At 41.1% G+C, this 144,179-nt stretch overlaps 1 protein-coding gene across 1 annotated transcript; it reads right to left on the bottom strand.

Moving 5' to 3' along the window:
* Nucleotides 1-23,773: 23,773 nt before the first annotated feature.
* On the bottom strand, nucleotides 23,774-131,794 carry rnf145a (ring finger protein 145a). The gene is made up of 10 exons (XM_078550516.1): nucleotides 131,267-131,794; nucleotides 84,954-85,062; nucleotides 73,731-73,822; nucleotides 45,164-45,399; nucleotides 42,677-42,852; nucleotides 41,960-42,100; nucleotides 41,056-41,238; nucleotides 34,827-34,974; nucleotides 28,206-28,562; nucleotides 23,774-25,348 (listed from the first exon to the last, which is right to left on the bottom strand). The coding sequence occupies exons 1-10, from the start codon at nucleotides 131,469-131,471 to the stop codon at nucleotides 24,824-24,826; spliced, it is 2,172 nt and encodes a 723-aa protein (XP_078406642.1). The 5' UTR covers nucleotides 131,472-131,794; the 3' UTR covers nucleotides 23,774-24,823.
* Nucleotides 131,795-144,179: the final 12,385 nt, after the last annotated feature.

The following is a 144,179-nucleotide window of genomic DNA, read 5'->3' as shown; positions in this document are numbered from 1 at the left end:
AAACACTACCATGGCATTTTACAAAGTGCGTTGGCGTCCGCTCAGTGGATGGATAAATGTGCGGTGGGATCTTTATGAAGCCCTTTGGTGGGTTGATTAAAGATTTACAGCTAGAAATCACTTCATTGTTTGGGCTTGTGTGAATGATAAATGTTTGAACTCCATCCGATTCGATTCTACAGGTCGAAGGAAGCGGGGAGAAAAAAAACCAAGTGGCAGAAGTTTGCCCCAACAACCCTCCCTCCATCCCCACGACAATTTTAAAGGCGGAACTGAAATGTCTGGACCAGCAGGTCTGCTTCAGGCAGATTGTGGGGGCAGAGGAATCCCCCTAGCGACACACCCCACTTGTTCCCAGCCTTTATTTCTCTTCTTACTTTCCTGAGTTAAATTCCGGGCGTCAGATATGCCGTGTCATTTGGGACTGAGTCCCGTCCCTCACAATATTTCGAGCATTTATTTCTCCAGCCGCGCTGCCTCCGCAGTGTCCGGGTGTCTGAGAGAGACACACAGAGAGAGACCTGGCGTTTGGGCTGTTCAGTGTCTCCTCCCAGTTCGGGTTTTCTTTGATTTGATTCAAATTAAAGTGTACGTGGGCGCGGGTCATGACCACGAGTCTTACTGTACCATTTTAAAAAGCACACGAAAACATGCGGCTTTTCCTGCGATGTAAAATGTTAACTTTTGGCAGACTGCCTTTATCGATCACACACTCCCATCTGAGGAGATGTGTTTCTAAACACAAAGCCGCTTTAAGAGCACGAAGCCGGGAATACTATTGCCCAGCTATCAGTCCACTTCAGATCGAAAGTTTATTTGCACTTGAAGTATAACGTTCTATATTTGTTTTCGACGAAGGCTGGAAATTATTGGAAACAGGAGGGTGTCAATTTTGGTGAGTGAGGGATGGATTAAAATATGTGGGATTAAGGGTGATTTAGAGGAAGCGGGGAGGGAGAAAGAAGCGGGAAAAGAACCGGGAATGAGGGGATTGAAAACACAGAGAGAGCGAGAGAGACGAAATAAACCAGCCAGGAGCTGAGCTGGGGAGTTAGGAATTGAGTGGCGGGGGCGGGGCGGGGGGGAGCAAGTTGTGTCAGATCAGAGACCATTCTGTGCACAAGCGCACCATCTAGTGGCGGAGCGTGTGACCACAACTTTGCTCGCTGACCCAAGCAGGAATATAATTCCAAAACTTCAAGCCTTCACCTTCGCGATCACGCAGTATGTTTGATAAGGATCAAATATCCAGTAAATAACGTCGCTGTGAAGACGGCTGATGATTTCTATATTGTGTAAAGGCACCTTTTTAAACTTTGAATGCCAAATATCGTGAAACCACAAACCAACAAACGTTCACAAAATCTATTAGGATGCATCGCAAATTAATTTGGCGTGTATTCTATGAGGTTTTTTTAAACGTTCAGCAGGAAAACAGAAATGAGAAAGCAGAAAAGAGGTTTATTGAGGCAGGGCGGTGTGAGGTAGTCTCGAAATCAAAAATATATATGACACGGAATGGACAACATGGATTTCAAAGGAGAAAGTCGTGCTTAACCAACCTCATCGAGTTACTTTTTGACGAATTAACGGAGAAAATAGACGAGAGTGATACAGAAGACGTAATGTATCTAGATTTCCGAAAGAATTTCAATAATCAAAATAGACTAATGAATAAGGTCGGAGCATGCGGACTCAGGGGTTAAGTAGCAGAATGAATATTTAGCTGGATCAGGGACAGAAAGCAGAGTAGCTATTCAGAGTGGCATAAGCTAGGAAGCGGGATCCTGCAAGGATCAGTGCTGAGGCCATTGTTGTTCACTATTTATATTAACAATTTGGAATTTTAAAAAAGCACAATTTCTAAATTTGCACAACACTCAGAAAGCCTGCAATAAATTACAAGACATAAAGAAACTTTCAGGATATAGGTGGCAGATAAATTTCAACATAGATGAATGTGGGCTATTAGGTTTTGGTGAGAAAAATAAGGATCTAAATGAGGTGGAGAAGCAAACGTAAGTACAAATCACTGCAAGTCAATAAGGCCATAAAAAAGCAAACCAAACGCTAGGGTTTATTTCTAGAGGGATATAATTGGAAAGTGGACAAGTTATGCTAAACTTCTATCAAACCTTGGTTAGATCATACTTGGAGTGCTGTGTCCAGTTCTAGTTACCATAACATAAAAGGAATATGGAGGGATTGGAAGGGTGCAAAAATATTTACAAGGACGATGCCAGAAGTGCAAAGCTATTCCTATCAGGGAAGGACAAACAGGCTAGGTCAACTTTCTCTTGAAAAGAGAAAGCCAAGAGATGACCTATCGAGGTCTTTAAAATGTGTAAGTTTTTGATAGATTAGACTTTGAGTGTGTTTGCACTTGTGGGGAAGAGCAAAACTAGACTCCAACAATGTAAGATAGTCACTAAGAAATTAAATTGGAAATTCAGAGGAAACTTCTTTAACCAGAGAATGGTGAGAATGTGGAACTCACCACCACAGGGAATGGCCGAGGTGAATAGTATAGATGCATTTAAGGGGAAGCTAAACATGCATATAAGGGAATAGAGGGTTATTCTGCTGGAGTTCAATAAGGAAAAATGGGAGGAAGTATAAACACCAGCTTGGAATAGTTGGGTCAAATGGCCTGTTTTTGCACTGTATCTTTCTATGTAATATGAAGGGGCTTGTGTGAAGTACAAACACAGGTTCTATAGCACAAAAACTGACCATTTAGCCTACTTGGTCTATGTCAGTTTAAAATTTACAAGCCCATTCTGAGTTCTCTTTTAAAAAGATATGCAGAGAAAATACCATTAAAGCCCATAAACTAACAGGGGGAATAATGTGAGCAAGGTATAGGGCCGGTACATTTGCTTTTGGAACAACAAAATAAAATGGTTTAAACTTCTAGAGAGCTACTGCATTAGAATTATCATTCAAAGTTACAGAAGTGCAAGTTATTTTGCATGTATATATGATATTCATACATATTGTATATATACATAAACACACACACGTATGTGTATATATATATTTATGTATATATATATTTATACTGGTATATATAAAGATATAAGAACCAAGCATGTACAGTAATACCTAAATAAAAACTGGAAATATAGAACAACCCATCTAGGAGGAGAAAAAAAAACACTTCAATGCAAGTCCCTGGTTGGGGCTGGTAAGTGGCAGATAAATTAACTGCTTTTGTAGAACTGAACAAAAAGGAATGGGGAGCAGAACAAGGAAGAGTCAAGGGGCAAGTATACTGGATCCTATCACCAGGAGCAGTTATTGGGTTTAATGAACTATGAGTAGGGTCTTATTTATAAAGGGCTGTGAAGAGATTGAAAAGCGGCGGATGATATAGTAGCGTCATCTCAAGTCAGGTAATGAAATGGAATTAACAAGTTTAAAGATTGAAAACAGGTCCAGGCAGAAGAGAGTGAAGTGGGAAATCAATTAGAGAAATGGCCAAGAAAACAGGGAGATAGTTGAGGCCTTAAGTTGCTATAGTCAATATTTGAGAACTGAGAAAAGGACACAGGTAAGCAACACCTCCTTAAGCTAATGATGTGTTTGTTTGGAGAGGTATAGGAGGTCAAAGGCAGGAAGGTTGGCTAGGGGTTGAGAGGAGGAATGTTAATTGGTGGAACAAAAGGAGGCTAGGGTCACAAAGTGGAGATCATGTCGATGTTCAGTAAAGCGGTCATCCAACCTGCCTTTGGTGCCCCTAAAGTAAGGAAACAGAAGGTGTATTTATATAACACCTTTAAAGAGGCCCCAAAGTGCTTCGCAGCACACTAGGAGTTCCTTCCAAACAGAAACATGACAACCTAGTGAGGAAGAATACCGGCACATATTTGCTTGGGCTCCCTTCGGATTGCCAGGGCTCCTGTGGCCCTAGATGTGGAAGCTGGATATATGGAGGACATCCAGGTACATTATCTCAGGCCCTGGAGAGTGGCCTGGGGATAGCCTAGTGCGCAGGTGCTCTATGGAAAAGATGCACAGCACAAAGGAACAAAGTCACACCCAATCGTGTGTTCACCTATACCTTGCTCACTAAATATTCGTTCAGTCCCACTTATATCTTAACCGCCCCCCGCCCCCTCCACCTTTCCCATTCACTAATTTTCTCACCCAATCGCCTAAATGTTTTCGGTTGAAGGTGGGGTTAATTACACCACATCGGTCACAAATACTCAGATAAACACTGGCTTGGCATGCTGTTGGAGAATGAAGTATAGAATGGGTTCAGGCAAATGGTATTTTGGGGAGGGGGTAAGGGGCAAAGTTTGCAGTATTAAGTGCTGACCTGGTACCACCTCTGCAGCTGTATTTCCGATCGACAAGCCGGGAACTGGATCTCGACCATTCCTGTATCAAGAGTGACATCAAGCGGCTGTGTCTGGATATTACAGGACGGGCACTGAATCAGGAAGGGAAGGATTGAAGTGGCTGGTGGGGCAAGTGAACAGAATGGAATTTGATACCTGCGCCTGGATTAGCATTTAACCAGCTACCTCCTGATCATTTCAAACCTGCCTCAGCCCCTCCCACATCCACTTGAATGCTTCATCCGCGAACGCACCTCCTCCTCAATTCACTAAATGTCACTAGCCTCCTGAAGTGAACTCTTCTGGGAAACGAGCTCTTACCCCAGGCTGTTTCAGCAAGTCCTACATTTCCTGTTCGCCTAAAAATAAAACAGCTCCCCCCCCCCCCCGCCCCGCCCGTAACGAGACACGGTTCGCTCCCACTGTCCCCTTCCTCTGCACTTGTGATAGTTTTGCCAAAAACGAGGATGCGAGTGGCAGTGAAACACAACAGTTCAAACTTCTTACTCAGAGACCTTGTAGGTGGAAAGCCTCCTCGTGGAGGCGAACAAAGTTAGTGCCAGCAAATACAAGAGTCGCGATTACAGGCACCGTGTCAGCATCAAACTAAGCCAAAAAACTCCCTCGACTCTACTCCACCCATGTCTCAACCCCAACCCTTGCTGAGCATCAGTTAGTCAGTATCATCCAGCCCAGTTCCTTCAGAAATGCCGCTTCTGTTAAATGGCTGTCAATAAATCAGATAAATGAAAGTGTTTCAAAACGCTCTCGTGTAAACCTGGGGGAGTGACGAAGCTTCCAGAAAGGGGCTTTCTTTAAGCCGTCAGCTCATTTAAACTAGGCCCATGTAACAGAGCTGAGCTAGTTTTCAGAATGTTAGGGCCCATCACATTTTATGCCAGGATTTAAGGCGTCCCCTGCCCCCGTCTCAAATCTAAATGCACAACAAAGGAACTTGCATGGTGGACAGATGGAGAGAGGGGGGAGGGGGGGGGACGACTTCAGGCGCTTGCTGAAATGTAAATATACGTCAGGCAGCAGCTAATGTGCGCACAGCAAGCTCCCACAACAGCAATGAGATAATGGCCAGATCATGTCTCAGTGATGTTGTTTGCAGGATGCTCACCGGGAAGAACTCCCCGGCAAAACTACTTTTCTTCCTTGCCACTTCTCCCGTCTCCTAAAGTGGCCGGAGTCTTGCTGGGGCCCTGGCAACTCTCCACTGGTCATTCAGCACCATCCTCGGTTCAGGAAAGAAAGGGCTTGCATTTCTATAGCGTCCTTTCAGGGGGTACTCAGCGCTGCATGACCACTGAATGGACTGACTGGCACTCACTGCCGTGATGTGGGAGAAGGTGTGCACAGTCAGGCACAACAACCAGCAATGACCAACAACCTGATAAGTTTAAAAAGAGACTGGTTGGGCGACCAACATTGACCAAGGCATGAAAAGAGCACCCCCCTCCCCCTCCTCTTCCAATGATGCTGTGATATCTTCTACACTTCAATAGTTAGAGGTGGCCTGGATTCTCAAGACAGCCCAAACTCAGCACCGCCACCCCATATCACATACAGATGGCATTCTTCGTCTTTCCTGCCAAGGGGTGTCGAGGCCAATTGGATCACATCTATTGAACATTGGTTGAACAGGCACACAGCACGATGGGTAGGGCTCAGTGCAAAACTGGGCAGTGTGTCCACGTTTGAGCCACTGGAAGTGCTCAAGCCCGTTTTTATTGTGAATAGCAGACTGGGAAATAAGGTCAACTTTTAAAGAATCAAAACAGAAAATGCTAGAATATACTCAGCAGGTCAGGCAGCATCTGAGTGGAAAACACAAGTTAACGTTTCAGGCCGAGGTGATCCTTCATCAGAACTTTTGCAGATCCGTTTTAGGTTTTGGATCGGTGTCGGATTTTTATTCACATGCCGTGTGGAGGTGGCCGGTCAGCTGGACATTAGGAAAGCAAACTTAATTTTTAAAGAGTGTGCCCCTCAATCCATTTGTCATTTGGAGGGGAGGAGTAAGAGTCAAACGTTTTTTTAGGACTATCAGGAACCAACTGGCTTCAGTTAAAGCAAGAAATTCACCAAAATCATGTATAGATTCTCCCAATTCCCCCTTCTGTACATGGTCTGTCTCAGACCACTAAATGCAGCCAGAACAGAAATGCTAATTTACTTCGTGTAAACCCAAGATTTGTCCCGATCAACCACTTCATTCAGTCTGTCAAAGTCCTGACTGTGTCTTGAATCATTTATGCCAAGACAGCTCGGTACCAAATGAGGGAAATCATTCTGCCTTGATCCTAAATCCAGCCAAAGAAATCACAGCAGATAGATGTCCCCGAGTCAACGTGGAGATTTATATTCCCGATAACGCGGTGTTAAAGGGGAACAGTTTAGCACGAAAGATGTCGAAGTTTCTTTATTAAACTTAATTTATTTCAGCATCAAATCGCTGCCCGATAACAACAAAAAAATCTTATCTTGCACACAGCATTTTCCACCGACGATATTTCAACCTTTGTGTAGTCTGGTGTTAATTTAGCAAAGACGCCACAACAGTGCCTCGGCGATAAAGAGTAATGACCCATGTTAAGCAACCCGCCACATTCTCTTGCTCTAACCAGGCGCCCTCAGGCCGAAAACAGAATTTCACCCATCTACTGTTTCCAGTCACCGGCTGTACATGGGTAGCCACCACTGTCACCCCCAACCTCGCCTCACCCCCACCGAGAACACTTTCGCTTCAACCCCTTTTCGTTCGAAAGATTCTTTGCGGCTTTTAAGCTGCTTCAGGAAAAGCTGGGTGTAAATTTCTGCACATATTTCCGATCAGACAGGATTTCAATTCAAGAGGCTGCAATTCGGACACTTCAAAGTTCACAGCGGCATTAACAGCCCCGAAAGCGTTCACTTTTATTTACACCTTTCAATTGTCAACTATCATCCTATATGAATACTCCCGATTGAAAAAGTGGCGGAGCTCGGCATTTTCACTGTACTACACATTAAAAGCTTCGCGTTAACCCTGCTTTTAGACCATTAAGATATAGCAAAGGGCTTCTCTTCCCTTGCCCTCCGTTCCCATGTATTGGTAAAGCTTATTCCAGCGGACAGACACTAATACAAATGTTTCTGAGCCACAATTTAATGGATAACAGTATCTCTCAGCACTGCCGGTTTAAATATTTCAACATATCGTATTTCGATTCGTCCGCCGCTTCGTGGGGACAAAATCGCCGGCGCAAATCAGAGCGATAATTTGGCGAACGGTTTCCAAACTGGTTGAGAGTTCGAGCCAATTTTGAATAGATTGTGTTTAACAAATTAAAAACAAGGACAAGCGCCTGATATTGTCTCGCTTCAGCTGGATCACACGCGGTACTTAGAACTTCGCCCCTTTGCCAAAAATAAACCGCTCCCAAACCTATAAAACATAGGTTTGCCTTATTTTAAATAGAGTGCAGGCGGTGTTTAAGCATTGCCGTTTTTTAAGCAATGCCCCCGGTTTATCGCCGGGTGCGTTATGTGTGCGCTAGGATTTCAAACTGGATCTGAGTGTGGTCAGATTTCACTTGAGGCTGTCAACAGATTTGTGTACCCCTGGGCTGACTGGCACTGCTCTGTCTCAGTATGAACCAAGCGTGTGAACTATCAGTTTCACTTGTTCCTCAAGAAGAGTCACATTGGACTCGAAACATTAACTTTGTTTCACTCTCCACAGATGCTGCCAGACCGGCTGATTTCCGCCCCCCCCCACCCCCCCCCAAACGCCTTGTTTCACTTGCTCCTTGATTTTCTTTCAGTTTGCATTCCCGCGAATTAGACAACCGGTTTCACTTTTTTTTAAAAAAAAGAGAAAAATGAAGTCCAAAAATGCACATTTTCAGTTTTGAACACATCTACATAGTAAACAAAGCTGTTTGGCCACGAAGAGTGGCCGGGAGCGGGGGCGGGGGGGTGAAATGACTATCTGCAATGATATTGCCAGCCTGTTTCACTATTTAGAGCCGCCCCCATACACCGCTCAACACCCAAGGCTGCAATGCATGTTTCCCCACTCCCGGCTCCTCATTGATAAAATAATACACAAACCAAATCTTTCCTGACCGCTGTCGCCAGTTTGCCCCTGAACACTGGCATGAACCTCTCCACAACTCCTCAGAGTAAACACAGTGTGACCAACACTCTGCATTTCCTCATGCGCTGTTGTAAAAGCAAACCTCTAAAACACGAAGCACCTACTTGATGAAGGGTATATGGGCTCACAGTGTATCTGCTCAGCTCCCTTGCTCCCCACCCCAACCCCCTCAGTCCGATTAAAATACCCTGCGGAACACTTTGAATTTTAAACTCGGCGAGGAAGACTCTAGGTTTCGGTGATTTGTTTTCTCTCTCTCTCTCTTCAAAATTGTGGGTAAACAAACACAATGGGAAAATGTTTCACTGGTTTGTTGATGAACTCGGGTTAACTTGCTGCTGCTCCTCCCCACTCCTTCCCCTCTGCTGTTGAGGGATCCGTCCGGTTTGGGGCCAAGTACAAGAGGCAGACCGGAGTCGCAGCCCTCAGACCGTGAACCGAGTTCTCTCGTCCATTTTAAAACCTCTCTCACTGGCGGTAAATTGGACCCATACAGTTTAACCCCGCGAGTGAACAAGGAGGGACGGTCCAGAATGAATCCTAGCACTATTTCTAACTAAGAACAGAGAAGGCGCGCAGGCTGCAATCATACTTGCGTAACGATTTTAGTATTAATTTCAGAAACCCAATCCTGAGCTACTTTTCCCTCCTCCCCACACTCTGCCGTTGGGCACAATCTGAAATTAGGAAAAAACTAAGATTTCACCGGCTTGGCGGTTTATCTTTGCGAATTGCAACTGGGTTCTTTGAAATAACCGAGGAAACTAAATGTCTTATTGGGCGGGTTACCAGTTTAACGCACAGTCTCCTTTATTAACCTGCAATTGGGGTGAAAAAGTGGTCACAACTACAATTTCAGCTCACAAAACAAAGTCGGAAGGCAGGCCTTTTTTATTAAAAAAACCCCCCAGATATTTTGCCCTGAGCCACACAAAGGTTCGCAGGGGCTAATCATTAAGGGGGCAATCATTAAATGTCTCCGTGAATCACAATTATTTTTTATTAACGCGGTTTTCTGTCCTGCACCATTCAGGGTTACCCTGTCACAGTTAACCAAGGCAACTTGGTGCGATGATCTGTACCTAATTCAGTCCCGAACACCGGCTCTCCGAATTTTCATGAGACATATGATGTCATGTACTCCTTCTGCATTAGCTTCCCGTGTGCGCTCAGTCACCTCCCTCTGTACAGAGTGCTGATCCTAAACCATGTCCCATTAAAGTCTCGGTTAATTCCGAAATTAGCAAAGGAAACTCAATGTTTAAAATTTACTTTCAATGGTAAATGAGACAAATAACATACCGTATTGAAAGAGTGCGCAAAGAACAGTGTGTGCTACAAGGTTTATACAAACAATGGTGTTTTGCTTGCCAAATCACAGGTATTGGACAGGAGACAACAAAGGGGAACAAACTGAAGCCCGGTATCAAGCACATGAGCCACGACGAGAGACGAGAGAAGCTAAGACTGAGTGGGGATCTTCAAGGCGATCCCAAGATAAATTCCTAGAAATTGTTTCCAATCGCATTGAGAATGACAGTAAAATGGCAATGGGACGTTGAAGCTCAGAGGGGGAAATATGAATGGATAAATCAGTAAATGCTTGGAATATATAGGCCCGGGAAGTTATTGAGGTTAATGATCGCGGTAATTTTAAAGAACAATCTGTTGAGAGATATAGGTAGTGAACGGTGTACTTCTGTTGCGGAAGTGCAGGGAAGGCCTGGTAGTCCAAAATGATTTTTTTCTTTGCTGTACTTTCCATTGTGGCACTAAGCGCTCCAAAAGCAAACCATGACCTAATCAGTCCCATTATATACAATACTAATACAGCAAAAGTGTTCCATTCCTTCCAATAGAATTTCCAATGTTCATAACCAGTTTGCTCTCATTGCTGATTAAAAACACATTACCGTGCAACATTCTAATTGAATGCGGACAACCACTCCCATCTATTTGTGAATCCAGAACAGATTAAATATCTCCACCTCAGTGCATGCTGTACCAGGAAACAGTATTTAGAAACCCAACATTTTTTTAAAAATTGTTACATAATGGAAACCAATACAACCTACAGCCAATTCCAACACTCGACAAAACTAGTATCTGGGTCACCCATAATCCATGAGGCAAGGATCACTTCTTGCCCCTCTATGACGCACATGAACAGTGAATATTGTATAACTGTCTCCTTTGGGGACGCCACCCTCTGCCTCAAGCTGTAAACTTCTATTCACTTTTACTCATCTAAGCGTAAATCCATGTCTCTCAGAGCTAATACAGAGTATCCAATTTATCCATTCCTTGGAAGATTTTTACACACTTATAATAATACCTCTTAAGACAACTATTTTTCCCAATGTAGCCATTCCTAGTATGCTAAAAGCTCAGGTCTCTAGCTAATTTTCAACGGAATATATCCCATTTGCTCTGTGCTCACCCACCACACCAGTAAATGCTAACTTATGCTGGGTTCATTCCTCATCCCCTGAACCACTGCCTTACTAATGTTAAAAATCTCTATTGCATTCTATTTCTATTTTAAATTTTATCTTAAATTGGTTGAAGTTAGCTAACTGCTCTTGACTAAGATCACATCTATCATTTGTTTGCCTACCAGAAAGACTAGTACTGTTTTCTTGTTGCTCCCATAACCATAAGAATGCATAAGATAGCAATTCCCATTACAATTTTCCCAGCTATAAGACATAAGTCATGATGCAGTTATGAATAAGCATGATAGCATAAAACTAAGTGGTCAACGTGAGGAATGGAGAGAAGATCTTGTAACGTACGCAATTAAACCTGTCACAGTCAGTTCGCAATGTATTTAAAGGAATCTAATTTTTATTTTCATTTATTCAAAGATGTTTACTTTTTCATCTATTGGTTAAATGTGTGTAACTAAATCATCCAAAGCAAAATGTCCCAAGGCTTTATCCCTATGAACAATTTAAATCAATGTAGTATTTTTGAAGAAGTATTGCTCTTCTCTCCGATAGTATTTTTCATTGGAGGTCTTGTGGCGCAGTGGGTAGCATCCCTACCTCTGGGCCAGAAGCTCTTGGCTCAGGTTCCTCTTCAGAACTTGATGGCCATGGAAACCAAATGTGGCCAAACAGATTGATTATCAGCTTGTAAATCCTTTGAATATGCCCGACGGCAGGCAATAAGAGCAGGAGAGTTTCCTGGTCAGCCATACTGCAGAAGGCAATGGCAAACCACTGCAGTACTTTGCCAAGCATAATCATGGACCAATCCAATGGAAGTCCATGGTCATCAGTGCCCTTTTAGGGCACAGTAACTGAAGGAGGAGTATTTTTCAGGGAATAAAACTCTGAAGAGCATCAAGCAGGAGGCAACCCAGGGACATGGTTGAAAGCCAAGGTTGAAGAGGTAAGTTTTGAAGAAGGTTCAAAGAGGGATAGCAGTGAAGAGGTTTTGACAGCGGGGGGTCTAATGACTGAAGGCTATGATAGTGTAACAGAGGGAAACCTCAACCTTATAGCACTATAGGAATTCCACACAGGCTTCAGTAAAGATTGGGAAAAATCCCTCATTCCTCACAAATAATCAGCAAATGCTAATGGATATTGGAAGAGGAGGTATGGACCAGCTTATAAATACCCTTTATAGTTGAATGACCTGCTGACATTCACAGTCCAGACTTACACATGAGTGACTGACTGCTGGTGAGGTGGCAGAGTTCAGTTAAGTGACTATGTGACTGTTTGAGTTGTGAGGGTGTGTTCACTATACTGTTGGGGAGGTAATTCCTACGGAAGAGCAACAAGTGTGAAACACCACTGGTGAAACATTACCCAAATACAGGCAGATTAAAGAGTGAACTGTGCCTCATTAGTGGCAAACTACTGACACAAACTAATGCTTTAGGGTCAGTATCATCAAAACAGATACAGGCCTAAGGCTGATAAACAAACTTCCCCTTCCAACAAATCTGTAATTCCATTTATTATATCAAAGGTGCTATATAAATGCAAGTTATCTGTGGTTTTGCATACGGCTCCTTCCTAACCTACTCGAAAAATGATTAAAATGCCTAGCATGAGACAAGCTATGTTCTAAAGAAAACAATTTATTAAGAATAATCATATGGTGTCCCCCTATTGCAGCAGACACCTTAAGTGATTCAGGGGTAAAGCACTGTCTAGTAAAAGAAACACTCATAGATCTCTCATAGTTCTGTTGAAGGGTCATTGGACTCGAAACGTCAACTCTTCACTTCTCCACCGATGCTGCCAGACTTGCTGAGTTTTTCCAGGTCATTCTGTTTTTGTTTTTGTTTTGGATTTCCAGCATCCGCAGTAGTTTTTTGTTTTTATCTCATAGATCTCTGTTCTGTGCCATCAGCTAAGCTCACCTGAGACAGTATCAAGGTCATTACAATTAATCTCAGCAGCCCCTACATATAGCCAGGTGGAAAAGAATCCCCACCCTTGATCACTTTCAAGACTATTGCTGGAAACTGCTCACGTGTGGGCACTGCATAACGATAGCATCTGTGAGGCCCATCATCTGTCCTGACAATCTTCCTATTTGCTTATACAGTTCACACATCAAGAATAGTCAATTAGGTTGCAAGTTAGCTGTGGAAATACAACCAGGTAACAGTCAATACCTTCGCAAAAGGAGGGAAAGAAAATCGACAGGACAACCGACAAGAAAATGATGGGATACAAAAGACGTCACAATATGCAGATAATAATAGATATGGGGGTTGATTACACGGGAATAATCTCAAATGGTTCCAATGATGCCTTAAAATGTGAACGCAAACCCAAACAGGCTTATAATGGTATTTGAACATTAGATTGCAGTTCATCTATCAGCTCCTTGTTTATAATTTTTACTGTGGATTTAGTGTGTCTGTTCTTTTCACTGACACTATTTTTGCTGTAACATGGCAGACTCCATGCTCGATCCATTTCATCTGTTTTAAGAGATAATGATGACACCTGCAGTAAATCAACAACCAGTGCAACAGAATAAACTGGACACTTCATTACTGATTATCAATCCATTTCTTGTCTGGAACTAAGTTATTACAAGAGTTTGTTTTTTTGAAAATCCAGAGTAACAAAGAAACTTGAACTTAAAGGCATAATCAATCAAAAATCACAGATCAATAACATGACAAAATGCATATATTATATAAATGAGAGCAATTAGCAGCACAATTTGGTAGGTTTTGTAACCATGTAGATATTTTAATTATTTTTGATCAAACTGCACCCCCTAAAGGAATTATGCAATAGAGCATCATAAAAAGACTTGCATTTATATAGCATCTTTCACCACTATTGGATGGTTCAAAGCACTTTATGGCCAATAAAGTACTTCTTGAAGCATAGTCGCTGTTATAATGTAGGAAGCATAGCAACCAAATTGCACACAGCAAGCTCCCACAAACAGCAATGCATAATGACTAAATTTTTTTTGTGATGTTGATTGAATGATAAATATTAGCCAGGACACCATGGATAACTCCCTGCTCTTCTTCAAAACAGTGCCATGGGATCTTTTACAACATTTACCTGACAGGGCAGAGAGGGTCTTGGTTTAATGTCTCATCTGAAAGACAGCACTTAGGCAGTGTAGCACTCCCTCAGTACTACAGTGGAGTGTCAGTCTAGACTGTTGCATTCAAGTCCTGGAGCAAGACCTAAACTCACAACCTTCTAACCCAGGGGTGAGTGTGCTATCAACTAAGCCACAGCTGACTCTGTGGTCATGATTTCTGGGGGGTAAATATGGAAAGTTAATAAGGTCCTGAGTCTTGACATTTATACCACAAGTTTTAAGGCAACTACAAATATTTTTGACATCTCCACATTTATCATGTCATTATAATTTTTTTTCTCTAATTTCCTCCTCTCTAGTCCAGAGGAGTAGTGTCCCACAGGGAACAGCAGCCTTCTAGGATCTCACCCCAGAGGTTATTTCTCATGTGAGTGTTGAAAATGACTATTGGCAAACAGGGCAATTGTTTAGGGAAGCTGAAAGAGACCTAGAAGTCTTATCTGACTCAACAAATCCAATCAATGCAGATGAGCAATCAACAAAGCGTTGAACTACATAGTCAAAACAGTAGAATACAAGTCTGAGGAAGCAGTGACTAAACAGTTTAACACTGTGGTGAAACCACATTTTAAGTACTGTGGTTAGCTTTGGTCACAAAGGCACAAGGAAAACACTCAAGAACTGGAAACAGCACAGACAAATACCACAAGGCTGATCCAGGTGTCTTAAGGACTATCTAATGAGCAAATACTAAATAAACATGGACTGCTCAGGGCATAGATCCAAACTAGTAAGAACTATTTTTTTTAAAATTGGCACTTAAGTCAAGAAATTCTTCTGCACACAGTGTTCAATTTTGGAACCAAACTCGAGAATGCTCGAGAAGTATTAAGATACTGGAGGCCAAAACCTTAAATGACTGAAGAAACAATAGATGCTGAAATAAAAGGGCACAATAATCTTTCTGGGTAAATTAACTACTATGGACTGAATGGTATTGCTTATCCAGAACTATTCTGTGATTATCATTGAACTCTACCCTAACTTCATCCAAATGTTCACTTTAAAGCAGAGGTCATTAAAAGGCAAATGGGAATAGGTACTTGGGGAATTCTTCATTTTCAAGTATTCAGGTGAATTTGAAGTTGAAGGGTGCCAAATTGTTTGTCCGCCTTCAATTTTCTCCTCTTCCCCTCCTTCTCTTGAAGATTGTGACTCATGCTAGGGCATGGTTCAAGAACAGAAATGGCTTCCCTTTACCTCTCCAATATGCCCCTTCTTGTGTTTAAGACGACAGCAAATGTTAAACTTAATAAACATCATGGTACAGACTGATCCTACCCTCATTTGACATCCACAAATACACTCTTCCGAACGTGTACACCATGAGATAGTAAATGGGAATAGGTACCTGCAGGTAAAGTGATTTCAAGACTAGGGATAAACAGACCAGCTGCAGTTTGTATACTACTACTCCAATCAACTTCCCAGACCAGGGATCAAATCATGACAACTGAGTATCACATTGACAGTACATTTAGATTCTGACCAGCTTGTAGTTAAGAGTACCACCATTGTTACCATTTTTAAAAAGTCAAAGAAGAAAGACAGTCAATAGCTTTAGTTTTCTTGTTGACTGTTTAGGAATACCTATTTTAAAAGATGAATGCTGATGACTGCATTAGCCTGGATGAGTTCTTAATCCCAACAAGAAATGATTAATCATTAGGCATAGTTGAAGCTGACCCATCCCAAATTAAGAACCATCTTTACCAATGCTAATTGTGTTTCACAGCTAGCATTGCTGTCCATGCCCACTATTGAACGAAGAAGCATTTCTCCCATCGCTTCATACTTCAGTCCTTATGGTTAATTCTTGAGTGAATTACATTAAGAGTGCTGCTTCATTGAAGAATCCCTCCTTCAGATGAAATGTTAAATTGAGGCCCATTTGCCCATTCAAGATGATGTTGAAAATCCTACATTATTCCAAAAAGGACATGGAGTTCTCCTAGTATCCTTGAGAACATTCCCCTCAGCCTACATTTTTCTCTCAGCTAACATTGCTAAAAAGATAAACTTGTCATTCATCACTGTTACTTTGGGATCTTGCTCTGTGAAAAACTGAATACCATAGCTTTCTAAACTTAAAAGTGACTGGCCTTCCAAATATTGTAAGTCCTCACTTAAATTGTAGTTGCATTCCTGAAAGGTGCAACTAAGTGAAACTACTTTAAGCGAATCAGATTTTCCCATTAAAACTAATGTAAAAGCTGTAGTTAGGTACTATAGGGCCTCTCAATAGGAAAAAACCCAATTAAAACATTATATATACCCTATAATTTGAAATACTTTTCATTGATAAATTCCTATATTAATAAACAAAATAACTTTTAAAATAAAAAAAATGAAAAATATAAAATAAATACGCTAACTTTCTACTTACCTCCCGCTCGCTGCCAATCCTGTTCGCTGAACCTCATGCTCCCTGACCCTCCCAGTCACTGTAGACCCTTCCAACCACCGAACCTCCTGCTCCTCACCTCTCCTGAACCCGCAATGTGAGCAAGGGCTCTGGAGTTGAATGACCACAGGCAGGAAGAACAGCTTTGGGTCAGCAGCGAGGGGGAGGATCAGGGAGCAACAGAGGAGCCAGAGGGTCGGCAGCAAGACGGAGGATCAAAAAATAACAGAGGCTGCTCCAAAATGGTGGCAATCAGGTCACACAACCCTATGTCAGACCCAGCTTGAAAAAAGTTTGTAACAAAACTTCTGCCACTAAACACGAATACAGGTCCTATTAACTGACCAACGTTAAAGTGGAATGACTTAAAATGGGGACTTACTATATGTGAAACTGCAAAGACTTGATAAGGTGCTATATAAATACAAGTCTTTCTTTTCCAAAGTAAACAGTAACAGATGTTAAACTCGTTATACTTTTTATATATAAAAAAGAGGTGGCACTATAATGCTTACTTAATTTTTAAATGGGGAGAGGAATTGCAAGGTGATAAGTGAGCTGGGTAGTAAAATAAAATGCTCCTACTTTTATTTGGCATGTGTTAACAGTAGTGTAATTCCATGTTGGCAAAATTAGATCTATCAGAGACTAATGCCAAAGAGCTAATTTTCATCTATGGTTTGAAAAAAATGACAGTGATTTGATCTTTCCTCACTGGCAATTTCCTCCCATGCTTCTCAACTAACTCATCCAAGTGGCCTTGTTTGATGTGCGAGTCTGGATAATTTTTTAAAACAGGCTTTTCAAATATGCAAACTCAATCTTGTTTCATCCAACATCCACACACACATTCCATTAGGGAACATTTGGAAATGAGAAGGGGACACAGTCCCTTCCTCTCTCTCTCACTCCCGCACTCCCTTTCTAACCAAGGTGATGCCATAAATTGTTGCATCCTTTCTCAACCCAGTCAGGAACAGCTAACTCAGGACAGATCTGGATAAAACACAGGTCTTCTGACCTATGGTGTTTTTATTTCATGTATTTATATATTCTTTATAGACAGCTGCAGTGCAACACAAGATGAATCTCATTTGTTGATTTGGGTGTTATAATTTATTAAAGATTATTTCCAATAATCTATCAGTTAAAAACACACCTGGTTCATTTCAACATGCCTTCAGGTTTCACATCCAAAAATCAGTGATGCTCTTAGCCCCCATCATCATGCAGCATTTCTAACTTCAAACAGCGTCAGAAGTTTTCCAGGTCAAATAAATGGATCATCATAACATTGAATAGAAATTCACTGTTTAGCAAGTACATTAGATTCCTGCAAATTGATATTATAGCAATATTACTTTGAGATCTTTGTGACAAAACACACCCCATGGTATGGTGCATAGCCATAAAGCTTCAATGTTTGGTCTGTGCCAAGTTAGCTTACGATAGGTAGAGCAAACCTTTGGGTACTATCATCAGTATCAGCACGGCTGAATTATGAAGGGAGTGAGAGAGAAACATCAGGTACGGTTTCCCCTTCAGCAATCACTGCTACAAAGTACACGCCTGGATGTTGGATGAGGATAGGGGTTTGTGTATGCCACCTTTCATGAGACAGTAGTCTGCCAATAGTTGTAAATAAAGAATAAAAAATTGGGTAAGGTCCAAGCTCCATGGGAAGATGGAGCTGCATCTAAGAAGGAGCCAGTATCCAGAGAAAGGGGAAAAACCTAGGAAAAATAATGAAACTTCAGAATTCTACAAATATAAACCACTTGAGCTTCACCTGGCCCTTTAAATTGGATTAGTGCCTTGTATTTCACTTAGTTACCCACCATCCCATATTTACACATCTTCCTACAAGATGCAGATTATTTCATAAAATATGGTACTTCAAGAGGATACTTCCAGGTTGAAAACAAGATTGTTTTCTTAAAATTATATTTTAATTATAAAATATTTAGATAAAATTATATAAAATTACCATTATACTATGGAGTTTACATTAACAACATTGTGCTTAACAGCTAACATTAAATTAAATGCATTTAGCTTGAATGATTAATTCATCCATTTTAATTGCTTAATTTTAAAGTCAATTGGACGCCAGATGATGAACGTTGGGGAACAAGTTTAAATTTAAATACATCACTGTAATTACTTGTAATGAAGACCATGTGTGATAAAGTTGACAATGGACACAAGTTGAACCAATTTCCAAATACAAAGTTATAATTCCTATAATTTTTATAGCCAATTTAAAAATTAATTCTCTGATCATTCATCATAGCTAATTTCCAGCTCATATGGTTAATTTACCTTCAATGAAAAGAAGCAATTCACAATGCTTGTCTTCCAAGTTCATTAATTAGCTATAATCACGTTTTACTTTCCACTAGTAAACACCTTTAAAAAGAGATGTGAAATGAGATTCAGCAAGTTAGGCGTGAAGACCGCAGCAAAAATAATTCAGGCCAATGTAAAATGAAATGGTAACCAATTCCACACCAATGACATGTACAATACCTTCTGTAGGCCACCCAGATAATTGATAAGCCATTTGACCACTGCCAGTGAGCAATTAGAGACATGCTGACAAGGCACATTGGTTCACTGTTTTGAGCTAGCTGTCCATATTTTATAATTTCTTTCTCTCCTTCACTCAATATTTCTCCTCTCTTTCCTTGGAACAGGAGATTCATATTGGGGTATAGATCCAAAGGCAAAGGAAATCCTTCTGTAGCTTACGTGTGTCAAGTGTGAGCTGATGCAACAATAGCAGAGTGATGTAAACACACAGGGCAGTACAGTTGAGCCCAGTGCTGTTCTCACCCATCGTCTACAGTGCACAGAGTTAATATGTTTTCTTTCTGCATGGCTATAATAAAATTTGTTGCATGCTCAAAGCCAAGGCTTTCCCAACTATGACCCATTCTCATTTTAAAATGTATTCCCATGATATGCACCATGTACATCAGATTCTTAAGGGATTCTTTGACAAGATAAATAGTGCCTGACTTCCTCTCATGCACAATGGCTTTCACGTATGTTCTGTGGAACCAACATATCTTATTTTCAATTTACTGTGGCTATGTTCCAAAAGGTGCATCAACAAATAAGACTTGCCAGAATGATGGGTTTAATTGAAATGTACAATATGTTAAACTGAACAAATTAATTCTAAAAATATTAATTTTATCAAACTGCTGTCATAACCAGGTATACATCAATTACAAGAAAGAATAATGAATCAGTTATATGTTTGAATAATGTCTAGAGGTCCATTTTGCAGTTGTGCAAATATAGCAAATAAAAAAGGAATAATATTAAATAACTAAAGAGTGAAAAAGTGGTGTTTTCTGGTATATGGGTATTGATCAACCAGATTACCTACCTGATATATACCAGGGCAGCATTTGAGTAATTGGGGGTAAGGACACGTTTGAATGGAACTTTCTAATCTGACAAGAGTGTGTAAAATTCCCCTTTGCCCAATCAATGGCATAGTGAGATAATCCAATGAGTAAATGGGATACAGACCAAGACATTCCCAAGTTTGATCCCCAGTCCACAGCAAGTCAGTGGTCTTAACCAGGATGATGATAGCAGTACTATAATTGACTTTTGAACCAGAGTTAAGTGAAGGTCGAACGTTCCCCATTCCTGACCAGTATCCAGGGGCCTCATTAGGTCTCCCATATTTGAATGGCTCATTGCAATTCATCAAATCATAGAAGAAAACTAGCAAAAAAAGTGATTTAGGACCAGAATTGTTTGATGAGAACTTTTAGGCAAAAGTGTGATTTCATACTCAAAAATTGGATTATGGAGCCTGTGCATGGGATAAGAGTGTTAGAAAGCTTTCCTGATGAGTTGGGTAAATGTGTTGTGGTTTAGTCCTAAGGCATACAAATCAGAAAAGTTCCTGGCCTGTTCTTGAGTGCATATTTCTATTTAATTAACGTATCATAGTGTAAGAGCACACCCTAGAGGAGCAAACAGACTACTACAATTGACCTCGCTGTCCATTAGCTAGAAATAAGCAGGGAAGAAAAGTCAGCAGGATTTCTAATCATGCATTTTCAAAGATGGTTGACGATTCCTGTCCCAAAATTGTCAGAACACCTTGCCGATATCATTTTAATTTCACATGAATGATCTTGAATGATAACACATATCAAGCTAAGCACTTATCGGAACAGCTCAGTGCTTGTCCACATGGCTGTTGACACAAAACAGATTTTGTCCAAGTGAAGGACTTCCACAACAGCTGCCAAAAATAAAACAGTAAATAAGTTGTGAAGAAGATTATGCTCTATTACATTTAAAACGTCTGAATTTCTCTAGCTGCTCTAGATGGGTCCTGTTAAAATGTAAAATAGGTTGATGAGGCCATCTAAACATTGCCAAATCTACATTTGGGATTTAACTACATTTAAATGATAGTCTGCATATAGACCACATCTCTGACTTTCAAATCGTCCCTCATTCACACCCTGGTTTTAATTAATTTTTCTGTCCATACTGATTATGATGGAAAAACATTTATTGGAAAATTCCTAACTCCAAACTGTAAAAGTTATTCTGCAGTTGACTACACAAGAAGTTTGTCAAGCATGCAGTGTCCCAGTATTCAATAGCAGCTTGAGGTATTTACTGATACATTTCAAGAATTTTCAGAAAACCTCTAATTCCCCCCTTGACAATATTCCAAACTTCTAAGATAAATTAAGTTCACACATGAGCATCCAGTGATACTATCATGCAGATATCTCTAGAATGAGTGGAATCTTATGAGTGTTGGGATCCTGGAATTGTGAAAGCAGCACTTAGCCATCATATTATGCTCACAGTCTTCAATATAGTTCTTCAGCTAAATGTCAACAAAGGCAAGTCATGGAGAATGACCAACAGTCCAAAACCAGGACTACAAGCAACTGAAACAAGATTTCTCCACTGGGAGAATTCCTCAAGAATTAGGAGCAGGAAGGCACCATACACATCATCAATCCAGCTCTGCCATTCGAAATAAGCACGGCGCATCTTGGGCTGCAACTCCACTTTACCACTCCCCATATCCCTCGATTTCCTGAGACACTGAAAGTCCGTCTATCTCAGCCTTAAATATATTTAACGATGGAACATTCACAATCCTCTGGGGTACAGAATGCCAAAGGTTCACAACCTTTTGAATGAAGAAATTTCTCCTCATCTCAATCCAAGATGATCGCCCCCTGTGCACCCCCATACCTGACATTGTATTCTGGATTCTCCAGCCAGTGTAAACAACCTCCCATCAAAGAATTACATACAATTACATAGAGGTAGGATCGTTAGTTCCAACAATTACAGGAGCATTAAAGACAAATCAATACTTTACCACATCAAAATCTTGCCATGGTAGTATCTCAAATTCTACAGCAAAACCTATATCAGATAGATGTATCTTGGGTTGGTTGAAATTAAAGGAGAAAGTAACTACTGTAGTGTTGAAGTGTGGTGACTCAGGTGAATTTTTGTGAATTTGATTCAACTTATAGACTAATTGATAGTTGAAGGAATCTTTGAAAACTCAACTGAAAGTCAAAAACATAAGGAACTCATCTTAACTATGGCTCATGGTGCAGCTAATTAGCTTCAAAATCTTGGGCACAGAAGGTAGCTGTTTGACAATTCAAACCTGTCCAAGTGCTAGTTCTAGATCATAGCCATCCAATCTCACTTCCTTGTATCTTCTTATAATTTTTGCCTGTTTATGCTGTAACTGACTCATGGAGAAAACCACTTGGATATATACCCATCAGAACTTCTGGAGCCTAATCCCACAGCATAACCCTCAAGAAAGGATAAGTAAGAGATATGTAAACAAACTCCTCTAAATTATAGAGGGCACAGTGTCTCCCAGATCTCTACCAACTTCAATGGATTTTCTTCTAGAATACAAAAAGCTGAAGTTCAGCACACAAAAAAGGTTCTCATTAGTGAAGTTAACAGAAGAAAAAGTATAGTGCACCTGATACAGGTATCCCATTAACTTCTACATTCAAAAGGAACTAAGAGGCACATACTTACCTGGGTCCAAATCTACTCTAGGGTAAGGATCAAAATTCTCCCCATCTCCGCTAGCTGTAACACTCAAATAAAATCTATTTGGACAACTGAAAAGTGGTTCCGAGTGAGAACAACTCTCCAGTACAAAATGGTTCCTAATTCTAAACTGGATCTGCAGACCCATGCAAAAAAACTAAGGCGACAGTTGGTACTGAAAATATAACATAATGGCATGCCCTTTAGCGGGTCTGATCAAGACAGTTTCAACCTGCATCTAATCAGTGCTAGCAACTAAGATGTGCCTGGTGTGGACACTGGCTGCAAAAGTGGTATTCCATTGTATAACATTGACGATCCTCTCATCTGACTGCCAAATTACAGCAAGCTTTCAGAAATTATCTACAAGGACAATCCTTCCTGAAGATGATTTCATGGTTTGACAGGAGTTTTCAACTTAGTTTAAATGAGTGTCATGACTCCCATCGCATGCACTTGACACAGTTGTTAAACATGTTTAAATACAGTCAATACACAGGATTGAATGAACTGAAATAAAACAAGCATATATACAATCAACATTGATTTTCCATGGTGAGATTTTACTGATGAAGGTGAAATATTTGAAGCCATATTCATTAGTGCACTCAGTACATGTTAGCAAAGCTCTACTGGTTTTGATACAAGCAAGTTTCTGTTAGCTGTGCTCAAATATTTTATTCTGTAAAATGGCCCAATCCAAGAAAAATTCTACAACGAACAGTTAAAGTATCAGATGAGATGCTTTTATGGTCAATGCAGTAAAGTAAGACAAATTCAAGGACAAAAACAGTGCTGTTTATTCCACTGAAATTCAAAGTTATTTTCTCACCAGAATCATTCTGGATTCAATTTCCGGTTTCTGCCAAGTTAGCTGGGCTCAACTGGGACATCAATTACAGTGCTACAAATTGGCCGTAGGATTTAAGGCTAGGAAGTTAGGTGGTGCGGGATGGGGGAGAAATGAAAATTAGTCAGTGTTCCCACTCCTGATGACTATCCAGTCATCCCTGATGAAAAGTGTACGTATGTGGATGTCCGATGATGTGAGATCAGGCTCAGATGTATTGCATTCCATGGATGAATACTCACCATAGCTCAGTGTCAAAGCTCAGACATATACAATGTTACCCCAGGAGGAGTCAGTGTTTTGAAGAGGAGAGAAAACAGTCATAATGCACTTGATGACCTTGACATATTTATTCAGACATACACATTCTCAAAATAAAGCCCCAGAGAAATTGTGTCAGTATGATTCTATCCATGATCTCATATTTATTATTCAATGCCAGCCTGGTTGTTTGGAAATTGTTCACAATTTTTGAAAGCTACAGAGTAAGACTCTCAATTCTCTGGTTCACTCGATGCAAAAAAGCGAGTTTCCCTTTTCTGTTCAAATGCACATAGTAAAGTAATATTAAATGAGAGCCTACCTACATAAGCCATGATGAATTAAGAAAATATGTCACCAATATCTCCCCTCCTCCCAAAAAGAAAATTGTGCAAAATCTATCAGAGCTACAAAATGGCTTTTTTCTTTTGCTTTGTTTCATCATACAAGTTAATGTAATCATTTCCACAAATCATAACTGTCAACTTAAAAATAACACTGTACCCCTCAGGTTTCAGAAGTCAAACGTGCCATATTCATCGTGCAACTCTGCTCTTATCTGTATCCTGTAGTTCATCCCACTTATGACCCTTCAAAAATTTGAAATGAATCACAAAGTGTTCATAAAAGCTCCAGTCTACTTCATCGAGCAGGCAAGTACAAGCCAAAGTTATTCACGCACCATTCATCAGGTACTCATTAAATACTTTGGAAATGCACCATAAACTATGACAGTGCAATCACAGTTGCCGAATATAGAGCTACAAAAATTTTTAATTTGTTTTTTTTTAAAAAGTCTGCTTGTAGCATGTGACTCTAACCATGCTTAAAGCTTCTAATTATATATAAATATAATACATCAGTCAATCTAATTATTTCATGCCTACAAAACATCTAGCAAAAACATCCTCCCTGTCTTGCCATGGCTGTGTCTAATACTGTAAAGATGATGTGGCAACAAATTCACTCGATCCCTTCTTACAAAATGTCTCCAGACCTGCTTGTGAGAACATTACATTCTGTTTCTCTGTAAATACATTTCAATTCACTTCCTGTTTAAGCTGTCAAGTTCAAATATGAAGCCATTGCCTCCATTATTTTAAGGCTTTAACAACGCTGCAGTATCACGGCAGGTTAAGGTGACAATCTGCTTCATTCAATTCCCTTCCATGGGCACTTAACACCTCCATGCATTGTTTATCGAAACTCTCCTGTGGAGCAGACAATTGTTGATATTCATCCTCGCAAAGTTCTGCTGGATGTGGAAACTCAATTTTGCCAACATTAGAGCCATTTTGTGCACATGGATGTTCACCTGTGCCTGGGTCTCCATGAGAACTGCAATCAGTGTTGAGAGCTTTCTGGCCCTCTTCATTTTGCCCTGCAGGGCCATCTTCAGAACCGAGAGCTAGATTTGAATCATTACCAGGAGGCCCATCCTTTTGTCCTGCCAATTCTTGCATTGGTCTTCTCTCATTTTGGGGCAATTGCTCTCCTGGTCCTTGCACTGGTGTTGCCCCAACCTGCTGTCCTTGAGATTTCAGCTGCTGGTGGCATAATGGACATGTTTCCTGCACATATAGCCACTTCTTGAGACAGGCCGAGTGAAAGAAATGGCTGCATGGTGTAATCACTGCTGAATGCATGTCCTAAAGCAAAGAAAATTCAAATTGGTAAGAAGCAACATATTAAAACAGTGCAAAAATATTTTGTTGCTGCTTTTTCCCTACTTTGTTGTAGGTGCTGACGCCTGCTTGTTCAACCTGCACCTGTAGCTCAACTGGCTACTCCTCATGCATGAACCTAGATTACAAATGTCCCTAAACTGCGAATGTCAACAGGCTATTGGTGCCTGGGTCAAAATAGGTGCACTAACCCTTTAACCATCCAGAGTTCATATCCATATACAATTGAGCAAGGTCATGGCTTTTTTTAAAATCCTTTCTTGCCCCAGGTGCTGAGCCCAGCACTGAACAATTAATGAGAAAGCACTTGGAATCAAACCCACAATCATAAGGTCCACACCATTTAGTACTGTATGAAGCTGTGCCATAATCTACTAGGTCACTGGGGAAGCTCGTAAATTTATATGCCACAATCTGGTCATGCCAACACGTGCAACATCACGTTATAGGTGATTAGCTGTAAAGCAGCAACTCAATTCAACAGTTCTGCCGACATAAAATCGAGTGAAGTGCAAACTATCTATTAGGGTCAAAAGATCAAGACCGAATTGCTCCCTTAAACGGATGCACATTACCCTTTGTATAGTCGATTATGAATTTTAAAAGCGCATTAAATTTTCATGACTTCACTCAAGATAAAAGGGAAATAAATAGGAATTTAGTACCTAAGTGCACGTGACAACACATTGTTACTAGTGCACCACAATTATTTTAGTGGTAATTTGTGCAGACGTGTAGTAAATTATATTTGTTTTCATCAGTCAATGAAACATTAAATTTGCCTTCAACTTAAGCTACAGCTATGTGTCTTAAAACAGAGTCGAAACAGTTTCTATCCAAAATCCAAATGAGCTATGTTCCCTAGATTAAGAATGATGACAATGCCATTACGTTAGGGAACAAAAGACCTGTATTGCCCACAAGCTAAAACTAAGTGCATTCACATCCACTAAACATGCATCACAAAGTGCACTGCATTAATACAAAGATTGCAAAGCTGATTTCTTGGATTGACAGGGCAAAGCAAAAGTAAAATACATTACTCCAACAGTAAAGGGAGGGGAAAGGTCAGATAAAGTCACCCTGACAGCTTGAGAATTGCCTGGTATCCAGCTACAAGCAAAAAAAAGATACTTTACAGAGGCCCAGCCAAAACAAAAATGCATAAAACTCAATGAAGATAGGTCTCCTGATATCTTAGTGGGTAAGCCATGCAGGCAAGAGGGTATTGGGTTCAATCCTGCTGCAGCCTGCAGAGTCACCCGGTCCAGAGTCAGGGAGGAGTGGAAACTTAAAAGCGTCTTCTCTTCATTTCTATCCAGTGACTCCTGCTGAAAAGCATGTGTATGTGTGCACACACATGGAAGTGAAAGTAAAGGTAGCAAAAATACAGGAGTAAAATCAGAAAGTGCTGGAAAAACACAGCAGGTCTGGCAGCATCTGTGGAGAGAGAAACGGTTAACATTTTGAGTCCAATATGACTCTTCCTTGGTGTCATATTCGACTCGAAATGTTAACTCTGCTTTCTCTCTCCACAGATGCTGCCAGACCAACTGAGTTTTTCCAGCACTTTGTTTTTATTTCAAATCAGATCTCCAGCATTTTACTTATTGAAAAAACAGGAGACAAAACACACAAGCAAGATGAGAACTGAATGTGATGTCCTCCACAGTTGAATAGACTGTCAACTGTTTGTACAGATGAAAATTGCTAGTTGAGTGAGGTATCGGAATGCTGGAAATAGCTGTGGAATGGCATACAAGAATCATCCGGATAGAGGAAGAGAGAGATAGGTGTGGTGGGGAATTACAACATGAATAAGAAACTGATGATCCAGCACTGTCCTAAATGAACCTCAAAGAGCCAAACTACAGGCAATACTTTCACAAATAGTAAAAACTGTCCTTCTGGTCACCTTCAATAAACAGCCACCTGTGCAATAAAGCCAGTGATTCTCAAAACCAATAGGTTTCTAATTTACATGTAATTCAATAGAACCTGCAACTCAATTAAGCAGCCATCTGCTAACCTGGAAACAGACGCTAGTTAAAAAAAAGTAACTGTGTTGTGAGGAGTATTGCAAATGGAACCTGCACCTGGATTAAGAATTCCTCTCAAACATACTTCTGCTTAGTGTTTAAAGCTATTTTGTTATGGTTACCTTTCAAATTTCAGAAAGAAGGCAGTTTGATGGAGTTCACAGGTTATCCGATTATAATTACGCAGCTAAGGGAGGAACTTAAATATTTTAAAATACTGCATACATAATACCTGTTAGCAAACTAACATATGTCTTTTTAGTTGGAAATTATTTTCAACAAATAAATTTTCTATCATCTATGGGTGAAAGACCAATTTTTGCTCATAATAAAACGGTAGCAGCTTTTTCTTACTAATTCTCTTTCACTTAGGGTGGTTACCTCAGTATTTGCACGAATATATGGAGACAATCTTTACCAGTGAAGTGTGCATGTTGTCCCAATACTTACATTTGTCCTTGAAATCCAATAGTTGACCCTTACTAACTTTCAACCTGATTGAAGGTCCCCAATTATTATATAAATCATGCAAGTCACTCAAACAGTTTATAAAACCATCAATTACTTTAAAAAAAAGTTTTGGTTGCCTTTAAACCTCTTTCATAGCATAAGTGACACTGGAAGGTGACAAAAGGAATTTTATAGCAGTTAGGAATTAGCAGAAGCTAATAGACATACAGAACGTGAACTGAACATAAGGACAACCAACTGCGATCGTCCTGAATGAGAGTTTGGGTACTAAAGCCAGGGTTTAAGTGTTGCACTGGTGCCATGCTACATACCTGGTAACAGATGGAACAAATGTCATTGTGCTCTTCAAGCTGCTCTTTAGTGGCAGTTGGCAGCGAGTTGATCTTATTTGCCGCATCCCTGCGGAGAAGAAAGCTCTTCCATCCCAACTGTGCTCGAAGCCAGACATTGAAGTAGGAATGGACAAAGATGATGGATGAACCCATCCAAGTCCACTCTCCTAATATTGTCTCTGCTACACCATATCCAACAACACACAAAGCCACCAGGAATTCGAGCAAGCGATATGTGCCATTCACATAGTAGATCACGTCGTCAAGATTTTCCATTGGTTCTTTACTGAATTCCTCCACCATAAAAAGGATATAAATGAAGAGTGTTCCAAGCACCTATCAGCAATGCAAAATTGTATGAGAGCATGGTTTTAACATTACATCAATTGTCTATATGTAATAAAACATGGCAACTCCAATTAGTGCATTTAAGTTATTAGTTGAACTTGAACAAAAAGAAGTACTTTTACAATACATGTTACTATTTGCCTGTTTGACTCACAATACTGTAAACATTCAGGTTTAAATAATTGCACTCAAAGTTGAATATGAAATGTGCTCAAGTAGAGAAAGCATTTCCATCCTCACAACAAATGCTGACAAGCTTCTATCAGATAAAAATCACAACATGGAACTTATCTTGAATTAAGAAATTCCACTTACAGGTCATAATGTCATTACCTTAAGGTATATTACTTTAGCAGTAAGAAATTTTTTAAACCCACTGAAACCCAAAACAAAAATCCCTCTAAAAACTCATCAGTTAAAATGTTTTGATAAAAAGGTGCTACTCTTTGTTTTAGAGGGTCACAATCTATACTATTAAGGTTAATTTAAAAGTTAATGAGAATGCCATTTGGTAGTTATTGGTCTCTCAAACTCAGTGGGGTGGGAATAGGGAATTCAGTTAACAAAGTGATTTGGCTTGTTCATCACTGGACACCAGTCACTACCTCTCCCAAGATGGCTGGTCATATCAGGAGTCTGCATAAGAGTTGTGAGAAGGGACACTTTCACTTCCTCCACCAGTGTTGTCCCACACAACATTTTTTGACTACTTCCCTCAGGATCACACCAAGCTGCCACACCCAACGCCTGGGCAAATATTTAATTCTGGAATTCAAACTTAAATCTCTTAGGCCGGGATTTTCCGGCCCGTCGCAGGTGGGATCCGCCAGTGGGCAGATGCGGAAAATCCCGCCCTTAGCTAAAATTTCAATATTCTAGCTCCACGGCTGGTACCTGAACATTCAAGGGTATTTGACATTTTGGAAGGATGGGAATAAAGGAAAAAGAGGTGGGGTAGCTCTGTTAATAAAAGATGAGATCAGTACAGTAGTGAGAAATAATCTTGGTTCAGAGGATCAAGATGTAGAATCACCTTGCATGAAGATAAGAAAGAGTAAAAGGAAGGAGTCACTAGTGGGGGTAGTTTATAAGTGTCCTGACAATAGCTACACTGTCGGACAGAGTATAAATCAAGAAATAACGGGAGCTTGTAGGAAAAATACTGGAATAATCATGGGAGATCTTAATCTTAATATAGATTGGATAAATCAAATCGCCAAAGATAGGCAGGAGGACGAGTTCACAGAGTAGATTTGGGACAGTTTCTTAGAACAATACATTTTGGAACCAACTGGAACAGGTTATTTCAGACCTGGTAATATGTAATGAGGCAAGATGAATTAAGGACTTCATAGTAAATGATTCCCTTGGTAAGACTGGTCATAACATGATAGAGTTTCTCAGTCTGTGGGTGAGAAATGTGTGTCTGAAAGGAAAGCCTTAAACTTAAATAAAGGCAAATATAAGGGTACAAAGACAGAGTTGGCTAATGTGGACTGGGAAAGTAGGGTAAAGGTAAGAAAGTAGAAAAGCAGTGGCAGACATTTAAGGAGATATTTCATAACTTTCAACAATGATATATGCCATTAAGAAAGACTGAAAAGGATGCAAAATCTGTGGCTAACTAAGGAAGTTAAGGATGGCATGAAATTGTAAAAAAGAGGCCTATTATGCTGCATGGATTAGTGAGAGACAAGATTGGAAACATTTCAGAAATTATCAAAGGATGACTAAAAAGAAATATTGAAGAGGCAGAAATTGGAGTATGAGAGAAAGCTAGCAAGAAATACAAAAAGATAGTAAAAGCTTCTACAGGGAGACAAAAAGGAAAAGTGTAGCTCAAGTGAGCGTTGGTCCCTTAGAGAATAAGACTGGGAAATTAAGAATGAAAAACAAGGAAATGGCAGAGACTTTGAACAAGTATTTCGTAACTGTTTTCACAGTAGAAGACACAAAGTATCCCAAAGATAGCAGCAAAGCAGAGGGCAAAATGGAAAAGGAATTTAAAGAAATCATGATCACTAGAGAAAAATAACTAGGAAAACTAGTGGATCTTGATGGCCTGCATCGTTGGGTCTTAAAGGAAGTGGCTGCAGAGATAGTGCTTGCATTGGTTGTAATGTTCCAAAATTTCCTATATTCTGGAAAGATCCCAGCAAACTGGGAAAAGCAAACGTAACACCACTATTCAAGAAAGGAAGGAGATAGAAAGTAGGAGACTGTAAGCCAGTTAGCCTAACATCTTTCATTGAAAAAATGCTAGAATCCATTATTGAGGAAGTGGTATCAGGACATTTAGAAATTCAATATAATCAGGTGGAGTCAACGTGATTTCGTGAAATAGAAATCATGTTTGACAAATTTGTAGAGTTCTTTGAGGTTTAACAAGCAGGGTAGCTAAAGGGGTGTCAGCAGATTTTACATATTTGGATTTCCAAAAGGCATTCAATAAGGTTACTGATTGGGGTGACTATATTAGCATGATTAGAGTATTGTCTAACTAACGGGAAACAGAGTCAGGGTAAATGGATCATTTACAGGTTGGCCAACTGTAACTAGTGGAGTGCCACAGGGATCAGTGCTGGGGTCTCACTTATTTATGATCTATATTAATTACTTGGATTAAAGGACCAACTGTTTTGTACTCAAATTTTCTGGTGATACAATGATAGGTAGGGAAAGCACGTTGTGAGGATACGAAGAGTTTGTAAAGGAATATAGATTAAGTGAGTGCACAAACATTTGGCAGATGAAGTATAATGTGGGGAAAATGTGAACTGCCCGCTTTGCCAGGAAGAATAGAAAATCAGATTATTATTTAAATGAAGAGATTGCAGAATGCTGCAGTAGAAGGAGATCTGGGTGTCCTTGTACATGAATCATAAAAAGTTAGCATGCAGGTAAAGGAGGGGAGGTGGCAGCATATGGGTATTGTCATTGGATGAGCAATCCAGAGATCCAGGGTAATTCTCTGGGGACCCAGGTGGAATTTGAATTCAATAAGTCTCATGATGATCATGAAACCAGGTTGACTGCCGTTAGAACCCTCTGAAATGGCCTAGCAAGCCACTCAGTTGTATCAAACTGCTAAAAACATGTCAATAAGGAACAAAACTGGACTGACCACCTGGCATTGACGTAGGCACCAGAAATGACAATGGCAAACTCAGCCTGTTGACCCTGCAAAGTCCTCCTTACTAACATCTGGGGGCCTGTGTCAAAGTTGGGAGCGCTGTCTCACAAACTAGTCAAGCAACAGCCTGACAGTCACACTCACTGAATCATACCTTACAGATAATGTCCCAGACATCACTATCACCATCCCTGGATATGTCCTGTCCCTCCAGCAGTTCAGTGGTATACAGTCAGGAGGGAGTTGCCCTGGGAACCCTCAAAATCAACTCCGGACCCCAAGAAGTCTCATGACACCAGGTCAAACATGGGCAAGGAAACCTGCTGATTACCACATACTGTCCCCCCTGCCCCCAACTCATGAACCAGTACTCCTCTGCGCTGATCATCACCTGGATGAAGCACTGAGGGTGGCAAGGGCTCAGGCTGTACTCTGGGTGGGGCACTTCAAGAGTGGCGTGGCAGCCCCATCACAGACCGGGCTCGCTGAGTCCTAAGGGGCATAGCTGCTAGACTGGGTCTGCAGCTGGTGGTGAGGAAACCAACAAGAGGGAAAAACATGCTTGAGGTCGCCCTCAACAACCTGCCTGGCATAGATGCATCTGTCCATGACAGTATCGGTAGGAGTGGCCATTGCATAGTCCTTGTGGAGACCAAGTCATGTCTTCACACTGAGGATAGCCTCCATCATGTTGTGTAGCACTACCACCGTGCTAAATGGGATAGATTTCGAGCAGATGTAGCAACTCAAGATTGAACAACCATGAGGCACTGTGGGCCATCAGCAGCAGAATTGTACTCAACTAGTCTGTAACCTCATGGCCCGGCATATTCCCCACTCTACCATTATCATCAAGGCAGGGGATCAAAAGTTAGAATGCCGGTACAGCATTAGGAAGGCAAATGATATGTTGTTGTTAATTGCAAAGGGAATGGAGTATAAAAGTAAGGAAGTTCTGCTACAGTTGTACAGGTTGGTGAGACCACACCTCATGTATACCGTGTACAATTTTGGTCTCCTTACTTAAGAAAGGATATGACTGCATTAGAGGCAATTCAGAAGAGGTTCACTTGGCTGATACCTGGGATTGGGATCGGGGGGGGGGTGGAGGGTGGTATCTTATAAGGAAAGGTTGGGCCCGTATCTATTGGTGTTTATGAGAATGAGAGGTTATCTTTTTGGTAAATAGGAGGTTTGACAGGATGGATGCTGATAGGATGCTTCCCTTTATGGTAGAAACTAGGACTATAACACAGTTTAAAAATAAGGGGTCTCCCATTTAAGGCAGAGATAAGAGGACAAATTTTTTCTCTCAAGATGTTTGTTAGTCTGTGGAATTCTCTTTCCCAGAAAACAGTGGAGGCAGGGTCACTGAATATCTTAAGGTTGAGTTATACAGATTCTAGATTGACAAGGGAATCAAAGGTTATAGGGAATTGACAAGTAGAGTTGAGGCCACAATCAGATCAGCCATGATCGTATCAAATGGTGGAGCAGGCTCGAGGGGCTGAATGGCCTACCCCTGCTCCTAATCCATATGTTCTTATGTGGTGAATAGTTGTTTCTCAGGCTGGAGGGAAGTATAGAGTGGTTTTCTCCAGGGTTCAGTAATAGGGCCACTGCAGTTTCCAATATACATTAATGACTTCGACTTGGGGTACAGGACATAAATTTGAAATTTGCTGATGATACCAAACTTGTAAATGTAATAAACACTGAGGAAGATAGCAATAGACATCAAGGGGACACAGACAGGCTGGTGGAGTGGGTGGACACATTGTAGATGAAATTCAATGCAGCCAAATGTGAGGTGATGCATTTGGATAGGAAGAATGGAGTGAGACAATGCATGCAAAATGGTACAATTCTGAATGGGCTGCTAGAGCCATGGGGTGTTTGTGCACAGATCTTTGAAGGTGGCAGGACAGGTTAATAAAGCAGCTAACAAAGAATATACAGTACTGGGCTTTGTAAATAGAGATATAGAGAGCACCAGTTCGGAAGTTATGCTAAACCTATAAAGAACAATATAATGGCAACAGTTGGAGAACTGTTTTTAATTCTGGGCACCATGCTTTAGGAAAGACACAAAGGCTTGGGAAGAGGGTAGATAAGAGCTTTTCTAGAATAGTTCCAGGGATGAGGAATTATAGTAAAGTGGAAAATCTGTGGAAGCTGGGGTTTTCTCCTTAGGTCACAGAAGGCAAAGAGGCGTTTAAAAGCATGAAGGATTGAAGGGTCGATAACCAAAGGGCATAAGAGACAAGGGTGATTGGCAAAGGAACTAGGGACCTGAGGAAAAACGGCAGTTAGGATTTGGAATACCTGATTTGTTGGCTGATACAGGTCCAAAAGCAGCCTTCAAAAGGAAACTTGAAAAATACTTGAAGGAGAAAAAAATATAGGGAAATGGGGAATGAATGGAGGTGTGGAATTAACTGAATTGCTCTGTGGTGCAGATTTGATGGAACAAATGACATCCTCTGTGCTATGCTATCCCATGATTCCATAATAACACCGTCTATATTTCAAAAGCGGTTCACTGGTTATGAAGTATTTTAGGACACCACTTAAAGGATGTGAGCTGCACACAAATCAGCTGCTGCGTTTCCTACATTACAGTTGTGATACATTTCACAAGTAGTTCATTGGATGGAAAGCACTTTGGGATGTCCTATCTTAGTGAAAGATGCCACAGAAATGCAAATTCTTTATGGGATACAGCATGATATAAACGCAAATTATTTCTATATCAAGAGAGATTGACCTTCGACATTTAATAAATTGTAGTAAAGGCATTCAGCAGTTCACTCAACTGATGACCAGCATGGTACTGGGCTGTATAGTTCAAACTTGTGTTGAGTTCAGACAGAAAAGCAGACAAATAAGAGAGGGAAAAGCAATGGCAGACACATGCCAATGTGCCATATTATAAAAGTTCAGCTCAAAATTTCAAACCAATGCTTATTCATTTCAAAACGTTGTTCAGAATTTTAACTTCTTTCACTGTTAAAGGCTACTTTATTACGAGGTAGAAGGTCATATTTTATAAGGTTGATGTTGTGCAGTAATGCCAAAGAAACCTCATGGGATTGTAGAAATAGAGGTTTATTCATTACCTGCAAGGATGTCAGAACACTGCTGGAGATAATGATGAGCAGCCAAAAGTCCATCTGGAAAAACTGAGAAATCATGTAGGCCATGTAGGCTGGAAACACCAACAAGAACAAACACAGACTGACTGCTCGAAAGTGCTTCCACAGACTCCTGTAAACAAGCACATAAGATGTAGTAAATGAGAGGCACATCAAATTCCACTGCACTGAGAAGCCAAAGATCTTTTACAAGTTTCGCCTTTAAAAAAAGTGGAAATACATTGCAGAAGACATCAATCAGGATTTTGCAGACAAAGTTGGGGTATCCAATTTGCCCTGAGCCCTGGTAATCCTGTATGCAAAACCCAGGTAACAGAGACTGACTCGCATCTATATTCTTTCTCTTTTTAAAAGCAAAATATTGCAGTTGCTAGAAATCTGGAATAGAAACAGAAAATGCTGGAAAAACTCAGTAGGTCTGGCAGCATCTGTGGAGAGAGAAACAGAGTTAACGTTTTGAGTCCATATGGCTCTGTTTTTATTCTTTACTTGTTAGTTTTTTTCCCTGTCAGGAGCTTTCAAAAGGATCTTACGTAAATTGCCTCACAGTTGATGAAATCAGAACACCAAGAGATGTTAATGGCTTTGATTTTGAGGTAGTAATGATGGTAAAACAGTCAGCATGCACCATCAATACATTTCAGAAATTGCTATCAGTTTCAGAGGTGTTCACGTGTGCAGTTAAATGTGAAAATGCTGTCAGTGACTCTACGCTTCTCCAGAGACTGCGCTATTGAGGTCCCTGCAGAATGCAATTAGAAGTCAATGAACTGATGAGAACTCTCAAACTGTTAGTGTTGTGGTAAAAACTCTTGAAAAAGTTACAACTTGTTAAATGCAATATAACTGCTTTTTTAACAGCGCATTAATTTCATAATTACGAAAGTGTTACTGGCCGGATCTGTAAAAGTAATGTTATATTTGATGAATGTCAAGTTTCTCCAATATAAGAAACTCCACGTTTTAATTTTTTTTTAAAGTTTATGATATTTTAGCTTCTGTCTTGGGGTCTTGTAGCGCATTGGGCAGCAACCCTATGTCTGCGCCAGGAGCTCCAGGTTCAAGTTCCACTTCAGGACTTGATGGCCACAGAAGATGCATTCATAACGTGGCCAAATATGCCTGATGGCAGGCGGTAAGAGGAGAGATTCCTGGTCAGCCATACTGCAGAAGTCAACAGCAAACCACTGCAGTACTTTGCCAAGCATAATCATGGGCCAATCCAATGGAAGTCCTTGTTCACCAACGCCCTCTTAGGGCGTGGTACCTGTAAGAGAAGGAACTTCCGCCTTAATCCTACCACTAACTCCTGCCAAAGCAATATGGCCACTGACAGCCCCTCTGCACATGTGCACTTGTCAGTGGATGCACAAAGTCCAGAGTCCAATGATGGCATTTGTAGAGACACAAATCCACACATAGCTTCTCTTCAGCAGTCTTCAAACTTTAATGAATCTTATTTTATCGCCCATGTATCCCCAAAATGATTAATTTTGATATTTCATCTTTTAATAAATTTCTAAAAACACACCAATGTGATGTGTCATTTTAATTGGGAGTTGGGGGTGAAAATGGGTGGATGGAGTGGATCCCATTCGCCACTTGCTCTTTCCAACCCTGTCTGAGGCATTTGGGTGAGCTGTGGATGGAGGGCATTGTTAAAAGTGTTAACTTGATGCTGCCAATGCTGTAATATTTGCAATTCCTGGGCCAGTGATGACTGTGCCTGTGCCCTGTTGCACACTGTCCCCTATAAAGATGGTGGCCAGACATACATATGATTATGTGATTATGTAGCACAAGCAGCAAACGCAGCCTATTCCTACGTGTATGTTCCAAATATCTATTGCTCTCCTTAAAATTTAAAATTAAAACTGAAGTAATTAAGCGATTTTTATTTCCTAGTTTGCTGTTGGTTAGAATTCTTCAGTGATTGGCTGCTTATCCTGTTTGATAACACCTCTGATGCCGAACACTTGGAGATCCCCTTTCTTGGTCCTAGATTCAAGTCAATGTTGAGGAAAGGGGAAATCCACGTCACATAGATTGTTAGTTTGTTGTGAGCAGCTCTCTTCAATGTCAATGGTGAGCACTGCTGCTCCACCGCTGACCACAAAATCAAGCCCAATATCTTGGTATATGGTAAGGTCTCCCTCCATCGCCTTCCACTGGGGAATTTTCACAGGAGGTGCACAATGAATCCTTGGAGGGCATGAAGATTAAGGTTTGTGGAAGATTGTTACAGTCCTTAATTATTCCATTCTGTTACATATGCTTAAGAACAGGAACATTAATTTAAACTTTTGTGTGCCCCCCACCCCCTCCAAGGTTCCATATGGAGCTACAAGGGTTATAAAGAAAAATAGTCAAAACACCCTTGACTCAGGTCATTATGATTTGATTTAATATCATGTTCACCTTTTAGTTAGTCACCTACTTCTCCCTAGAAGGTGAGAGCAATAGAGCAAGCCAAGGTTCATAACCACCATCAGCAAAAGTACTAGGGGAGAATTTACCGCCAAGATACCTAATTTCAAATGATTCCACTGCACCTTTGAAACATACTGCTTCTGTACTTCTATTCTTGATTATGGTGTAACCAATGGATTTTAAAGAATTGAATGTTTCTAAAAGAATGACTCATTATCAATATCCCTTTCAAAAAATATGAAACTATCCCAAAGAATTAGTAATGTTTCACCTTATCCATTTCTCTAAGTTTCCAAAGCATTTTCTTTCAACAGCAAAGGTTAATAAACAGGAAGAGAACCCAACTTCAATCAGTATGCTGAATTAACTTCTTTGAGTGATGAATTTCACAAATCATGTCATTTGTTCCATATATTATTTAAACTTTCACCACTGTGTTCAACAACTAATTATCAGTTTCCCCAATTATGCCTTTCAATTGATAACAGTAATTATTATTATTTTAATGGTTATTTGGTTTTCAACAATCATTGATGATAAAACTTCCTCCAAACTACAACTGGAACATCCTTTGCATTTGATCATAAATTTTGAAAACATAGGCATTCTATTGAACAGCGCCTTTTCAAGCCCAACAATTCACCCTCCCTCTGACATTGCAGAGCTCCTTGAGACTTCTCAAAATATAAAGGCAGTCACCATCAAAACACCAATTCTACCCTCCCCACTCCCCCTCCAAATATTGCACTAGTAAAAATCAGAAATAGTTCATCAAGGACTAACGCCAGAGGGCCAACAGCTCTGATCTTACGTTGAATGGCTTGTGTTCACGTTCTTGTGAATTGTTATTGGTTAAGTTGTAATTATATAATTTTTTTTAGTTAATCAGCATGGCCTTTATTAAATTCAATAACTGAAGTAAATTCTCATGCGCAAGTCACAATTCCATTCATTTTATGTCAGCCTGATAAAAGGGACATCTGAAGTTATCCAAATGGTTCAATGGGTAAGTGTATGGTAGTAAGTGTACTACGTGATGTGGTGCTGAACTACACTGATCAGGAAAGATTACCACTGGTGTTGATCTAAAAATTGAATGTCAAAAGGCAGCACTGTAATTTTAAGTGTGTGTGTTACATGTCAGATATTATGGCAAATACAAATAAAATATCATGGTAGCTAATAAAAAAAATATATACACATGCAGAAATGTGTCACAAATACAACTTGTTACATACTTCATACTTAAGCAATTCCCTTAGTTGGGACTTCAAAACACATTTCTTGTTGGTGCGAAATTTAAATATAATGAAGGTTCATAATGAGATTAGTTAAATAAAATATCTGCACCGAGAAATGTGATTCTGCACATTAAAAGTTTTATGCCAATAGATGTAAGGTTGGGTGCTTTGGAGGGGAATGTGGAGTTGGCAACTCCCTGTTCCTCCTGATGGTCTTGGTTATCTGGGATCGGCAGGAGGGTGGAAGGGATGGTATGAAAGTTTCAGGTGGAGAGCACTCAAGAAGAAGCATGGAGACATGCTAGCTTTCAGATACAGCCACCAACACAAAACATATTACTCAGAATAAAACTAAGTTCTGATTACAATAAGAAACCCAAATCAATTTAGTGTAACCCATCATGTTGTAAAGTAATGAAGTAGATGTCAAACAAACCGCAGGTTCTCATAGCCATGACAAACAAATTGTTAGTGTAATTATCAACACAAAAGTAAGCACCTTCTGTATTCTGGAACCACGGGCATTCCTTGGGACCAGTGAAGATAGGGCCACTAAGGAATACATATGATAAACTGATAGGTGATGACAGCAAAATGGCAGAAATAATAATTACATCACCTCAGTATTTAGTAGGGAGACTATTGTGGTGGGCACAGCATTAGAAGGGATCACAGAAGATATAAAGGCATTTAAAATAGAAAAGATGGGGATATCTAATCAAACTTAGTAAGGATAAAACCCAAGGCCCAGATTGCATACTTATATAATAAACAATAAATTACAGAACAGTGGAAACACAATAACACAGATACCAAAAAAATTAGGAAAGGGAATAATGTCAGAGGACTGACAGTCAGCAAATGTGATCCCTATATGTAAAAGGGTAGATAGAACAGTCCAGAGAACGATAGGTCAAATAGTTAAACATCAGTAGCAGGAAAATTAATGAATGACATCTAGAAACTAAAACACAATAGTCAGCATGGATTTCAGACATGCTTGACCAACCTTATTCAATTCTTTGCAAAAATTAACAGAAAGGATAAACAAGAGTACTGCAGTAGGTAGGTGTAATATATTTGGATTTCAAAAGGCCTTCTTCTCGGGTACTGTACAGTAAACCTATGACTAAGCTCAGGCATATGGAGTCGGGGACATGTAGCAGAAGGGATACCAAACCAGCTAAATTAAAAAACAAAAAAAATGGGTGGCTGAGTTGAGTTAAAGGGTCACTCAGACTGGCAATAGGAGGAAACTCGTGTTCCACAAAGATCAATGCTTGATTTACATCTGTTCATCATTTAGTTAAACAATATGGGCTCTGGACTTGGAAGTATAAAATTTCAAAGTATGCACATGATACCAAATCTTTTGAGAGGTGGTGGTGGGGGTGAGAGTGGGAGTGGGGGTGGTGGTGGGAGTGGTGGTGTGGCGCATGGTCTAAGAATATTGGACATAGGGGCAAAATTAACATCTTTTGTTTGGCATTATTAACCAACATGCAAATCATCTCAAATGTACCACTTTAAATCCACAGACAGCTGACATGAGTCAAAAGCTGATCACATCACGGGGCCCTTATCTTGATTAGGATATGCTAATGTTGGAGGTAAATCGGGAAAATAGAGAATCAGGAAAAAGCAGATGAGCTGGCAACATCCTAGATTGTGCGGAAGACATCCCATGTGACGTGTTAACTTCAGATTAGTCAGCACATTGGAGACACCAAAGCTAACACACAAACCAGCTGCAGGATAACAACTAGCATCTGAGATAGTTTCAACAAGACCTCACGTTCTTTTGAAGTGCTAAGCATGAAACTACAGTTTAAGTTGATCAGTGATCAAACAAACATGATGGTTCAGGAAGTGGGACAGATATGTTGCGAGGGTAATTGACTCTCCAGAGGACAAGAATGCAGTCTGCAGCTTTCTTGTTCCTTGAGTTTAAAAGCAGTGGCAAGTCTGCAATTCAAATTGTACGGTCAACCAGACCAGACCAGAACGAGTGGCCATAATAAGATAGCTAATAATAAAGACAACAACAAATTCAGAAGTAACTTCTTTATCCAACTTGAGTTAGAATATGGAACTTCCTACTGCAAGGAGTAGTCCAACTGACTAGCATAGACACACAGAAGGAGAAAACTGGATGAACAAATGAGGGAGAAAGGAATCGAGAGATGCTCTGTTGAGGTTAAAAGGAGGTGGAAGAAGGCTTGTGTGGAGCACAAACACAGGTATGGGGACTTGGTGGGGAGATTAGCCTGTTTCTAGCTGTAAATACTATCGCAGTATTAGGAAATAACTGAACCATCGGTGGAAAGGGAAGGTACAACAATAACAGAACAACTTGCAGTTAACATGTCAGAGCAGTGGAAACAGAATCCATAACAGCGGTTAAACACCTAGATAAACAACAAAGAGGAGGAGATAGCTCCTTCAGGCGTCAGGAACAGGTACACTAGACCAAATGTGCCTCTCTTAGGCTACAAAATATTAGGATCCTAAGATCATCTTACTTGTTTCTTGATGCTCCAAGTGCAAGAACAATAGGGTCAGCAATTTCTAACATTGACTGAAGGATGGAAGCTACCACGATAAAGAGAATGATGCTCAGCAGAAAAGCTCGATGCACAACCTGTAATTCAATCAGGCCGGTCTGTACTGCCAGAATCAGCAATGTGATACCTTCAGTCATACCTCTGTGGAAAAATGATTAAAAAATAAAATCTCAATTAATGTAATAGATCTCTGCTGTGCTTCCCAATCTATAAACAGTCGCTAAATTCTTAAGATGAGAAAGATGATTTTAACTAGAGCAAATCAAAATGTCATGACTTTACCACTTAAAATAATGTCACAAAACAAACTAATTGGGATTTTGAAAAAATTGCTATTAGGCTGAATTTTTAAGAAACATTTTGAAACATTATGCAGCAGTTACATTACTGTCAGCAATAACACATGCTCTATCTGAGCACACTAGATATCAAACTTTCACCAAGACTTCCAACTGGTACTTTTTTAAAAAAACATCAGTCAAGGAAATTTTACCACTAATGTGCTGAGAGAATGGGATCAATTTTGACGCCTAGATGTTTTGGAATAAACAATGAACCATGCTGTAAAGGCACTCTTGAGTTGTCAGACACTGGTTCAGGTGGTCTAAATGCAAAAGGGCCAATGAAGCTAAGCTATTTCTAAAATTATATATTTTAAAATCAGATTTCATAGCTTACAGCGATGCTGACAATCATGGATGGCTTGTAATCAGAGCAGTTATCACCATTTAGAAAAGATTTGTTACTCTGTTTAAACTTTACTTGAACTGTTCTGAAACATATAGGCTTACTTAAGTATATTATGTCTAACTTTAGGTGCATTGCATTGTTTTTCATGCCTACGTATGGAATTGCTTCTTACCTATGCATGAGATTGTCGTTCATGAAAGCTCCATAACCTTGAAGGTAGAACTTGCAAAGTGTCAGAACACCCAGGGTAATGAAGGAGATTGTGAACATGAGACCGAGCAAAGAATAAGGAGTGCTGCAACATTCAGCAATACTGCAATAGAAATGTTAGTTGAGTGATGTAACTAAGGAAAGAAGATATACCTTTATTAATCCTGTTGGTAACACAACAATCTGACTGCAAAGATGTTTTTCTAAGCACCAGTTTTATCGCCTCTCTTCCTCCCCACTTAAGTTTATTATTCCCAAATTGGCTGCACATAGGTGACGGCATCCGAATTCATAAGCCTGGTCCAACGTCAATCATATGGTAGCTTCCCATGTGCTCCAATGCTGGTTTACAGTCAACTCCCAAGTAGTATTTCTAACAGGAAGCAGGGGATAACATCTCCCAATTATTATCAATAGTTAACATCATTCTTACACTGCTAAATTGGTCAGTCTGAACTCAGCAGCCCGACTAAGTTTCTATTCTCAATACTCATCTCTCAGTGATGGATAAAATCCTAAAAGTAGAACACTGAAATGATCTCAGCAGACACCAGCCCAAGACTGAATAATACTGCCAAATGGTTGAAGCACTTAAATCAACCATTACCCTTAATGGAAATTCTGCTGACCAAGCTGAATTGTGAAATGCTACTAGCTTAAGTGCAATAGTAAATCATACCTTGTAAGAAAGAGGAAGAGCAGTCTCTCACGAGATGTAGGGTGATCACGTGTACTGAAGTAAGAGTATATCTGTAGAGCAAACAGGACCAGCCAGAAAACCATGAACAGCACAGGAACAACCAACTGATTCCAGAGAGACATTCCCAATGCCAACAGCCCATAAACTTCCACTACCTGTCCAAGGAAGGGATGAGAAAGGAGGTATAAATAGATTTTCCATGTAATCTAAATCCATTGACATGGTACTACTACACATAACAACTGAATGCAAACTGTTTTACGCCATGAGTCAGATATGCAAACATGCATACTTTAATGAATCAGCTTTCAAGATACATTGTTAGCACAGTTGGATTGAAGCACTCATGTTACCTCTTGATAAAAATAAGTTTTCAAAGGCAACACACAATGGTATTCTTCCCTCTTCTTGGCACAACAGTTAAATATGCAAATCCATTTGGCAACACAATCCATAATGAATGTAGGTCCAGCACATTAAGGGGCACATAATGTGTACTAACTCAATGGTCAAGTACAAGGATAAACAGAACAGGAAATGGAAGCATTTATACAATTGGACCATTATCTGAAGAGAAAAAAAATTGCAGGGCTATAGGGAGAAGGCAGGGAGGGGGACCAGGTGAATTGCTCTTGCAGAGAGCCAACACAGACATGAGAGACCGAATGACCTCCCTCCGTGATGTAACCATTCTATTTTTTTGATAGTCATGCAACAGGGGATGCTTCTCTGAGATTGTGATTAAAACATCTTGTTATGGCAGAGGAGAGGAAGCTGCGTTTATAGCTTCTAATATAATAGATGCTGACAGAGCAGCACGTGAAAAAGTGCTTCACCATCCAACAGACACCCACTTCCATGAAAAGCACAGAATTTATAAATTTAATGGAGAAAAAATGGCATGAAGCGGAGTCACCTGCCAAAAGATCTTAACAAATTCTTAAAGAATGTATTAAGAAAAAAATGCCGGGTCTGTATTTGGGTGAGTATGGAGTTAATTGTTCATTAATCACATGAGAAGCCACTATCCATACACTAGATTTCACTGAATGCCCGAATACTCAGTGACCAAGAATTTGCTGGCGCCAGACATTTCTCATATACTCCACTGAGATGGCTTTTCTCACCATTCAGCTCAAAAGAATTTTGTGCTGCCAACTTCTAGGAGTTCAACTGATAACAACTGAATGATGAGACCAACAGTCCTACGCCTTAACTAAGGATAGAAAAAGAATAGGAATGACAGAGAAGGAAATACGGTGAATTAAAGTCAGATCAGATGTAGGGGGAAAAAGAGAGAGGAAGAGCAAGATTGAATTAAGAGACGGAAAAGAATGAGACAGAAATGAAAAGTAATAAAAAACATTAATTTAAATTTTAAAAATCTTTAAATCTCTACAATAACACTCCCTCAGTTTCAACTGTTCCTTTTCTAGACCAGAGAAGTTGAGTGACATTGCATGAACATAAATGTTGCCATTAAAAAAGTTCCGCACCTGTTAAGTAATTTCTGTAGTGAGTTTAATTCACATTTATTCTACAAACAGGATAAGTCAATGAGGTCAACATCAGAGCCATGGAAATCATCCAGCAACCTGTGCCAATTCGGAGTTCAAGGCACATCTCTTCACCACTACAAATTGCTTGGCAGTTTACACAATAGTAACAGTATGCATATTTAACTCATTGTTATTTTCCCAACAAATTCTGGGCCAACTTTTTCTTAAACCTTTTATCAGCACTTACCACTTCCATACCAAGTACTGGAGCAGCCTTAAGGCCATGGCAAAATAAATTTTCAGAGCATTTTTAAAAAAAAAATCACTGTGAAAAGTGTTAACAATCATTGGTCAAATTGGTCTTTAAAGAAGTTTACTTCAGGAATTTTTGCATTAGATTGCAATACATTACATGAAAGAGCAACCCCCAAACAGAAATGCAAAAGAAAAATAAACAAGGTGGGGGTCAACATCACACTATGCAACAGTAACAAGTCAAATTTTAGACCGTAGCAATTAACGTGCTTGTAAGATGCTTCAGAAACTTCAAAACGTGTTGTAATTTAAGACGAGAACTTGTGCTGAGTTTTGGCAAGGGAAGCCATGCACAACCCAACTCAGACCAATACAGGGAGGTACAGTTGGGACCAGGACAACAATCATATAGCTTACAACAAGAATGGTTAAAAGCAATCCAAACTCAGTAAAGAAACAAATATTTTGGGCAGACAAATGGACACTGACTGGATGACATCAGAGGGAAAATGCTCCACACTAACACTGGAGAGGAATAGGTGTAACTGGAATACTTAGAGCAGGGCCCCTGTCAACAGTGAAGAAACAGAGACAGAGAGGAAGAATTTGGGATTGGAAGGGGTGGTGGGGGGGGAGGGGGGAGGGTGAAGTAGGAAAGAGAGGGAGAGTGCAACATGTTTAATACTCAATTTATCTGGTTGCTTTCTCTTACCTGCACCAGTTCCCTGTATGCTGATTTGGCCAGCTTGTATGGTACTAACAGGTTAGAGGCCAGGAAATAAAGCACTTCCAGTGCCGTGAAAATCATGGCAAACCTGTTGATAATTACAAGCATTTCCACAGGAACCATGCAGAACCGTGCCAGTAAAGGGAGCAGATGGGCAGAAAATAGCCAGATCTGTTTAGTCTTCATGACAAAGGAGCAAAGTGTGCACACCACCAACTGCCCTATAATAAACACAACACAACAGAGAATCAATGCAAATGGACAGATCCACTCAAAACAAGGTTACATCACACCACAGCTTAGGTTAGCTGGCAGAATAGAAAGCTGAAGTTAACATTACGTTGCCTCCTCTCCTGAAGGCCACAACTTATTCATGGACACCCCTCAATATCTTGCCCAAGGGGAATTCTCCATGTAAAAGTTTAGTGCTGTGGACAAGCTATCCTGTTCTTGCCTGATGTCCACAGGTAGGCAGTTATCAGCACGAGTAACTGCATATGATCACATGAGGACTAATCTTCCTTTCCCTCGTCCAGAAAAAAAGTCCGATTGTTGTATCCCAACTTAGAACAACTGATACAACCCAGACCATGGTTCCAACCCATTGCCTTCTGTATACCACAGTACCATAGAAGTGGTGCAGTTACCATTAAACCAAGGGTGAGTTTTTCTACTATATGTTGCAAAATATTTTGAATGTTGTTACAGCATATGTGAAGACATGGTTTAATACAGATACATAAAAATTACAACGTTTTGACACAAGTTCTCCCTTTATGTTTTTGTCAGCGCAGCCATACTGAAGATGATAAAAGACATATAACGCCATAATTATAACGCAGATTATGGTTTATGTATCCAATAATACATCAAGATTAGTTGGTCAAAAGGTCCAACACCAAAGTTCATATCATAGCTATTGCATTGCATGCTGTGAAGGGGTTTTGCAGAGGACAGTCTTCACCTGAAGTCCATGAATGTGTATTTTCAAGCAGAGGACAATGGATAGTAATCTGAAGTGGGGGTGATAGTAAAGTTTCCAATGGGTGCCGAAACCAATCATCATATTCCTACCGCTATCATAATCAAAGTCAACAAACTAAAGAGCCTGAAAACTGAACGAGACCATTCAATCATTGCTGCACAACATCTTTAACAAATTGGCCACCAGAAGAACCTAAAATAGCAATAACTATCCTGTCAAGGACAGAATGAATATTTCTGCTAAGCTATGAAAAACTCTTGGCAGAGAGAAAACTGGAAGAGACATGCAACAGATGGAAATTCACTACAACCATGAGTTTAATCTTAAATAAAACAGAAAATGCTGGGGAAAAACTCAATAGGTTAGGCAACATCTGTGTAGAGAGAAACAGAGTTAAAGTTTCAGGTTGGTGACCTTTTTGCTCCATTAATCTTACCTGTTTCCAGCTTTGTAATATTCCTTAATGATCTTAGCATTGCAGTAATACAGCAGAATGAAGAATAACAGTTCATATTTCTCATTTAATGCAATGAGGTAGGTAGGAACAAGTTGTTCAGACATAGATATTTTTCCATTTTTATTTGAGTGTTAGTAATTACGTAGGAGCAGACAAAACTTACAGATCAGAAGGTTTCATCCGAAATACAAACATTATTAGATTTATGAAATCCAACCAATAACTCAAATGCAGTTTTGTGACAACACTTTCAAAGCCATCCTCCTTAAATTTTAACAGTGATTCAAAGCATCTCCTGCCCAAAGTAATTCCCCTTCTTTGAAAAAGACAGCTGTAATTATGTCACCCAAGTAAAATAATTAAATTTCCTGGCATTGTGCAGACCTATCTTCATCCATGTGATCAAGATTCAAGTGTGAATTTTGCCAATGAAACTCAGCAAGCTTCCAACTGTGGAGGCATGAGGGCTGAGCCCTATCCTTTTCTCACCAGGCACCTACACCAAAGCAATTCCAACAGTTGGCTCTAAATAGTTATCAAGAGCCCTTCATGATTTCCCCCTCAGAGTTCAGGGACATGGAGGCATCTGTAACATCCACTCCCCACTACTATTTGATGCCTCAGATATTCACTAGATAAGCTTACTGTGCAACAGTGAAAGAGCCAAGATTTGGCAACTTAAGTAGAAACTCCAAAATACCACCAGACATAAGGAACTGCAGAATCCTGCTTTAATGTGCTCTACCAGAGAAAAATTGTTTAGAAATTTGAATCCTTGAAGTTCCTTATTATAGGCAGCCCATCTTCTGGTGATGAGTAAAAGCATTTTGTTCCAGGTCAATAAACAACATGGTTTCGAGGAATTTTGTTAGTGCTTTTCTTCAAATTAAATTCAGAGTTTCTGAGAAAGTCTCTGATCACACTCTTGGTCATGAAGAGGACATGACAAGAGTAAAAACAACCTGCAATAATGCATCATTTTTAAAACATGTTGGTTTTCACTGAAAATGACATATTCTCACACACACAGACACTATACATTTATTTTGCAGTACGGCAGAACTACCATTAGTTGGATTATTGCAAAACAAACCAAAACATATATATATGTTTAAAAGATTTGGAACAATCAAATGACCATACTGGTGAACAGTGGCCTTGACTGTTCATTTGAAACTGCTAACCTGTCAAATATTGCAAGCTTTTTCTAAGACAGGTCTTTGTTGGACAAAAGGTGGACAGCAATACATCTCAAGTTTATACAGGAAAATTTAGTTCCCAATTCTTCTGACAGGCACACCAAAATATTTCTATTAAATCACAGAAGGTAAAAACACAGCTACAGACTATTTGACCCCATCAACACTATGCTAGCATTTCCCCCTAGTTTGATCCTACTCTACTATTCACTTCCTATGTTATTGCTTTTTCAAGCAACTGCCAAACTCTCTTCAAAAGGCTTTATGGACTCTGCTTAAACAATAGTTTGTGGCAGAGAATTCCATGCGCCAACTACCCTCTGTGGAAATAATGTTTTCCAGCCACCTAAGCTTTTTTAAATCTTGGAGATCTGCTTTTTCATTGTTATCTCACAACTCAGAGGAAACAATCTCCACTTATCCAATCATAACCTTTCACAATCCTAAGGACCCGTCATGTCACCCTCAAACCTTCACAATTCAAGCAAACAAAGTCATAATTTCTCAGGCTTCTTTTGACAACCATAATCCTTCATGCCTAGCAATGTACATGTGAATCTATTATGCATCTTTTCCAGTGTTTTTAAACACTTCCCATTATGCTGCAATTAACAACTATACACAATACTTCAATAGTAACCCAGAACACTGGAACATCAGAAATAGGGGGAGCTGGCCATTCGGCCCTTGGAGCCTGCTCCACTATTCAGAATCCTGCACAGTTCAACTTTACCCCCTTCCTTGTGTACCCTTTGTCTATTGATATAAAACAAAGGATCCTAGTTGCTTTCTTATGGTCTTATCTAATAGTGTCACTGCCTTTAATAGTTTGCGTAGCAACATGGCGATTGACTCGTACTCTTCAAAAATCATGCCAGGAAGTGCATCTACATGTTTTAGTTGCAAACTAAATATTTGACCTAGCCAAGCTGTTCCAGTTCAGCTACAACACTGGTATCTACCCTGCTATGTGGAACCTAGCCACAAAGGAAGATAGTTGTAGTTGTTGGAGGTCAGTCATCTCAGCTCCAGGACATCACTGCAGGAGTTCCTCAGGGCAGTGTCCTCGGCCCAACCATCTTCAGCTGCTTCATTAATGCCCTTCCTTCCTTCAGAAGGTCAGGAGTGGGGATGTTCACTGATGATTGCACAATGTTCAGTACCATTTGCAACTCCTCAGATAATGAAGCAGTCCATGTCCAAATGCAGTAAGATCTGAACAATATCCAGGCTTGGGCTGACAAGTGGCAAGTAACATTCGCACCACACATGCGTCAGGCAATGACCATTTCCAACAAGAGAGAATCCAACCATCGTCCCTTATTGTTAAATGGCGTTACCATCTCTGAATCCCCCCACTATCAACATCCTGGGGAATTACCGTTGACCAGAAACTGAACTGGACTAACCATATAAATACTGTGGCTACAAGAGCAGGTCAAAGGCTAGGAATTATGTGACGAGTAACTCACCTCCTGACTCCCCAAAGCCTGTCCACCATCTACAAAGCACAAGTCAGGAATGTGAAGAATACTCTCCATTTGCCTGGATTAGTACAGTTCCCACAACACTCAAGAAGCTTGTCATCATCCAGGACAAAGCAGTCCGCTTGATTGGCACCACCTGCACAAACATTCACTCCCTCCACCACCAACGCACAGTAGCAGCAGTGTGTACCATCTGCAAGTTGCACGCAGGAATTCACCAAAGCTCCTTCGTCAGCACCTTCCAAACCCATGCCCACTACCATCTAGAAGGACAAGGGCAGCAGATAGATGGGAATACCACCACCTGGAAGTTCCTCTCCAAGTCACTCACCATCCTGACTTGGAAATATATCGCCGTTTCTTCACTGTCGCTGGGTCAAAATCCTGGAACTCCCTTCCTAACAGCACTGTGGGTGTACCTATACCACATTGACTGCAGCGGTTCAAGAAGGCAGCTCACCGCCAGCTTCTCAAGGGCAACTAGGGATGGGCAATAAATGCTGGCTCAGCCAGCAAAGCCCACATCCCGTGAATGAATTTTTAAAAATGCATTTGTTCACATTTTCCTACATGGAAGTGTATCTGCTTCCGACCTGACTCCTCTTCAAAGTTTAAAGTAATCTGTTCCAGTCTATTGTGCCCAACCTCATCTGCTGCTGTTATCTGTTCAACTTCAGGGTTGCACTTTACTGTGTGTAACGTTGGCTTCTTAGGCTCACGTTGCTGCTCTGTTGGGTTTTGGATAGAAATCCACTTGTCTTCAGGCCAAATTTTTCCTTTGGTGTTTCTTGGTTTCACCTCATTTTAGCTACCACTTTGTACAGAATATTTCCTGCTGGGCTATGTACATTCCAATACCGGTGGCTCAGTTTCTGCTCCTCTGGTGGAATTTTTTCCTGACACTCTGAAAATGCTGTTTGCCACTCAACAATCCTACTTTAGTCCAGCTGCTGCTGAAATCTTCAGCCAAGCCTTTGTCATCTTCAGGCTCAATGATTCCAATTCTTTTCTTTCTCATCCATGCTGGCCTTCATGGGTCCCCAGCAACCACCACTTATTCAAATATAAAATTTGCATCCCTGTCTTTAAAAATTTGGACCTTGTCCCTTAGCTCTCTAAACACACTCCACCCTCACCCCACCCCTTACAAATTAACCATTCCTCTGACTCTGGCCATTGGGCACCGCCCACTGTCTACACACGGCCATTTGCAGTTATACATTCAGCAGCCTAGGCCACACTCTGTGGAATTCTCTTCCTAAAACCTCTTCACTTCCCTCTGCTCCTTTAAGGATTTTGTTTCCCCTCCTAATATGTCCTTCTCTGGCTCAGCATCCATTTTTCTTCTGATTACACCTTTGCACCGTCTTGTGATGTTTTTCTATGTTAAAGGTGTTATATAAATGCAAGCTGTTGTTGATGGCTGTAATGTCTCACAAGTGAAAACCAGAAACAAAGGAATGGAATTTGTCCCGAGCAAAAGCAGATTTCCATCCAGAACCCAAAACAAGAGCAACATGAACCAAAGAAGCCAACATTACACCCAGTGAAGCCCAGCCCTGAAGTTGGGCAGGTAAGAGCTGCAGGTTGGGCACGACAGACTAGAACAGATTACTTCAAATTTGAAGAGATTGAGTCGCAATAGGAGGCAGATGCAGTTGAAGGTAGAAAAATGCAAGTAAAGGCATTTTATAAAAGCAGGTGTTAATATATGCTTTTATTTTCAATCTCTGGGATGGTGACATAGTGGTAATGTCACTGGACTAGTAATCCAGAGGTCCTGATGAATGCTCTGGGGAGTCAAGTTCACATTCCATGGCAGCTGGTGGAATTTAAATGCAATTAAATCAATCAATCCGGATTTAAAAACTAGTCTCAGTAATGATGACCATGAAACTACCAGATTGTCCTGAAAGCCTATCTAGTTCACTCATGGCCTTTTGGGAAGGAACTCTGCCACCCTCATCTGGTCTAGCCCACTGCAGACTCACAGCAATATGACTTACTCTTAGCTGCCCTCTAAAATGGCCTAGCAAGCCACTCAGTTGTACCAAAATATTACAGAAAAGTCGAAAAAGAATAAAACTGGAGGGACCTGCACCAACCTAGGCATCAGAAATGACAACAAAGGACACCCTGCAAAGTCCCACAGACGAGTTAAGCAACAGTCTGAATAGCCATACCCACCGAATCATACCTCACAGCCAATATCCCAGGCTCCTCCATCACTACACCTAGTTATATTCCACCTCACCAGCATCTCAGACCCACCAGAGGTGGTGGCACAGTGGTATACAGTCAGGAGGGAGTTGCCCTAGGAGCCCTCATCATTGACTATGAAATGCTGATTACCATTTACCACTTCCTCTCAGCTGATGAATTAGTACTCCTCCATGTTGAACACCACTTGAAAAGAGAACTGAGGGCAGCAAAGGCACAGAATGTACACTGGGTGGAGGGCTTTAATATCCACAGCCAAGAGTTGCCTGGTAACACTACTACTGGTTGAGCTGGCTGAGTCTTGAAGGACATATTTGCCAGACTGGGCCTGCAGCAGGTGCCGAGGGAACAAACAAGAGGCAAAAACCTACTCGACCTCACCCATCGGCCTATCGCAGATGCATCAGTCTATGACAGTACCGGCAGGAGTGACCACCGCACAGTCCTCATGGAAAAACAGTTCAGTCTTCACACCAAGGAGACAGTCTATCATCTTAAATAGCACTACCATGGTGTTAAATAGGATAGGTTTAGAACAGCTCAGAATTGGACATTCATGAGGCACTGTGGGTCATCAGCAGCAGCACAATTATATTCAACCACAATCTGTCACCTCATGGCTCCATAGCCTTAACTCTACTATTGCCATAAAGCTGGGGATTAACCCTGGTTCAATGAAGAATGCAGGAGAGCATGCCAGGAGCTGCACCAGGTGTGCCTAAAACTGAGATGCCAATCTGATAAAGCTACAATAAAGTACTGCATGCATGCTAAACAATGAAAACAGCATGCGAAAGACAGGGCTAAGTGATCCCACAACCAAATTATCAAGTCAAAGCTCTGCAGTCCTACCGCAGTCCTGGATGCTGGTAGGCAACAAAACAATTAGCGACTAATATTCATATCCTGAATGATGGGAGAGCCCAGCACGTCAGTAGAAAGGACAAGGTTAAAGAATTGCAACCATCTTCAGGCAGGAGTGCCAAATGGGTGTTCCAGCTCGGCCTCCTTCTGAGGTTCCCACAATCACAGAAGCCCGACATTAGCCGTTTTGGTTCACTTCATGTGACAAGAGAAACAGCTAAAGGTAATGAACACATCAAAGGCTAAGGGTCCTGGCAACACCCAGCAGTAATACTGAAGAAGTGCTCCAGAACTAGCTGCACCCCTAAACAAGTTGTTTCAGTCCAGGTACAACACTGGCATCTATCCAATCATGTTGAAAATTACTGAGGTTATGTCTTGCCCACAACAGGCATAACAAATCCAATCTGGCCAATTACTGTCCAATCAGTCTACTCTCAAATCATTGGCAAAGCAATAGAAGGTGCTATCGACATTGTTATCAAGCGGCACTTGGACAGAAATGACCTGCTCACTGATGCTCAGTTTGGGTTCTGCCAGGGCCATCCGTCTCCAGACCTCATTACAGCCATGGACCAAAGAGCTGAACTCAAGAGATGAAGTGAGAGTGATTACCCTTAGTATTAGGGTAGCATGTGTGGCATTGAGCAGCTCTAGCAAAACCGAAATCAATGGGAATCAGCAAGACAACTTTCCATCGGTTGGAGTCATAACAAGCACAAAGGAAGGTGGTTCTGACTGTTGGAGTCCAACCATCTCTAACCACAGGACATCGCTGCAGGAGTTCTCAGTGTAGTGTCCTACACCCAACAATCTTCAGCTGCTTCATCAATGACCATCCCTTCATCATAAGGTCAGAATAGGGAACATATGATGATGGTTACACAGTGTTCAGCACCATGTGCAACTCCTCAGCGACTGAAGCAGTCCACGTCCATAAGCAGCAAGACTTGGACAACATTTAGGCTTGGGCTGACAGCTGGCAACCAACATTCGTGCCACACAAGTGTTAGGCAATGACCATCTTCCCTTGACATTCAATGGCATTACCATCACTGAATTCTTCATCATCAACATCCTGGGGGGTGGGGGGGGGTTACCATTGACCAAATACTTAACTGGACCAACAATAAAAATACTATGCTTATAAGAGCAGGCCAGATGGGAATTCTCCAGCAAGTAACTCACCTCCTGACCCCAAAGCCTGTCAGGCATTGAGAAGGCACAAGTCAGGAATACTCCCCACTTGCTTGGCTGCAGCTCCAACAATATTCACGAAGCTTGACACCACCCAGGACAAAGCAGTATGCTTAATCGGCACCTCATCCACCACCTTAAATATTCGCTCCCTCTACCACAGGCACACAGTGGCAGCAGTGCGTACCATATACAAGATGCACGTGAGGGGAGATGGTGGTATAATGGTTATGTCACTTAACTAGTAAGTAATCCAGAGGCCCAGGCGAATGCTCTGGGAACATGGGTTCAAATCCCACTACAGTAGCTGGTGGGATTTAAATTCAATTACTAAGTCTGTAATATAAAGCTAATCTCAGCAATGGTGACCATGAAACTTTACAACATTCACTGTTGTAAAGACCCATCTGGTTCACTAATGTCCTTTAGGGAAGGAAATCTGCCATGCTTACCTGGTCTGTCCTACACATGGCTCCAGGCCCACAGCAATGTGGTTGACTCTTAACTATCCTCCGAAATGTTCAGTTCAAGGGCAATTAGGGATGGGCAAAAAATGCTGGCTTCGACAGCGACGCCCACATCTCAAGAAAGAATAGGGGATTAAAAAAAACTGCAATAACTTGCCCAAGCCTCCTTTGACAGCACCTTCTAAATCCATGACCTTCATCACCTAGAAGGACAAGAGCAGCAGATGCACGGACCACCAACCAGCAAGTTCCCCTCCAAACTACACAACATCCTGACTTGGAACTATATCATCATTCCTTCACTGTTGCTGGGCCAAACTCCTGGAGCTCCCTTCCTGACAGCACTGTGGATATACCGGATAGACTACAGCAGTTCAAGAAGGCAGCTCACTACCACATTCTCAAGGACAATTAGGGATGGGCAATAAGTGCTGGCCTTGTCAGTGACGCTCACATCCCCATAAAAGGACAAAAAAAACCTTACTGCTGTTCAGCCACATATTCTTACCAACATGACTAATCTTGCTTTATCTTAGTTCAATTCAAAGGAATTCTGTTGAACCATTTATCCATTCAATTCATTATTCACTAATGCTACGGTGATTTCTCTAACAAGTATCATTATCCCTCCTAACCTAGTTCTTGCTCTAGCTCTATAAAGTTCTGTACTCAAAAATATGCAAATGCCAACCTTAATCCAGTCACTGTTAAGTTTAATCTATTGTGACATGATATTCAATGTAGCCAATGACTCTAGTACCACAACTTATTTAGTTTCTTGTACGTACGTATTTCCTATATATTAATATGGATTCCCTTGGTTTGGCACCTTTTTACCTTCCACTACTTGATTTCTTCTTTCTAAATAAGTCATCTAGTTTAACCACTCTCAATCTTGACTTGACCAATATCTAAAATTCATTCCTTGCCAGCTGTCTGTTCTACTATCCAGCTTCACCTCTCCTCTGGGGTATTATTTTAAACCCTCTTCACACTAGTTCATCTGCCTGTGAGGATACAGGTTACATTTTTGTTCAGTTCATGTCTTTATCAGAACTGCTCTCAATGCCCAAAGACCCTGAACCTTTCCCTCCTACATCCTGTCATAGAATCAGAGTGATTATAGCACAGAAGGAGGCCGCTTGGCCCATCATGTCCATGCTAGTTCTCTGCTAGATCAATTCACTTAGTGCCACTACCCCATAGGTCGCAATTTTTTCCTCTTCAGGTCATATTCCAATTCCCTATCGAATTCTAAGACTGAACCTACCCCTCCGACACACTCAGGCAGTGCACTCCAGATCCCAAAGACTCAATGGGCAACAAAGGTTTTCCTCATGTCACCATTGCTCTTTTTATCAATTATCTTAAATCTGTGCCCTCTGGTTCTTGATCCTTCCACCAATGTGAACAGCTTCTCTCTATCTATTCTGTCCAGCTCCCTCACAATTTTGAGCACCTCTATCAAATCTCCCCATAACCTTTGCCACTCCAAGGAAACCAGCCCCAGCTTCTTCAATCTATCCATGTGACTGAAGTTCCTCATCCTTGGAACCATTCTCGTGAATCTTTTCTGCACTCTAATGCCTTCACATCCTTCCTAAAGTGTGATGCCCAGAACTGAACACAATACGCTACTTGCAGCCAAACCAGTGTTTTATATAGGTTTAATGTAACTTCCTCACTTTTGTATTCTACTTCCTATTTACAAAACCCAGGATGCCGTAGGCTTTATTAACCACACTCTCAACCTATCCTGCTACCTCCAATAATTTGTGCATAGTCACATTCTAAACAAAATTGTACCAAGAATTCTTGCAATTCCATCCTTGCTCTTGAAGATGTGACACTACTGTCATGACTCACTGGGGATAGTGCGCTGCAATATCAAGCCCCACTGCGCCCCAAGCCATGACAAATGTGAAAAAGTTTGATCAACGCACCAAATTGCTTAGTTTAGGTTAACAGAATACAAGCGCCAGGTTTGTAAACTTATTAAGTAAATAACTGTTTATTGAACAAATTCTCTTTAACCAATGGCAAAATAAAGAAATACGACCTGCTAATTTCTCACTCTAAAACCTAAACTCTACCCCTTCTTAAATGCATAAACACACACATACAAGACGCATAAGATACACAGAAACATGGATTTTTAAGGGTGGGATAAAATAGTTCAATAGCACCAATTCCAGAGCACAGGGTTCGATGGGTTGATTTTGATCGATGTCTTCCAAATTTCTTTCAGTTCTTTGTTGATGACATGAGGTGGTCTTCCAGCACTTTCAGTCTTTAGTTCACTGGTTGAGCACTTGCCTTTCAATGTCTCTACAAAGATTTTCCCCTTTGCCTATTGACAGGGGTTTTCAGAGAGACAGCAGGTTATAGAGGTATGAGGAGAAAAAGCCAGCTAGTTATTATTGTAGAATTACTGGAATCTTACACACGCAGGAGAGAGAGGTTTTAGGTCATTATCCTTTCACGCTAGGAGCTATTCTGCTGCACTGCTCTCAAACAAACACTGGTCACCTGGTCAGGAACCAATTAAAACATTGTTGCTAGGCAGTTCCCCATTTGGCCAGACTCCTCCTCGGCACCAACCTGTCTTTCATGGCATGCACTGTTCTAAGACAGCAATACTGTATATATCCCTCACACTGTTCCAATGGACACGTCCTTCAAAGTGCAGCCATTGTAATTTTAGTCCACAGTCCAACAGAAATAAAAAGATATGTTCTTTACACTATACAAAACAACTATTTGGTGATCAGTCTGCTCACTCTGAAAACCACTTTCTTTTTTGCATGTTGAAGCCAAATGCTTGAAGCATCCACATGGATGGTAAAAACCTCAGTCCTAGAAAGCAGGCTTCTGGAGCCCTAATAAATCACATTCTCAAATCAAACTTATAAATATATAAGTTTCAACTGGATATGAGAGCCCCTGGTTGAATAACTGAGTCACAGAAATGAGAAAGACCTTAGTTTTGATGCCCTGTTCTGCGCTGATCTGAGCAATAGAGGCATCAGCAGCTTGTGTAAGCAGGGGAAAATCAATAGGATTTATAATTCTAGTGACCCATTCTAGAAAGGCAGCATGTGTGGGATTGAGGTGGAAACAGGATTGGACTTGTGATGCCCAGCCAGTCAAATAGTCTATGTGCACCACTGTCTCAGCGCAAAGCTGAATCATGACCATTTACGTAAGGTACCAGAAGCAACCAGCATCTGTAGAACTGTAATCCAGCAAGGACTTGAAGGCTTTGAGAGGCGTGTAAGAAATAATGCTCCTATAGAAGTAGCTTTCTCCAGCTAAGGGAGATGCTTTCGCAGTCTTTCCTGAGCCGACAAAAAATAGCATTAGTGATGATGAATAACATTTTTCACAAGGGTCTGTCATCTGCCAGGGAATAGGCCTTTGAGTAAGCATAGCTGGGCCTCATAAAAAGGAGCCTCATGATCAGCGTATCTAAACCAACTGTGAGAGTGGAGGTAACAAGATGTTCATACAAAAGATAAGCAAAGAAATACTCTGGAGACTAGAATAGGAGGGACCTGCCTTGGATATCTATTCCCTGATATTTAGTCAATTGAATAGGTAAAAGCACTAGTCCCTAAAATAATGTATACAAATAGGTAGTCGAGAAGGGGAAATGCAGGCAAGCACAGGAGGGATCTTTGAGGTGGATCCATGCTAGCCTCAGCTTAACTCAATCAGCTTGAAAGATGAAAGAAGAGAAATAAATTATCACCACTGACTACAAAGATCAAACTGTACTGCCTCGTCATTCATCCACTTGATCCAAGGTCAGTAAATCTTAACTCTTATGGGTCGTATGGCTACTGTGTCTATTTTGATTAAGTTTTACATTTGACACTTTTGCTCCTCGATAAAATGTTTTAAAATGCTACTGATTCCTCAACTCTTTTGGGTAACTTTTTAAAAATTCACTCATGGGATGTGGGCATTGTTGGTTAGGGCAGCATTCATTGCCCTTGAGAAGGTGGTGGTGAGCTGCCTTCTTGAACTGCTGCAGTCCATATGGTGTAGGTACACCCACAGTGCTGTTAGGGAGGGAGTTCCAGGATTTTAACCCAGCAACAGTGAAGGGGTGGCAATATATTTCCAAGACAGAATCATGTGTGGCATGGAGGGTACTTCCAGGTGGTGGTGTTCCCATTCGTCTGCTGCCCTTGACCCTCGAGATTTTGGCAGTCGTGGATTTGGAAGGTGCTGTACAAGGAGCCTTGGTGATTTCCTGCAGTGCATCTTGTAGGTGGTACACACTGCTGCCACTGTGCATCGGAGGTGGAGGGAGTGAATGTTTGTGGATGGGGTGCCAATCAAGTGGGCTGCTTTGTCCTGGATGGTGTCAAGCTTCACGACTGTTGTGGGAGCTGCACTCATCCAGGCAAGTGGAGAGTATTCCATCACCAAGGCTCCTGACTTGTGCCTCGTAGATGTTGGACAGGCTTTGGGGAGTCAGGGGGTAAGCTATTCACCGCAGGATTCCCAGCCTCTGACCTGCTCTTATAGCCACAGCATTGATACAGTTAGCCCAGTTCAGTTTCTGGTCAGTGGTAACCCCAGGATGTTGATAGTGGGGAATTCAGCGATGGTAATGCCAGATTCTCTCTTGTTAGAGATGGTCATTGCCTGTTACTTAAGTGGCAAGTAACATTCATGCCACACATTAGCCCAAGCCTGGATATTTTCCAGGTCTTGCTGCATTTGGACATGGACCTGTGATCCACAATTAGGTCTTGCAACTCTGCAGCATAGATGCCAGCTAACTTTGACATGATCTGCACGCATTTTCAGTAGTTTTATTTGCTGGGAATATCAATGATAAAGCCACTGTTCAAATCTTCTATATATGGTGCCTGCCTCTAAATCAGCAAAGGAGAAAAGTGAAGTCATTGTAAATCAAGCTTCAAGGGCAGTATAAATTGAAAGGTGTGTCAACAGAAGGAGTTTTAAATTAAACACATGGTCCTGGGAGACCAATGTAGACTTATGACCTCCCATAGGCACTTCTCCCGTTTATATTTGTTGGAGCACCTTCAGTGGTTTCCAGTACTTATAAATGTTTGGGTCTCTGGAGGTCAGTAACTTGACATGCAAGTACCACCAACAGTGTGAGAACCAACTGTTTGCCAACAGCATGGGAACTACACATCTGTCATTGACATCACTCTTTTAATTTGTCACCTGAAATCATGTGCGTCTGTTCTGATACTGCTTAGTTTACAGGCCCCACAGTACAAACTGGGTGAATTCCAAATCCGCCCAAGAATATAAATGCAGTGAAATCAGAATATGGGTATTCACGTCATACTGAGTAACCAAACACAATATAAATGGGTCAGTAAAATGACAAGCTAGCAGCATTGGGACCACTATGACTAATGTTTTGGTACCTTAGGAATATGTAGCATTAGTGTCAAAGATGCAGAGCAACAGCAGAATAAAGGATAGTTATATGCAACCGAAAGTAATGCTTCTAAACAACTCGTGGCATGCATTGTGCAGTTTACTGAACAGATACAGGATGAATTAAAGTTCCACTTCCCCTGCCCAAATGCAAATTCTAAATTTTAAATGCAACACTTAAATTACTTGTATCACTGGCTTCCCTGACATTAACGTCTCAAAGCTACCTTAGGTCACCAAAGGAAGCTGGTGCCCTTCACTATATTCAGTTTATGCTTCAGATTTGCTCATTTCTTCCAGATAGAAGTTTAAGCCAAGCCTTAAAACACTTGCAGTTTACCCTTTTTTTTGTGTTGCTGTTTTAGGATACAGACTTACACAAACACACACACAAAAACTTATATGTGCCTGTACATTCTGCTTTTTCATCTGTTTGTCTGATGTCAGATATAGAGGCCAGATTGTTGCATGTATTGTATATGTGCACAGTAAAATGTTGTGTGTTGCTGTCAAGATAAATGTTGGCCATCAGCAAACAAAAGGAAACAACTTTTTCATGTTAAGTTTAATCGGTTAATAATTTGCATATTAACTTAACATACATTAAAAATCTCTAATTAATTACAGCCTGCAAAACTAATCAGTGAAGATTGCAAAAATACTGTTTCTTAATAGAAAAGGGATGAAACAGGACTTGAATTTCCTGGGGAATCAGAGTTCAGCCAATAAAAGTTTGGGAACCTATGCGTGAAAGCTAACACATCTCAGAGGCGAAAAGGTAGATCTCATTCGGCAAGAGAAAAAAATTACTTACACCTATTAATCGTCCAAACATTTGTGTAACAGCTTTCCCGGTTGCAAATGATAACACAGTTTGTGACCATGCAATCTGTAGTGACCACTTAACAACAGTGCTGGCCCCCTGAAAGAAATTTAACATTTTTGTTGTCTTTTTCCCTGGATTGTGTAATTGCCCCTTCGTTAATATTTCCTTCAGTTCGTTCCCTATTCCAACCCCCAATCCCCATCCCCACCCCTCTTGGCTACCCTGAGTCTTTTGGTCAAAAAGACAGAAATGGCTCAGAATATAGATTTCTCTGCAGCTGCCATTACAGCTGCACAGCCACTGACAAAGTATCCTCCTGCAAAGATTGATGTTGTGTGCCCTGCCAGGCATTAGTTGAAGCATATCACTTCATCAAGTAGTCCGTCAACTATGTACCAATACTGTTACTTGAAATTTTTGGTGAACTGCATATTCAAGGGAAGATGCCTTTGAAAACTAACATTTCTGACACTTCCAGGACATGTTGAGCTCAGTTCAAAAACTACATTTTTGTGACTGTGGGCTGAATTTACTGTTAAATCCTCCTCTGAAGGCAGAAAGTCTATTACTGTTTTGTCATGTTGTTTTATCAGTGACTTGCCAGTGGATGGGGCTAGATAGAAACAAAGAACTACAAAAGCACAGGGTATCTAAAAAGAAAATTTAAGCATAATGAAAAGCAATCAAAAGGTTCGAACTGTAAAGGATGAATCAACATCTTCAGCAAAGGAAGAGTAAAAGTAAGGAAGAGAAAGGAAAGGAACAAAGCAAAGGAGAAAACAATGAAGGAAATGGAATACAAAACAAATGAAAGGAAATTAAAATTCAACAGTTACAGGAAAGACAGCAAACCATTTAAACTTTAATCAAGCGTTTTTTGAGAGAGCTTGTGGAATCTCTCCGAATCTTCTACAAAAAGCTCGGAGTGTAAAAATTTTAACTAGCAAGATAATTAAGCACAACTACCTGAAACAAACAAACAGAAATTCTGCAAAGACACAACTGATCTCCCACTAGTGAGCTTAATATTTCATGTAGAGACCCTTTGCCTGTTTTGCTGCTGATGGTGTAGAATTCTTCAGTTCTCCTAATTTTATTTCCCTCTTGTTAACTTATTTTCCTCAGCTGTGATTGAAGTCTCCAAGTATTTAGCTAGGTCTGCAAGACCTTCCAGCTGAAGGGAAACTTGGCAAAGATGACTTAGCAAATTACCAAAGGCGTGAATTCATACAGCATTGTTATTTTATGCGTACCAAAAAATTGTCTTGTGGGTCATCAGGTAATGGCTATGAATAGGACTGGTGACATAAGCTACTTGAAAATAGATTCATTTTGCTTTGGATGCAGAAACCTCAATGTAGTCATTGGGTTGAGGTGACAGTATAAAAACAGTATGTGACCACAAAGTGTCGGCTAGGAACCAAGCATTTGTCAGTGACCCATTGATACAAGAAATACTCATTTTCAAATGCGAAGGGCTCCTCAGTGTTCTCAACAGTGGAAATAGAGCTGCAAGACAATTAATTCACATATTTTTGCTGTGTTCATGATGGTTGCTTGTCAGTTGCAGCAGTTGCCATCTATTGGCTTACTGGGGAAGAGTTGAAATTTTAAACCACTCAAACATTTTAAAAATCCTCACTGAATTGTCTTGTTAGTATATTTAGCCAACTTAACTGAAGATCTGAAATCACACAACCTCAGAAACAGTACTAAAAAGGCAATCAAGGAATTCATTCGCAAATTTACCTTGTGGTCTTCAAAAATCGATAGTTGATCTCTGAACTTTCTAGAGATGTTCAAAGACTTTGCCCAGAAGTACAATTTCTTGTCTCACTGCACTTGCGTGACTACAGGCAAAGTTTAATGCATCCTTGGAGACAAGCAGGAGGTTGGAGGGAGTGCAAAATGGGGCAGCAAGGTTCCGGCCTGTTGCTTTCTCAATTCTCCCCAATTAATTCAAGAGTGGGAAGGGTTCAGGAGAGCCTTCATACCCGGAGGCCAATTGAGACTCCTAAAGTAGCCACTTAAGGACCTCATACTGATGCTGTTGATATTCAACCAACAGCAGGCAAGGGTCACAGCATGTGGGCAAAATGCCAGGTAAACCCTAGTGGGCCTGAGTGCTGGTGGGTGGGGTCTCTTTTCTAAGGCATCCATGCGCAACAGAGGGGCCTGCCAACAGAATAAGAGGGAAACAGCCACCTGCTCTTGACAACAACACCCCTCCCCAGGGCTCCCTGACTGTACCCACCAATTTCGCCCCACTCACCTTGGTCCGAGGACTTCAATGACAATTTTCACCCAAAGTCTCTTGCAGCACCGGCAGTGGCCACCGCTCTCAGAAGTCTGATGGGAAATTGCCCCCAGTGGAGCCAGGAACCAGCCAGCAGACTGCCTAATTGGAACTTAACTCCAACGGAGCCCCCGGAAATAGCTGTGGCGGGGTTGCCACTGGCTCTCTAGCCAGCGGACATTCCACTGCCGTGACCAAATTAAATGCCACCCCACTTTTCAGCTTATGGAAACAGAGCTAATGAATGGGTCAGAAATTGGTTTATCACCCACTCCTGCAGCTAACTTCTCACCAAAAATGAATCAGAAAGCATCATTAAATTGATCAACACTAAAAATAACATTTTCCCATTGACTAATTTGAATTAATGGCTGAAAATTAAAGTTATTCAATTAACGTAACAAGCTTTGAGCCACTGATTCCCTTGGCATCCGCTAAACAGTGTGAGTTGGACTCCCCAGGGTTGGACTCAGCAAAGTACTAATAACTCGTTAACTGTGAAAAATAAAATGATGCTACCTTATTGCCCATCAATCATGAATATTAAAGCACTGCTTGTCAAAAAAGCAAGTTCACCTCTCCACTAATAAAAACCTTGTAACATTAATTACATCTCCACAAATTTTTCTGTTGGCAGCCAGCTTTGATCAGCCATCAAGAAGACTAGACAAGTAGCTAGGAGTTATTCACTTGAACATGGCTGCTGACAAATAAGGCTATGTCTTACAATCTCATTTTTCATTCTTATTAAGATACTAGGTTGATGGATGAAGGTGTTCTAGTAAACATACCATATTTGAGATTTTCAAAAAGCTTTTGATGAAGTATTGCACAATAGGTTACCCTATGTATTAAAATTCTGTGAAATTGGTGGTAACGTGTCAGAAGTGAATTAAGAATTGGCTGCACTCCCATAGGCAGAAATGTTTTCTCATGACTGTGGATCTGTTTAGAGACCGTTTATGAGTGGTGGTCCATAGGGATTGCTGTTAGGGTCATTGCCTTTCACAATCTTTAAGATATGGACAATGGCAGAATGGTTTGCATGTTAGCGAAGATAAAGATCTGCACAAGCGTTAAGATTGTGGACTGAAATAAAATATTCCAAAACGGCCATGATGCTCTTGGGCAATGGGTCCACATACGGCAAATAGTATTAGGCGTTGCCCAAGCTCAAGAATGCTACTCTACAGGATAGAGAATTAAAATCTGTGGAAAAGATAAAAGATCTGTTTTATAGTGCGAAATTCTCTAAGTTTCAAGGCTGGTGTACTGAATCAACAGCCAAAGCAAATAATGATGAATTGCTAGGACGATTCAAATCTCATACAAGGACAAAATTGCTTAAGAGTTTGGTTGGGCCTCACAAAGAATAGAGCATCCGGTTTTGATACCCTGTGTTGGATGACATTGAAGCTTTAGGGGAGGGTAAAAAGAATTATACCCAATTTAAAATACCTCAGTTACTCTGAACTTAAAAAGCTGGAACTATTAACTTTGGAGAAATGTAAATTCCAGAACCATCTGATTGAAGTGCTTAAAGTAATGAAGCAACGATACTGAATTCATCAATAGATTATTTCAATTAGATAGACTCAGACGTTTACATCACAGGAGGCCATTCGGCCCATCGTGTCCACTCTGGTCAACAAAGATTTGACTACACTAATCGCATTTCCCAGCGCTTGACCCACAGCCCTGGAGGTTATGGCAACACAAGTGAATATCTAAATGCTTTTTAAATGTTATGAGAGTTTATGACTCAACCACCTTTTCAGGCAGAGAGTTCCAGACTCCCACCACCATCTGGGTGAAGAAATTTCTCCTCAACTCCCCTCTTACCTTAAATCTATGTCCCCTGGTTATTGACCCCCCTACTAATGGAAAAAGTGCCTTCCGATCCACCCTATCTACTCCCCTCATAATCTTATACACCTCTATCAGGTCCCCTCTCAACCTTCACTGCTCCAAGGAAAACAACCCCAGCCTATCCAATCTTTCCTCATAGCTCAGACCCTCCAGCCCAAGTAGCATCCTGGTAAATCTCCTATGCACCCTCTCCAGTGCAATCACATCCTTCCTATATTGTAGAGACCAGAACTGCATGCAGTACTCCAGCTGTGGCACAACCAGCGTTTTATACAGTTCCAGCATAACCTCCCTGCTCTTGTTTCTATGCCTCGGCTAATCAAGGCAAGTATCCCATATGTCTTCTTAACCTCTTTATCTACCTGCCCTGATACCTTGAGGGATCTATCGTTATGCACACCAAGGGCCCTCTGCTCTTCAGTACTTTCCAGGGTCCTACCATTCATAGGGTAATCCCTTGCCTTGTTAGCCCTCCCCAAGTGCATTACCTCACACTTTTCCAGGTTGAATTCAATTGTCACTGCTCTGCCCACCTGACCAGTCCACTGATATCCTCCTGCAGCTTACGGTTATCCTCCTCAATATTTACCACCCTACCAATTTTCATGTCATCTGTGAACTTCTTGATCATACCCCTACATTTAAGTCCAAATCATTTATGTACACCACAATCAGCAAGGGCCCCAGCACTGAGCCTTGCGGAACCTCACTGGAAACAGAATTCCAGTCACAGAAACATCCCTCTCCCATCACCGTCTGCTTCCTGCCTCTCAGCTAATTTTGGACCAGTAATTTGGTCCATCCCTTCCTCCCTTTTTTAATAATGGGACAACCTTAGCAGTCCTCCAGTCCTCTGGCACCTCATCTATGGCCAGAGATGATTTGAAAGTTACTGCCAGGGCCCCTGATGTCTCTTCCCTTGCCTTCCTCAATAACCTGGGATTTCTCTCATTCGGGCCTGCGGGTTTATCCACTTTTAAGGCCGCTAAACCCACTAGTACCTCCTCTCTCTATGTTAATTTGCTCTAATATTTCATAGTCCTCCACCCTGATGTCGATACCGGCATTGTTCTTTTCCATTGTGAAGGCCGACGCAAAGTATTCATTGAGGGCTGTACCCACGTCTTCCAGGTCCACACACAGATTACCTCTATGGTCTCTAATTGGCCCTACTATTTCCCTAGTTATTCTCTTGCTCTTTACATATTTAAAAAGCCCCTTTGGGTTTCATATATTCTACACACCAATGCTTTCTCATGCACTCTCTTAGCCTTCTTAATTTCCTTTTTAAGTCCTGCATCTTTTATACTCCTCTAAGGACACTGCCGTATTGAGCCCTCGGTATCTCCCATAAGGTTATACTTTATTTCTTAATCCTAACCTTTATGTCCCTTGACATCCAGGGTTCTCCAGACTTGGTTCCCCCCACTTTGTCTTTACGGGAACATATTTGCCTTGTACTCTCACTATTTCCTCCTGGAATGCCTTCCACTGCGTTGACACAGTTTTATCTGCAAGTAACTGTTCCCAGTTCACTTGGGCCAAATCGTATCTCGTCTTAATAAAATTAGCCTTTCCCCAGTTTTGAACTTTTATTCCCGGCTCAACCTTTTCCTTTCCATAACTATGCTAAATCTAACTGAGTTAGGGTCACTGTCTCCAAAATGTTCCCCTACTGATACGCCTTCCACCTGTCTGGGCTTATTTCCGAATATCAGGTCCAGAACTGCCCCCTCCCTTATCGGGCTATATACTGGCTAAAAAAAGTTCTCCTGGAAGCAACTTAAGAATTTTGCTCCCTCCCTACCTTGCACACTAAAATTAGCCCAGTTAATATTTGGGTAATTAAAATCCCCTATTACTGTATTATTATTATTACATATTTGATCCTTTATCTCTCCCTGACTGTTTGGGGGCCTATCGTACACATCATCAGCATGTTTGCCCCTTTTGTGTTTTTTACTTCTACCCATATGGCCTCATTTGATGATCCTTCCAAGATATTATCCCTCCTCACTGCTATAATTGCTTCCTTGATCAATAATGAGAACCTCCCTCCTCTTCTATCTCCCTCTCTATCTCATCTGAATACCCTATAATCAGGAATGTTGAGCTGCCAATTCTGCCCTTTTAGCCAAGTCTCGGTCACAGCTATGATATGATACTTCCACGTGCCTATCTGTGCCCTCAACTCGACTGTCTTATTCCTGAGGCTCCTTGCATTAAAATAGATTCCATTTATCCTTGCTAAACACACTTCTTTCTTATCTAGCCTGTTTCCTCTGTTTTCCAGACTCACTCACTCGTGTTTTAACTTCTAATTCCATCTCAGCTTGTCTCCCCTCTGAGCTACTTTTCAGGATTTCATCCCCCTGCCAATTTAGTTTAAATCCACATTAGCAAACCTCCCTGTGAGGATGTTGGTCCTGTTCCTGTTCAGATGTAATCTATCCAATTAGTACAGGTCCCACCTCCCCCAGGAATGGTCCCAATGCCCCAGGAATCTAAAGCCCTCCCCTCCTGCACCATCTCCAGCCACGCATTCGTCCTGTTCTATCCTTCTGTTCCTATACTCACTACTGTGTGGCACCAGGAGTAATCAGGAGATTACTACCTTTGAAGTCCTGCTTTTCTTTGGCAGAAACAATTGCTTCTTACAACTGTAACTCTTTCGAGTTATCAACAGTCACAGATTGTAACTCTTTCGAGTACATTCACAGTTCTTGGTTTCCGGGAGTGGGACATGAACCCACAACCTTCTGATTCAAAGGCGAGGGTGCTATGACCTGAGCCACAGCTGACACCTCTTCTTGCAACTGTAGTCGACTTCCAGTTTGTCATTCATAGATTGCCTAATTAGCTCATTTGCATAACTTAGTTTTCATGCATTGCTTTTCCAAGCGGTACAAGATTATTTTAGCTGACTTGTTGCAGTATGCTAGACACAATCCAGTTGGTCAAGTGGACTGTTTCCACCTTGTATCTTCTTTGCACTGTGCTGAGAAATGGCCCAAGGGTTTCCAGTTAGCCAGAAAGTTCTCCTAGTTTCAGTCCACATCACAGTCAACCACATGAACACAGAAAGACTTTGGACAGCGGAGCTTAATTCAGCAGTTTTAAGTTCAGAGCAGCACAGCGTGGAGTGCCAAGAATACTACAATGGGAACATTGAGTTCATGTGGTGGGCAGTGAATGTTCTATTTTTCTGAAACTGTGTTCAAAGTAAACATATTGAATGGTAGAAAATTGGAAGAAACAGGGGAACTGAGCGGTACTGTTGGTTAAGTACATATTCAAATCTGAAACCCGGGGTTAAATACAACCCCAACTAATGGTAGCTCTCAAAGTTAAATAAATTAATTTGGTCATAAGTGCAAGATCACAGCACCACGTGACACAACTTAAGAAAACATTTGGCTTGACTCTTCATTACTCAATCAATGCATCCAATGAGCAGCTGAACCACGTAAATCAGAACTGTTTCGTTTTTGATCGCTGATCACCAGATAGGATGTAGAAGGCCTTTCAGCCATACCTAGTTCATACATCAAGAAAACTGTCGTCTCAGTTTCACAGCATATTTCAATGCATCCAGAATTTTTGCCTCCACTACTCGATCTCAAAGTCCTTCCTTTGTCAAGAACTTCCTGAGGTCAGAATGATCTGCTCTCTTGCCTGAATATCTCCAGTCCTTCATCAAAAATTAGTCCTCTAGTCCGAAGGACCATTATTGTGCCTCCTAATGTTACTTCAATGCTCTAATATCGCCATTACAATATTATGATGAGAACTTGTGCTTTAGTGGTTTGACTCAGCAATTAAATGTGCCTTAGTGATTATCACTACATAGTGGGTTGTTATGCACTGTCCACAAAACTCTTATCAGATTTTTTTTTCCAACTTCAGCTATTTCAACACCATGAGTGGGCTATTAATGATGGCCATTTTTTTCCATATATGCAACATTTTGTATTTGCCTACATTAAATATCATCTGCTCCCATTCTGCCTGCTTGCATTATTTAACTAATTCATTTTGTAGATCAGCTGAACTGCCCCACTCTCCCAAAAAGTTTGGAATATCCATGAACTTAAGCCGTTCGTCTTGAGCTTCTAAATCTGTAATTAGTCTAAAGTAGAAACACAGAAGTCCCTGTGCTGACCTCCTGGGTACTTCACTCAGTACTTCTCACCATCTTGGCATGACTTCTCTAAAATGTGCCCATTGCGTCGCGTTAGTGAGTTCCTCAATTCCAAGATTTTATCATAAACCCTACCACTTTAAGGATAGATAGCAACATTTTACACAAAGTTTGGTCAAATGTTCTACCACTGAATAGTTAAATTGATTGATATCAGTTGGTTTTAGAGCCGTAGGTAAAATAACAGCACCAGGTTAGGGAACAAAGAAAAACAAATCCAACGGGAATCCTGTTCCTGATCATGTCACTGACCTCGACTGTAAAACACTTATGTCTAGATGACTGGTGGAGATTGGAGCAAGCTCAAATAGCTTTCTGGCATCGACTGGCAGGGCTCAGAAAAACAATAGCCACCTGAGCAAGGTACTTGACCATGTCTGGGGTTGACAATCTTGGCATCTGCTACGAAGCAGACTCATTTGAAAATTGGACAAGATTCAGCTCAGTTCAGCTATGCTGGTCTTCATTAAAAAAAGCAGGAAACTTGGAATCATACAGCATGTAATGAGTCCTTTCAGTAGAAAGCCTCCAGGAAAGAGAAAAGGCATTAAGTTTGAGCATCAATGCATAACATTGCAACATTTTTCAAATTATCTCCAACTAATTTCAATGCATTTCAGCTTTTTTTTTAAACATACCATTTTTACTTGATTAGTTAGTTAGCAAACTAACATCAAAGGTAATCTAAGAATGTGCATAAAGTTGACACTGAGCCATTCGATGGATTCTTGGGTTGGTAGTCTTTTAACTGTGATTTTCTTACATTAAATACTAACCACACCTCACTCTTTCATCTTAACCTGTCCTACTTTCCAGTTATGCGTTGGCAATTTTCTCTCACTTCTACATCACATCTTAGAAGTAATGATCTGAATTTAATTTCTAGCTTATTCTCCTAAAGAGGGTTATTTATGAAGATGTTCACGGAAGAGAGAAAACTAGATCTGTTGCAATTTTTATCACACAATCATACATTCTGATGCAAGTGTAGCTTCATGTTCTGCGTTTTGATTCAAAGAAATAACGACCAACTCAAGCGAATGAGAAAAAACGTGGTCATTTCCATCCGTTTCCAAGTCAAGTTGAATCCTGGTCTCAACCAATGTCTACACGTGCATACTTCACATCCGTGGACATCGGACAGCAAATATTGTAAAATTCTTTCTTTCCTCAGCCCAAGGGGCCTAATGCTAACTGTAGTTCTGCTGGCACGCCAGCACAGGTCAAATTAACCAAAGACTGAGCATTGAACTTGGGATCTTAAAACCTATATACAAAGTGTTACAACAGCTGGTACCTAGAGTTATTGGAGGAGCTGTGTATTAAAAATAAAATAATTTAATCACAGACCTCATCAGTAGCACAAAAGTGTAATAATTCTCATATTATTGTGATTTATTGTAAAAGTAGGTTAATAATGGGGTTTGAATAGTTTGTGTGTGTGTGCGTGGGATTTAATCAAATTGGAGGCAGCTGGTCCGGAGGCTTTGACTCATCAAAAGAAGCTAGGTTTGAAATGCTAAATACGTAAACATGGCTGAAGTCTTAGAATGTGAGGTGACGAAATTTGCATTTTTAGATAAATCAGGGTAGTTAGAATTTCAAAGAGATGGTAGGATATTACACCTAGCCAGGGATGCTACACCAAGCAGTGTGTTTATTTTTCCCAAAGGTTACTGATAATATTGGCACCATGAAATGATTTATGTTATGAGAAAGGTAAAATTCCAAAGGCATATGGGAACAATGGGATTTACATTAAAAGGGAGAAACATGTATAAAAGGAGATTTTAGGAGTTATTATAGTAGTAATTTGTAGACCTACGTATGTGCCTGAAATCTTTTCTTTTGTTAATAAATGTTTTAGTTTTCTAAAAATCTCTGAAGTCTTGGTAGACATATTACCTCTGAATTCAGGGCACGCATCTCGAAATAAAATACAAATTGCAAAACCGTCGTGACTGCGTCATCAAGTTTCCTTCGTGAATTTGATCCGCCTGGCACAGATCATCTCCACGTCATAACACCAGGATAGAGACTTGCATTTGCAAAACACATATATACTTTTAACATACTTAAGTTGAAAGACAGTTGAATACTTACACTGAGCCATCTATTTGAATGTGTGTTGCAGTTCAGGGTGGAAATGATTCTAACAGATAGGGGATTATGTGTATAAATGATATGACAGAGATGTAGATGGAATAAGAAAAGGTCTGCACTCCAAGCATTTTTCGTTATGTATCCTTGTCCTTGAACAAGAAGTTTCTTTTTACTATGGATGAAGCTTAAGGGCACAGTGTGTGTCAGCGGGCTTCAGAAAAAAAAGGCGATTAATCATTAAAAAATGTCATGCCACAGGATATCACAATGCCACGACCAAACAAAAGGCTGCTCCTCCTCAGCTTTTCCAAGTCCTTATAACAGAAGTCACAGCCAACAAAACAACCGAAGCACTTCACACAACTAGAGCATCCCTGCACAATGGCAGACATCAGAACAACTTGACTTAACATGTAACATCTTTAAAGTTAAAAACATCCCAAGACAGTTAACAAAGGCTTAAGGAAAAATAAATCATTGAGGCAAAGGGAGTGACATTAGAAAAATGACCAAAACTGTGTTCAAGGTTTTAAGGGAGGAAAGAAAGTGAATGGAAATCTAGCATGTGGGGCCTTGGCAACTGAAGGCACATCTGCCAATGGTGGTGTAAAGGGCAGAGGGGTTACAGACAAACACAGGCTGCAGGCATAGAGGATTTACATACAACAACTTTTAAATGCAAGGCAATGGGAAATCACAAGTCAATGTAGTTTAGTGAACTCTGGCACAAGGGGAAAGCAATGCTCATTATGTTAAACAGATCCAAGCTCCTTTGCCTAAAATTTAAAAAGCAGTAGCATGGTAATTTGGCCAGGAGAGACTCAAGTAATCAAGTCTGGATATAACAAACAAATAGATGAGGGTTTCAGCAGCAGACAGGCTACGGTAAAGGCAATGTTCAGCACCATTTGCAACTCCTCAGATACTGAATCAGTCCGTGTCCAAATGTAGCAAGACCTGGACAATATCCAGGCTTGGGCTGACAAGAGGCAAGTAACATTCATGCCGCACAAGTGCCAGGCAATGACCATCTCCAACAAGAGAGAATCTAACCATCGCCCCATAACGTTCAATGACAGTACCATCACTGAATCCCCCACTATCAACATCATGGGGGTTACCATTGACCAGAAACTGAACTGGACTAGACATAGAAATACTTTGGCTATGAGAACAGGTCAGAAGCTAGGAATCCTGTGGCGAGTAACTCACCTCCTGACTCCCCAAAGGGTATCTACCATCTACAAGGCACAAGTCAAAAGTGTGATGGAATATTCTCCACTTGATTTGATGAATGCAGCTCCAACAACACTGAAGAAGCTTGACACTATCCAGGACAAAGCAGCCTATTTGATTGGCACCACATCCACAAAAATTCACTCTCTCCACCACCGACACACAGTGGCAGCAGTGTGTACCACCTACAAGATGCACTGTAGGAACTCATCATGGCTCCTTCGACAGCGCCTTCCAAACCTATGACCACTACCATCTAGAAGGACAAGGGCAGCAAATAGATGGGAACACCACCACCTGGAAGTTCCCCTCCAAGTCACTCACCATCCTGACTTGGAAATATATCAACGTTCCTTCACTGTCGCTGGGTCAAAATCCTGGAACTCCCTTCCCAACAACCCTGGACTGCAGCGGTTCAAGGCAGCTCACCACAACCTTCTCAAGGGCAACAAGGGATGGGCAATAAATGCTGGCCCAGCCAGCAAAGCCCACTTCCCGTGAATGGATTAAAAAAACTGCTACAGGCATGCAGTCGGCAGTCTTTGTGGCGGAGAAGATATGGGTGCTGAAGCCAAGGCTGCAAAAATTTAGTTCAGCCTGAAAAAATGGCCAAGGAGGTAGTGTTAGTGGCACGACAGCTGGAAACAACAGTTTTGGTTTTCCTGAATTTTAAAAGGAAATTACAGTTCAGAGACTCGATTTTAGACAAGAGGTATTGTTCAGATGTTCTGGCTACAAGTAAATAAAAAACAGTAGAAATTAAACAAAGGTAATCCCATGGAGCTGGACAATGGAGAAAAGGTGTTGCCGGAGAGAATGGTTTGGTCAAACAAGCCGAAGATTTGCAGTGAGGACAAGGATAATGTTCTTTGATCATTATCACAGACCACATTAATTGCAACTCTGTGGTTAGGGCCATTGCAGTGATGTTGTAGGACTGGAAACAAATCAGGTTCAAGCAGGCAAGCATAGGAAAGACAGGCATGGATCCAGGATCAGATTACGAGAGACGCTGTAATTTTTTTTTCTTCATTTCAATAAACAAAATGAACTAAAAAGTCATCCATAACAAGAGACTAGCCTCTAGGCTCCTATTTGATATCGCATTTAAGCAATTTTCACACACAACTAGGACCAACAGACTTGTGATTTTTTAAAATATATTATATACTGTTTTAAGTTTGATCATAACACTCAGCTCCTGTAGTAGTCTCTTCATGATTTATGAACTGATCTAAAGCAAGGCCAGAAACTGAGAGACTGCAACTGGTTTCTGTGCCTCCAGAATAGGGGAAAGGGAGAGAAAGGAAAAATGCGTCAAAAAAGCTGCCATTTGTGAGACGTATAGAGTGATCCCTGCTGGAATGCAAATGCGGTGGCTGATGGATCAACTTCAATAAACCTCCATGCTCAAAACCAACCAGCACTAATTGACCAAAAAAGAAAGCACAATTCCATACAATCCCTGGCATGAATTACCTTCTGAGGTGCAGCAAAGAAAATAGTGATTTATAAAAAGCTGAAATTTGGAAACTATTTCCATGCTGTTATAATAAGAGAACTTCCAACAAATTTTCCAGTTAACTCAGTTACTTACACTAACTTGAAGATGTAATTTTGTGTGTCAATGTATAGCACTAAATTTCACCAATCTCTCATGAACTTTACTAGCAACTATTAATTATTGGGTGAATTTCAAGTCCCCATCATACCGATCAAAGCTGTAGTGAAGCGGTTCAAAGATAAAGGTTCCTCATACACAGGTCCATCGTGGCCGAATTCTATCTCACTCCTCACAAAGTCCCTGAAAAGTAAAGGAAACAAACAGGATATTGATATTTCAATCAAACTGTCTCTTCATTTGGTACCTCCATAATTTGCCGTGCAAAATAGAGCAATTAAATTTTTAATATGTTATGCATTCCTGCCCCTTTTTACACATAGGAGGAAAATCGACACATTTCATTCCTTAGCATATAAATATTATATTTAGTACCAATAAGTTTTTCTATTTAAAGGGAGGCTGCGGGGTCACTCAACAGATGTCTTCTAGATCATAAAGGGACTTGATAAGGTAGAAAGATATTTTGCCTTGTAGGGTGGCCAAAACTAGGGGCCAGAAAAGTAAGGCAGGCACAAAAAAATCCAAAGAAATGGAATTCAGGAGAAATATATTGACCTGGTGGTTAGAATGCGAAACTTGTCAGTAGGCTATAGATTAGTGAAAGGTGTCACAGCTGAACATAATCTTTTTCTTTCTCAATTCTGAAAGTCTCCTGCATGTTGCAGTCTTTTGGTCAGTAACAGTCATTCTGGCTGATTTTCACCTTGCAAATCTAGTTAGTTTCAAGCCATGTACCCACTATACTTTGGGGTGTTTTTTATGATCACTCACAGGATGTGGGCTTCGCTGGCTGGGGCAGCATTTATTGCCCAGCCTTAGTTACTCTTGAGAAGCTGGTGGTGAGCTGCCTTCTTGAAGCGCTGCGGTCCATGTGGTGTAGGAAGGGAGTTCCAGGGCTTTGACCCAGTGACAGTGAAGGAACGGTGACATATTTCCAAGTCAGGATGGTGAGTGACATGGAGGGGAACTTCCAGGTGGTGGTGGTCCCATGTGTTTGCTGTCCTTGTCCTTCTAGGTGGTAGTGGTCATGGGTTTAAAAGGTGCTATCTAAGGAACCACTGCTGCTACTGCGCATCGGTTGTGGGGGGAGTGAATTTTTGTGAATGTGGTGCCAATCAAGCAGGCTGCTTTGTCCTGGACAGTGTCAAGCTTGAGTGTTATGGGAGCTGCACAACCCAGGCAAGCAGGGAGTATTCCATCACACTACTGACTTGTGCCTTGTAGATGATGGACAGGCTTTGGGGAGTCACGAGGTGAGTTATTCGTCACACGATTCCTAGCCTCTGACCTGCTCTTGTAGCCATAGTATTTATATGGCTACTCCAGTTCAGCTTCAGGTCAATGGTAATCCCTAGGATGTTGACAGTGAGGGATTCAGTGGTGGTAATGACATTGAACATCAAGGGAGAATCAATTGGATTCTCTCTTGTTGGAGATGGTCATTGCCTGACACTTGTGTGGCATGAATGTTACTTGCCACTTGTCAGCCCAAGCCTGTAGATTGTCCAGGGCATGGACTGCTTCAGTATCTGAGGAGTCACGAATGGTGCTGAACATTGTGCAATCATCAGCGAACATCCCCACTTCTGACCTTATGATGGAAGGAAGATCATTGATTAAGCAGCTGAAGATGGTCAGCTGAAGATGGTTGGGCAGATGACACTACCCTAAGGAACTCCTGCAGTGATGTCCTGGAGCTGAGATGACTGACCTCCAACAACCAAAACCATCTTCCTTTGTGCTAGGTATGACTCCAACCAGTTTTCCCCCTGATTCCCATTGACTCTCGTTTTGCTAGGGCTCCTTGATGCCACACTCGGTCAAATGCTGCCTTGATGTCAAGGGCAGTCACGCTCATTTGACCTCTGGAGTTCAGCTCTTTTGTCCATGCTTGAACCAGGGCTATAATGAGGTCAGAAGCTGAGTGGCCCTGGCGGAACCCAAACTGGGCGTCAGTGAGCAGGTTATTGCTAAGCAAGTGCCACTTGATAGCACTGTTGATGATCCCTTCCATTACTTTACTGATGACCAAGAGTAGATTGATGGGGCAGTAATTGGCCAGGTTAGATTTGTCCTGCTTTTTGTGTACAGGACATACCTGGGCAATTTTCCACATAGCCGGGTAGATGCCAGTGTTGTAGCTGTACTGGAACAGCTTGGCGAGGGGTGTGGCAAGTTCTGGAGCACAAGTCTTCAGCACTATTGTTGGAAAATTGTCAGGGCCCATAGCCTTTGAACTATCCAATGCCTTCAGCTGTTTCTTGATATCACGTGGAGTGAATCGAATTGGCTGAAGACTGGCATCTGTGATGCTGGGGACCTCTGGAGGAGGCAGAGACGGATCATCCACTCAGCACTTCTGGCTGAAGATTGTTGCGAATGCTTCAGCCTTATCTTTTGCACTGATGTGCTGGGCTCCTCCATCATCGAGGAGGGATATTTGTGGAGACTCCTCCTCCAGTGAGTTATTTAATTGTCCACCACCATTCACGACTGAATGTGGCAAGGCTGCAGAGCTTAGATCTGATCCATTGGTTGTGGGGTCACTTAGCCCTATCACTTGCTGCTTATGCTGTTTGGTACGCAAGTAGTCCTGTGTTATAGCTTTATCAGGTTGACACTTCATTTTTATGTATGCCTGGTGCTGCTCCTGGCATGCTCTCCTGCACTCTTCATTGAACCAGGGTTGATCCTGTGGCTTAATGGTTATGGTAGACTGGGGGATATGCCAGGACATGAGGTTACAGATTGTGTTCGAGTACAATACTGCTGCTGTTGATGGCCCACAGCGTCTCATGGATGCCCAGTCTTGAGTTGCCAGGTATGCTCAAAATCTACCCCATTTAGCATGGTGGTAGTGCCATACAATACGATGGAAGGTATCCTCAATGTGAAGGCAGGTCTTTGTCTCCAAAAGGACTGTGCAGTGGTCACTCCTACCGACACTGTCATGGACAGACGCACCTGGGCAGGCAGGTTGGTGAGAATAAAGTAAAGTATGTTTTTCCCTTTTGTTGGTTCCCTCACCACCTGCTGCAGACCCAGTGTAGCAACTATGTCATTTAGGACTTGGCCAGCCCGGTCAGTAGTGATGCTACTGAGCCACTCTTGATGATGGACATTGAAGTCCCCCACCCAGAGTATATTCTGCGCCTTTGCCATCCTCAGTGCTTCCTCCCAGTGGCATTCAACATGGAGGAGCACTGATTCTCCAGCTGAGGGAGCGTGGTACGTGGTAATCAGCAGGAGGTTTCCTTGCCCATGTTTGACCTGATGCCATGAGACTTCATGGGGTCTGGGGTTGATGTTGAGGACTCCCAGGGCAACTCCTTCCCAACTGTATACCATTGTGTCACTGCCTCTGCTGGGTCTGTCCTGATGGTGGGACAGGACATACCCAGGGATGGTGATGGCGGTGTCTGGGGCATTATCTGTAAGGTATGATTCGTGAGTATGACTATGTCAGGCTATTGTTTGACTAGTCTGTGGATTACTAGTCCAGCAACAATACCACTACGCCACTGCCTTCCCCTTTGCTTAAATAACAATACCAACCCCATTTTTAAAAAATTCATTTACTGCGATAAATGGTATTATGACTACGAGGAGGATACTGATAGACTTCAAGAAAACATAGACAGTTTGGTGGAATGGGCAGAAACGTGGCAGATGAAATTGAATGTTAGTAAGTCCCAAGTGATACGTTCTGGTATGAAGAACATGGAAAGGAAACATAACATAAAAGGATACAGTTCTAAAGTGGATGCAGGAGTGAGGCGTCTGGGGACATATTATCAACAAATTATTGAAGGACAGGACAGGCTAGCAAAGATTTTTTTTTATTTGTTCATGGGATGTGGGCCTCGCTGGCTCGGCCAGCATTTATTGCCCATCCCTAATTGCCCTTGTTTAGAGGACATTTAAGAGTCAACCACATTGCTGTGCGCCTGGAGTCACATGTTGGCCAGACGAAGTAAGGACAGCAAATTTCCTTCCCTAAAGAACATTAGTGAACCAGATGGGTTTTTACGACAATCATCAATTGTTTCGTGATCATCAGACTTTTAATTCCAGATTTCTATTGAATTTAAATTTCACCATCTGCCAAGATGGGATTCAAACCCAGGTCCCCAGAGTAATAACCCTGGGTCTTCTGGAATGCTAGCCCAGTGACAATACCACTATGCCATAACAGCACCTACAGGATCCTGGGCTTTATAAACAGGGGCAGAGAGTATAAAAGCAAGGAAGTTATGGTAAACCCTTATATAAATCTGGTTCGACCACAACTAGCTAAGTGTGCCCAATTGTGGGCAACATACTTTTGGAAGGATGTGAAGGCATTGGAGAAGATGCAGTGAAGCTTGATCAAAATGGTACCAGGGATGAATGACTGCAGTTATGAGTTATTTTCTTGAGGAAAGAGATGATTGACAGGAAATTTAACAGAACTGTTCAAAATCATGAGTGGTCTCAACAGGATATATAGGGAGAAACTGTTCCCATTGGCAGAAGGGTTGAGAATCAGAGGGCACAGATTTAAGGTAATTGGCCAAAGAAGCAATAGAGGCATGAGGAAAAATGTATTTACTCATTGAGCGGTTAGCGTCTGGAATGCTCGGATTGTGGTGCGGATTCAATTGTGGCCTTCAAACAGGAATTGCCCAATTTTCTAGAAGGGAAGAATTTGCAGGGATACAAGGAAAAGGCAGAGGAGTAGTCCTGAGTAGCTCTTACAGACAGCCGACATGGGCACAATGTGCCGAATGGCCTCCTTCTGTGCTGTAGCCATTCTACGATTCTATGTGAGCCTCGCTGGCAAAGCTAGCATTCACTACCCATGCCTAATTGCTTGAGAAAGAGGTGGTGAGCTACCCTCTTGAAACACTGCAGCCTGTGTGATTTAGGTTTCCCCACAGTGTTATTAGATAGGAAGTTCCGAGGTTATTACTGAACAGAGAGACATGCAGCTGAAGCTTTTCATCTGCACTCATCAGGACATATCCCAAGATTACCAAATCTCAAAGGAAACGAGAATTTATACTACATGAGAAGAGGGTGCTGATTGGTTGGCAAGTGGTTTGACAGCATGTCTCCTCTTTCAGCAATGCACAAGTTCTGCACTACCAAGTTCTAAGGTATTGGCCTGGCAGTAGTGAAGGGATGATGATATACTTCCAAGTCAGGATGGTGTGTTACTTGAAAGGGCGGGTGGGTGGGGGGAGAGACTTGGAGGTGCTAGTGTTGCCATGTGTCTGCGCCCTTGCCCTTCTAGGTGGTAAAGTTCAAGGTTTGGGAAGTGCTGTCAAAGAAGGCTTGGCAAGTTACTGCAGTGCATCTTACATATGATGAATAAGGCAGTCATAGTACATGTTTAAGATGCTGGATGGGGTGCCAATCAAGTTGGCTGAATGGTGTCAAGCTTCTTGAATGTGGTCAGAGCTGCACTCATCCAGGCAAGTGGATGATATTCTACCACACTCCCAATTTCAGCCTTTTGGATGGTACAAAGATTTTTTGCAGTCAGGCACTGAGTCACTCATGCAGAACACCCGGCTTCTGACCTGCTTACGTAGCTACAATATTTATGTGGATGGTTCAGTTAAGTTTCTGGGCAAATAAAGAAAATAAAAATATTTTTTCTTGGATTTAGTACAACAAGGTCACTTCAGTAAATCAGCCTTTATTCCCTGAAAGCAGGATTGCCCCTTTACCTGCTTAATGTTTTCGTAACTATAGCAAGCCACTGTCAAAAATAAACTCTTGCCCTTATGCTTGAGCTTATTGGATGTATCATTTGTCTCCATGTGACACATTTGACTTTCAAAGTGGTAGAATAAACACTTGTCGAATGAACATGATCAGACTGTGATTCAGGCCACAAATGAACAAATGTTAATTATGTAAAATTACATAATGCACAGCACAGGAACAGGCCAACATGCTGGTCTAAGTGCTCCACTTGAGCCTATGAACAATAAATAGATCAAAAGTAAAAGACCACAGAAGATTTTCAGCTGGACAATTCAACAGCAGCAACAACAAAGAGTAAAACAGTTACACACAGCAAAAATAGATTTGGAGAAGTTACAAGCTTTCATACAAGGATTCTTAAGCAGGCACTTTAAGGTGTCTGCCAAATCGGACTCTGAACTCTGGAGTGAAATGCATCAGATTAGAGCACCCCAGAATTGCTGACTGGTGAGCTGAAAATCAATCAACAAGACAACAGGTGCACCCAGAGATGGCAACCTTGATCATGGCTATTTTAATATAGCCACCTCAATAGACAGCTATCACCTGGCTTCCCAATTCCTGACTGGGTTTGCTCCAGTATCATGAGATGTTCCTTGACCCTGGCTAGCCTAAAAGACGGTGGACCATGGGCCTACAGACTTATCAGCAGGAAATTGGAATTATACTTTCCTGCTGCCATTTTGCCTGGCATAGGCGCAGCCACACATGCTTGGGACTGCCCTCCCCAGCTCAACATGGCCTTTCACCAGCCATGACCAGAAGGAGATCCATTTTCCAGTCTGAAGTTATTACTGGTAAATTGAGTTGGCACGCCAAGCCCAATATCGAAGCCGCTGTTTCATCATCTTGCCATCCTCTATTGGACCAAGTGCAGCCAAATAGCATGTGGTAGCACCAACATTTCCAAAGCAGTCAGTCCCAGAGAAACTAGGTTTGGAATCCCAGAGAAAAACACATCCAACCATGTCCAGACAATCAGGAAAAATGCACAATGGGGAATAATTAACCAAGGGGATTCCAGGACCACTCTTGCAGAGGACAGCACTCTTTCAGGCAAGTACTAGGTTAACCATTTTCCACTTCGAAAGTGTTCTCTGAAAATTATTTTTGGCTTCTGGTTAACATTTCCTCCCTTTCACTCATTTTTGCACTTCTTGGTAGATCATTTTCCCTCTTTTTGGTTACCCATTTCTGACCAGTCTTTGCAGGTATTTTTCCATTTACAGATACATGATTTTCTACCATTTATTAATACTCGCAGGTTTTGATTCATCACTTGCCTGCTTTTCAGTTACCCATTTCCCATTTCAGTTTTCATTTCTGAACATTTTGGTTCACCATTCCTCTGTGTTTTTCATCTTCCCTTCCAGGTTTTTTGACTTATGGTTATCATTTCTTTTTTACTCATCTTTGTAAAAGATACTGCCATGACTTGACAGAATTGTTGCTCAGCACCAGCAACAGATTTCACATTAATGAAGTAAAACAAAAAATAATAAATATATACTTGTTTTTTATATATTGTGTTACTGGGGGTTCAGGAGGAGGGCCTCAGAAGCAAAGAGGTTGAGAGCCCTGTTTTATGATGTAATATGGGTATATAATTAAATAAAGAGTTTATGTTAACCTTCCAAAGAGTTGCCTGTCTCTCTGAGGAACCATTAAATTTGGACATGTTAGACATGTGCAATCTAAATCCATTCCAGTACAAATGGTAAATAAAAACACAATTATTTCCAAAATTCAAATATATTTACATACCAAATTTGTATCTAAGAACCAAAGGTTGTTTGGACCAAATGGCTGGCACTTTACCTTTTTTTAAAAAATTCACTCATGGGATGTGTGTGTCGCTGGCTAGGCCAGCATTTATTGCCAGGGCATTTAAGAGTCAACCACATTGCTGTGGGTCTGGACTCACATGAAAGCCAGACCAGGTAAGGACAGCAGATTTCCTTCCCTAAAGGGCATTAGTGAACCAGATGGGTTTTTACAACAGTCAACAATGGTTTCATGGTCATCATTGGACTTTTAATTCCAGGTTTTTTTTACTGAATTCAAATTCCACCATCTGCCGTAGTGGGATTCGAACCTGGGTCCCCAGAGCATTGCCACTGCACCATCAACTCCCCTGAGAACTGAGAACAGATTAGCTTTTTTCAAACTCTTTAGGTGAACTGCGAGATGAAGAGCAACCAGAGCAAACAACATTTTTATAACATAATCTTTGAAATGAATATTTGCTTACCAGACTGAAAAGAGACGTCAAAATTCTTAAGATTAAACTGCATATATCACCAACCCATAACCTTTCCAGGGCTTCCCAGAATCTTAGCACAATTTACCACGTGCCGGAACTTGGCATCAGGAGGAAAATTCAATACCATTCCTCTTGTGCCCATCTCCAAAGTGAATAAATATGAGTTTCCAATATGGATGCTTTTAAAAAATTATTTATTTCTTCATGGGATTTGGGTGTTGCTGGCTAGGCCAGCATTTATAGCCCATCCTAATTCCCTTGACAAAGTGCTGGTGCGCCATCTTCTTGAACCACTGCAGTCCATGTAATGTAGGTACACTCACAGTGTTGTTAGGGAGGAAGTTTCAGGATTTTGACCCAGCAACAGTGAAGGAATAGAGATGTAATTCCAAGTCAGGATGGTGCATTGCTTTGATGGGAACTTGCAGGTGGTGATGTTACCATGCATCTGCTGCCCTGTCCTTCTAGGTGGCAGTGGTCGTGTTTGGAGGGTGCTGTCAAAAGAGCCTTACTGCGTTGCTGCAGTGCATCTTGTAAATGATACAGTTTTCTGCCACTGTGCATCAGTGGTGGAGGGAGTGAATGTTTAAACTGATGAATGGGGTGCCAATCAAGCAGCACCCATGAGGCCCATTTATTACCCATATCTAATCAATAAAAAAAGTTTTCCCCCACTTTGTGTTCCTTAATCATCCCTTGAATCAGACTGCTGCATTTCCTAAATTTTTATAACATCTTTCAATAGTTATTTGTAAAATCCCTGCAAAAATCTCATACAGAACATACACTACATTGACTTCTGCAGTCCAAAACATTTATACAGCTCAAATAGTTGACCCTTTTGAGTATGATAGTAAGGCAGCTTAGAAAAACAGGTGTTTTTTTGTTGCAGTTAAATTTGAAAACTAGATTCCTCCATAAAAAAGTTGATCTAGTTCACTGGTAAGTCACAGTAAGTTACAGGTTCTTTAGCTCAGTTTGATTCACCTACCTAGTTTTAAGAGCAAAAACAAAACTTCAATGCTCACCACCCACTCACTACTGTCCTGAGATGCCACTCCTTGATTTTTGGTTTTTCTTTATTTTGTAGCTCCAGCTCCGAACTCTGTCTCAGCTCTGCTCCTGGGTCTGGTTTCATCTCCCATCTCTGTTCCTGGGCCTGACTTTACCTCTCACTGTCCCTCTCAATCTCTGCAGCTCTGCTCCTGGCTGGGCTTAACTCCCACCAGCTCCGTTCCTGAGCCTAGCTTTTCTCCCCCACTGCTCCTCTTACTCACCAACAACTCCACTCCTGGGCGTAGCTTTTATCACCTGATGCTCCTCTCACTCTTCTACAGAATGAGATTCTTTGATTAACAAGGGGGTCAAAGGCTATCGCGGGTAGGTGGGAATGTGGAGTAGAGGCAGTAACCAGGTCAGCCATGGTTTTATTGAATAGCAGAAGAGGCACGAGGGACTGAATGGCCTACTCCTGCTTCTAATGCACATGTTCCTATGTTTGTATTAGGTTCACTCCTGGGTCCGGCTTTCTTTCTCTGCCACTACTCCTCTCACTCTCATTCTGAGCTACCTTAAATGTTTTGTGTCTCCACTATCGTCTACAATAGTCTGTCCATGATTAATCTACAAGTTTATGTCTCCTCCTAGTATCTGTTTTAAGCTTGCAATATTCCTCAATCCTAACTGTAACTTGGGACACATTTTGATGTTAAAACATTGCTGCAATTGTCATTGGATTAATGCTTCAAGAGCTGAAGATACACTAACAATAGGATCAATGCACCCTGCAGACGCAATCAAGTGTAATGACAAAGCAACTTGATACACAAATTACATTATTTGTCAATAGCTTCTAAAGATTCAGAAATGCTCAAACAGAATAATAATTCATCAATAAAGATCATAGCATGCCTTTGTATCAATATACGTAGAGAAGTGTTGCAAATGTACACGTCATAACATGCACATTCCAAAATAACAGTAGAGCAACATTGGTCAAATATTGCCACGAGGGCTGGAAAAAATGCTAAGACATTAGTACAGCAGTGATGCAACATGTGCATTAAACATTCCCTTGTTAAGTTACACAACTCCTTCCATTAAACTGGAAGCCGGAGACTTGGATGATTATTTCTGCAACCTGATGTGAGCCACTGTTGCTGAACTGGCAAACTGCCAGAGTTTCACATTACGCTTTGGATCTTCACGCAAACACAGCCTCAAGAATGTTCCAATTTTTACCCTGTTCACAATGATGTTTAATGAGAAAATTGCAGTAAACATATGTTATGCACCAACGTCCAATAAGAAATAGTTAAAAATTTAAGAGAAAGGAGCAGCTTCTATTAAATCTTTCTATTTCCCCGACAAACAAGCTTCGGCTGCATAGATTTAGAGTCCGTCTTTGGGCATCTATAGTACAGTGAGGCAACTCTGAAAACACATTCAGGTTATCTGCCAGTTTTCATTCAACTGTATCTACCATGAAAACAGAAACAGTGATGGGAGGAGGAGAGCAGGAACATGGAAACAGAAATACGACAAAAGGCAGAAACTCAAACAGAAACAATTAACAATAAAGCACAACAGGAATCCCATATACAGATAAAAAAAATCAGTGATGGTGCACACAAAAAATGGATCAAAAATGATACTCCTGATCTTACATCATTCTTTGAGTGTTTTGTGCATTTAATGTACCTGAAACTCAGGATTAAGCCACATTAGGAAGCTGCGGCCCCTTTGATAGATAAAGGTAACATTGTTAATTTTCAAGAGCTTAAGAGTTGGTATTTTAACTTTTTTTTCATCATTTTGTCCATACTCAAGATGACAGAATACTGGGGAGCAGCTTTTATTTTAAGAACCCAGTGACAACATTACATACTCAGATCAGGTGAAGTGTGGCTAGTTACAGAGCAAAGCTGCCTCCACATGACCCAATATGCCTCAGCTCCAATCACAGAAAAAAATAGCTCCCACTGTACCAATTCGCTGAATGACAGATTTTTCATTTACCACTCCCAATCCTGGTCTGAGAGAGACTGCCAATTTTTTGTCATTTCATACTCAGAAAGGGGCAATTTTGTGCTGTAGCTCAGATTATCCAACTCGTGTCATTTAAGAATAGCGGCAAGCAAAGACAATCATTATCCCATCTATCCAACCAGGATTTAAACTGGGTTCCAGAGACGACAGGTCATTGTCTAACATCTAATCCTTTCTATTTTAATTCTACACAAAACAAGCAATTTTTAAATCAATGTCAGAACTGAACACTCCAATGATTCTTACCTAGAAATTTGGTGCCCAGCATACAAAAGTAGCGCAGTCAAAACATACAGATATAGCTGGACCAAGTGTTGACGAGGCAAAGTGAGGAGAACGAGGCTTATTATATAACCTGAAAGACAATTAAAAAAAGAAACACATTCAATCACAGCAATACAACAGTAAGCTTTCTTCAAGAGACCTAAGCGTCTTACTTTTTTGGGAGCTGACACTTAGTGCTCTCAATCAACTTATGATATCATAACCCAGGGATGTATCAAGACTACCCTTGACACAAGAGGATTCCATGTCTTTCGTAGGTTTATTTCTTCAATCTCTCCAAAGACAGATTAGGTTAACACAAAACGAGGTGAGTCTTGATTCGAACAGTTAAGCAGCTTTATTGCAAGGTTTTACTCAAAGGTCAATGTACAAAATAACAGTGATTAAATGTACTAGTTCAATTAACATAACTTATTCCTCATAATGACACAAAATACATTACATTATGCTGGCTGCCCCATGTCTTACGTGAGAAAGCAAAGAGATCCCCTAACGTCCAGTACTTCTAACCCTTTCATCTCAACAAGATGCCATTGCAACCTATTTCATTCCCCTAAAGTCTTGGTTTAAAAAATAGACTCCAATGTCAACTTTTAGTTAAAACTGATCCCCCACTCCTTCACTATGAAGCCAGAGCAGAATCCACCAGTCTAAATTGACAACGGACCCTGAGGAGTTCAAATGAGTCAAGTGTTGCAACAACAATTAATGTGAATGTCAAGTTATGTTACATGGTCTCCAGTATTCTGGTTCTTCCGTCCCATCTGAAACCAAATAAAAATCAACAAGACCTATTGTTTTGTGAATTAATGTAATGCAGTACAACAGATTTGTAAGCAACGTTAGAGCTCATGAAATAAAAGGGGCAGTAGCAACACAGATGTGACATTGGCTGAGTGACAGGAAACACAGCAGTGGTGTTTGGTTGTTTTTCCAGACTGGAGGAAGGTTTATAGTGGAGTTTCCAAGGGGTCAGTGTTAGGACCCCCGCTCTTCCTGATGTAGCACAAGGTGAATTGCTCTTGCAGAGAGCGAGCATGGCATGATGGGCTCAATGAGCTCCTTCTGTGCTGCATTCATTCTATGATTATATGATAAGGCTTCCTCTATCACGGTGTAAACAGAAATCATGAAACACAAGTAGTTCAATAAATTGAATGAATTCCTGGATCATGTTGATACAAGGATCAAGTGAATATTTAGCCTTTTGCATTGTGTCCAAATGTTCTCAAACACCCAAAAATGGACTGCAGAACATCAAGAGTCAGCAACACTCAAGATTCAAGCAATAATTCCAGATTAAAGGAGACCAGAGTCTTTACCAAAGCACCCAATATTTTCTCTCAATTTCTATCACTCCAATGGTTAGGGTGTGTCATTGTTCCTGTCAGTCCGGGTGTTTACTAGGCCAGGTCTGAAATAAAATCTACTGGAATGAAGGCTTGGTGTAACACTATCTTTAATGTCTGTGACAATTATAGACAATTAGTTTTGATCTTGCCCTCACAGTGACAAGCTTCCCTACATTATCAATTAAACAAGCTGAACTGTTTGCTCAGTAACGCTGACAACTTTCCAAGCAAGGCAAGTGGGGGCAGGTAAACTCCCAGTGAAATTAAGTTCTAGAAAATAGCTATCTCACTTCTCCCCACACAAAGGGTACAATTCTTTTATACTGTCTTTTTTATAGTCACTTGGTGGTACAGAGCTTGGGTATTGCTGAAAAAATAAGATACATGCTGCTGAAGCTTTTCATCTTGTACTCATCAGGGCAGGCGCAGAATGCCAAATTTCAAAAGAAACAACAATTTATACTGCTTGAGAAAAGGGGTGCTAATTGGATGGCAAGTTGGCTCTGATTGGTCAAGATGTTGCCATAGCATATGCACCAGGGTGCTATTGTTCCCCATGGTTTTGTTTATTCAAAAAAAAAAGTGCAAAGCCCGGACATATTCCTTTTGCCTGCAGAGGACAGGTCCCTGCACGTGAATGTACATAGCTTCTAGCAAGTGTAAGTGAGCCACATTATGAGCCGGAATGATAATCTTAAATTTGCTGTTCGTGTAGCACACTCAGGATAGTTTAATAGGTGTGGTCCAATCATAGAATCACATTTAACATTAGACTTTGAAATTTGGCATTCTTGCATCTGTCCTGATGACTGCAAGACAAAGCTTCAAGAGCATGCTTTTTTCCCTCAACAATATTCTTTTCAGTATCGTGCTAACAAAAACTCAATTACATTCATAGTGCATGGCCTAAAATTGATAAAAATACAGAAAGATTATATTACGAAACACAGTACAGCTCTGTCTTCTTCATAATCTGATTTGAAACAGTCATCCCCATTCAATGGTTCTTCCTACAATGTCTCCCTCCCAAACCTCTGACTCCTACTAAATCATTGGTCCATTAAAGCCTATCTATCCCCCCAGCACCTTGCCCAAGTGCCCATTGTGTACAAGCCTCGACAGACCGTCGAGTATTCAATCACAAAGGGCATCATTGGAGAATCTGAATCTTTCCTTGCCCAATTGAACAGGAACACTTTTCAAAACAGCTAGCAATTTAGAGGAGGAATATTCATCATCCTGGCTGACTTTCCTTCCCGAGTCCGTGGCAAGTACTGCTCCTGGAATAAGCAACCAATTTAGTTTAAGTCAGGGATTGAACCTGCAGCCATCAGGTCTATATGGTTCGGTTCTGAAATTTGTAGGTAAATTTACTCACTAATGAAAGTTTATGGATTTAATAAAATTGTATTGGAACTAAAAGTGAAATTTATAACCTTGCTAAAGCCAACACAAATCTCTCTCAAGGCCTGGGGTGAACCTATCCAAGTGGACTTTGGCCAATGTGCATTCTACAGGTCATTAATTTTGGCAAGTCAAAATTAAGTTATAAACACACAAAATAGCTGACTTTTTGGAAATTCTCCACGACAAATGGAACAAAGTCTCCAAATGTGAAACAAAAAAAAATCTTGCTCGTGGGCCTCAAATTCATGACAAACATAGAAACTAGGAGCAGGAGTAGGCCATTCGGCCCTTCAAGCCTGCTCTGCCATTCATTATCATGGCTGATCATCCAACTCAATAGTCTGCTCCCGCTTTCTCCCCATATCCTTTTATCCCTTTCGCCTCAAGAGCTATATCTAACTCCTTCTTGAAAAAAGACAAGAAATGGTAACAATTAATGTAAAATTTTGAATGATCAGCTAAGTAGGATCTATTGTTTACAGCACCTGAGCACTAAGTGACGTCAGACCAGGCTTTGTAAATCCCAAAGCAATTACGATCCTCTTTTCTAGATATGTCTTTGTTGGGTCCTGATATTTCTGAGTCTTGCTTAGGTTTGATCAATGTGCTGGTCCAAAATGCAAGTCACTGACGCGTAACCCTACAGTTGAAACCATATGAGAGAACAGGCTAGAACTCTCATCCCCGCTAGCTACCCATGTTACACAAGCAGACAGGCTCCCACATGCACAGCATGAGTTGTCATAAGAGCAATTAATAACAATTTTGTTTTATCAGCAAGGTTTACATTCCTGTTGATTTTGATTAATGGAGATGTAAGTATTATTAATTTCTCAGAAGATTGAGATGATTTTATAACATGCTAGAATGTTTCAAATAAATGTGATCTCTTGTAGTATTAATGTTTATATCAAAATGTCAATACATTTGCATGAATTAATTTACTAATGATATTTAATTTAAAAAGTTAATGCACATAAATTTATTAAATCTTATATCCATAATTCTCATAAATTCCCAGTAATCCTAATGAGTTTTTTTCGGTGGCAAGTGAAAGCAGGTGGTGTTAGACAGGGAGCTGATCCACAGGGTCTTGTGCTCCACCGAGTGGTCTACAGTTGAACAAGCTTGAGAATTGCTGGTTTAGGGGGTATCAATCACGTGCAAGTTCAGCTAAGTAGTCACTTAGAAAAGGGTTCTTTTACTCTGACGCCATACAGCACAGGTTGACATAAGGGCACTTTCAATGCCAGTTGTAGCAACAAAAACTCTGAACTAGATATCCACAACATAGAGACATTGTTCCATTTGTAGTGTACCAACAGACCTAGAATGGGAAATCATGATAGCCTTTGGTGGCAAGTTTCAGGACTTCCATAAATTGAGTTATTTAGATGCCCAAGATACAGAGTTCACCTTTTTATATTTATGTGAATTAGTTTTTCTTAAAAAAGAATCAGTTTTCTTAAAAGATTCGTTCCATTTTGCTCTGGGAATATCTTATTTATCAGTACTGAGGACATTCCATTTCTAACTCCCCCTCAGTATATAGACATCAGTGATTGATTTACTCAGGCACCATGAATTTGACAAGGAGTCCTTTCAAATGGAATAATGCTGCTTTAATACGCACGACTATGCCACTGTGAATCTACAAATTACTGAGGTCACTAAACACTCAAATCAAGTTCTGAAAACTGGCCGACATAGAGAACGTAAGCCAAGAAATCTGAATTGAGTAATTCTTGTCTGTATTTAACTTCAAATAAACAAAAAATTAAATTCTGCACGGTATCTTTAACTCATCACAATCTAAGAAGCACTCTAAAAGGAGGGCTTCACTTTTTTCATTTAAGAAAAATATTTACTGTAATGCTCTACCAGATACCAATTTTTAAATTTTTTTTTTTAAACTCTTTCTTGTTCCTCCTCTTCCTAATGTTCAAAACCGAAGCAACTAATTACCTAACACAACATTTGGGTGTTACTGATCAAAGCAAGAGCAATATCATTATGCCAAAGGTAATGTTCAACAATCCTGTTGGATACTGTTATAAGGCAGTTGGTATATGCAAGTACTAAACCATAGTAAAATATAAGCTTGTGTCTATAATTCTATGCGTAGTAAAATTCTCAATCAAATTCTTAAGCAGCTTATGAAGTGGAAAGGATGGTGACAGTCATCCTAAACTGTTCCATGTAACAACAGGTTCTTCTACCACATTAACTAAGCCCTGGGAGGTAATGCTACCTTCACATGCTGTTGCCTAAAGCAATGTTTTGATGTTACTTTGACTAGACGTAGTTTACACACAGGAGTGGGGCAACCCTAATAACATTATATCACAACAAGTGTACAGGAATTCCCTCAGCACATTCAGGGATGGTCATCAAATAGAAGACAGATCAGAAGACCTATGAAAAACTGAGTCAGCGGTGCCACTGGTTTTCTGGAGATTGGGGTGATAAAGTCAGGGCTATCATGCTAGGAGAACAGCACGTCTGCAATCAGTGGTTTTCAATCAACATTCAACTGCCCAAAGAATAGTGCCATCTGCGTACCATGATCCAACTTTAAAAGCCTTTACTTTTAATTTAAATGTTACAATAAACACAGCAGTTTGCACAGTGACAATGTGAGTGTCTACTTATACTGGAAGTCCGCATTCAAATTATTATAATGGTTTGTACTTAAATGTCAAATTCTGAAAAAAACTTAATTTTGTTGCTTGGTAGTACAGAACTTAGGTATTGTTGAAGAAAAAAGAGACATGCTGTTGAAGCTTTTCATCTTGCACTCATCAGGACAGTTGCAAGAATAGCAAATTTCAAAGCAAGCGACAATTTTTTCCCCACAGTATATTTATTAGGCTGTTACCTTATCAAAGATGAACACTTGTTTCATAATTCTTCTGTCTTTATTTTTTTTAAATAATGCACACATTTACATAATTCTTAGGCTTGAAGGAATGGCCCATCAACTCAGGGCCAGTCTTCTCTGCTCCAAAATTTCAGTGTTCCTCTGTATCTTCCCACCCAGTGGGCAGAAGATTAATATGGGAATTGTGGAAGAGTGTGCGCTTTCCATCACCCCCAGGGAATGGTTTGTTCCTGATGCGGAGGTGCTCAAAAGGAACAAACTCTGGCCTCTCATGGCTATGCTGCTGCGCCTTCAAGTAGCAGTTCAACATACAGACAGTTACACCAGGAATAACAACAACAATGCTCAGGATCTTCCACATACACACCCCTTGGTGTTCCTCGCCACTGGCCACGGCCGACAGCTGCCATGCGGAGCTGAAACTCCAGCAGAAAATGCGATCCCAAACGGCCACTATCTTGTGTACTGCACAAGGTGCTAATTGGTTGGCAGGTCAACTGATTAGTCAAGACATTGCCGTGGAGAATCCACCAGAGAGCCACTGTCCTCCATACCTTTTGTTTAATTAAAAAAAGTACACATTGCCTGGACCTGTTCCTTTTGCCAGCAGAGGACAGGTCTCTGCGGATCAATATGTCGCTTCTTGAAGCATAGGAAGCCACATGTGCGAGCCCGACTGATAATCTTAGAACAGTTAGTGTAATTCTTAGCACACTCTGGATTGTTCAGTAAGTGCTGTCCAAACAAGGAATCACATCTAACTTTAGACAACAGTACATGGAGTACTGACCATACTCAACCAGTCTTTTCATGCAAAACTCAGATCCAGTTTGACAACCTGCTCTTAAGTTAGACATGATGTTATAAGTAGGTAGCAATGTCTCAGAGGGTTCTGGTCTGGGGCAACTTCTCTTCTTCATACACTGGAATGATCTGGATATAAGGCTAGTGCGAGTGATATCCAGGTTGTTTGCAAACAATACTAAAAGAGGAGGCAAAAGAAATAATTCTAAAGGCAAATGGAAGCTGCAACGGGATAATGGCAAAATGGTGGAATTAACTAAACAGTGGTTGAGGAAATTCAACCACAGTAAATATATAGTGCTGTATATTTTTATCATAAAGTAATTATATTTGAAATGATGTAGAAGAGCAGTGCAATTTGGTGGGGATGGTGGTGGGGAGAGATCAGGTTCACAACATTACAAAAGTAATGCAAGTAGATAAGGCCATAACTAATCAAATACAGGATTTTGTCCAAAGCGGCTAGAATCTAAAAGTCAAGATGTAAGTGAATGTATCTTACAAAATCTTCGCAGGAGGAAATACAAATATGAACAAAAATTTGTCGTGATTTAACAATTGTTTTGCACTATGAAGAAATGCAACAGAGCAGACAAAAACAAACTGGCCTCCGTGGTTGAGGGATGCAGAAAAAGGGATATGTATGTAAGATTTAGGAGATATGGCAGTATAAACTTGTTTTTTCAAACAGAGGCTTGTGAGACTGTGGGTGGTATGACTGCTATTGGTGCTGAGGTCAAGGCCATGTCAAAATTTCAGAATAGATCACTCAGGTGGTAAGAAGAGTGCAAAAAAGGGTTTGGAAACAGAACGGACACCTGGAATTCTGACTGCTGCTCATGTGGAAATCTTCAGAGAATGCACTGTAAATAGATACCGATATCAAGTCAAACCTCATTGTGAGCTTGTGATGAATCAGCAAAGCACTGCAATTCTTAGGATATTCTCCTTGGCTTTGGCATCAGGCAACCAGAACAGAAAAGGAGATCACAGGCATACAAACAGAGCTCTATGTTTGATGCTTCATGTTATGGCAGGCAGATGGTAAATGCCAAGCTGCTCAAATCCCAGAGGGAAACTTGAAGCAGCTGCCACAACTATTTGCAATTCGTATTTATTTCAAGATGCGGGCTTGGGGTTCAGTAAAAAGGGCACTGAGGCTCAGAGGTTTTTTTTTACAAAACTAAACATTTATGAATTTAAAAAAATGATTTTAAGCGCATACATAGGTTTACAAATTACTAATATTGTACCTCCTAGTTCCCCTAGCTAATCTAACTCCCAGTTACACCTTCGTGAAGACAACAGTAAAACACAGAATTTAAAAGACACAGGCAAAGTAACAATAGCCTGAACAGTCGAATTCAAAAAGAGGTTTCTTCACTTCAGTTCGTGTAGACAGCAACTTGAGGCTTAGAGGCTGGAGGCTTTTCACACTTGTTAGATCTTAGAATGCCTTCCCTTGTACACAGCCTTCTCGCCCTTGTACAAAATTTCCCCTTTGAATGCAAATACCATTGTTTCATTAAGTCTTTGGACTTTACCTCTCTAATAATAAAAATCTATCCCATCTTATACTACCTCCAATTTTACCAGTAATCTTTGGGAAAAGTAAGCACACTTGTTTCTTAACTTCTCCTAGCTAGGTGAAACATTTCACCCCCTCTTTTGAATTCAAGCTACTCTGGTTTATTTAAAAATGAAAATGTTCCCTTTATATCTCACATTCTAAAACTTCAACCATGTTTACACATGTAGCATTTCAAACCTAGCTTCTCTTCTTACATCAAGCTTTCAGACTAGTTGTCTTTAATTCAATTAAGTCCCACACACACAGACACATACATACATACATAGACACAGGCCCCACTATTACTCTACTTTACAATAAATTCCAAACAACATTATGAAAATTATTATATCTTCCTGACATCCCCCTCCTTATTGAAAAATGAACCATCATAATTTTAAAAGGCAGCTTAATTTTATTAACCCATCTTACACTACTTCCTATACTTATCTATATACTTATACATTTCCGGATGCATGTATTAACATAATATATTTATAAACCCTTTGTATCAACAGAAATCAGTCTAATTCAGTGTCAGGCTTCAAATGTCCAACTTTCCCTTTAAGCTTCAAACTCTTGACAATGCATCTGCAATCAGGTTTTCTCGTCCAGCCACATATATAATCTGTAGATTAAATGGTTGCAGTAATAAACTCCATCTGAAAAGCCTTGCATTTCTGTCTCGAACAATTGTTTCTGACCAATTGTTTGCAACCTAAATCTCAAGATGCTGCAATGCGAACACCAAACTCAAAGTTTCCTTTCCGATCGTTGAATATCTTCTCTGTTGTACATTCAACTTTCGTGAAAAATACCCTATCGGTTTCTCAATTCCATGCCATCTTCTTGAAACAATACGGCTCCAATGCCTATATCGCTTGCGTCAATGGCCAACTTAAATTGCTTGGTGTAATTGGGTACTGCCAAAACTGATGTTGTAGTTAATACTGTTTACAAACTGCCAAATGCCTTCTGACACTGTGTCCATTGAAACGTCTTGTTCTTTTTTAACAGTTCAGTTAATGGAGCAACCACACTGCTAAAATTTGGTACAAATTTCCGGTAAAATCCACTCGTGCCCAGAAATCTCAAAACTTCTCGTTTTGTTGTAGGCATGGGGAAATCCACGATAGCCTTGACTTTCACATCTCTTGCAGCCACCTTACCATGTCCAATGGTATAGCCTAGATATGTAACTTGTGCGTTTGCAAATTCACTTTTAGCCAAGTTCATCACCAAATTAACTTCTTGTAATCGAAAAAAACAATTCTTCCAGATGCTATAAATGCTCCTCCCACGTCTGACTAAAAGCTATCAAGTCGTCAATATAAACAGCACAATTGCTCAGACCTGCAATTACTTTGTTTGTCAGTCTTTCAAATGTTGGAGGTGCACTGTTCATACCAAACGGCATGACTTTAAACTGATACAGTCCATCTGGCATCACAAAAGCCGATATCTCCTTTACTCTCCCTAAAGGTACTTGCCAATATCCTTTTAACAAGTCAATCTTTGTGATAAATTTTGATTCTCCCATTTTCTCAATGCAATCTTCCAACCGTGATATAGGATAGGAATCCGCTTTTGTCACCGCATTCACCTTTCGATAGTCCACGCACAGTCTGTGTGTTCCATCCGGTTTTGGTACTGGCAAACTCCAGCTACTGCAACTAGACTTAATGATGCCATTTTGAAGCATAAATTCAATTTATTTCTGTATTTGTGATGATTTTGCCAGATTTAATCTATAAGGATGTTGGATTATCAAAGATGAAACTTCGACACATACATCATGTATAGCTAAATTCATCCTCCCCACCTTATTCCCACAAATAGCTTTGTGTGCTTGCAATAGCTTATCCAAATCACTGACACTCACCTGGAAGGTAATTCAATATTACATCTAAATTTTCAAGTGCCCCCTTATTATCCAATTTGGTTAGAGGAAGATCAATTTCAAAATGCTGCATTTCTACCTCTTTCTCATTATCTACTACCACGAATACCTCCTTTTAGTCCTCTTCCTGTCAAAGTACTTTTTAAGCATATTTACATGACACACCCACTGCTTCTTTCTTAGATCTGGAGCATTTATTAAATAATTTACCTCACTTAGTTTCTTTTCAATCCTGTAAGGCCCACTAAACTTTGCTTTTAACGAGTCACCCAGTAACTCAGTTAGTAACAGAACCAACACTTTCTCCCCAGCAACAAAACAACGAGCTGTAGCTTTCCTATCTGCCTTCACTTTCATCACTTGCTGTGATATCTTTAAACATTCCCTAGCTAACTCACATGCTCTGTCTAATCTCTCTGAAATTTGATACATAATCCAGGAGAGTAGTTTCTGAATTTTGACCCGTCAATTTCTCATGAATCAATTTCAGTGGTCCCCTTACCTTATGACCATAAACTAGTTCAAAAAGACTGAAACCAGTCGATGCATTAGGGTCAAATAATAGCAAATAACAAGAATGGAATTCCACCATTCCAATCCTGTGGATAATCCTGACTATACGCCCTCATCATAGTTTTTAAAGTTTAATGCCATCTTTCCAAAGCCCCTTGTGACTCAGGATGGTAAGCTGTTGAATTAAATTGTTTTATCCCCAAACTGTTCATTACTTCCTTAAACAGCCATGACATGAAATTTAAACCCTGATCTGACTGTATTTCCTTAGGTAAACCATATCTTATTAAAAATTTAGTTAACTCTTCCATAATTTTCTGTTGTAGTATATTTCTGAAAGATGTCGCTTCAGGAAACCTTGTAGGCACATCCATTATTGTCAATAAATACTGATTTCCACTTTTAGTCTTAGGGAGGGGTCCTACATAATGAATCATGACCCCAGTAAAAGGTTCTTCAAGTGCTGGAATTGGAACTAAAGGTGCTGGCTTAATCACTGCTTGTGGTTTCCCCATCATCTGACATGGGACATGTTCTACAGAATTTGACTACATCCCTATGCAATCCAAGCCAATAAAAATGTTTCTGTATTTTCACCTGTGTCTTGTTAATTCCTAAATGTCCCCCCATTGGAATTTCATGAGCAATTCTCAAAATCTCATTTCTATATCCAAATGGTATAACAATCTGATGCACCTCCTTCCTGCTCTCATTTGCTGGAACATGATATGGCTGCCATTTTCTCATTAAAACATTACCCTTAAGGTAACAACATTCTGCCTCTATTTCTGAGTAAGTTGTTTGATATAATTGCTTTATTTGCGAATCCTTTTTCTGTAACTTTACCAACTGCCTTGGGTTAAACACCTCAGCTGCATCGTCTTCCAGGCTTTCTTCCTGAACAATGTTACCAAACACAGTGCCATCTAACTGGACTTCCACACCTTCCCTCTGCCTCTGAACATCCTGTTCTTCTTGTTTCAACCTATGAGCCTGTGATCTTGTTATCACACAATCTGGAATCAATCCAGGATGCTCTCTCTGCAACACTTCTGTTGAAAACACTTCTATAGGCTGCTCAGCTACCATTGGCATCATCCACATCTGGGACCCAGCTATATCATTACTCAAAATAAAATGAACCCCTACAATGGCAATTTTTCCACTACTCCAACAATCACCTCACCTGTTTTCCACTTACTCTTTAAATTTACCTTCCACAATGGAATAGGTTTAGCATCGTCATGAACTCCACTTATTATCACCTGTTCCTGCAATACTCCCTCTGAACAACAAATGTCACTATCCCACAACATTAAGGATTGACTAGCTTCTGTGTCTCTTAAAATTTTAAGATCTTTACCTACTCCACCCTGTACAAATAGAAAGACTTCCCCTTCGCATACAAAATCTTTAAGCATTTCTGCAACCTGCTCCTAAGAATTCTCGGGTAAATTATGAATACATTCCCACTTGTTTGCCGATCACAGATTCTTCCTGTTTAACCTGTACATAAACCACTGTTTTTTTTCTTGTGCCTGAACCTCAGAACCCACAGTACTTTTACTTCCAGAACTTCTCTGTGCCCCAATAATCTCAATAGATTTTCCCTGCAGCTTCCAACACACAGATTTCATATGTCCAACTTCATTACAATGAAAATACCTCAATTTTCAAATGTCACTTCTACCTTCAGGACCTGCTTTTTTATTCAGAGAAAAAACTTCCTGCAAATTTCCACCTACGCCTTCTCTTCCGTGACTACCCACCTTCCTGTCACCTTCCCACTTTCTATCCTTTTCTGATTTAGAAGGGTGATGAAAAAAGGATTTAGCTCTATGAACTAACTCATAGTCATCAGCTATCTCTGCTGCCTGTCTTACCGTTTGAAAGAGCTTTCTTACTTACCCTCTGTTCCTCCACATGAGTTCTCACTACCGAAGGAATTGAATCTTTAAATTCTTCCAATGGAATTACTTCTCTAAGAGCTGCATATGTTGTCTCTATCTTTAATGCCCATATCCACCCATCAAAATTACTTTGTTTTACTCGCTCAAACTCAATATAAGTTTGCCTAGGCTATTTCCTCATATTCCTAAATTTCTGCCTGCATGCCTCAGGAACCAACTCGTATGCACTCAAAATAGCCTTTCTTAACCACATCACAGTTCACTGACATTTCTTCTGACAGTGAAGTAAAAACCTCACTTGCTCTACCCACCAACCTGGATTGTATCAACAATGTCCAGTTTTCCTGTGGCTATTTCATCCATTTAGCTATCTTCTCAAATGAATAAAGATTGCTTCAACATCACTTTTCTCAAACTTTGGAAGAGCTTGTACAAATTTAAATATCTCCCCACTGGGTTGTAGGTTAAAGATTTTTTCATCATCAGAACTTTCCTCAGAATCCGCGATCTCTTTTTTAACTTGCAGCTTTTTAAGCTGGTACTCCCTTTCTCGTTCCTTCTCTTTTTCCCTTGCCTCTCTTTCTTTATCCTTCTCTCTTGCCTGGAATTCCAGTTACAGCTTCCTTTCTTCCTCCTGCCTTTCTACTTGCTCCCTTTGAAACACCCTTTCTCTTTCTGTTTCTTTCTCCTTTGCCTCTAATTCAAGTTTTTCAGTTCCTTTGCTTGTTCAAGTTCAAGCTTCTTCATTTGCAACTGAAGTCTCACTACCTCCAGCTGTGACTCACTAGTGTCAGGTATCACTTCCAACTTTAAATGCTGTGTTATCACCTCAACTCTGTCTGCTTTCTTTGTCCCTACAGATAACCTCAACTGCAACTTATCCCCAACTCTGATAACTTACCCTTGGGTGCTTTTTGTAACCCAACTGGAGCTATCTTCTACTTCCAAAAAAGTTTTAGCCATGGGTACAGCCATTTTGCAGTCGCACCACTTTAAAAATCCATCACACCAACTCCTGAATTCAAAGTGCTTCTCGTACTCGTAAGATTCACCAACTCCAAACCAATCAAGGAATCTCAAATATTCTCGGACAAGCCCCCAATTTTGGTACGGCAAGCAGATGGTAAATGCCAAGCTGCTCAAATCCCAGAGAGAAACTTGAAGCAGCTGCCACAACTATTTGCAATTTGTACTTATTTCAAGATGCAGGCTTGGAATTCAGTAAAAAGGCCACTGAGGCTGAGGTTTCTTACAAAACTAAATTAAACCTTTATTAATAAATAAAGAAGATTTTAAGCACATACATAGGTTTACAAATTGCTAAGGTAACTCCTAGCTCCCCTAGTTAATCTAACTCTCAGTTCCACCTTCGTTAAGGCAACAGTAAAACACATAGATTCTAAAAGACCCAGGGAAAGTAACACAATAGCCTGAACAGTTGAATTCAACTTGTGGTTTCTTCACTTCAGTTCATGTAGACAGCAACTTAAGGCTTAGAGGCTGGAGGCTTTTCACACTTGTTAGATCTTAGAATGCCTTCCCTTGCACACAGCCTTCTCTCCTTTATACATATTTTCCCCTTTGAATGCAAGTACCATTGTTTCATTATGACTCTGGGCTATACCTCTCTAATAATAAAATTCTATCACAGTACCAATTTTACCAGTAATCTTTGCAAAAAATATGCACTGTTTCTTAACTTCTCCTGGCTAGGTGAAACATTTTACTCCCTCTTTTGAATTCAAGCTACTCTGGTTTATTTAAAAATGCAAATATTCCCAATACACCTCACATTCTACAACTGCACCAATGTTTACCTATTTGGCATTTCAAACCTAGCTTCTCTTCTTACATCAAAGCCTTCAGACCAGTTGACTTTAATTCAATTAAGTCAGGCACATACACATAAAAAGACATAGACCCCACTATTACTCCACTTACAATAAATTCTAGATAACATTATGAAAATTATTATATCTCCCTGACACTACTCCAATCTATTACAGGAGAGTGTTCCAAAATTGGAGTTCAGTCACCTTCACAGCAAGGGTATCATGCTCAACCCATGTTAAGGTGTTACTCATCTGTGCCCCCTTTCACTGACTTTGTCCAATTTATAGCTTGTGACAATGGTGAAAATGGTCATTTGAATTGCTCACTGGCATTAATTGGAACTTTATGAAGAAAATCAACAATATTGATCCAGGCAAACTGTTAGTCAACCAAAGTTAAAACCAGACAGAATATTTTCATACCGGGGTAATGATATGCTATCTTAAGTAACCAAAGACCACAAAAGCACAGTATAAAGGGCTGCATTACTGAAGATATGGTGAGTGATTGAGAAGTTCTGGGTGATTTGTGAAAAAGCAAGGACTTGATGGGGTTTATGACCAAATTCCTCTGTAAAAAAAATTAATGTTACATGAGCAGTACACAGTGGAAAATCATTGAAAGCCAATCATTTGCAGCCCAAGCTTGCAACAAAGAATATCGTGTAAGTGACAAAAACTTGTCTTTTCTTTGAAAAATCATTGGTGTGCAGTAACCAATGAAAGAAGAGTGGAATGCAGCAAAGCAAACCGCCCTTCCACAACTCAGTTCATTTATTAAAGGTGCATCATAAGGTCAGGAAATAATTTAAAGAATTTTTAGATAGCTCCATAATATGGGGTAAGGTGGGAACTATTGTGTGGAAGACCTCAGGTTCAATTCTAGCTAGAATATTACATGGTATCACACAAACACAAGCCACTGGGACAACCCAAGAAACAGGAGGATTAGGCCATTCCACCCTCAAACCTGCTCCGCCATTCAATGAGATCATGACTGATCCAATAATCCTCAACCCCATAACCCTCGATTCCCTTATTGATTAAAAATCTGTCTATCTCGGCCTTGAACATCCTTAACAACCCAGTCTCTAAGGCCCTCTGCGGTAAAGAATTCCACAGATTCACTACATTCTGAGACGAAATTCCTCCTCATCACTGTCTTAAATGGGTGACCCCTTAATCTGAGATTATGCCCTCTGGCCCTAGACTCTCCCACAAGGGGAGACAACCTCTCAGCATCTACCCTGTCAAGCCCCCTACGAATCTTATATGTTTCAATAAGGTCACCTCTCATTCTTCTAAACTCCAATGAGTACAGGCACAACCTACTCAATCTCTCCTCATAAGGAAATCTCTCCATACCCGTGATCAACCTAGTGAACCTTCTCTGGATGCCTCCTATGCCAGTATATCTTTCCTCAGATAAGGGGAATCAAAACTGTCCACAGTATTCTAGGTGTGGTCTAACGAGTGTATAGTTTTAGCAAGGCTTCCCTATTTTTATACTCATTCCCTTTGAATTAAAGGTCAACATCCCATTTGCCCTCCCTATTACCTGCTGAACTTGTATGCTAGCTTTTTGGGATTCATGCACGAGGGCCCCCAAATCCCTCTGCGCTGCAGCTTTATGAATGAATAATATTCAGCTCCTCTATTCTTCCTACCAAAGTGCATAACCTCACATTTTCTCACATTCCATCTGCCAAGTTTTTGCCCACTCATTTAACCTGTCTATATCCCTCTGCAGACTGTGTCATCCTCACCACTTGCCTTCCCACCTATTTTGGTGTCATCCGCAAACTTGGCGATAGTACATTCACTCCCCTCATCCAAGTCATTAATATATATTGCAAATAATTGTGGCCCCAGCACTGATCCCTGTGGCACTCCATTAGCCAGGTTGCCAGCCTGAAAATGGCTCCCTTATCCCTGACTCTGTCTTTTCTTAGTTAACCAATCCTCCATCCATGCTAGTATACCACCCCCAACACCATGGGCTCTTATCTTATTAAGTAGCCTTATGTGCGGTACCTTATTGAACGCCTTTTGGAAATCCAAATATATTACATTTACCGGTTCCCCTTTATCTATCCTGCTTGTTACTTCCTGAAAGAATTCTAATAAATTTGTCAGGTTTGATTTCCGCTTCATGAAGCCATGCTGACTCTGCTTGATTAGATTATGCATTTCTAAATGCTCTGCTATTACATCCTTTATAATAGACTCCAACATTTTCCCAATGACAGGTGTTAAGCTCATTGGCCTATAGTTACTTGTTTTTTGTCTCCCTCCCTTTTTGAATAAGGGTGTTACACTGGCAGTTTTCCAATCCTCTGGGGCTTTTCCAGAATCTAAGGCTTCTTGGAAGCTTGCTACCAGTACATCCACTGTCTCTGTAGCTACTTCCTTCAGTATCCTAGGACGCAACCCATCAGGACCAGGGGACTTATCGGCCTTTAGCCCCATTAGTTTCCCTAGTACATTTTCCCTAGTGATAGCTATTGTATTTAATTCTTCCCCCCCCTTGATTACTTAGCCTTTTTGGAATGCTATTAGAGTCTTCTACTGTGAAGACTGATGCAAAGTATTTATTCAACTCCTCTGCCATTTCCTGGTTCCCCATTATTATTTCCCCAGCCTCATTCTCTAAGGGACCTAAGTTCACTTTGGCCTCTGTCCTTTATATATATAAAAAGGAAGGTCTTGCTGTCCGTTTTTATATTACTTGCTAGTTTACCCTCAAAGTTTATTTTCTCCCTCTTTATTATTTTTTTGGCCATCTTTTGTTGGTTTTTAAAACTTTCCAAATCCTCTGGCTTACCACTAATCTTCACCAAATTGTATGCTTTTTCTTTCAATTTGATACTATCCTTAACTTCCTTGGTTAAACATGGTTGGGTTATCCCCTTCCTACAATCCTTCTTCCTCCCCGGGATATAACTTGGTTTTGAGTCATGAACTGTTTTCTTAAATGTCTGCCACTGTTCATCAACCACCTTTTCTGCTAAACTCCTTTCCCAGTCCACTCCAGCCAACTCTGCCCTCATTCCTTCGTAATTACCCTTATTTAAGTTTAACACAGTTGTTTCCGATCCAAGTTTCTCACTTTCAAACTGAATGCTAAATTCCACCACGTTATGGTTACTGTTTCCTAGGGGGTCCTTTACTCTGAGATCATTTATTAAACTTGCCTCATTATACATTACCAGATCCAAAACAGCCTGGTCCCGGGTTGGATCCACAAAATATTGTTCTAGGAAATTGTCCCAAATGCACTCTCAATTCACTTGCTCACGGCTACCTCTGCCAATTTGATTTTCCCAATCTACATGAAGATTAAAGTCACCCATGATTAATGTACTGATTTTTTATATGCCCTCATTATCTCCTGACTTATTCTCTGTCCTACAGTATAGCTATAAGGGGGCCTATAAACTGCTCCCACCAGTGTCTTTTTTCCCTTGTTATTTCTTACCTCCACCCATATGGATTCCACATCTTCCCATCCAAGATCATTTCTTGTTGTCGTTCTTATTCCATCTCGTACTAACACAGCTACCCCACCACCCTTTCCTTCCTGCCTGTCCTTTCGAAAAGTCACATACCCTTGAATATTTAGTTCCTAGCTTTGATCTCCTTGTAACCATGTCTCTGTGATAGCTGTAAGATCATACCCATTAATATCTATTTGTGCCGTTAATTCACTTATTTTGTTCTGAATACTACATGCATTTAAGTAAAGAGCCATTAATTTTGCCTTTTTACCATTTTTTCCCCCTTTGGCCCTATTTACTGCTTTTTTTTATGTTTGTACACTCTGTCCCTTCCTGTCACACTCTGGGCATTGTTACCTAAATAGCTGCCCTGCAACGCTGCCATATCCTTTTGCTTTGTAAGCCTACGTATCCCCTCTCAAGAACCCTCCCCCAATCTAATTAGTTTATTTAACAATCTGAGTCTTGAGCATACTCAACAACTAAGCCTCCACAGCCCTGGGACAGAGAATTCCAAAATTTACCACCCTCAGTGCAGAAATTCCTCCTCATCTCAGTCCTAAATGACCTGCCCTTATTCAGAGACTGTGTGCCCTGCGCCATCAGATTGCACTGTCAACAACATCTTCCATCACTTCACTGATGATTGAGAGTAGAAAGATGGAGCGGTAATTGGCTGGATTGGGTTTGTCCTGATTTTTGTGGGCAGGATATAGCTGAGCAATTTTCCATATGGTCTGGCTGATCAGTTTTGCAGCTGCACTCAAACAGCTTGGCTAAGGTGAGCCTAGTTCCAGAGCACAAACCTCGAGTTCTACTGTGCACCGGTAGGGCACGGTGCCTTTAGTCATCTCTTGATATCACGTGGAGCAAATCGTATAGGCTGAAGACTGGCATCTGTGATGCCAGGACCTCAGGAGGAGGCCGAGATATCTACTCATCACTTCTGGATGAAGATGGTTGCAAATGTTTGAGCCTTGCCTTTCGCACTAACTTGCTGGGCTCCCCTAACATTGAGAATAGGGATGTTTGTGGAGCCTCCTCTTCCGGTTAGTTGTTTAACTGCCCACCAGCATTCACAACTTGATGTGGCAACTGCAGAGCTTTGATCTGGTCAGTTAATTGTTGGATCATTGAGCTTAGTCTATAGCTTGCTCTTTCCACTGTTTAGCATGCATGTAGTTCTGTATCGTAGCTGCACCAAGTTAACTCCTCATTTTTAGGCATGCCTGGTGCTGCTCTCGCCTAGTTTGGCAGTGTCTGCAAATATGCATATTTAACAACTGAACACTGAGTTTGAGTGCTCAACTAAGCTTTAGGGCATCTCAATCATTTAATGGTGGGTTTCTTTGTCAGAAAGATGAAGACCACCTTTCCAACTGCCGCGTACGCCCTTTCACTAGCCTGTTAAGCCAAACTTTTCCCTCGATTCTCCCCTGTTCAAGCATTATACCATAAGTTTCTCATTGCACTCTCACCATCTTTCATACCCTTTCAGAGCAACTTATCCATAATATCCACTTCATGCTCCCTCAATCCTATCAAAATTAACTGCTAGCCAATCAACTCACCTACCAGGTCCCCATGCAAGCTGATATTGCCAACAGTTCCCTCTTCACAGGTACAGCTCCCCTCCCTTTCAACTCTATCATCATTACCACCTCTTCGAAGTACTGTCCATACCAGCAACCTCCCTACCCTACTCTCTTTGCAATCTGAAGTCCTTGACCATACTGTCATCTCCCAAATCCATCTTTCCTGCAGGTTCATGTTTGAACCTCCCCAATCCTCAAATCATTTAAAAGGTACCTGGATCTGCACCTAAAGTGCTATAACCTGCAAGGGTATGGACCAGATGCTGGAAGGTGGGATTAAAATGGACAGCTAGTTTCACAATTTTTTTTCTTTTTTGGCCGGCACAGACACGATGGGCTGAATGGCCTTTCTGTGCTGTAACTTTTCTATGGTTCTCTAATAAGGTTTCCACTTCTACCACAACAATGAAAGTCACAATTAAGGGCACAAATGACATCCTGTGAAACTCTAACACACTGTCCTTCCTCATACTTGTCAACCTGTCTGCAGCCTTTCTCACAGTTGACCACACCATCCTCCTCCAACATGTCTTCTGCGGTCCAGTTGACTGAGACTGCCTTAACCTGCCTTCCCTCTGGTGTCTATAATTTAGTACCCTACTAACATTCAATGTCCCGCCTCAAGTGAAAAATGGCCATTGTTCTGTGGTTGGTTTCAACTAAGTTCATAACATTGGCATTGGAGCAACAGTTTGTGAGCAGGGAAGTGGGAGACGAAAAGGCAACTATAATAATATCCTGACGTGAGAAATATGGGAAGGAGGGATAAAATTTGCACACAGCACATTTGGGGGTGTGCAGGGTGGGAGGAAGTTTTGTTCACTGATCTTGTCTAACCAATAAAGCCACAGAAGTGTGACCAGGATTAAGTAGACAAAAAAAGCCAAAAGGATAGTCATTTATAACACAGAAAAAGTTTTACATCTGTGCACACACTTCCGCTGTGCAAAATCATAATTCCTGGAAGATGCTTGGGGAAGGGAGAGAGAGAGAGAAAACTGACAGACAGATAGATAGAGTTCACAACGGCTAAGTAGGATGGGGGCACATGAGCATCAGGGTGTTAGGGGCGCGTGCACATGAGGGGGGAGTGGAAGAGGGAGTAAAATGAGAAAAGGAAATAAGATTTCCATTTAAAAATAATCAAAAATAAAACCCAAAGTAAAACGCCTTTTCTCACTCAATTGTACAGTAGAAGCCAGCAGAGAGAAATGTTGCCATCATAATGGTAACAAACTGGGCTTGTGTTTTGACTATCAGTTGGAATTATATCATCAACCTCCATAGTGGTAGTATCGTCCACTGCAATCAGACTCGGGCCTCTTTGTCGTGAAGCTATTAATGTATATAATGTTACTGGAATTTTTTTTTAAAATAGAGGTTTAGTCTGTGGGTGTGTCTGTGTGTGTGTTAATTGGATTAGAGCCAGCTAGTCTGGGTGCTTTGATGTATAGCAGTTTTGAGATGGAAACAGGGGTAGAGATACATTTGCATTTTGTCGAATAGAGCATTCAAGAAGGGGATTGAAATCTTGCACCTAGCTAGGTGACACCAACAAGATATTTATATTACTAATAAAATTGGTACTATGAAAGGGGTTTTACTGTTAGAAGAGGTGGAGTTCAAAGGGCCCAGTGATACAATGAAAATTTATATTCAAAGAGAAGTGCTGGGTATAACAGAAATCAGTTTTGTGTGTGCAGAGCAGAGGAATGTAACATCAAAACAGCTGTAAGCCTACAGCTATCTGCAAAGGAACCAAAGTGAAAGAAGCCTCATGTTGAATTTGTAAGGTGAAAATGCTTTGCCTGGTGTCTGCTTAAGGTCTATGGGTTGTCATTGCCTTAGCGAAGATTAATTTGGGAATTTGTAAAAAAAAGTTATGATAGTAGTAATTTGTAGCCATGTGTATATGTTTAATTTGTGTAAATTAATAAATGTCTCATGTAGTTTGATATAAAAACCTCAAGAACTGGTGGTCTTATTCCTGAATTTAGAGCTGCAACTCAAAACATACCAATTGAAAATATAGGTTATGACAGTTGTTTAAAGTTTCCCTCTGGGACTTTAAATAACAGCCTTTACCAACTGCTGTGTCATAACACTCTTCCAACTATTTTTAAAAGGCTCCTGGACAGAATGCCGATCAGAGTCTCCCATCATTTTCCTCCCATTAGTCACCACACCCCGCACCCCCGCAACCTCCACCCACCCTTTTGTCAATGCTGTTGAGCTGCCCTGTAGTAATCAGAGGGTATCAACAACACAATGCATAGAAGGAGCATGAGGTATTTACAAGTTGACACAAGTCATGCTTTGACATATTTGCAGCCAACATGAGGATGTAAGGGTTTTGACTAAAATGCAAATGCTGTAATGTGGCTTTTCAGCAGCATGCAGATGACACTTATTCCTGACAGCCACATGGCAATCGATCCGAATAAACATCCTGTTGGTTCACTCATTTATGTGTGAAATGTGTGCATGTCAGGAAGCTGTGATGTGGTTTCTAATTTGGAGTTTTACCCAGCTGTGGGTGAAGCACAGTTATAAAGGAAAAACACCGTAGTTACCAAGAATAAGCACCAAAAGGGATCTAAGATGACAGTTTTACTTTCTAGTTTTAATTATTCTTGGAACAAATCCACAAGTGAAGCCATTCCAAGTTATTCTGGGCCTCTAAATCGAAAACCCATATTAACCATGTTTTGTTAATTGCAGTGCAGCACTCTCAGTAATCTCCACTATCAAGATGTAGATGGTTAATTGTAAAGTGGCAGTTCATCATACATGGGAACTGTAATCCACCAATAAATTGGTCATTATGCAATTAGGAAATAAGACACACATAATATGTTAAATTACAGGCTGTGGAATTGCAATTAAGCAAACTGTGCCAATATTTGTGAGGCTAACAACATTTTAGACCTAGAAAATATTCTTACAGAGCTTAAAAGCTTCACTTTGCATAAGAATAAGCTCTAAATGTTGGTTCCACAACGCAGATAAAATTTTAGTAGCTAAACCACTTTTCCAGACTAATAATGCTGCTCAACACTGCATAAATATTTCTGTCTTCAATTCCTAAATTTCTACCATCAATCATTACAATGTACCTGATTCGCACCTGACAGCTTCTAATCTAATAGCCGAGTTCACAAAAACATTGGTGTCAGGTTAACTAGGAAGTTTTGGAAAAGTTTTGACGGTTTGACAAAAAAAAAGCAATGTGAAATTTCAAGTACACTGCTGACTAAAACTGTGATTAAACCAAGCCTTGCCAGACCTAATGAAAATGAATGGATTATTCACTATGCACACACAGACACAGATACAGTGACGTTACCCAGCAATGAATAGCTGTCAGCAACTTAAAAAAAGCGGCTGCTTTCACGATAAGTCAGGAACAAAAGAATCTCTTCATCATCATTTTCACAAAGTTCAATCCTCTAGACTCAAAGTACTGGTACAGCAAATGGTACAAGTTGGACTTCTGAGCACACAAGCAAGCTTTTCATTACGCATTATGGAACACGGCACTGTCACACTTCCATATGTAATCAAGTGCCACTCATTTTGTGTTTGTTTGATAACCTACCTTCTGCTCTTCTCTTTTCCACCTCAAAAGTTTGAATATGTAGTTATTGGAGGTTTAAACAGTTGTAGAAATGTACCATTTCATCATTAAACAAGCAGAAACCTGAAGCATGTTTAAGTATTAAACTGGCATGCTTTCAGTATATTAAAAATGCTGGTTTCCCCCCTTTAATGAAGGCAAAGACGCTCATTAAAGTCTTTGTAATTACAGTTCCAAACTTAACACAAGAGCATAAGAAATAGCAACAGGAGTGGGTCATTCAGCACCTTGAACTTACTCCACGATTTAATAAGATCATGGCTGATCTGACTGTGGCCTCAGCTCTACTTTCCTACCTGCTCCCATAACCCTCAGCTCCCTTGTTTATCAAAAAATCTGTCTAACTCAGCCTTCATTGTATTCAATGACCCAGTCTCCACAGCTCTCTGTGGAAGAGAATTCCAAAGTTTAGGAACATAGGAACAGGAGTAGGCTATTCAGCCCATTAAGTCTGCTCTGCTATTCAATTAGATCATGGTTGATCGTCTACTTCAATGTCACTTTCCCGCACTATCCCCATACCCGCTTATGTCATTAACGAACCTCAGAGAATGGGAGAACCCTTATTTTGAAACTGTGCCGCCCAGTTCTAGATTCCCCCATGAGAGGACACATTCTCTCAGCATCTACCCTGTTAAGTCCCCTCAGAATCTTGTTTAATAAGCTACAGACTTAAATTTTCCTCTTCTCTTTTGAAGGCATGGGCCTTGGAATAAAGATTGAACAGAGACTCTAATCCTCCACCGAAACACCACTCCTCGCGAGGCTAAACTGCAATCTTCAGACAAATTAAACTAACCTGACCTCAGATTGCTAAATATTGCTGATAATAGGAGCCAAACACGAACAAGTTTTCCAAAATTCATATCTTCAATAAATGTACCTTTAAAATCAGCAAATTAAGACCAATTTGGTTAGATTAAAACTAAATTGAGAGTATGCTGAATTAAATTAAAGCTGAATTTAAACCTACCAATGAATTTGTGTGCATGTTGTGCAAGGCTCACAATATTTCTATACTATTTCCAAATTGCTTTCGTAGTCAATGAAACAGTGGGGGGTGGGGGTTGACAAAGGTACAAGGGGAGAAGAAAATAATTCACATCTATTATTTTTAGCCTTCTAATGTATTCTGATCTTGAGTCTGGAGTTGTCATAAGATTTGTTCAAACACTGGATTATCTTACAGAAAAATTGCTGAAAGGAACAAGAATTCCACCGAGTAGGTTAACACTCAACAGATCAAGGAATTAAGCCAATGACAAATCATATTGCATGAAACCCAAAAATTGCCTAATTTTTGTTACAGTCTTAAAGGCTATGAGATTTCCTATCACAATTATATGCTGCTGGAAAATAAGAGCTCTTTAATCACTAACACAATAAGGGACAGCAAAAAGCTGATTCCCTTCCTCCATAGATAGGAATTGTGTTAACCCAGCATGTTTTACCCATGACTCATCCAGTATTTCTCCAAGTATTTACATTTAAGAATATATTCATTTTTTTGAAAATAGCTGATGATATGACAATGTTCTGATGCACAATAATTCTAGAGCTATCTGCAACCAAGGATAATCTATGTATTATAACAGATGCAATGGTGCGAATTGAGAAAATTGATGTTAACAAAGCAGCCCAGGCTCAAACCACATTCCATATCAGGATTTCTTCATATAGCAGCTCCCAATTTCATGCATTCCATCAGCAGAGCAAGTAAGAAATGCGAGTGAATCCACAATTGCCCTGCAAAGTTCCAGCAGTCAGACTGGCATTGAGAGGCACCTCATAATTTCTTTGTGTCTCATACAGGAAAGAGTATATAATGTAGAGGCATGTATAAAAAGTTAACTGGGAGAAAAATCTATTGAAGTTACCACTCATTGATACTTTGCATTTTAAGCCTTTTTCAGAGGGAAGGGGGGGGAGGGGGGGTTGTGTGTGTGCGTGCGTGCGTGCATGTGAGAGAAAGGCTCGGCATGATGCTGGTGGGGGCCAGGGGGAGGATAAGAATCCAGTTTCATCTGCACTGAAACTAATTGTCCTTCACTTCCAGAAGGTGCTGACGCATGCTGGGCAAAGGTTCCTCAGACTGCAAATCTTCAGTATCTTAACTAACCAATAGTGCTGGCAAGCTATTTCACCAGATAAAGCATGAACTCAGGATTATCATTTTGTATTCTGCCACTCGTGATAATCTTCAAAGTTCCTTTAACTGTCAAGGCTATGTTTCAGTGCTATGTACCTCTCATTCTCCAGCTGAACAAAAAACAGAAAATATTTAACATCCACAATAGATAACTTATTTGCAAAAAAAAAGTTTTTTTTGTGTGTGGAAATCCTTCCTCAAAACATTTTGAATTCAGGCTCCCAAGTGAAATATTAACTTGTCTTTCTCTCTATGTGCCAACATTGCTGTCCATTTTTACATACGAATATACAAATTAGAAGCAGTAGGGCACTCGGCCCCTCCAGCCTGCTCCACCATTCAATAAGGTCACGGCTGATATGATTGTAACCTCAACCCCGCAGTATCTCTACACCCAATAACCTTTCACCCCCTTGTTAATCAAGAATCTAACTAGTTGTGCCTTAAAAATACTCAAAGACTGTCTTCCTCAAAAGGCAGTAGAAGCAGATTTCCAAAAACTCACGACCCTCTGAGAAAAAATGTCTCCTCATCTCTGTCTTAAATGAGCAACCCCTTATTTTTAAACAGCGACTCCTCGTTCTAGATTCTCCCACAGGAGGAAACATCCTCTCCACATCCACCCTGTCAAGACCCCTCAGGATCTTAAAGGTTTCAATTAAGTCGCCTCTTACTCTTCTAAATTCCAGTGACATGAGACCAACCTGTCCCACCTTTCCTCAAAAGACAACCCGCCCATTCCCAGTATTAGTCTAAGTAAACCTTCTCTGAACTGCTTCAAATGCATTTACATCTTTCCATAAATAAGACAACCAGTACTGTACACAGTATTTGCGATGTGGCCTCACCCAGTGCCCTCCACAACTGAAGCATAACCTGAAGTTCCATCCCTCACGTTTCGAACCCACCCAGGATTACAGGTATCTCCGGGACATACAACGCTCCTCGGACTGCTGTCCTCGTCGCATTCTGAGATCCACACTCAGTGCCATGCGCCGCCATATGAACACACTCGACCTCTCCCTCCAGCAACACCGCCACACCCTTTTTCAAAGCTGCGCGTGCCCCCAATTTCATTTTATTCTTCGTCTCATCCGACGCCTCAACAAGAAATTTTGTCTCTTTCTTTTAGGTGCAAAGGAACGCAAGCTCCAACAACTCATCGACACCAACACCCATCCAGGACCCTCCACCCCAGCCTGTCCCTCTGTCCCCATCCCGTCTTCCAATCCCAGCCCCAGCTGTGTATTCACCATACCCCCTGACCTTCCCCTCTCCGACGCTGAACGTTCAGTGCTCAGCAAAGGACTTAGTTTCATACCCTTACGCCCTCATCTCAATGAATTTCAGGCTCGGCACGATGCTGAACTCTTCTTCCGCCACCTTCGTCTCCATGCTCACTTCTTTGGGCAGGAGTCCTCTCCCCATTCAACGGATCCTTTTACCCACCTCCAATATTCTCCCTCCACCTGAACCCCTCCCTATGGATTCTTACCTTCTCTTGATCTTTTCATTGAGAACTGTCGGCGTGACATCAGTCGTCTTAATTTCTCTGCTCCCCTCACCCACTCTAACCTGTCTCTCTCTGAATTTGGTGCACTCCGTTCTCTCAGGTCCAACCCTGACATTGTCATCAAACCTGCTGACAAGGGTGGTGCTGTTGTTGTCTGGCACACTGACCTCTACCTCGCAGAGGCTGAGCGTCAACTTGCAGACACTTCCTCCTACCTCCCCCTGGATCATGACCCCACCACTGAACATCAAGCCATTGTTTCCAGGACTGTTACTGACCTCATCTCCTCTGGAGATCTTCCTTCCACAGCTTCCAACCTCATAGTCTCCCAACCTCGGAGGCTTCTACCTCCTACCCAAAATCCACAAACAGGACTGTCCCGGCAGACCGACCGTGTCAGACTGTTCCTGCCTCACGGAACTCAGTTCTTGCTATCTTGACTCCATTCTCTCTCCCCTTGTCCAGTCCCTTCCCACCTACATCCGTGATTCCTCTGACACTCTATATCATTTCAACAATTTCCAGTTCCCTGGCCCCAACCGCCTCCACTTCACCATGGACATCCAATCCCTCTACACCTCCATCCCCCACCGGGATGGTCTGATGGCTCTCCGCTTCTTCCTCGAACAGAGGCCCGAACAATCCCCATCCACTACTACTCTCCTCCGTCTGGCTGAACTTGTTCTCTCACTGAACAATTTCTCCTTAAACTCCTCTCACTTCCTCCAAATAAAAGGTGTGGCTATGGGTACCTGCATGGGCCCCAGCTACGCCTGTCTCTTTATGGGGTATGTGGAGCATTCCTTGTTCCAGTCCTACTCCAGCCCCCTCCCACAACTCTTTCTCCGGTACATCGATGATTACTTCGGTGCTGCTTCATGCCCTCGTCTGGACCTGGAAAAATTTATTAATTTTGCTTCCAATTTCCACCCCTCCATCATTTTCACATGGTCCATCACTGACGCTTCCCTTCCCTTCCTTGACCTCTCTGTCTCAATTTCTGCTGATAGACTGTCCACCAATATCCATTACAAGCCTACCGACTCCCACAGCTACCTTGACTACAGCTCCTCACACCCCGCTTCCTGTAAGGACTCCATCCCATTCTCTCAGTTCCTTCGCCTCCGTCACATCTGTTCTGATGATGCCACTTTCAAAAACAGTTCCTCTGACATGTCTTCCTTCTTCCTTAACTGAGGTTTTCAACCCACGGTGGTTGACAGGGCCCTTAACCGTGTCCGGCCCATCTCCCGCGCATCTGCCCTCACACCTTCTTCTCCCTCCAGAAACATGACAGGGTCCCCTTGTCCTCACTTATCACCCCACCAGCCTCCGCATTCAAAGGATCATCCTCTGCCATTTCCGCCAACTGCAGCATGATGCCACCACCAAACATATCTTCCCTTCAACCCCCTGGCGGCATTCCGCAGGGATCGTTCCCTCCGGGACACCCTGGTACACTCCTCCATCACCCCCTACACCTCAATCCCCTCCCACGGCACCTTCCCATGCAACCGCAGAAGGTGCAACACCTGCCCCTTTACTTCCCCTCTCCTCACCGTCCAAGGGCCCAAACACGCCTTTCTAGTGAAGCAGCATTTCACTTGCACTTCCCTCAATTTAGTCTACTGCATTCGTTGCTCCCAATGCGGTTTCCTCTACATCGGAGAGACCAAACGCAGACTGGGTGACCGCTTTGCAGAACACCTTCAGTCTGCACGCAAGCATTACCCAGACCTTCCTGTCACTTGCCATTTCAACACTCCACCCTGCTCTCATGCCCACATGTCCGTCCTTGGCTTGCTGCATTGTTCCAGCGAAGCTCAACGCAAACTGGAGGAACAGCACCTCATCTTCCGACTAGGCACTTTACAGCCTTCCAGACTGAACACTGAGTTCAACAATTTTAGATCATGAACTCCCTCCTCCATCCCCACCCCCTTTCCGATTTCACCCCCCCTTTTTTTTCTAATAATTTATATAGATTTTTCTTTTCCCACCTACTTCCATTATTTTTAAATGTATCTCCATCCATTGTTTTATCTCTACCTTTTAGCCTTTTTTGATTCCTTCACCCCACCCCACCCCCAATATGGCTATCTGTACCTTGCTTGTCTTGCTTTCTACCCTTAATTAGCACTTTCCTCAGATAATATCACCTCCTTCAACACCTCTTTGTCATTTTGTCTGAGACATCTTTTGGTTATCTCCACCTATCACTGGCCGTCTATCCAGCTCTACTTGTCCCACCCCCCACCCTTAAACTAGCTTATATTTCACCTCAATTCTATTTTTACTTGGTTCTGATGAAAGGTCATTCGGACTCGAAACGTTAACTGTGCTCCTCTCCACAGATGCTGCTAGACCTGCTGAGTTTTTCCAGGTATTTTTGTTTTGGATTTCCAGCATCCGCAGTTTTTTGCTTTTAGCTGAAGCATAACCTCCCTCCTTTTGTAATCAATTCCCCTAACATTCTATTAGCTTTCCTAATTACTTGATGTAACTACATGCTAGCTTTTGTGATTCATATACCAGGGCACCTAGATCCGTCTGAATCTCAGAGCTCTGCAGTCTCTCACTATTTCGATAATAAGCTTCTTTTCTATTCTTCCTTTCAAAATGGACAATTTCACATTTGCCCAAATTATACTCCATTTGCCAGAGCTTTGCCTAATCTATCCACGTCCCTTAGTAGCCTCATGTTCTCTTCACAATTTACTTTCCTACATATCTTTTTGTCATCAGCAAATTTAGCAACCATACCTTCGGGTCCCTTCATTCAAGTCATTGATATAAATTGTAAAAAATTGAGGCCCCAGTACTGATCCCTGTGGCACACCAGTCGTCACATCCTCCCAACCAGAAAATGACCCATTTATGTCAACTTTCTGCTTCTTGTTAGCTGGCCAATCTTCCATCCATACCACTATGTTACCCCCTAGACCATGAGCTTTTATTTTCCACAATAACCTTTGATGTGGCACCTTATCAAATGCCTTCTGGAAATCTAAGTACAGTACCAGTTCCCCTTTATCCACAGCACGTGATTCCTTCAAGGAACTCCAATAAATTGGTTAAACATGATTTCCCTTCTTATTTCAGATACCTGGCCATTATTATGCTTTTTATTTCAACTTTAAACACCTTTCATTTTGCAAAATTCTTAAGTGTTTCATTTGCTTAAGCGCACTATAACTTATTTAAAGAACTGGTTACCGTTTTTCAGGCTGAAGTGACGACCTTTTTATATTGTACAGTTCACACATTGAAAATTTCAAATCCCAGGGTGCAACTAGCTCCGTTCACTAATGTTCAACGCAACTGCTGATATTGCAGCATCTTTCGCAATGTGTTTTGGGTCAGCTATGGGCTTGAAGTTAGTATTTACCTGCTGGGTAAGGCATTAGAAAAAAGTTTGCAACAGTTAACTGACTATGAAATGTAACTTGATCCAATAGGCTGAAAAAATTTTCATCCACACTGCTCGAGCGGGTATGACATTTCTTGAAGTCTTCTTAAAAACTGTCCTTGAAACGATAAATCAAGTTTACAGTATTTTCATTTGCCTCTTTTTTTCCCCCAAAATGCTGATGGAACCACTGTCTATATTCTGCATTTTAGGGTTTAACTCTAACGAACATGCATTTGGTTCTACCAAACACTGGCTTTATAGCCTTAAGATTTTAATCCCTGCATTCTTGCAATTTGCCCCATTCTTTACCCAATCTATGGAGGATGCGCTTTCTGATTGAGAAATTATGAAGTAAATATTAACATGTCAATGGATAGAAACCTGAAGGTGAAACTACTTAATTTTGACTTTACTTGTAAATGTAAATACATAAATGATCATATATAGATATAAACAGCAGGTGCTTTGCACAATTAAATACATCATGCTATCTTAACCCCACACACTGTGCGGGAGTTAATAGTAGCAATACAATATACGAAAAAGTAGCCAAGCATAAATTTTTAACTGTGATTGTGGTAACCTCTTCCGCACTACGAAAAATTTTACTGTCGAAGTCCACTATGTAAAAGATGGCCCAGCACAAAATGGAATATTTAAGCTACATTAATATATTCTACAAACAGAAGAAAGTTATTATTTTATCACAAATACAATGTTATTTATTACCTTACCAAAATGGTCTTTTGGTAATGATGGACTTGTCCCAATAATTGCAAAATGGAAAAAATAAAAAATAAACTGTAATTATTTCATCCTAACTAACCTGAATTCTGTCAAATACTACCTTCTAGCTCTGCTAATTTGTTGCAACCACAGGTCCAGCTTCCACAACATATTCTTTAGAGTAGAGCAGGTTTGAAGTAATTAGCAAAAGAAGCAATTGTAACATGAGGAAAGTATCTTTTCATGCAGCGAGTAGGATAGGTTTGGAAATCATTGCCTGTGTGTGGGGTGGAGGCAGGTACAATCAAAGCATTCAAAAAGGAATTAGACTGTTTTCTGTAAAGGAAGAATGTGCAGGGTTATGGGGAGAAGGGAATGGCACTAGATTAATTATTCAGAGAGCTGCTGTAGACACAACAGGCTGAATGGCCTCCTTCTGCGCTGTAACAATTCTGTGACCCTGATTAAGTAATGTAGCTCAAAACTATCCCAGGCCATGACACAGTACCCTGTCTGCACAATTATACAACTCTTTGAAATGTAAATTAACGTTGATTCCTTTCATCAGGTCATCAACCTGAAACATTCACTCTGTTTCTCTCTCCACAGGCCCGCTGATTATTTCCAGCATTTTCTGTTTTAATTTCAGATTTCTAACATTTGTAGTATTTTGTTTCTGCATTGTGTAAAATTGTGTGGTTCTATACATGCATAATTCATCATTTTACCTAAAAAAAATGGTTTGATGGGTCTATTGTTTTTGTAACCAATATATTTGCTTAAAATTAGGTTATGCTTCAAAGTAACCTCCCAAGATTCTTTTAGTGATGGGTCTGAAAAGCTTACATCAGAGTTCCCACAAGGTGCACAAGAATCACATACTGGAAATCACCAGCACAAAACAACCCTCTAAAATGAACATAAAAGCAGCTGACCTTCTGTGCCCACAACCTTTCTTTAGATTTATCTCAAATACTAATAAAAGTGGATATTAGTGGCTGCAAACATTGTTCTTAACTGACTATTTCTCTTTCTTCCACATTTTAAATTTAACCGATAAAAGACAGTGTGTGCTCTGATCAAATTCTGAAATTACTGTACTTCATTTGGTCGAATTTGTTGAACAACCTTTTCAGTGGGTTATATTAAAGGAAGGGATGAAGGTAAAAAACAAATAGTGAGTAAAAATTGTGGTCATATTTTCTTTGCCAATCTGTTCCTCTCCTGAAGGCATTGAATCCTGCTGCTATCATGCCAGGCACATGTAAATGAAACCACAAGTGGTAGTATACCACAACTAAGTCTGTCCTCACAAGCTCACTTTCAACAAACATCACTGAATAGCAATCAGAATTCCAAATGGTTTTAATCCTCCCTATCCCAGTATGCTCAAGTTAACCTCAATGCCCAAACTGCTAAGCATATAGACTGCACTGAGCATAGACTGCACTGAACTCATGTGCTCCCTGTCCATTTTCTTGAAGTGGCATAATGAACAGTGTCTTTTAGTACTAGGCTATTAAAGACACATTTTCCTTAGATCAATCAATGAAACTAAATGAAAATGTAGGCCCAGATGCAACTCCATCTGGACTCTACTGAAACACAACACTGTAAATAGCACCCAATTGCCATCCACACTGTGATAAGCACTCAGCACAGCTACAACATCAATTGAAGTTATAGGCGGGCCACTGATGGCGGAACAGTTTAAATTATAACTGAATTTTGAGGCAGCAATGACAGCAAAGCTTCTGGAGTTTATACATGCACATTCAGAGATGGAAATTACTAAGCTGTTGTCAGTAATTTAACAGCACACCCTATGGGCAAGTGTCGAAGTCCTCCCCCAGGCTGCAATCAGGTAGAAATCACCCACCAAAATTTGCCTTTTCTTTGCGGTTAATTTCACTGTTCATATCATTGAGCAAGTTACACCACGCCGACCTTCCTCTTCATCGATTGTATTTGAAGAAAAGCCATTGTCATCAGAATATGCCACAGAAACTGTCAGTTTGTTTGGGATGCCTGTTTTTTGTGGACACTGACACAAGTCTGCAGCTGTTAATACTAATGGATTAGGAAGACCAGTCTGGTCTCTCACCAGTCTGGTGGGAGCCTAATGGCATTTCTGTAAATTTGCCTGGGGAACACTAGTGGCAGCATTTAACATTTTGTGCCTTTGGAGTTTTAGACAGTTGGAGTTTCATCTCCTTGCTGGTTCTTTGGACATGTTGGACTGAGCCTACATGTGAGCTCACAGTTGACATAATTGCAACTGAACATTCACCACGGATTACTAGTAGGCAGCCTCGGAATAAAGCAAAATCTAACTTTGTTCTATCCACTGTATAATTCATACGGACTTTGATTTGACTGTTAAATTGAAAGTGTGAAAATAAGGTGAAACCTTGTTTAATGATTTTTCATTGTGGTCTTTTAGTGATCACAGTTTTTTGTTTGTTGGTCCCAACATGGGTCGTAACAATTAACTAAAATTTACAAAATCAGTTCCCCATAATATCTTCAGAGCTTAGATCAAATCACCTACTTTTCTAAATTCCATGGAATTTAACTCTCCTTGTAATTTAACCGTTAGAGTCCAGGTATCTTTCTAATTAACCCACACTGCACTCCTTCCAAGGCCTATACATATCCTTCCAACGGTATTGTGCCCAGAAGTAAACTCCAGGTGTGAGCTAACCATGGCATATAGCCATAGCATGACCTTTAACCCCTTGTATTCTGGCTAGCTTCCATTAGCATTTATGAATTTTTTTTAACCTGTCCATGACATTTTAATGATCTACACAGCGTCACACCACCAGCCTCCACCTTAAGTCTTGTAGGACCACCATTGTTTTTAGCTTTTCACCATTTACAAAGTGTTATGACCACTGGATGTTATAAGATGGTTAAGTTTTAAACAGTCCTGTTAATTCAAGGTAAAATGGAGTAATGAACAGGGACATGTGACTTGCTACTAGTTCTGCACGACAAGAAGCCTTTGTAGCCTGGTTACTATGGAGACAGGGTCCCAGGTCAATTGCTGTTGAAATCCACCTGCCAGGTTTAATACATGAAAACAAAGGACAGAGCAGCTGGCTTTGTCATGGATGGACTTTAGACTCTCAGGCTATCTGATTAAAAAACCTTGGATACAGAGGGAGAAAAGTAAGAAAACAGCTGCTATTGTGGACAGCAGGGAAAAGGTTGTTCTCTATTAGCTACCAGGCAAAACGCTGGTGGGAGCTTGTCCTCTGTTCGAAGAGGTAAAACCTGCAGATAGTTCAGGACACGGGAAGATTCCTCCTGACATAGCTAGGAGAAGGAACCACCAAAGTGGGACTTGCTGCTGGGAGTCAGTTCCAGGATTCTCAGAAGACTGAGGGAAGTGGCTTTTGAAGGACACCGGACGTCACGACTCAGTGGAACAAGAAGTGAGTCCATTGGAAATGGGAGTAACTTTGGACTGGTTCCTATTAAGACCGTAATTCTGTGGAGAGTGCGGCAGAATGTATAAACATAGTGTGGTACTGTCACTCATGTTAAGAAACTAATGAGGGATATCTTTTCTTCCGAGTATTAGTTTCCCACTAAATGATGTTCAGTTGATGTAGATTTTAGTTTGTTTGTTGCAGTAAAAGTCTTAAAACTTGAAATCTTGTCATGCAATTCCTTTAAGTCAGTCACTCAAATTCAAATCTCTTCTTAAAATGATCGATCCCGATGGGATCAGAACAAAAGTACCTTTTTCGGAGCCAAGTGGATGACTTCACATGTCAATACTGAAATCCATTTGCCACAGTTATGCAACAGAAAATGACATATCTCTACTTACAAACAAGACACGTTTGAAGGAAAAGAAAAGGTAATCTTGCTGCATGAACCTAATATTCACTTCACAGGTTGATGGATGTTTGTGAAATTGCTTTTTACTTCTTACAGCCTGGCAACCAACCACAGTGATTTATAATGAAAGCACTAACATTGCCTAGAAAATTCTGTTCATAGGATCTCAAAAAAATCTCAATGTCCCAGCTTCCCCATTTACCAAAATGAAAGCACCACTTATGACAAAATCACAGGTTAATGAGCTGCAAAATCAGATCAGGGTCGACGAGTTCATCAATAAACAGTTTGAGCTCCAAACCACGTGTAGTTGCTCAAAGGTGTAGCTTAAAACTGCACCTCAACTTCAGTGGTTTAAATATAGGATCATGGAATGGTTTCAGCACAAAATGAGGTTATTCAGCCCATCAAGTCCATGCTGATTATAGGAGCAGTTTAGCCAAGCCCAGAGCCCTGCCCTTTCCACATAGCCTAGCAAACCTTCTCTCTTCAGGTGCTTATCCAACTCCTTATTTAAAGCCAGGATTGAATCTGCCTCCAGCACCTTCTATGACAGCACATTCTAGATCTTAACCACTTGCTGAGCAAAAAAGAAGATTCTCATGTCACTTTTGGTTCTTTTCCCATTTACTTAAAATCTGTGTCCTTTGGTACTCAATCCTTTTGCCAATGGGAACTATTTCTCTCCATCTACCCCATCTAGAACCCTCATGGTTCTGAAGACCTCTATCAAATATCCTCCCAACCATCTCCTCAACAAGGAGAACAACCTCATCTTCTTCCATCTATTCACACAATCAAAGTCTCTCATGCCTGGAAACATTCTCGTGAGTCATTTCTGCAACCTCTCTTGGACGCACAACTCCATGTGAGACCAAACCAATATTTTTTAAAGGTTCGTCATAGCCTCCTTGGTTTTGTACACTATGCCCCTGCTTAGAAAGTCCAGGATACCGTTTGCCTTCTTAACCGCGCTCTCTCAACCTGCCCTGCCACCTTGAACTATTTGTGCACATATACCCTCAAGTCTCTCTGTTGCTGCATCTGCTTTAGAATTGTACCCTTTACGTTGCCTTTCCTCATTCTTCCTACCAAAATATCACTTCACACTTCTCTACACTAAACTCATTTCCCGTTTGTCCACCTATTCAACAAGCTTGTCTATGGTCCTTTTGAAGCCTATCATTACCCTCCTCACAGCTCAAAATACTTCCAAATTTCATGTCATATGCAAAGTTTGAAATTGTGCTCTGTTCACCCACGTTTAAGTCATTAACATACATCAAAAGAAGCATGGTCTTGATACCGAGCTCTGTAGAATCCCGCTATATACCTTCCCCCAGTCCAAAAACAACCATTCACCACGACTCTATATTTCTGGTCACTCAGCTAACTTCTTATCCATGCTCTCACTGCCCCTTTTTTTCCACGGCTTCAACCTTGCTGGCAAGCTAATTATATGGCACTTCATCAAACACCTTCCGCAAGTCCATATAGACCACATCTACTGCATTACCCACTTCAACCCTCTCTGCACCTCATCCAGAAACTCAAATCAAGTTGGTGAAACACAATTTGCCTTCAAGAAATCTGTACTTGCTTTCCTTAATCAGTCTACACGTGTCCAAGTGATTGAAATTTGTCCCAAATCCCACCAGCAAGGTTAAACCTGTAGTTGCTGGGTTTATCCTTACATTCTTTTTTTAAACATGAACGCAACATTTGCAATTCTCCAGTCCTCTGGCAGCACCCCCAGTATCCAAGAAGAATTGGAATAGTCATTTGGTAGCACAGAACTTGAATATTCCTGAACTAAGAGACACATCTAAGCTTTTTGTCTTGCACTCATCAGGACACTCGCAAGAATACCAATATATGGGGGAAAGAACAATTTATGCTGTATGTGATTCGTGTGCTGATTGGTTGGCAAGTACCATTGCCATGGAAAATGCACCATTGATAGTGACTGATGGTTAACTGCCAAGCATTGTTTGAAATTTAAACCAGGCAGTTTGAACCTGGTTGGTCAAGGCATTGCCCTGTGGAATGAGTCAGCGAATGGCTGACACTTATTTTGTTTAGCTGAAACAGACACAATGTATGTACATGTTCTGTCTGCAAAGAACAGGGCCCTGTGTATTAATATATGTAGCTTCCAGTTTACACAAATGTGCCACACTGCAGGCAGAAAGTTCATGTACATACACTGCGTCTGTTTCAGCTGAAGAAAATAAGTGACAGCCATTCACTAACTCGTTCCTCAGAGTAATACCCTGACCAATCAGGGTCAAGCTGCCTGGTTTAAATTTCAAACAATGCTTGGCAGTTAACTGTCAGTCACCATCAGTGGTGCATTTTCCATGGCAACGCCACTTGCCAACCCATCAGCACTCTCTTCACAAACAGTATAAATTGTTCTTTTCTCCCTTGTATTGGTAATCTTGTGAGTGTCTTGATGAGTGCAAGATGAAAAGCTTAGACATGTCTCTTTTTTCAGCAATACTCAAGAATTGGAATATTAGGGTTTGTACCGCCACAATTCTCTCATCATTCTCAGATGCATTCAATCTGGTCTTGGTGACGTATCAGCTTTAACAACAGCCAGTAATTTCCACTGGATCAATTTAGCCCACCCAGTATCCTAACCACCTCTTCATTCACAATGACTCTGGCAGCACCTCTCCGTAAATACAAATGCAAAGCACTCATTCAGCACCTCAGCCTCCTTTTTGGTCATTCATCAGCCCTACCTCTCCTCTTTTTTTTTACTACTTAAGTGTCAGAGAAGACTTATGGGTTTTGTTATGTTAGTTGCCATTCTCTTCTCATACTTTCCCTTTGCTTGTCTCATTTCATTTTTCAATGCCCCACTGAACTTTCTACATTGAGCCTGGATCTCAATTATATCATCAACCCGGTATCTCTATATCTCACCCTTCTTCTTCTATATCTCTTTCATCATTCAGGGAGCTCTGGCTTTGTTTGCCCCATAGCTCCTCCTTCTGGAAATGCACCTTGACCGTACCTGAACCACTATCTCTTTGAAGGCAGCCCATTATTCCATTACAATTTGGCTGCCAATCTTTCATTCCAATTTAAACAGGACAGATCGATTCTCAACCCTCTGAAATTGACCCTCCTCCAATTAACTATTATTATTCTGGATTGCTCCTTGTCCTTTTCCATAGCCAGTCTAAACCTAACCAGAAACTTGTCTTCTAATACAGCAAAGAAAAAGCTTGCTTTCCTTTTCTAGCCAAGGATCTCAAGTCAAAGGGAGCACTCCAAATACAATCTTAACAGCTAGCTCAGCACCAACTTGCAACAGCCTCAAGCTTCTAGACTGAATGGGCCTGGCACTCCAGGCTTCACCTTTACCCACGAGCCCATCAGAAGAACAGAGGTGCATTTTCTCTATTCAGCAGAATGAAGATTATATCTAAAATAAAGACTGACAGACGTGCTGCTTAACAATCATACATATAATGCTATTAGCCGCAGTTTGCACACTTGCCCGATAAATTACTGAATTCTATAAAGCATCATCATTCATACTTAAAATGTGAAGTTCTAATTTTTGAATTGAACTAATCTTGTAATACAATATTCCACTGGTGCTTATTCGAATGCTTTTGCAACCACCATCCAACCATATAATTGGATATAGATTGGTCAAGGTCACAGGTCAGCAGAAATTCTGCTTCTCTAAGACAAACACTTTTAGAAGGCAGGTTTCTTAATGTAATTACTTGGGAGCTCAATGGGTCAGCAATAAAATCTTTTTTTAAATTTATGTCCATACTGTGTCTCACTTGTCTCATATATGCCATCACATATCCACATCACTATCTTCTGTTCTCAATTATGTTCTTCCTTTCCAAACCTGTCAAGGGACTACCCTTACCTGATTCCATACTTAACAGTCGTAGCCACTTGCAATGGCTTCTCTTCCTGATCCCACACTTTCACTCTGGAACCCTAAGGGTATATCCCTGGCCCCCTCCTAATTCTCAACTTCATGCTGCCCCTCCATAATGCAAAAAAAACAATACCAGCTTCCACAAGTACAATGACGGCACTCAGATCTTCTTGAGCCCACTGCCTGTCCAACATCCAGCAATGAATGAGCAGAAATTGCTCCAGCATTCTCAAGACTGAAGTCACCATCTTATTTGACACCAAGATGAGCTGCCGACCATATATTTGTGTCTTAACCAAAACCACCTACTTCCATAACATGGCTGGGCTCTGCCCCACCTCACTCATCACCTGCTTAAACCCTCAGCTAGGCTATGGTCACTTTTAAATTTGGTTATTCCAAGCCAGTCTCCCATCTTCTATCCTATATAAACTTGATAAACTCTGCTGCCCTTATTCTCTCTTGCACTAAGTACCATTCACCCATTACCCTGAGCTTGCTGACCTAGACTGGCTCCTGGCATAGAAAAGCCCCATCTTTCTCAGTCTTCAAGTTCCTCCATGTATTCTCCCCTCCCTATCTCTGGAACCTCCTCCAGACCCTACAACCATTCGAGATATCTCCACTCCTTAAACTCTGACTTCCTGCGCATCCCCACTTTTAACTGCTCCACAAATGGGAGCTGTGCCTTCAGCTGCCAAGAGCTCTGGAACAGTCTCCATTTCTCTCTTCTCCTTAAAATTTAACTCTTCAACAAGCTTTAGGTCATCTGTCCTAATATCTCCTTGCGTGTCTCAACGTCAAACTTTGTTTCATAATGCTCTTATGAAGCACCTTGGAAAGTTTTACGATGTTCAAGGCACAATATGAACCCAAGTTGTTTTATTTTCTTCCCTCTCCCAAGGTTGCTGGCACTTGGAGAACTGTTCAACTGGCACTAACAGACCCCAGTCACCTCATTCAAGTAGTGTTTCTACATGCATGAATCTAGACAAAGCACTGTGACAGTCACCAGCATATTAGACTGCAGTTTGTAACAGCTCAGCACAATCTTGTACGCACAAGTCCACCTATGTGCACTTTTCAGCCTAAGTCACTTCACAGCATCCTGGAGCACAACTCGAGTCGATTTTGCTTTCCTCACCCTGGTATGTCAAACCTGGGTCAAAATCGTGGAACCCCTCTTCCTGACAGCACTGTGGGTGCATCTGCACCACATAGACTGTAGCGGTTCAAGGCAGCGGCTCACCACGACTTTCTCAAAGGCAATTAGGGATGGGCAATAAATGCAGGCCTTGCCAGCAATGCTCATGTCACATCAAGGAATTTTAAAAATTGCAGCACCCTAATTGCTGCCCCAGGTGAAAATAGATAACCTAGCACATAGTAGTTAGTAGTGAAGCAGATCATGCAGTTAACTGCCCACCTGCTATGTAGAATGCTTTTCCAAAGCAAAAATGCTTCTACAGTGATCTTATTTAGAGGTCAGGTTTTAGCTTTCTCTGTCTGTGCACTAACATTATAATAGTTGAAAATTGTTTGTCTGTGGTTATAACCACCAAATTGTGTTCCACTTTCTGCATGTTACAACAGTTCTCTGCCCATTAACAGTTCCCATTCAATCTTATTCATCCTGCAATCTTAACTTTCCCATCTTCTAAGTAGTCCTTTCCCAAATGTAGTCCAATCCAACATCAATAATCAAAATCAACCTTCAATCAAACTTACATAATCATCTTGTTACAGTACACACTCACTCATTACTTGAATGTTGATCATTAAATCCTCCCAATTAATACATACTGCATTCCAAAAGCATTCAGATTTTGCTTCGGTGCCTTCCTGAACGTTCAGCTCTCAGCACCATCCAGAAGTGTTTATTGGACACTAACCTTAAAGACTCACTCTCAAGTCCCATAGTAAGTCTCGTCTTGCTCCACTGTCTGACACAAACATGTCCAGCCTGAGTTAGGGATATCTTCCCCTCTTTCTCACATCATTTGGAAAGTTAGGGTATCTCAAGTACAGGAACTTGTCCACTGCTCCAATTTCAATATCAATGCTCAATTTCTTCAGCTCTTCTGTATCCTTCTGTACTTTCCCTGCTCTGCAGGCATAATTTTGTTCTTAGAAAGCTGATGTAGCCCCCAGTTTTTTTTCCTTCAGCACCACAACAGTGGTAAGCAAGGTTTCATCAGGTGTAGTAGCATCATACTCCAGTTTACTTTCCCTTAAACTCTAAGGCCCTGTCTTTCATACCTCCACTTACCAATGCCTCAAAATGATATGGTGCCTTATAATATTCAATTAGCCCAAATGTACTCTTGATTTTAAATGCATCACAAAGTTCATACCTTTAATGCGTCAAGCAATAAGGGTTAATAATTACATGGGAACCAATTACTGAAGTTAATAGCAGGTACATTTAGTTACCATTATGTCCTGGACCAGCAATCCAGAAATAGTTTATGATCCCTGAGTTCAATAAGTTTTGGATATCATCAAACTGTAGATTTCCATGTCAGAAATGCATCGACAGATCCCTATTGTAGACGCAAACACACACAGTCACATGTACAAATATTACTCCATAAATACAGATTTGATTATTTAAACTAAGCACATTATCATCCAACTCTTTGTTATATCTAACTCATGTATCCAGAATCCAAGTCCAAGGAATATTTTGCGAATGGAAAAATCATGGTTTTCTTTCCCTCAAGTTTATGCATGAATCCCCTGATGATGTAAACCTGAAAAGGAAGTTACTACAGTGTGATTTATATTCATATTTTGGCCTGGTTTCCTCACAATGACCAAAAAACATTATAGCGTGTTTGAAGGGTTCAACAGCAAAAAGCTAAATCCACAGTATTTAAGTATACAAATAAAAGCTTTTGTCCACATAGAGATGTGCCTCTGACTATAATTGTTTAATTACTATCAATTAACAGGGGAAAAAGAAAATCTGATCTGAATAGTGAAAAGGTTAACATCCAGAATAAATCAACCCTCAGAAACATTTTCCACAATATTAAATAAATTCCAATTTGAGTTGCCTAAAATAATTCATTGGAACAGAACTGGTCAGATGAGCAAAGAGATTGTGTACCATGTAGAAATAAGAATTATGTATAAGGGTTTTATTGAAATCTGACCAGTAACTTCAGAAGCCATGTCCCGAGCTAGGAATTACTACAAAACTCATTACAACATGCAAATCACAATCTTACTGATTTTAGATACGGAGTGCAACACTGTCACTAGGGCCTTCGTACAGCACCACAGTGGATGCATACTAAGGCCAGAAGAACTGCAAGAAGGTCTCAACAGTAGTTATTGCATTGGGTGGTGACTGAAGAAGGCAACACAAGGTCAGGGTGCTGATTTCAGGCTTGTCATTGAGGCAATTTGAAATGATGAGTTGAGAGTTATTGCATCTTAAAGCATTCTAATTCAAGTCCAATATTCCCTAAAGCATGCTGATATCAACATGTTAAACAATCAAATGAGATGACAGGCCTGGTTTTGCACTTTTTCAAAATTTTATTTTAAGGCTGGAAGCAGATTTATGATGAGCATGAAGTTTCATCTCCATTCTTTTTAGAATGAGTTCATCGTGTGTGTAGTTTCTGAACAATGATACATAATATTAAAAACTAAATTAGAAATCAGAATTCAAACAGCAACTTGTTCTTTGCTTTCTGCAGTTACACTCTCACAAAACTGGCAATCTTGGGACTGAGGCTGTGCCGGTTTTTGGATTATGTCAGATTTAGGGTCCAGCACTTTAGGCAGTGGGCAGTTCGAGCCAATCCACATCGGGTGGGATCAAAGGTGGCTAGGAGAGAAGGAAAAGACAGGCGCACAAGCGGCAAAGGGGATAACAAGTCTGGCACCAAGCAGTTCCTAGCTCACTTGTCCAGGTAAGTTACTTTTAATCGAGTAAAATTAAAAAAAGATGCATGGCACATTCTAACATGTCTGGTTTTCAACAGCTCTGGTTTTTAGACAGCCGATTTTGAGTGTAACCATTTCTTCTTAGATGATTTCTGCCATGGTATGGAAACCAGAAAATATGATGGCAGTATACTCAGCCAAAACAATCACTATACTCTTTAAAGTAATAGCTTTGCTTAAGAAGTTAAATTTCTTTATGCAAACAACAAGGCAAATAATAACAGAAAATGCTGGAAAAACTCAGGTCTAGCAGCAACTGCGGAGAGAGAAGCTTCAGAGTGAAGAAGGGTCATTCGGACTCGAAACGTTAACTCTGTTTGTCTCTCCACAGATGCTGCTAGACCTGTTTAGTTTATCCAGCATTTTCTGTTTTTGTTTCAGATTTCCAGCATCCTCAGTGTTTTGCTTTTACCTAAGGCAAATAATAAATTACAAATGGATGAAAAACGCACAAATACAAGCAAAAATCAGAGACTATATCAAAAGCATGCAAGTCCACTACTTTATGTACAAACCGCACTTGTAAATAGGGCAGTATCACACCATTAATGCATGCATCAACACACTCAAAACAGAGCACTTCAAACTATACCCTGCTTCTGAGGCAAAGTGCAATGAAAAGTATATTAGCAACTAAAGTGTCATTCACACGCACGCCTGAACAATATTTATACACTTCATATGAAGGTTACATAAAGTGTCCCATCACTGTACTAGTTTACAGAGCAATATTATTAACAATGACAGCATATAACCCAGATAGTTGGCAGCAAGTTTCAAGATTTGAACTCAATACAGAATTTTCAATGGCATCACTGCAAACCTAAACAACGTTAACAGAACCCTGAAATTGTATTGGAGGAAAATAACTTTGTCCAAAGGTTTGGAAAGTCCTCCAATTGTAATGGATTGTAAATTATCCGATCAAACGAAATAATCGGTGCAAATTTCATGTCAAGATCAAGAAATTAAACATTGTGCTGGTTTGTCCAACTGCCTGATCTTGTAATTAGAGAACACGAGACATGTGACAATTACAAACTGTGTACATCTCAGATTCTTTCAAGTGCTGATGAGTGGTGTACGTGACAGATACAGTAATCAGCTGGAGTTACATTTAACCATGGCCTGTCTACACACCAACATTTCAAACATTTATGATAAATTTAAAACCCTAATTACACAGCAATTTTAAATAGCGTATTTAATGCCAAGGTTCTGGAAAGGAACAGTAGTAAATTACTACAAGGCATAACAACATTCATGCAGTTAAATTGGTTTATATATACCAAAAAAGGAATTACAAGCAGCTAATCAATACAGCCCCTGACGAATCAGTACCATCACTGGAATTACACGGGTATGTAATGTTAAGTGCATCCAAAATTTATATACAAGTCACTTGAACTGCGAGAAATATTCAGAAAATACCATTCTGTCCTTCCCTATGGATTTTGTCCAAATAGAAAGCTTGGAATTGTACATCACTTAGGTAGTGATGGATACAGGTCTGTCACTGGTAGCTGTTGTGGTGGGATGAACGGAGGAAGCATTAAAAGTATCATAGAGGAGGAATTAAAAGTATTGTACAAAAAGTCTCATGGTTTAAGTGAAATCCATCCTGTAACATAAACAGAAAATGCAGGCAATACTCAGGGGTCAGGCAGCATGTGTGGGAGAGAGAAACAGTTCCTGTTCCAGGTCTGTGGCCTTTTCAGTATCATTGACCCGAAACATGAACTGTTTCTCTCTCCACAGATGCTCCCTGTCCAATTCAATGTTTCCAGCATTTTCTGTTTTACTATTTCAGACTTGCAGCATTTTGCATTCTGTCCTATAACATGTTGGTGCCAATAAGTGACAACAAAGCAAAGTACATAAGGGAAAGAGCAAAAATAGCAAAAAAGTAATGGCGAACAAGGGTGAATTAAAAAACCACCTCCTTTTCACCATTTACTCCCCATCTCACTTAAAAGCCTTGACTACTTCTGAGGGTACAGTTCCATAGATGTCAGGCACCTTCTGGCAACTTGCCCATACGGCTGTTCTGATGGGAAAGTCTTGGCTGGATACCCAGCCTTGCAGGCCATTATAACCTGATGCCCTCCTGGACAGTGATCAAGAATGGAAACCACTGGCTGCTAACCCCCTCACTCCCAACGACTCCTCACACCTGCCAACAAGGCTCTGTGATGTGAAACACAAGTCTAAAAAAACCCAAAAGCTACTACATTGTACTGACTGACATACGGTAGCTCAAAGTTTATCAACAATTGAAATTTACAGTTCACACCATTACCGTGTTCAAATCCCTCCATGATCTCACCTTCCTTATCACTGCAACTTTCTACAACAATCCACTGGAAATCCTACATTCCTCCAGCTCTGGCCTATGATGCATCCTAAAAACACTGATTCACCAGACTTTCACCTACTTCAGCACTATGCTCTAGAAATCTCTTCCTAAGCCTCTCTGCTTATCACCTCCCTCTCCTTCTTTAAAACCCCTTTTCAGCTTATCTCCTTTATTCACCCTCTTCAGCAACTCCTCCTTTGGTTCTGTGTTTATCTTTGTCTGATTATGCTTTTGTGAATTATCATGGGATACCTTCTCCATGATAATGATATATAAAGGCAAGTTCCTGTTCAGTTTAGCTAAGCACAGTTCAAAAACTGATCCTGGGACTTTCCTAACCTACATAACTCAATTAAGAGAAACTTGCTTAGGCATTCAAGAAGGATGTTACCCTGAATTCGTCACCTCACATTGCTCCTATTTCTAGCCTTTGAGGTAATCACCAGTACTTCATCCTCTCAGGAAATATTTCAAAATGTTCACTCCTCATATCATATTTCATGGATGAATCCAGAATTACATCAAAGAAACAAAAAATAGTGACAACACAGGAAGAGGCCATTTGAGCTGCCATGACCATGCTGCTCCCTGTAAGAGCAACTCTGATAATCCCACACCCCCACCTTTGCTCCATAACCCTGTAAATTTTCTCTCTTCAGGTGCTGAATCCAATTTTCCTTTAAAAGCCATTACTGAACCTGCCTCTACCATGCTTTCAGGTGGTGCATTCATAACCACCCACTGTGTAAAAACGTTTCTCATGTCACCATTACCTCTTTTGTCAATCACCCCAAATTGGTGTCCTCTGATTCTCGACTTTTCCGCCATTGAGAACCATTTCCCCCATCTACTCCATCGAGACCCCTCATGATTTTGAGCACTTCTGTCAAGTCTCCACTCTACCATCTCTCCTCCAAGAACTCAGCTTCTCCAATCTATCCATGTAACTGAAGTCCCTCATCCCTGGAACGATTCCCATAAATCTTTTCTTCACCCTCTCCAAAGCCTTCACATCATTCCTGAAGTGTGATGCCCAGAATTGCACACCACTCTTCACATGTTAAGAGGGGTGCCACAAAAATAAATCACCCTGCCGAAACAAAACAACATGAACATTTTTGACAACACCGAACTTGTACTTCTTGGAGGCTTTGACGAGGGGGGCAAAAAATAGACACTCTGACGCTTGCTTTCTTTGTCGCCAGAAGTGAAGAGTTAATGGTGCATGGGAGATAGCCTGGGGAAAGACATTTGATGCAAAGAATCACCTGTCCCTCTTTCAAGAGTAAAATAAAAACAAAAAGCCTCGTATACTGCTGAAAGTGCAGGGTCACCGGAATATCATAGTGGAGAGGTGTTCACTAGCGAAGGGGGGCGGGGGGGAGGGGCGATTATAAAAGCGTGTATACACACCCATACACGCATAATAAATACACACACGTCAAATAAATTCCTCAGTCCTCCCGGGATTGCCCGTGCCCTCACTCACCGACATAGTGCAGATTGAGAGCCAGGTATTTGTACTGGAAGAGCAGGTTGTTGTTATTCCGGGCCTGGATCTGCTGGAAGAAGGAGCTCACGTCCCACCGGTACAGCATCTCCAGCACCATGATGCTGGGCACCCGCAGGGCCACGTTCAGCACCGCCTCCAGCTTCTCCCTCACTCCACTCATGATCACCCTCAGGCCGGCCATTGCGGTGAGTAGCGGGCGGGCGGCAGGGCAAATTTAATTTTTTTTTAAAAAGCGGTGCGGGCGGGCTCCGATATTTCCTATCTATTACTATTGATTATTGTTCTGTTATTCTAAGATAGGAACCAGGCCGGTTGTTCACAAAAACACCATACTCCGCAAACTCCCGCTCCTTTCTTCAATCCGCCGAGTTGGAAGCGTCTCTACCCCTCGGTTTTTGTCTCTCTCTCTCGTTCGACTTCTCCTGAGGTGAAAGGAAACAACGCACAAAAAAACGAAACCATCAAACCGCCGCCATTATTCCAGCTCTAAGTCCGGTGCAGTGCGCAGGCGCATTGAAGGGAGGGGAGGGGGAGGGTGCGGGTGCGGGCTGCCGGAGCGCCCCCGCACGGAGGGAGGAGGGGGCGGGTGGCGCGCGACCGGTGCGCATCCCCTCCCCATTGGCGTCGGCCAGCCTTGAGGGAGAGGCGGGTGCAGAGGGACCAGGGAGCATCCATGAACAGGGGAGAGTCGGCAGCAATTATTCGCCAGTCAGCTTTGGAGGGGGAGGATCGTTCCAATCGCTCTTTTATCTTCCTTTCCAGGTTGTTGTTCTTGCAAATGGGTGTTTCTTTTTATTTCATCTATAAGCTGGGCCTCAGCGGGTAGCACTTTTTGCCTCTGGAACTACAACGTGAGGTCCCGCACCAGAGGCTTGAGCACAAAATTCCAGGTTGTCGCTCCAGCGCAGGACCGAGGGCGTGCTGCACTGTAGGATTACTGTCTTTTGCATGAGATCTAAACTGAGGCCCCCATCAGCCATTCCAGGTGGGCATGAAAGCTCATTGCGCTCTTTCAAAGAACAGCGGGGGAAATCACTCCGGTATCTTGACCAACATATATCCCTCAACTAACATCACAAAAACAGGTGGTCTGGTCACTATTGCATGTCTATTTTTTTTGGGGGGGCTTGCTGTGCACAAATTGGCTGTCATGTTGCTGACATTACAACAGGGACCACAGTTCACAAGTACTTTGTTGTAAAGGACTTTAGGACCTCCCGGGCTTCTGAAAAGGGCTATACAAGTCTTTTGTTCTTTTGGCACTATAAAACAGCTGCAACGTTTTTAAACCTACTTTTGTGTGGCTCAGCCCCAGATCATACAGTGCATTGACTCTTTAACCCAGGAGGGAATTTCCAGCATGCACAGTATTCTGCTGTTAACCTTTCTAACTCCTGTTTGACATAAATATCACCCTAGAATATTTCCTTGATGGAGGCAGCTTTGCAAACTGCAAAGAAAGACAGAAGCTTCAGTCAGTATTTAGCATGGTGTTTAATGCTATATTATCAAATTATGGTGTTTCAAACAAATGGCTGGTTTTGCTACTTAGAGACAATCTACATGGGAAAGTATTGAACAAACATGTATTTATTTGGACAGAGAATATTCATGTACTATATTTATTGTGACACAAGAAACAAATAAGGCTAGTATGCTTTTCAATCTGATTTAGTCAGGATGAGGAGAAATTATTTTTTAAATAAACCACATTTTTTCATTGGTCAGATTAGTGGATGGGTGCAACTAATATAATCATCAATTTGTGAGTAATTTGTAATGTGTAAATATTTTAAAAGTGATTATCTGATTAAGTTAAAATTCGGGTACAATAGATTTCTGACAATGAAATATACATGATATGGGAACAGAGTAATAACATTTAAACAGCTCCCCAGTGGTTAAAAGCATTAACCCATAGGAATCAACTGGTTCCAATTTTGTTCCAAATTTGTGCTGAGTTAGACTGTCAACCAGGGTAGTAGATCAGATACAACAACAATAACGTGCATGTAGATAGTACTGTTAATGTAGCAAAATATCTCATCTCTGTTAATGACATGCAGGATTATGGAGCAAAGCAGTAGAACATCTTATTTTCCCTTGAAATATCTAGGTTCATTGTGTTCCAACAGGAAACATCATGTGCTCCATTGATGAGAGAAGATTCTCTTATCCACTGCTTAATTTGATGATGGGTGTATTGCAGGATAACATGCAATTGGGCCCGATAGATAAGACTGTTGCTCCACCAGTGATTTGGTGAGTTTATTCAGTGAGAACAGGAAAATTCCAAATTTAACCCTTGGTCTGTGCTGAGTCATCTAATCTCAAGCAGAGCATCAATGTCTTGGCACCATGTGTTTGGGCAAGGGATAAATCAGTCAGGATCCCACACCTCATCACATCCTGCTGGCAGTGCATGTGTGTGCACTTCATGTGAACAGAAGATTGAGCTTGGATTTGAACCCTCCACACTCAAATAGCTGACACTCGGTGTCAGGGCTCTATCCATGAACAATGGTCACTTGGATGCAATAATGGAAGTTGAACAGAACCTATGGTCAGTAACCAAGACCATTAATTTCCAGCTTTCATGAAAGGGTGGTCGGAATCTCAAAAAGACCTCCCTAAACAAGTGAAAGTATGCTGGAAAATCTTGCAATTTAATATAATAAAACAGAGTTTGATATATTCTGTCACTGTTACCTGTGACTCTATTTCTAACCAAGCGTGGAGTCAATGCCTTTAGGAGAGTGCGAGAGGAGAAAAAAATATTAGAAAACATTGATGACAAAGAAAAGACTGCAGCTGGGCATAACAATAAGGCTACAGGGCATCTGTATTAAGCTGCAAAGATGAAATATTTTGTTAATGTATTTGAAATACAGAAAGAACTTGCATTTCTATAGTGCCGTTTATAACCTTAGGATGTCCCAAAGTACTTTATAAGCAATTGATTGCTTTTAAAGTTTAGCCACAGTTGGAAGAATTTGCTCACAACTAGCTTCCCCCAAACAACAATGTAAGGATGATCAGATAATATATTTTATAGTACTGTTGGCTCAAATACTAGCCTGGATTCAGAATGAGTGATAATGGGTCATCCTAAAAGGGGCCACCTAATCTTAGGTGATTTGTTCATGTTAGTGATTACTGTATCCCAACCTTCGTAGTGGCTATGAAGCCCTTATTGGGGCTTGATTCCCTAATGATGGAAAAATATTTCAGCTTGTATTGTTAGTAGGTTGCATTGCCATACTTCGCATGGTGCCTGCTGCAATTAATTTAAAAATCATAGGTGCAGTGCTTGGAGGCACTAATTCATCATCAATGTGTGCCTCTTGGAGAACAAGAACATCAACATCATGGTCTTTGGCAGTTCCTGAAAAGCAGCCAAACCTTGCTCACAACATATCTTCCACATTTAACTGATAAATGTGAAGCGTTCTCCCTATACTACAAGATGAGGGCTCCATATGTCGAAGTGATAAGATCAGTTAAAACAGGGTGGGTCATGTGAAGGTGGCCATCTCCCACCCCAAAGGACAGCAAAGGTGGCAGTTGCTCCTTAACTCTAAGGTTGCCTCAACTAAGGAAGCTCATCATGAAGTTCTAGTGGAACTATCCAAGACTATTTAATTATCTCCTCCCACATCCCTGCTTTCTTCTCTCTACACCAGAGCTGACTTTTTTTTTTCGTTCATGGGATGTGAACATCGCTGGCTTGGCCAGTATTTATTGTCCATCCCTAAATGCCCTTGAGAAGGTAGTGGTGAGCTGCCTTCTTGAACTGCTCAGGTCCATGAGGTACACCCGCAGTGCTGTTAGGGAGGGAGTTTCAGGATTTTGACCCAGTGACAGTTAAGGAATAGCGATATATTTCCTAGTCAGGATGGTGAGTGGATTGGAGGGGAATTTCTAGGTGGTGGTGTTCCCATCTATCTGCTGCCCATCCCCTTCTAGATGGTAGTGGTAGTGGTCCTGGGTTTAGAAGGTGCTGTCGAAGGAACCTTGGTGAATTGCTGCAGCGCATCTTGTAGATGGTACACACTGCTGCCACTGTGCGTCAGTGATGGAGGGAGTGAATGTTTGTGGATGGGGTGCAAATCAAGTAGGCTGCTTTATCTTGGATGGTGTCAAGTTTCTTGAGTGTTGTTGGAACTGTACTTAGCCAAGCAAGTGGAGAGTTTTCCATCACACTCCTGGCTTGTGCCTTGGTGTATGGTGGACATCCTTTGGGAAGTCAGGAGGTGAGTTACTCGCCACAGAATTCCTAGCTTCTGACCTGTTCTTGTAGCCAAAGTATTTCTGTGGCTACTCCAGTTCAGTTTCTGGTCAATGGTAACCCCCAGGATGTTGATAGTGGGGGATTCAGTGATGGTAATGCCATTGAATGTCAAGGGGTTAGATTCTCTCTTGTTGGAGATGGTCATTGCCTGGCACTTGTGTGGCGCGAATGTTACTTGCCATTTGTCTGCCCAAGCCTGGATATTGTCCAGGTCTTGCTTCATTTGGACATGGACTGCTTCAGTATCTGAGGAGTCGCAAATGGTGCTGAACATTGTGCAATCATCAGCGAACGTCCCCACTTCTGACCTTATGATGGAAGGAAGGTTAACGATGAAGCAGCTGGAGATGGTTGGGCCTAGGATACTACCCTGAGGAACTCCTGCAGTGATGTCCTTGAACTGAGATGATTGATCTCCAACAGCCACAACCACCTTCCTTTGTGCTGGGAATTACTCCAACCAGTGGAAAGTTTTCCTCCTGATTCTTGTTGACTCCAGTTTTGCTAGGGCTCCCTGATGCCACACTTGGTCAAATGCTGCCTTGATGACAAGGCCAGTTATTCTCACCTCACTCCTGGAGTTCAGCTCTTTTGTCCATGTTTAAACCAAGGTTGTGATGAGGTCAGGAGCTGAGTGACCCAGGCAGAACCCAAACTGAGCGTCAGTGAGAGGTTATTGCTAAGCAAGTGTCGTTGATAGAACATCCACCCGGCACTTCTGGCTGAAGATTGTTGCAAATGCTTCAGCCTTGTCTTTTGCGCTGATGTGCTGGGCTCCCCGACCATTGAGGATATTTATGGAGTTTCCTCCTCCAGTGAGTTGTTTAATTGTCCACCATCACTCACAACTGAATGCGGCAGGATTGCAGAGCTTAGATCTGATCCGTTGGTCGTGAGATCGCTTAGCCCTGTCTATCACTTGCTGCTTATGCTGCTTGACACGCAAGTATTCCTGTGTTGTAGCTTCACCAGGTTGACACCTCGTTTTTAGGTATGCCTGGTGCTGCTCCTGGCATGTCCTCCTGCACTCTTCATTGAACCAGGGTTGATCCCCTGGCTTGGTGGTAATGGTAGAGTGGGGGTTATGCAGGCCATAAGGTTACAGATTGTGGTTGAGTACAATTCCGCTGCAGCTGACGGCCCACAGTGCCTGAAATTCTGAAGAATTTGAGACCTAATCAACATGGCTTGTTGGCTTCTTTCTTTACGAACATCCATGTGAATGGTGTAATTGCATCAATCTGGAGAGAGGCTAAAGTCATCGCCATTCTCAAGATGGGGAAACCTGCTCCTGATTCAGCTAGTCATCAGCCCATATCTCTACTATATAGCTCTTAAAAACTGAACATCTCCCCCACGCTAGGCTTTCTCCACTGGTAAAGCCCAACCTCCCTAAGGAGCAAGCCGGTTTCAGATCTGGGAGGAGGCATCTTGGCCAAGTACTCTCACACACCACCCACATCGAGACTGGCTACCAATGCATGCTCAAGACAGCTTATTGCGCCTTTCACCAGCATATAACATTGTGTGATGACATTGTCTTCTGTTGAAAGCTGCCAGACTTTTCCAGTGTCAGGCTACAATGCATGTCCTTTCTTAAATGCTCAACAATCAAAGATACATGGTTTCACTGGGAGACTAAACACGCTGCACAATGACTCTGAATGATGGACTTCCCCTCAGTTCTGTTTTAGCTCCAGTCCCCTTCAACATCGACATGCTTCCCACCATTTCTATGAAGCTCGCCTATGCTGATAATCTGGCCCTTGCTACGTAGACGACCAACCTTGAGAATCTCGACAGCACCTTGTCCCAGGACCTAGAAGTGATGGACCAATATTTCAACTAATGATACATCCTCCCAAACCCAATTAAGACCATAGTCACTGCTTTCCACCTCAGCAACCAACTGACTAACTGTGAACTCCAGGTCTCCTTTTGCAGCAAACCGATCAAGAACAAGCCGTACCCCAGGTACCTTGGAATCACCCTGGACCACAGCCTCATATACTGTAAATACCTGAAAAGCATCACAGAAAAGATCAAGGCCAAAATATATGTTATCTGGAAAGTACCAGGCACCACCTGGGGTTCGAGTGCATGCACTCTTAACATAAGAACATAGAAGCAGGAATAGGCCATTCAGCCCCTCAAGCCTGCTTAATAAGATCATGGATGATCTAATTGTGGCCTTAATTCCACATTTAACCCCCCCCCCCCATAACCTATGACTCCCTTGTAGATCAAAATATGCCAAACTCAGCCTTGAATATGTTCAATGACCCAGCCTCCACTGCTATATGGTGTAGAGAATTCCAAAGATTAACAACCCTCTGAGAAAAGAAATTTCTCCTCATCTCTGTCTTAAGTGTTAGACTCTCTCTTTTGAAATTGTTCCCCCAGCTCTAGATTCCTCCTTCTCAGCCTCAGCCAACATCCTCTCAGCATCTACTCTGTCAAGCCCCCTCAGAATATTATAAGTTTCAATAAGGTCACTTCTCATTCTTCTGAATTCCAATGTTCAACCTTTCCTCATAAGCCAACTCCTTCATCCCAGGAATCAGCCTAGTGAACCTACTCTGAACCGCCTCCAATGCAAATATATCCCTCCTTAAATAAGAAGACCAAAACTGCACGCTCTACAATCTCACCAATGCATCAGCATCTGTGGAGAGAGAAAGGGTTAATGTTTCAGGTTGATGACCTTTCAGTAGAACTCTGATGAAAGGTCATTGACTCAAAAATGTAACTTTGTTTTTCTCTCCACAAATACTGCCAGACCTGCTGATTATTTCCAATATTCCTGTTTATATTTTTATTTGCTTTAAGAAACCATATAAAATCTCTTTCAACTCTTCCCCAGAAACATGCTTTAGCTCCAAACACAAAAGAGCACCTACTACTGCCTCAAAATGGCATTTTAAAAACATAAGAAATAGAGCAGGAGTAGACCAGACAGCCCAACAACTTGCCCCACCTTTCAATACTGATCATTGGCCTTAACTTCACCTTCCCGCCTGCTTCCCATATCCCTTAATTGCCCGAGAGACCAAAAATCTGTCTATCTCAGCCTTAAATATATTCACTGATGGAGCATCCATGAATCTCTGGGGTAGAGAATTCCAAAGATTCACAATCCTTTGAGCAAAGAAATTGTTCCTTACCTGAGTCCTAAATGATTTGTCCCTTATCCTGAAACTGTTCCCCTGTGTTCTGGATTCACCAGCCAGGGGAAACAAACTTTCAGTATCTACATTGTCAAGCCCTTCCAGAATTCTTTCTGTTTAAATCACCTTTCACACTTCTAAACTTTGCCATTTCCCACCTAGACTTCCTAAGGGAGTCTGCTAATTAGATTTTTGTGCAGGAACTGTGAGTCTGCCCAAATCCGTTTCATGCGAGACCCTTATTGACCACAAACTTTAGGCTGACTCGCACTTGAAGCCAGATGGAAGAAGAATTGGAATGCTAATTGTCTAATCTTAAAAAAAAAATGGCAGTAACCTGCAGCTGATTAAAGGGAGCAGGAGTCCTGAACACAAAGTAGTAGCAATCCAACAGGTATGGCAGCATAGTGATTATGTTACTGGACGAGTAATCTAGAGGCCTGGACCGACAAGAGACGTGGATTCAAATTCCATCAAGGCAGTGTAGAATTTAAATTCAATTACATAAAGCTAGGATAAAAAAGTAGTCTCAGTAATGGTAACGAAGAAGCTAATAGATTGTTGTAAAAATCTACCTGGTTCACTGATGTCCTTCAGGGAAGGAAATCTGCCATTCTTACCCGCTCTGGCCTATACATGACTACAAACCCGCAGCAATGCGGTTGTCTCTTAACTGCCCTCTATTCAAGAAGGCAGTTCACCACCCTCAAGGACAATTAGGGAGAGGCAATAAATACTGGCCTCACCATTGATATCCACATCCTCTGAATGAATTTAATAAAAGCTGAACACTTGACAATCAGAGGAAAAAGCTCAAAAAGTGATGTCATAGCCAGATTAGAGCGAGGAGTGTCAGGAGTTGAGAAATCTGAACCAAGTGTTCAATTTATCTTTATTAAGAGCATAGAGTCCTTCAGATTAACAAATAGAAGAAGACAAGGCTGAGGGCAGCAAAGTGATGTTGTAACACAAGATGGGATGGTGATTTTTTTTATTCTTTCCTGGGAAGTGGGCATCACTGGCAAGGCCAGCATTTGTTGTCTATCCCTAATTGCCTTTGAACTCAGTGGCTTGCTGGACCATTTCAGAGGGCAGTTAAGAGTCAACCACATTGCAGTGGTTCTGGAGTCACATGTAAGGTAGACCAGTAAGGACAACAGATTTCCTATTCTAAAGGACATTAGTTAACCAGATGGGTATTTTTGACAATCAACGCTAGTTTCACGGTCAGCATTATTGAGACTAGCTTTGTATTCCAGATTTATTAATTGAATTTAAACTCCACCAACTGTCGTGGGGTGGGATTTGAATCCATGACCCAGAGCATTAGGATGGTCCTGTGGATTACTAGCCCAGTGACATTACCACTACATCACAGTCTCTCCCAATGTTAATTTGTAGGCATAAATTTAAATTCAATTAGCCTTTTACTAAATTAGATCAAGGAATTAGTGAAAAAAAAATTAAATTGCTAAGTTGATTAAATACACAAACTTTAATTAAGTCAGTAAACAGAACAAGGATATATAGTTGGTCATGAAAGCAGTGTACTGCACCTCAGCATATGGGATTTGTGAAGAGCATCATGATTACACATAAGCAGTAAGTGTCTGCATCTCGAGGAACTTTGGTTCAGTGATGTTGAGCTGGAGTCCAAGGTGCAGACAGTGCAGGTCTTCGAGGAGGGGGAGAGTTGCCTGGATACTTTGATCCAGGAGCTAGTGACTCCTTAGGTAAGGTGGTGATTACAGGTCTGACCAGTGGTCAATGACAGGAGGGTGTGACTGAGTCAGGCATGTAAGGAGACCCTTCTGTGCAGTGCTGGAGGAGCCTCAACCTTTGCCCTTACTCAACAGGTACGAGGCTCTTGCTGCCTGTGCAGATGAGAGCAAAGTCTGCAGGTTGGATGAGCAAACTGACTGTGACACTGTAGTAAAGGAGGCCATTCAACTGGGGGTAGTGAAAGGGCATATGGTAGTGGAAGGGGACAGTATTGTCAGAGGGATAGTTACTGTTCTCTGCAGCAGCAACCAGAAATTGCCTGCCCAGTGCCAGGGTTAAGGCCATCTTCTTGCAGCTGAGAAAAACCTGAAGGAGCTTGAGGAGCTAGGGTCCAAGTTAACAAGCAGAACCCTTAAAAGTAATAATCTCTGGATTAATACCTGAGCCACGTGCAAATAGGCATAGGGTCAAACAGATCAATTAAATGTGTTGGTTAAAGAGTGTTATGGGAGTCATGGGTTTCAATTCATGGGACACTGGCACCAGGACTGGGAGAAGAGGAAGGTGTTTCATTGGGATGAGCTCTACTTAAGTCAAACTGGAACCTGTATCCTGGCAAATCGAATAACTAGGGCTGCAGATAGAGCTTTAAACTGAAAAGTGCGGGGGAGCTGGGGGAAAGTATTCAGGTAAGGGAAAATCTTTAAACCTGAAAGGGAAAGTTAAGGCCATTGAGCAGTGTAGTGATTTGGGAAAAATGAAGCAGTGTGTGTCAGGAAGGAACAGAGAATTTAATGCTAATCGTGCATCAGTGAATAAAGTCACCAGAGAAAAATGGTTTTAAAAAGTAATAATTGGAGCTGTTTTATCTGAATGCACAAACATTTAGAACAAGATAGACAAACCAACAGCACAAATACAGTTAAATAGGTTTGATCTCGTGGTCATTGCAACAATATGGTTGCATTGGGACCAAGGTTGGGAACTAAATATCCCAGGGTATTTCATGTTTCAAAAAGACAGAACCACTTGCAAGAGGAGTTTGTAACTAATGCAATAATCTTGGAGAACTTAAATCTTTATATAGCCTTGACAAACCAAATCAGCAAAAATAGTTTAGGGGACAAGTTCAAGGAAAGCATTTGAGACAGTTTACTAAAAGAATGCATTGTGGAACCAACAAGGGAAGAGGCTATTTTAGATCTTGTCTTGCGTCATGAAAAGTTTAATTAGTCATCTCAATATGGGATCCTCTGCGCAAGAGTGACCATAGTATGTTAGAATTTCATATCAAGTTCAAGAGTGATGTAGTTAAGTCTGAAACTGAGCATTAAACTAAAATGAAGACATTTATAGAGGTGTAAGGGGTGAGTTGGTTAAGGTAGATGGGGAAATTAGATTAAAGATATGATGCTCGATAAGCAATGTTGAACATTTAAGGAAATATTTCATAATTCTCAATGACTATACATTCCATTGAGAAATCAATTTTCCACAGGAAAAAAGTGATCCATTGGTAGCTAATCAAAGAGGTGAAGGATGGATTAGATTAAAAGAAAAGGCTTTCAATATTTCCAAGGAGAATAGTAAACTTGAGGATTAGGAGAGTTTTAGATACCACCAAAAATTGCTAAAGAGGGTGAAAAGAGAATGAGAGTAAACCAGAAAGGAATAGAAAAACAGATTGCAAGAGCTTCCATAAATATGTAAAAAGAAAGATTAGCAAAAGTAAACATGTGTCTCTTAATGGCTGAGACAGGAGAAAGGATAACAGAGGATAAGGAAGTGACAGAGACATTAAGTAAATATTTTGCTCTTGTCGTCACACAAAAAGCATTCCAGAAATAGTGGGGAACCAAGGGTCAAATGTGAGGAACTTAAAGTAATTAATAATAGTAAAGAAAAAAATACTGGAGAAATTAATGGGGCTAAAAGCCAACACATTCCTTTGACCTGATGGCCTACAATGGTTTTGATCTGCCAAAATTCCTTAGATTCTGGAAAGGTCCCAGTGGATCTGAAGGCAGCAAATGCAGCACTGCTATTCAAGAAAGGAGGGAGAGAGAAAACAGGAAATTACAGGCCAGTTAGCCTGACAGCAGTCGGCAGGAAAATTCTTCAATCCAGTATTAAGGATGTGGTAACATGGCACTTAGGAAATCATGATATGATTATAGAATCATCAAATGGTTACTGCACAAAAGTCAATATTGTTTTATTAGAAGGAAATCATGTTTGACAAATCTAATAGCTCTTTGAGAATGTAACTATCAGGATAGATAAAGGGAACTTATAGATAAAGCATAATTGGATTTTTAAAAGGCATTCGATAAGGTGCCGCAGAAAATGTTACACCGAGATGAGGGCTCATGCGTTTGAGTGTAATATATTAACATGGATAGAGGATCAGTTAACAGAAAGAAAACAAAAAAAGGAATAAAAGGGTAATTTTCAGGCTGGTGGATTGGAACTAGCAGGATGCTGCAAGAATCAGTGCTCGAGCTTCAGCTACTTAGAATCTATGTTAGTGACTTGGATGAAAGGAAGAGTATAATGTATCTGAGTTTGCTGACGATACTAAGTTAGGCAGGAAAGTAAGCCATAAAGAGGATACAAATGGCCTGATTTCTCCTTTGGAGATGAGAAACAAGAGCTGGATCTGTTATTGTGTCGGAAGTCAGGTGACAAACTGACTGAGTGTCGTGTTATCCCAGGGGTGAGCTCTTAATTGATATGGAGAGGAGTGTCTTGTCCAATGGAAACTGGTGGGGGCATGAATGGAGACAGGTTTCAGACACCCAAGGCAGCTGTCACTAAGGCTGCTAGTTGTCCTGAGGGAGAGAGTTTGTGCCAAAGCCAGCTACAGCACCACAGGGAGACATCACTGCGGAGCCTTGAGAGAGAAGGGAGGTCCTCTTCCCGGAGGGTGGACGGAAGAAGCCACCACATCATGCAGCAGGAGCACCTTTCAGTTCAGAATTTTCTCCGTCTGCCCCCTATTCCTCCTCCTCTTTCGCACCCTGCTTCTTCCCTGATGAGCTGTCCCCTTTCAGGGTCTCAACATCCTTAAGCTCCTCAGCTCTCAGGAGGGCTATTTTATGGAGACCGTAGCAGACCACCACAATAATACCCTTGCAGAAGGGTATTGCAGGGCGCCAACCGATCGGTTCAGGTGCCGGACCCAGTACCCTCTGAGCCAATGATGCCCAATCAGTTGTGATTCTGATGCGTTGTCCAATATCAGTGAATGGTGAATCTGTCACCTGTGTGATGCACCTGTGTGCAGTCTCTTGTGAGAGTCTGCATGGATGCTAATTGCTAAAGGGTCAAATGTGAGGAACAGACAATTGTCTGTGACCATCTTCCTAGAGATTTATGGTTTCCTTCACCATTGGTTCTCAATAATTTACAGGTCCTTCATCTCCGCCTGTAGATCCTGTGCTCAAGGATCCCTCTCCTTTGTGCCCCTTGTGCCTCTCCGCTGGCCCCCTGATGCCTGGCACTCTGCCTTTCCTGTGCAGGCTGCTGCTCCTTATCTCCAGTAGCCTTAATTTCTGAGGTGCAGCTCCCATTTCCATCTGCACCCTTCCTGATGCACAGGTAGAATCCAAACAGCTGTGCGCACTGTTCTGATGCCCACAGGGTGCCAGCAGGGTGATGAACCCCGACCTGGCAAGGTTCTTAATATTGGCTTCTTCCTTGACCTGTG

Source organism: Cetorhinus maximus, chromosome 10 (assembly GCF_964194155.1).
Source record: "Cetorhinus maximus chromosome 10, sCetMax3.hap1.1, whole genome shotgun sequence".
NCBI lineage: Eukaryota > Metazoa > Chordata > Chondrichthyes > Lamniformes > Cetorhinidae > Cetorhinus > Cetorhinus maximus.
The sequence above is the reverse complement of the archived record's forward strand: the minus strand, read 5'-3'. Positions and strand labels throughout refer to the sequence as shown.

Coding starts and splice junctions, on each gene's coding strand:
- rnf145a (XM_078550516.1), bottom strand. CDS start 131,471: ATGGCCGGCCTGAGGGTGATCATGAGTGGAGTGAGGGAGAAGCTGGAG. Junction 41,239..41,959: donor AACGACAATCTCATGCATAG/GTAAGAAGCAAT, acceptor ATTTTTCCACAG/AGGTATGACTGAAGGTATCA. Junction 25,349..28,205: donor TTTGTTCCATCTGTTACCAG/GTATGTAGCATG, acceptor TCTTTGCTTTAG/GACATGCATTCAGCAGTGAT.